Source organism: Vitis riparia, chromosome 13 (genome assembly GCF_004353265.1).
Source record: "Vitis riparia cultivar Riparia Gloire de Montpellier isolate 1030 chromosome 13, EGFV_Vit.rip_1.0, whole genome shotgun sequence".
NCBI classification, from domain to species: domain Eukaryota; kingdom Viridiplantae; phylum Streptophyta; class Magnoliopsida; order Vitales; family Vitaceae; genus Vitis; species Vitis riparia.
This window is the reverse complement of record NC_048443.1, coordinates 26979146-27103129: the sequence shown is the minus strand read 5'-3', so window position 1 is coordinate 27103129 and position 123984 is coordinate 26979146. Positions and strand designations below refer to the sequence as shown.

The 123984-nt window shown below is 33.5% G+C and overlaps 13 protein-coding genes and 2 non-coding genes across 18 annotated transcripts; 6 read left to right on the top strand and 9 right to left on the bottom strand.

The window, feature by feature from the left end:
* The first annotated feature begins 8669 nt into the window (after positions 1–8669).
* LOC117927504 (caffeoylshikimate esterase-like) lies at positions 8670–10779 on the top strand. The gene is made up of 8 exons (XM_034847032.1): positions 8670–8839; positions 8929–8964; positions 9090–9216; positions 9320–9466; positions 9606–9736; positions 9810–9947; positions 10036–10134; positions 10237–10779. The coding sequence occupies exons 1-8, from the start codon at positions 8837–8839 to the stop codon at positions 10525–10527; spliced, it is 972 nt and encodes a 323-aa protein (XP_034702923.1). The 5' UTR covers positions 8670–8836; the 3' UTR covers positions 10528–10779.
* Positions 10780–11156: 377 nt separating this feature from the next.
* Positions 11157–17667, bottom strand: LOC117927502 (spliceosome-associated protein 130 A). The gene is made up of 4 exons (XM_034847031.1): positions 14263–17667; positions 13145–13636; positions 12082–12236; positions 11157–11587 (listed from the first exon to the last, which is right to left on the bottom strand). Exons 1-3 carry the CDS (start codon positions 17275–17277, stop codon positions 12099–12101), a joined length of 3645 nt encoding a protein of 1214 aa, XP_034702922.1. The 5' UTR covers positions 17278–17667; the 3' UTR covers positions 11157–11587; positions 12082–12098.
* Positions 17668–18542: 875 nt separating this feature from the next.
* On the top strand, positions 18543–19271 carry LOC117928485 (dirigent protein 16-like). The gene has a single exon (XM_034848361.1). It carries the CDS (start codon positions 18543–18545, stop codon positions 19269–19271), a length of 729 nt encoding a protein of 242 aa, XP_034704252.1.
* Positions 19272–20610: 1339 nt separating this feature from the next.
* LOC117928975 (dirigent protein 24-like) lies at positions 20611–21859 on the top strand. The gene has a single exon (XM_034849139.1). It carries the CDS (start codon positions 20625–20627, stop codon positions 21711–21713), a length of 1089 nt encoding a protein of 362 aa, XP_034705030.1. The 5' UTR covers positions 20611–20624; the 3' UTR covers positions 21714–21859.
* Positions 21860–23318: 1459 nt separating this feature from the next.
* LOC117928805 (dirigent protein 25-like) lies at positions 23319–24586 on the bottom strand. The gene has a single exon (XM_034848821.1). The coding sequence runs from the start codon at positions 24508–24510 to the stop codon at positions 23458–23460; it is 1053 nt and encodes a 350-aa protein (XP_034704712.1). The 5' UTR covers positions 24511–24586; the 3' UTR covers positions 23319–23457.
* Positions 24587–25179: 593 nt separating this feature from the next.
* On the bottom strand, positions 25180–30616 carry LOC117928803. 3 transcript variants are annotated; one of them, XM_034848819.1, is made up of 7 exons: positions 30395–30616; positions 30240–30279; positions 29778–29858; positions 29565–29652; positions 27377–29448; positions 26242–26428; positions 25180–26153 (listed from the first exon to the last, which is right to left on the bottom strand). In XM_034848819.1, the coding sequence occupies exons 5-7, from the start codon at positions 29393–29395 to the stop codon at positions 25510–25512; spliced, it is 2850 nt and encodes a 949-aa protein (XP_034704710.1). In that variant the 5' UTR covers positions 29396–29448; positions 29565–29652; positions 29778–29858; positions 30240–30279; positions 30395–30616; the 3' UTR covers positions 25180–25509. The 3 variants fall into 3 exon arrangements, with proteins under 3 accessions (XP_034704710.1, XP_034704709.1, XP_034704711.1); XM_034848818.1 differs by lacking the exon at positions 29778–29858; XM_034848820.1 differs by lacking the exons at positions 30240–30279; positions 30395–30616 and having other exon boundaries at positions 29778–30233.
* A 7626-nt stretch (positions 30617–38242) lies between these two features.
* LOC117929237 (glutathione S-transferase DHAR2-like) lies at positions 38243–42214 on the top strand. Its single transcript, XM_034849508.1, has 6 exons — positions 38243–38381; positions 38462–38552; positions 38670–38813; positions 39826–39943; positions 40085–40225; positions 41847–42214. Exons 1-6 carry the CDS (start codon positions 38324–38326, stop codon positions 41931–41933), a joined length of 639 nt encoding a protein of 212 aa, XP_034705399.1. The 5' UTR covers positions 38243–38323; the 3' UTR covers positions 41934–42214.
* A 4501-nt stretch (positions 42215–46715) lies between these two features.
* Positions 46716–48113, top strand: LOC117927767 (glutathione S-transferase DHAR2-like). Its single transcript, XM_034847432.1, has 2 exons — positions 46716–47107; positions 48019–48113. Exons 1-2 carry the CDS (start codon positions 46955–46957, stop codon positions 48106–48108), a joined length of 243 nt encoding a protein of 80 aa, XP_034703323.1. The 5' UTR covers positions 46716–46954; the 3' UTR covers positions 48109–48113.
* Positions 48114–49177: 1064 nt separating this feature from the next.
* Positions 49178–50305, bottom strand: LOC117929044. The gene is made up of 3 exons (XM_034849234.1): positions 50144–50305; positions 49944–50049; positions 49178–49611 (listed from the first exon to the last, which is right to left on the bottom strand). Exons 1-3 carry the CDS (start codon positions 50174–50176, stop codon positions 49418–49420), a joined length of 333 nt encoding a protein of 110 aa, XP_034705125.1. The 5' UTR covers positions 50177–50305; the 3' UTR covers positions 49178–49417.
* A 5793-nt stretch (positions 50306–56098) lies between these two features.
* LOC117929068 lies at positions 56099–57028 on the bottom strand. Its single transcript, XM_034849259.1, has 3 exons — positions 56908–57028; positions 56707–56812; positions 56099–56601 (listed from the first exon to the last, which is right to left on the bottom strand). Exons 1-3 carry the CDS (start codon positions 56938–56940, stop codon positions 56459–56461), a joined length of 282 nt encoding a protein of 93 aa, XP_034705150.1. The 5' UTR covers positions 56941–57028; the 3' UTR covers positions 56099–56458.
* A 12040-nt stretch (positions 57029–69068) lies between these two features.
* Positions 69069–69224, bottom strand: LOC117929413. The gene has a single exon (XR_004653759.1). It is a non-coding gene; the product is annotated as a U12 minor spliceosomal RNA (small nuclear RNA).
* Positions 69225–69992: 768 nt separating this feature from the next.
* On the bottom strand, positions 69993–85350 carry LOC117928600 (probable sulfate transporter 4.2). 2 transcript variants are annotated; one of them, XM_034848519.1, is made up of 17 exons: positions 84957–85350; positions 83658–83706; positions 82841–83042; positions 80505–80673; positions 78219–78284; positions 78017–78124; positions 76653–76760; positions 76491–76556; positions 74809–74869; positions 74503–74630; positions 74128–74169; positions 73152–73268; positions 71932–71983; positions 71171–71309; positions 70937–71025; positions 70615–70691; positions 69993–70505 (listed from the first exon to the last, which is right to left on the bottom strand). In XM_034848519.1, the coding sequence occupies exons 1-17, from the start codon at positions 85284–85286 to the stop codon at positions 70191–70193; spliced, it is 2118 nt and encodes a 705-aa protein (XP_034704410.1). In that variant the 5' UTR covers positions 85287–85350; the 3' UTR covers positions 69993–70190. The 2 variants fall into 2 exon arrangements, with proteins under 2 accessions (XP_034704410.1, XP_034704411.1); XM_034848520.1 differs by lacking the exon at positions 84957–85350 and having other exon boundaries at positions 82841–83046.
* Positions 85351–87814: 2464 nt separating this feature from the next.
* LOC117929320 (metal tolerance protein 11) lies at positions 87815–92076 on the bottom strand. Its single transcript, XM_034849605.1, has 6 exons — positions 91752–92076; positions 90362–90477; positions 90009–90254; positions 89228–89308; positions 88861–89094; positions 87815–88382 (listed from the first exon to the last, which is right to left on the bottom strand). Exons 1-6 carry the CDS (start codon positions 91924–91926, stop codon positions 88035–88037), a joined length of 1200 nt encoding a protein of 399 aa, XP_034705496.1. The 5' UTR covers positions 91927–92076; the 3' UTR covers positions 87815–88034.
* An 11549-nt stretch (positions 92077–103625) lies between these two features.
* TRNAH-GUG lies at positions 103626–103697 on the bottom strand. The gene has a single exon. It is a non-coding gene; the product is annotated as a tRNA-His (tRNA).
* A 100-nt stretch (positions 103698–103797) lies between these two features.
* Positions 103798–119127, top strand: LOC117928420 (beta-hexosaminidase 1). Its single transcript, XM_034848307.1, has 15 exons — positions 103798–104286; positions 104585–104668; positions 106130–106165; positions 106826–106937; positions 107045–107115; positions 107250–107380; positions 108072–108088; positions 108325–108373; positions 108955–109055; positions 110519–110578; positions 112094–112127; positions 112796–112894; positions 113307–113366; positions 113739–113989; positions 118621–119127. Exons 1-15 carry the CDS (start codon positions 103942–103944, stop codon positions 118794–118796), a joined length of 1626 nt encoding a protein of 541 aa, XP_034704198.1. The 5' UTR covers positions 103798–103941; the 3' UTR covers positions 118797–119127.
* The last annotated feature ends 4857 nt before the right edge of the window (positions 119128–123984 follow it).

Genomic DNA, 123984 nt, shown 5'->3' with positions numbered 1-123984 from the left:
AACTAAATTAAATAAAAAAAATTCTCGATTAAACGTGGTGGTTATATAGGCCATGTTTGGTTTATAGAAATTGAAGGGAAAAATGTGAAAAACGGAAAAAAAAAATTAAAAATACACTCTTAAGGCAATAAATTATTTTTATACAATACGTTAAATTTATTTTAACTTTTCTATATAAAGATTAAATATTTGATACACGTAGCTTATAATAGTCAGAATTCTTACATTAAAAGTATGAACTTATTTTATATTTTGTAAAATTACTTGTTAAAATTTTTAAATTTGAGGAAGTAAACAACGTTATCATTAAGATAAATATATAAGAGTTTTTGCATTCCATGTCATAGTTATTACTAATTTTTTCTTTAAAAAATATCAAAATTATACCTAATTTCTAACTATTTTTTAATTATACTTGAATTTTTTTTAGTATTTTTTATAAGACTATGATTTACGGAAAAGTACTAAGAAAAGGAAAAAAATATTAAAGACAATTATTTTCTTATGTTTGATTTCACAATGAAAAATATAAAAGAAAATAAAATATAATTAAAATTTGTCAAAAATTATATATATTTAAATTATTTAATATTCAGGAAAATAAAATAAAATAAATTTTCTATTTTTATTTTCTTTTACTTTTTCCTCCTTATTTTTTTTTCCTCAAATTTTCTCGAACCATACAAAGCCTAACCCATGTGATCCTTCAAATGAAGATATGGTAGGAATTTTTTAAAGAACTTTCAAGAAATGATAACGAACATTTTCTTTTCATTTTTAATGGGGTAGTTAGTAACTATAACATCACTCAATTTGTTTTGAAATGGATGCCACCAATAATGTAGTTTAGTTATGTGCGTCATGATAAGATAAGGATATTTGACCCATTTTTTTTAATACTCCATATGAGGAATAGGTAAGAATTAATTTAATTATCATGGAAAACCAAATGCTTACTCAACGCTCTCTCTCATCCTTACGTCATTTTCTACCTTCACAATAAGCCAAGATTTTTTTTTCTTTTTAATGATGTTGTAGATAAAGTTAATGTTAGAACTAAAAATAACCTAGAAAAACATTCTTATAAGGTTTTATTAAAACTAAAAATAAACTTTTTTTCTCTTTGAAAAAAAATAATTCATACATGGTCTTAAAAAATGTTAAGGTAGCGTTCTGATATACCAATAAGTAGATTTGAGAGTACAAATTGTTGGTGTCATTCCCAATTGGAGTCAGGTCCGTCTAGTTCCATTGGAGTCAGACGAACTTCTTCCCTTATTTTTGCTTCTCGAGGAGTTCGTGCAGTTGCACTAAAGTCAAATAGACTTCTTCCCCACACAAAAGGATGTCCGAATAGATGGTCCGAGCACTTCCCTCAGAAGCTTAAGTTAAACAAGGATAACTCTAACTATTTTGTATGAGAGAATGAGTGTATATGTGTGCGTACCTCGTTCGTGCTTTTTAAGAGGTTTATATAAAGTTAATGACACAATCACTGTAGTGCTGACTAGGCACACTAGCCTTTCTGGTAATGATGACTGCCCTTAGGGCGATTGAGCAATCATATCATATAAGGGTGGCTGATTGGTGTCATATGTTGATGTGCCAAAATCTTGAATCATGCGGCCGACTATCCATTTAGTCTGCCAATGTCTGGGATTGTGCGTAACAATTAATTGGTATTGACTTTTGAGTGTAAATGGAGCCTCATCTGCCACTTAAACGTCAGGTGTTTGGGTCGACACTCAGACATTAGATGTGGTTAACCATGTATGTCATAAATCCTGAGGATTTGACTAGATTGATTTGCTCGTCTAAAATATCCAGTCAACTTGATCTGTCCATTCCATATGGTATTCTAAGAGTCCAATTAGCTTGTCTAGCAATGTGGAAGAAGGAAACTTCTCACTTCTGGTGCCAGTCGTCTAGTCGGGGTGGTCCCAGACAGATTATGTGTTTGTCCTGGTTGGCCAAGGGGTCTTGTTGTAGTATGTGGCTCATATTTGAGTGAAAAGACATATGAGAAAAAAGGGGCAAAATGCTGGAGTGAAGCGGAGTAGAGTGTAACCCTAATTTTAACATAGTGAAAATCTTTATTCTCTGTTCCTGTGGACATAGGCAATTAGCCGAACCACGTTAAATCTCCATGTTCTCCTTTTTTTTTTTTTTTTTCTTTCTATTTTTCATCATTAATCGTTTCACATATTCCAATAGGTCTTGTATTTGAAAATGACACATGGAGGGAAACCCCCACGCAAATAATAGGACTTGATACACTTGAAAAAAAAAAAATATATATATATATATATATATATGACATCATTTTATTGGTGATAGATTTTCAATAAGTGTACTATATATATCTATATATATGTATATAAAAGTTGAAAATTAATGTCACGTTTGGTAAATTATTTTAGAATTGTTTTTTGACTTCTAAAAATAAGAAAGAAAACATGTTTAATAATAAAAAATAGTTTTTTATTCCTAAAAATAAAAAATAATACGTTTTTTAAAAAATATTTTTTAAAATTTGTTTGGTAATGATTTTAGGAAGCGCTTTTAACATGAAAAATATTTTTAAAAAACATTAGGGGTTTGTTTGATAACTAATTTTTAGAATAGTTTTCTATTCCGCATAACAAAAAACTAAGAAAACAAGTTGAACAATCAAAAACTATTTTTTATTTTTAGTTATTAAGAATAAAAACATGATGCTTTCAAATAATATACTTTAGTTATTTTCTATTCTTTTCACTTATTTTTTTAGCATTGTTTTAAAAAATAATTATACAAATATGTGAAATAATTAAAAATAAAAACTAGATGTAAAAATTATTTTTAAAACATATTTAAAAATATTGAAAATGAGTTAAAAACATTTTATATTTCCAATTAGACTTTTATTTTACAAAACACCATAAAATAATTTTTAAAAACTATTTTTCATAACTATTTTCGAAAACAATTACCAAACAAGTTTTAGGCATTTGGCAAAACTTAGAAAACATTTTAAAAATCTAAAAAATCACTTATAGTGGTAAAAAAATGACTAGTAATATTTTTTGAAAAAAAATACTTTATAACTGATTTTCCTAAAATATTTTTTGGAAAACACTTTCATTAAAATTACTTTGAGTAAAAATACTTTATAACGCAATTTTAGAGTATATTTGATAATAATTTTATAAAATATTTCTAATATTTTTAATATTTAAATGATAAAAAATTTTAAAAATTAAAAAAGTTATAAACGTTTATTAAAATAATCGGGTTTTGAGTTGCTTTTGATTATTTAAAAAAATAATTATATAAATATAGATTAAAAAATAAAACATTGTGACCCTGGAAAGATTCTAACCCTGAAAATGTCAGCAATAAAAGATATGACCCTGACATTTTGCAACAATAAAATATAGCTAGAAGTCCACCACAGCTGTATGGGTAGTTATTTTTTCTTTACAGCAAAATAATAATAATTGGTTAGCCTCATGTCACATTAATAGGAATGCCCTCAATATATTTTTCAAAGATTCATGACTTATCGAGAAAGCTACCACACTGAGTTATGACTTATGACAAGGATGTTTATCTGATCTACTTAGTTTAACAAATGGATGGTTTAAAAAACTATTCAAAATTATTACTCTTAGATGTATTCTAAGACTTTGACTCATTGTATATAAATTTTACTAAGGTTATGTTTGGTTTTGAGGACGGGTCACTAAAAAAAAAAAAAAAAATGATAAGAAAATATTAAAAAAAATTAAATATAATTAAAATTTTATATATTTTTAATATTTATATAATAAATAAATAAATAAAATAAATTTAAAGTAATATATAAAAATTATTTATTGATTTAATTTTTTTTTTCTTTCATTTTTTCTTTATATTTAATTTTTTGTTTGTATTTTTTTCTTGTATCCTCTCATAAATTTTTTAGAACCAAACATCATGTGAGCTAAAGTGATGTATGACCAAAGGATAGGTCTACCCACAAACTCTAGATGAGCAACAAAACCGTTTGCTTTTGTATTGTATTGTATTGTATTTTTTATTTTTTATTTTTATTTTTATTTTAATGTCAAGCAAGATTGTGAATGGAAATACAAGAGATACATGGATACGATTATAACACAATTTTTACAAAGATGTGATTCAAAATAGACATGAAATTACAAATTGCTAAAAGGAGGCCGGCATTTAGAAAGCAATGTCTTGGATTTTCATAAGAGGGGGATGCAAACATTAATGGTGGAGCTAGCATTTTCCTTCAAGGGATAATAACAAATAAAAAAATAATACTTAATAAATAATAAATACAAAAAAAATTATATTGATAGATAATGTTTTTATTAAATACGTTTACAATTGCCTTCTATAATTTTCCACACACATAGTATATATATATATTAAGAGTAAAAAAACATTTTCTCCCTAGTAGTAGTTGCAATAGGCATGATTAGAATTAATGCAACAAGCAAGTAAATTAATAAATGCACAATATATTTCTCTATCTCAGCCATTTTTTGTATATATATATATATATATATTAAGAGTAAAAAAACATTTTCTCCCTAGTAGTAGTTGCAATAGGCATGATTAGAATTAATGCAACAAGCAAATAAATTAATAAATGCACAATATATTTCTCCGTCTCAACCATTTTTTGTGCAGAATCGCTATTCATTTCACTCTTAAAAACTTAATACTAAAGTGCTTATTAATAATGTCAGTCTTGAATTAATCATTAAATACTATGGATTAGTTTTTGTTTATAAAAAATGGTAAATGAATCATATCTTGATGAAACAATTATTAAGTTTTTGAAGTTATAAATCAATAAGAACATAGAATAACTCCACCTTGATACAAGTTTTTAAGTTTGCGATTTCTTGAGCTTTATGTTGTAGTGTCCGTTGAGTTAAAAAGGTATCATCTATATTTAAAACATTGGTATTATATTTTTCAAAAAAACAGAAAATTTGTTCATGCGGAGAATTCCAACCATTCTTTCATCATTTATATACATATTTCGACCCAAAGTCATTATATTAACGATATCGTAATCTTCATTTTATAATGTTGTGATAATTCATTTGTGATTCCCAATATAACTCTCATCTAATATAAACTGAATACAAAATTAAATGGTTGTAATATTAACTCTAACAAGTTAATTGTGTCATATATTTATTTAAAATTTGAGTCATTTTCCACAATAATCTTAAATACTTTTGTTACATATGAGACCACGTTCAACAATCCAAGTGTCATATTATGTGTCTTAATGTATATCATTAAAATGTTTAAAGGTTATTTTATGTAACGACGACTTTAGAAATTACATAGAGTTTGTTTGACAATTGTTTTAAGAACAATTTTCTATTATGTAGAACAAAAAAATAAGAAAACATGTTTAATAACCATAAACTTTTTTATGTTGTCTATTTTTAAAAACAGAAAATAGGTTGTTTTCAAATAATATCTTTGAGTTGTTTTATTGTTTTCGCTTGTTTTCTTAGAGTGATTTTAGAAAATAATTATACAAGTATATGGAATAATTAAAAATAAAATACTAAATATAAAAATTATTTTTAAAACATATTTAAAAATATTAAAAACATTTTAGGTTCTCAAACAAATTTTTATTTTATAAAATATTACAGAATAATTTTAAAAAACTGTTCTCAAAAACATTTTTTCAGAACTGTATTCGAAAACAGTTATTAAATAGGGTCTTATTCTTTCTCCTTACTTTTCAAAATAATTGCAAAGTCTTCCTCTTCGACTTCAACATCTCGATTACTTTGTAGTATTAAGAATCAATCCATCTAATAAATAATATAAACTTGTTTTCTACGAAATTAAGAATTTCAGAGAAAGATTTGTTAGGAGACTTACTTGATCCATGTACAGGTGAAACCCAAGGATCATGTGACTATCATATGGGGGGGATTTAATCAACCCACCACCTCCCATGTTACAAACATGTATAGTCTCCTTCATGCATCCTTCCAAAATGATGGCCCTAATTTTTCTAGTACCAACAAAAATGATTCAGCCCATAAAACAAGTTTCTTTTCCCCCTTTCGTAGGGCTTGGGGAAGTTGACTAATTAACTTTCACGTAAATAGTTCAAGCAAATGATCATCATAAAAATGGATATTTTTCAAAAAATATTTGTCTATATCCACTTTGATGGGTTTTGATTGAGATCTCTCAACACTAAAAGATATAGTGGCTTGTCTAGGCCTTTCAACTGCCTAAAAAGATGGTAGAATATCACATATAAAGCTTTTCCCTTTTTTTACCATATGGTATAAAAAAAATAATTTATTGCTATTATCTTGGCTTTCCATATGTTGTGTGGTTTTCGTTTCACATGCAACATGAGAAACAACATCATTGTTTTTTAGTAAAATAGGAATCATGTTATCGGTCAGTAAATAATTCATTAATAATTTTTTTCTAATTTTTTTGAAGTTTTATCTTCTCAATATTTGTGTGATATCTCATATCGAATGGAGGAACATTCTTTATACCATATAAGTATAAATTCATTTTAATTATGTAGACATGTTTTAAAGTTACAATGACTCATTGAGGTTTAGAGCGAATAATATTTATATAATTGAGAGCGAATCGTTATACATGGTATCATAACCCATCTTTGATCCCGGTGTCGGGATTCATAATCCTATGAGATACAATGAAAATGTTGTATTTATATGAGGGGTATTTGTGATATCCCACATCAAATATGAAAGAATGTTCCTAATGTTATACAAGTATAAATTCATCTTAATTCTGTAAACATATTTTTCATGAAACCATTCGAACTCATGGTTTCCTATTATTGAAAATATGAGGAGAAAAAACTTTTAAATTTCATAAAAAAATTTTGTGGGTTTTTCCAAAATTTATTAGTTTTTATTTTTTTTAAATCAATATAAAAATTAAATCATTTTCATTATATTTGATAATAAATCAAATAAAAATGTTTGGGTTTCTCAACCCTTCCCATGTTGTCTAAAATGTAAACAAATTCTTAAAAAACGTTGAAACCACCATTCAAATTCTCTTTCATCACTCATTTCATTATAATATCCAAAAAAAAAATTATAAATATTAGAAAATGTGTTAATAATCATGAGATGAATACCCATTTTTAATTATAATATTTTATGAATTACCCATCTTGTTCCAAAATGAAATAATACAATAGCTAGCATTATATTACGTGTCATAATATAATTGGCTGTCCGTCGCCCACTTGTAAAAACGCGCTCGTCAACGATCGTGGGCACGTGTCGGCGCAAGTGCATGGTCAGCTCTGCCGTCTCCTTCATTCGCACTCAAATCTAGAAAGTGTGCGTACCTGCCCCAAACTTTTGGAATTAGATTTTTATTTTTCATGTGATCAAGAAATTAATGCTCGTGGCGGTTAAAATAAAATAAAACAAAAAAAACAAAAAGACAAAAACACTTTTTTTTTTTCAACTGAGTTAATGCATCAAAATAACTCATCTCCAATGTCCCAAACCCTTACGTCAACAATAATCATGAATATTAACACCTAACTCCAAACCTAAAATTCGTTATTTATAACATCACTAATTGACATATAAAACATTATAACTCTATCAAAATAAAATATTATTTGACATCAAATTCAAATATAAAAAAAAACCTTTATAATAAAAGTTATTGCTCATATTTTTTTAAAAATTATTGCTAACATGAAAAAACCCCTTTGTCGTATTGATAAAATTAGTTAAAAAAAAATTATTGTTTGTGTATAAAAAATAATACCAAAAATAAAATTTTAATTTTTATATTATATTATATTATATTTTATATATATATATATATATATATATATTATTTTTTTTAGGAGATTTAAGAATATATATATATATATATATATATATATATATATATATTATTTTTTTTAGGAGATTTAAGAAAAAAATAAAATGTAAAGAGGTTTATTTTGTATTATGATATGGTCCGCTCACATGTTTACGTCATTAGAGTCATTGTTTTGAATTTTCTTGTGGCTACTTGCTATGAGAACCTTATCAACAAGACACCATAGGTGGTCAGCTTGACACAAAATAATTAAAATAAAAAAAGAAAAAGGAAAAAAGGTGCACACATTTGACCAAGGAAAACTTTTCAAGAAAAATAATGGATGAGAAAGTCTTTCGTGAAAAATAAACTAATTAAAATATAATTTTTTAAAAAATAAAAATAGAAAAATCCGATATCGTGTTAAAAAGGAATCTTATTTCATATGCTTATAAATAAATATTATTTTTTATTTAGAAATTATTTTTTTCTATAATAAAATATTCCCAAAAAATAATAATAATAAATCCGATAAAATTTACCATTTCTAACGTGTAATTTAAGAAATTTTTTTATTCTTTAATATCTACCAAATCAATTCTAAGCAATTAAATCCAATATCATTTTTCAAATTTTTTACACAAATCAAAAGCCCCACCACACTTTTCTTTTTAAAACTTAATATTTTGTAATAATCCACCCAACCTTTGGCCTAAACGGATTGGCTCTTAAGATAAGTGCTGAAGGTGGTGAGAGCAGTGCCTCTAATTCTTCTCTTGTATTTCTCTATATAAACCGCCAAGATTCAGTCCTCAAACGATCACCTGGTCCACCTCCTTCATCTTCTCCTTCTCCTACTCCTCTGTTTGTGGCAAGCTTTCCATTTCCGTAATTTTCTCACCCTTTCCTTTCTTCTATTACTTCCCTATTCTTTCTCTTTTCCTTATCTCAGAAAAGAGACTTCTGAGGTCCCTCTTTCATGGTAATCATCACCACTTTCTCTGTTGGCCTCTAATTTTCTCACATCTCTCATTCTGATGTTCTTTTGTTTTTGTCGGTGATTCTTTCCAGGCGGGCGAAATGAGAAATCATGTGAAGTATGAAGAGGTTAGTCAACTTGGCCTGGTTTTGGGTTGAAAAAAACTTGAGAGTTTTTTTTTTTTTTTTTTTCTTTTTCCTTTTGTTGTGTTTGGATGGTGAGAATCATGACTGAGACTTGAAAAATTATGCAGGAATATATATTGAATTCTCGAGGACTGAAGCTCTTCACATGCAGATGGTTTCCTGCAAACCAAGATCCGAAAGCCTTGATCTTCATCCTCCATGGTTATGCCATGGAGTGCAGCATCTCCATGAATGGTATGGCATCTACACCATTGAATTTCAATTTTTCTTTTTCACCATGAGAAGGAAAAGGAAAAGGAAAATTTGAATCATATGGGGATTATTGAATTGGCTTCAGATACTGGAACGAGGCTGGCAAAGGCAGGATATGCAGTTTACGGGATTGACTTTGAAGGCCATGGAAAATCATCTGGGCTTGGTGGCCTCATTTCCTGCTTTGATGATATAGTTAGTGACTGTGCTAATTATTTCTCAACCATTTGTGGTAATTAAAACCATCCTCCCGATTCAGTTCTGATTTCTCCTTTTGTTTTCTTAGCAACCAAACACACACAGAGATACATAAAAACCATTCAATTACCAACTTTTCTTGGTGGGATTTTCTTGTTTGTGAACAAAAACAGAACACAAAGATAACATAGGGAAGATGAGATATCTGTATGGAGAATCAATGGGAGGAGCAATAGCTCTGAACTTGGATAGACAAACACCAGATTATTGGGATGGCGCAGTCTTGGTTGCACCCATGTGCAAGGTATGTTTCTATTCCTGTGTTTTCATACAACAAACATAAATATTCTTAAGAATTTTTTTTTCTATGTAAAAAGATTGCAGATGATATGAAGCCAAATCCAGCGGTGATCACTGTTCTAACCATGTTGTGCAAGGTCATTCCAACCTGGAAAATGATCCCCACAGAAGATGTGGTAGAAATGGCCTTCAAAGAACCAGAAAAAAGAGCAGAGGTGTGTGTTCCCTCTAATTTATTGAATCCAATTTTGTTTGAATAATTTGATTTCACCTTCTCTCATTAATTGAATCATTAATCCACAGATACGGTCCAATCCATACTGCTACAAGGGACGAATTCGCTTGAAGACAGGCCAAGAACTTTTAAGAGTCAGCTTAGACTTGGAAAAGAATCTCCACAAGGTTGGTTCCAATTTACAAACGTTTTACTTATCGAATAAAATTTTGGTTTTGTATTTGAAGCTGGCCTTTGAAATCTAACTTGGGTGGGGGTGTTTGTAACAGATACAAATGCCTTTTCTAGTTGTTCATGGGGGAGACGACAAGGTGACGGATCCATCAACCAGCAAGCAGTTATATGAAACAGCCGCCAGCGCTGACAAGACCTTCAAGCTATATCCCGGGATGTGGCACGGCCTGACTTCTGGTGAGCCGCCTGAGAATATAGACACGGTGTTTTCGGATATTATCAACTGGTTGGATGAGAGGTCCGCCATAGGAAACTCAAGGTTGGAGAAGGAGAGAAAATCTAGGAATGATGGTTTCATCTCCAGCAAGAAGAAGATGGTTTCCTAACAGGAATATGCCAATTTGGATGTGGGGATGTATAATTTTACTAGGATTCAATTTTAGTTTGCATTTGAATAATTTAAATTTAATCCTTCATGGAAATTATGATAATATATGTAGGAAAGAAAAAAAAAAAGGATTATGACCCAGGAAAAAAAGGGACTTTGAAGCAGTTGGGTTGTTGAAATGGTGACCCAGTACGAAAGAAGAACCACTCGTTAACCATATCCAATGGAACAAAAAGTTGTCCTTTTCCTATGCTTTTCTTCCTTCAATTGACTAATAATAAGGCACCTTCAATTGACTAATAGACATGCAAACTGTTGTATAGGTATAAAGATGGATTGTAACTCACATTGGCTTATATCTTAGTTCAGTGAAAAAAAAAATGGATGGTCTGAATTTGTCAAAAATTCAATACAAAAATGACTTTTTGTGTTTAAACAAAAGATCTAAAAATAAAACTTAACAATAGACTTGCCACCCAAAAAAAAGTCCTAGTTCATACTGCATACATTCTAAACTAGGTTTATTTCTTAAACAACCCACAACCCACAACCCATGAAACATGGTAAAGCACATACAAAAAAGAGATTTCAAATCCCAACATGCAGCTGGTGAGAATTACGAAAACAGAGGATGGAGATCATGGCCATTCAATCACCTGGTTGGTTAGTAAGAAAATCTTGAACATCTATTTTCTGCAGAGGAAATGGGACAGGTAGTGTTCCAGAGAATAAGAACAGAGTATGCAGAGACGGAATCTGAGGATCAACATCAACAACAAATCCACAAAAAGAAAGACCTAATAAAATCTGTTATTGCTTAATTACAACATAAGAAATGGAAGGCTCGGCTAATGAGCTGCAGCTATTCCTTTTTTCGGGGGGTTTTCTTTCCCAGCACTTCTAGCTTTCCCAGGCGCTGATTTTTTTCCATCTGTAAATAGGTGTCTCATGGCCTTCTGATTATCTATTCTAGTGTCTAGGAACAACTAGCATGCTTCGTTTGTTAGTGCAACTCCATACGGCGTTTCTCCATTTTGAACACAAACTCAAGAGAGCACCTAAGATACAAAACCGAATTACTGATGAGTGTCCGCACAATAATAATAAAGATTCAAACTCCAAACAGTACCATTTACAGATGTGAATTGTTATTGGGTGTAACATAACAGAGGCCAAATCCAAATAATTCTTCAGGAAATGAGTCATGGGAATCCGAAAGACAGGAAAAATAGAAAAGAAGCCTAATGTATGTATGTATGAAATGCAGGGACAAAGCAACAAGCAGAGATAAATATAAAGTTATTCAAAGAAATAAAATTGCACAGATTCATGATAATTGTTTGGAGCCCTTCATGTTTAGTTCCAATAAAATAGACAGATCTTAGCTAAAAATATAGGATCATGCAAAGAAACATCAAGAAATTTATTCCAGTACCCATGAGAGGCTTGTGGGAATCACCTCACCATGATCTTTTAGAGGAATCATAAAATAAAAGAAAATGATCCAGGTGAAAAGGGCATGTCCAAGTTGCTGGGGTAGGAAATGATGTACCTTTGAACTGATACTTCTCAAATGATCTTATTTCGAACTTCTTCAAGTTTCTTCAGTATCTCCCCTGGAGTTCTGTCCAATTCATCTGCAATTTTTCTCTGCAAATCCAGAGGCAGTGTAGGAAACTGCTCACATAGATCCCCATCAATCACATCCTGCAGGGTGATTCCACAAAGTATTAAGTTGGGGCTATTACCAACTAAAACTACTGACTCAAAAAATTCAAGCCCCTAAGTGGGAAAAATTAAAATATTTCTATATTCAGCATAAATAGAAAGAACATGATTCATGTTGCTTATCACCAAGCATTTTAAATAAGAAAATGCTATCATAAGTAGTAGCAGCAGCAACAATGGTAGTAGATGTGTTCAGTCCTGGTCAACAGTGCACAAATGGAGCTTGTCTTAGCCCACAATTGCAGGTTAATCAAATGCCTAAATGCACTTTAGGGGTCTTAGGACATTCCATTAATCCCAATCATTCGATGCCACCCATAGTATCTGAAGGGATGAAATTGTTTGTTCTTCTACTTTAAAGTGGAGTAATTATTTCAAATGAAATTGCAGTTTTGTAGAATTCACACACAAAATGATGATAAGATGCATAACAGTTGCTATTTCTTTATCCTCTTCCACCACCTCCCTCCCAAAGAAAATCAATTTAATCAATAGACTCATTCATTTTAAACATCATGCTATAAATGTATATGTATATGTACATATGCATGTATGAAGAGTCTGTATATTTCAACATATCAATTCACACCCTCATAGAATTAAGAGCACTAATCCAAAAGCAAGGCCTAAGCTGCAAGCTTAGCAGCTTAGCTGAAATTGCCTAACTTTAGACTCTTGAAAACCCAAAGAGAAAGTAAAATCAAAAGTCTCAGCACCCTGATAGATCCCAGTCCAGGGTTCTTGTCGAATAAACAACTCCCCACTAAAAACAAAAAATAAAATGAAAAGAGAAAAGAGAAAAATAATGTAATTTATAGTAGGTCTATGGTGACTTGGCAATGTGAAAAATGTGTGCATTTGAGGGGACAATGAAGCAAAGAGTTCACCTTAACAGGAAAATAAGCAGATCTGTAAGCCATGTGATCTCTTCCACACAGAGGTGGGTGTTCCTGTCTCATATGCATCTCCAAGTGAGAAAAGAAGTCAACATCATCCCGAGAGGTGAACGCAAGCAACGCCCCTAAGCTCCCCATCACTGTCCCATAGATGATGCACTCTCCACCACCTGGTATTAGAGATGCCTTCTGCAAGCATGTGACCACATCACCAACATGGAACTGTACTATCTCCTCTACCTTGTTGGGAGCACCATTCAGCTTCCCCTGCTCCCACTTTATCTTCCCACCAGTGGGATCTTCTTCAACCTCATCCGATACATCTTGAGGCAACCTCACAAAATAGATATTCCCAAACTTGTCGGCTCCTGCCATGGTGTCAAAATCTATGTGGTAAGATGCTGTCAGCCATCTTGGAACACTATCATCAGCAAATATATACAGTTGATTTTCATCCCGTCTATACTTGCAATAATGGAATGACTGCAAAATGACATCAAGATTTACAGTCAGTAAGTTCATTAAAGGGGAAAAGTGTACTAATGAAAGGGATAAAACAAAGGCCTATGCAAGCATCTCACTTTTTGACACATTCCAGAATATAAAAGGTATTGACCTATAAAATTATGGAATCAATAGAAAATAACTACATGGTTGAGGATTATGAAATCAGATGATTTTGGGCAATATTACTTTTCAAACTCTTCTGACAAAATGCCAAATGATCTATTATTCAAATAAATGCACAGCCATTCAACCATATGATGATCTATTCTCCCGTTATTGAAAAAAGGCGACATTTGTCTTCCTTTTCCATAGGACTCTTCCAAACCCAAAAAGGAAAAAAATAAAATAAAATGAGGTGCTTGGCAGCCAAAATCTGTGAATTCATCAATTCAGACAGGTCCAAACTTCGCCAGAAGGACTTCTACTGACCAGCAGATCACACAGAAGATAGTTGCTCTGATTAGAGGAAAACGAATCTATTCCCCTGACAACCCAAGACAAACCACAACCACCCCCCCACAATGCAATCACATAAATATACATTCCAAAAGAGATAAATGATAATCCAAAAAATTTAGATGTAACTTTCTTAGCGCACATACCTCTTGAATGTCGCCTACATAAATTCTGTCCCGATAAGTGTGAATAGAGACTATTGTATTTGGAAACAGCTTATTCTCACATTTCCTGAGCAATCTTCTTTTCCCCAAATCATATAATCTGAGCACAGATCCTATTCCAGCAAGTAATCTTCCCTGGAACTGGCATAAAGCAAGAGGAACACCTTCCACTTGTGTCTTGTGCAATAATTCAAGGGATTTCCCATCTTCCAAAAACCTATAAATATGAATATAACCCGCATCAAAAGATCTTTTGGGCCAAAACTGCAGTGACTTTGCTGTACCGACAGCTAAAAGAGTTCCATACTCTTTATCATGGAAATTCACAGTGCATATGCTAAATGCAGCCTCATTATCCTGAAGCTCCAGCAGACAAGTTGTGGTTGCTGTCCTAGGATCAAGAATTCTGATGCAAGAAACCCACTTGTCAGACTCTGCCTTTGGATAACCATACTGCTCATCAGAGAGGGGATCATCCTTATCTTCATCGTCACCACCATTCTCCATCTGCTCCACATTACCGTTCCCGTTCTCCCCCATTCCAGCAGCCTCAAAGCATTCCTTTTTAGCGGCTTCACGCTCTTCTGCTGCAAATGCTCCTTGATCACTCTCAATAACTACCAATAATTTTCGCTTGGGTTGAAGAACAAACTTTCTCGGTGTATACCTTAAAGGAATCACAGTTTCATTAAATGTTTCACCCAATCTTTCAATAGTAAAGACCCTCAGCGCATCCCCGGCAACAGCAACCACACCTTCAGCACACTGATCAGATGAAAATGAGGCAGCAAATTCAAGTGTCTCATAAGAAAGTGGTGTCAACAGAAAATGCCCTTGGTGAATATAACCAAGCCAAGGGCGGCTTGACAAGCATAGCATTGCACGTCGGCCTCTCACAATAACAGAGAATAGCTTTGGGGCTCTCAGTCCTAAGAATCGGGAACGAGCATCAGAGAGCTGACCTGTCACCATATCTACCACTGTTCTGAACAGAACACCATTCTGCAAACCAGCATTAAGGAAAAGACTAGCAGGGTGATCAGCACCATCCTCACCACCTACTGATGCCTGAACCTCAAGAAAGAGAAGAGATTCTGGAGGAGAAGAAACACTTTGCACACTCAAAATCTGCATACAGTCATCAGGATCCAAAGACAAGATACGAATAGTGTTGTCATATGATCCGACTGCGAGAAAACGAGATCTCTGTCTTCCTTCAGGAACCGGGGCAATGTCCAAACAAGCCACATCTCCAGACATTTCATGCTTCTCAACCTCCATCAACTGACCAGTCATATCCACCTCAAAATATATAAGCTCCCCTCCACTCAGGGCAATAACCACTTGAAGCCTATTGGAACCAACTTTAACGATTGTCCTCTTTCCAGGAGTTCTCCACTCATTAATACGCCCATCTTCCCTTATATGTCGGATACCACTAGGGTGAACTTGCATCAAGGAATCATCACCTATCAAAGAAACAGCAAGGGATGGTGTAGTATCAAGAAACCCACTATCACTTACTTCTTCAACTGTTTCACCAATTGAAAGCACAAGAGTAGCATTTGCAAACGAAACAACAATATATGCATCAAACTCATCATTGACATTCTTTTTCACTGTCCAAACTGCACTTGGGACACCAGGAAGCTGTGAGACAGCCATCTCACTGATGGCCAAACCTGGCCTCAGAATCCGTATAGATGAACGTGGACCCCTCCCACAAAGTGCAAATATTTGAGGAGTTTCTTCCTCGAAGAGATTTGAGACTTTCATGTCCATTATTGGCATCAAGCTCTCAACTTGGTCTATCCTAACAAGGTTCTTAAGTCCTCTAGGCTGGAAAAACACAGGCTGGAAACCCTCTTCTGTTTCCATCAATGAAGCCGATGAAGATTCCACATCAGCATCATCCCCTATCGCCTGAAATTGATACAAGCCATGGTTTCCAAACTCTGATGCGGCAAATAAAAACCCAGATTTCAGAACACACATTGAAGATGTAACTGGGATTGTATCAAAATACTTAATCTTCAACTCCGAGATGCGGTCATTCTCATGTTCCAGAGTAACCTTAAAAACATCTCCATATTCTGTCTGCAAAAGAAAGAAGAACATCGACTTCTGCCTATGTGTTGCAGCAGAAACTATAAGCACCCCACGTTCTGCAGGTAAATCTGCCCGCCTAGGTATGACAGCTCGTACATCTGGGTGACCCTGGTTCTTATAAATCACAAAATTTTCAGCACACACAAGAACACCACTTGGTCCATCCCCACCCCCAGGAACTGTAACAAGCATATTTGCTCCATTATCAACCTGCTCCGACCATTTCCTAGACACATGGTTAAGCCCAAGATCAAGCTCATAAAAAGTAAGGTGTTTCTGGGCCTCACTTGCTGCCTGTCCAGTCGAATCCTGATCCGCCTCAGAGTAATCCAACTCAATTGCAGCAAATATTGGGTTATCAAAACCACAATCAACCCCAGTAATCGAATACACTATAGTATGCGACTTATGAGCCTCCAAGGGCGACGATATGGTCAACCTCGCCACTGTATCTCGATTCAACACATAAACAAGTTTTTGTTTCTCACAAGCTCCAATCATAACAGCACGACCCTTTGGGTCTATTGCCAAATACTGCCCCGGAACAATTCGCCTACAGCCCGATTTCCCGAAAGTTTCTTGGTGAATTTTATCGAAAACGTTCTTCTCTTTGTTGTATTCAAGAATTACAATTCGACCAGAATCAGACCCAACAACGATATAGTCCTTTTGAGACCCGGTTAGCCTAAACTGAGCTAAAGACCTAATGGCACCAAAAATCTCAACAGAGAGAATCGTTTGGATCTTACCGTTTTCGTCAGGGCGCAAAAGGTCGAGAACTTTGCCTCTGGCAACAACAATTTCTTGGGACTTTCCACCGGAGAAGTTGCCATTAATCGCACAAACTATACCTGTGGCTTGCTGTAGCGTAAGACTGTAGAGATACATAGCTCAAAACGGCGACGAGCGCTGTCAATACAATAGGGTTTCGACAAAATGCTAACAACGAAACGAAGGTTTGGAGGAACGAACAAAAAACAAAGAGAGAGAACAACCAAATCTTGACAAAAATGGGAAGAAAAAAAACACTAGTGTTTTTGGAAAAGCGAAGAAGGGGCTTAAGGAGAATGTGAGAGATGATGGAAACAAGATTAGGTTGATAGTGGTTCAAAGTGGGAAATTAGGGTTTTGGAATTAGAGTTTCTGGGAGTGATCTGAAATAGTACGGTGGGTTTAGGGTTTAGAAGGGAGAGACGAGAGCGGAGATGCAGAAACGAGGGTGGGCTGCGTATTAACCCTAGCAAGCTATTTGCGGACAACCCGCGCCAACATCTGAGTTAGACCCCCCTCTGTGTGTTTTCTTTTCGAATTTATTATTCATTCGTTTATTATTATTGTCATTATTTATTTTATTATTTTTATAAACTCTCAAGTGCAACAAAGTTAATTTTTTAATAATTCTCTCTTTTTCTTTTTCTTTTTTCTTTTTTTAAATATATTAATTATGTTAAGTAATATATGTATAAAACAAAATTTGAACCATAAAATATTTTTATTAATATTTCATATCGAGAATTAGAATGTCTTTAATACTATTTTTTTCTTAAAGTGTTTTTAGTTGATATATTTAGGAAAAGTGAGTTTTAATTTAAAATATATGAAAAAAAAATCTCAAAATTTTTAAATGATATTATCTTCATCTATCTAAAAATAATTTAAAATATATATATATATTTTTTAATCAATTATCTAACTATTATGACATCTGAAATACTTAACACCCTTTGTGTTATTTTTAATCCTTGAAAATTTTGAAAAAAATGCAAACAAAAGAAAATAAAGAATAAGAAAATAAAAAAAAGATTTAAAACCCATAAATTATTTATATTCAAATTCATTTACGCCTTTTTTTTTTTTATTTTATCTTTTCCTCTTTTCTTAGATTGAATTTAGAGTGTATTTAATAATGATTTTATGAAGTGTTTCTAGTTTTTTAAACACTTAAAATTTTAAAATGTTTTATCTTTAAGTATAAAAAAAAACTACAAACACTCCCTAAAATCACTTAAAAATATTTTACTTTCAAGGTTTCAAACAAATGATGCATAACTATCAAATACCAAACCAACCACCCCAACTCAGACCAACTCCCCTGCTCTCATTCCCCTTAAATCAACAAACTAGTAGCCAAAACACAAGCAAATTCTTTCACAATGGCCAAGCTGATCATCTCCATCCTAGGCCTGCCCTGGTTGCTCATATTCATGGCCATCATCAACCATTCATCCTCAGCTCGAACCCTAGGCAATCCACCACCCCCAACCCACCATAAACCTCACCCCACCACCACTTTCTTCATGCAAAATCTGCTCACCAAAACTAAGCCCTTGTGGAGGCCAGCCACCACTAAGGTCAATCATCAGCTGCCCTTCCCAAAACCAGTAGGCTTTTTTCCTCCTAATGGAGGTATCCCTCTACCAGAGCCTAGCCCCAATGCTCCAGCTACTGGTTTGCCTACTCAAACACTCGATTTATCGGGTATTAGTTTATCTTTCCCAGCTATAGCTACTCTTCAGGAGTTGGAGTTTGGGACAGTGCTGATAATTGATGAGGACTTGTTTGAAGGCACGGCAGTTACGCCGTCGTCGTTGCTTGGAAAAGCACAAGGGGTGTATGTTGCAAGCTCAGAAGATGGAAGCAGCCATATGATGGCGATGACAACGACTTTTGCTGGGGGCGAGTTTAAGGACAGCTTGAGATTTTTTGGGGTGTTGAGGACTGATGTTCCGGAGTCTCATATTGCCATCATTGGAGGTACTGGCAAGTATGATGGTGCCAATGGCTATACCACGGTTAAGGCTGTAACTGCAGGCCTCAATGCTTCTGCAGAAGGAAGTGAAGGAGCAAGCAAACCCCTTTTATTCAATGTTTATCTCAGTTGAGAGGGCCTTGTTCTCGTGTAGAATCATAACAATGTATCAGGAATATGAGCCCCCCTTTTTTTTCTCTCTTTTTGTGAGTTCAATGTAAAGATTTTGATAAGATTAAGGCTGATAATGACTTAGTAATATTTGAATCAAGTTCATAAGAGATCAATTCTGGATTCTGTCCCAATTGATACACGATTGGCCTTCTGTGAAATGAAGCTTTTTGCTAGAATCTATACTGAATTGATATGGTAATTGTATTCACCAAAAAATGAAGGCTAATACACCAATCATATTCTTAACTAGCTGATGAATAAACCGAAACATAACTGATGTGAAGATGGAGTAAATGACCTGCTGTCAACAAAACTAATATTGTTGATTTTTTACAGATTAGCATTACCTCTTATGAATTGGTTTTAAGCTATGGGCCTTTGACTGTCTTTGAGCATAGTTTTATCTAATGATATTGCTACATTTGAAGGAGAATTTTGACAGGTCATGTTATTCGAGGCTGTCGAATTGGCTTCTGCATTTCCTCATCTGAATCTGCTGAGCCAATATGATAATTCCCAAAGAGGCTTAAGGAAAATGGTGAATCACTTCAAAATAATGACACGAAATAACAGATTAGAATCACTTCAATTCTAAAGGTGACTTCTCCTAGATGTCAAGTTTATGGAGAAGGCAACAAAGAAATTTGTTTCAGGTTCATAGAAAACAGATCAGAAATGGAATGAAAACCAAAATGTACTGTCTACTTTGAATAAATCTTTTGTTGGGGATTATTTAGACCTCAGATACATTACTGTTTCTATAATATATATTTGAAGATAAAATCACAGTTGAGGTTTGAGGGGCCATGTGCCACATCCACTGAGTGACAAAGGGGCCACCATTTTCATTAGGTAGGGAAAATGTCTTAATGCTTTGAAGTGGTTTTTTTTTTCATAAGGAAAAAAGGGTGGCAGAGAAACTCTGTTTTTCAATATCTGATGCCTGTTTTCTATGTTCTGAAAACAAAAACATATCCAACAAAGGGACCATTGTGATTGACTCTAGACAAAATACCAAGAGCCCATTGAGATAATGCCAAATTTTCAGGTTGTGGTCAAGAGCTTATCATGTTCATACATTCATATAGGAGTTGGTTTTCTCAACCAAACACATCATACCAGAAAGGGCATGTAAAGCAACTCCAACTCACTAGCCCCGCTTCCCAACACATCATACAAGAAAGGGCAAGTAAAACAACTCCAACTCACTAGCCCCACTTCCCATTAGAGACTCCTGAAACTATATAAATACAGAGTGTCTGCTCTCTTCCCCAACAATAGAACCCTCCCAAATCTGATCTCTTCACAAAAAATGGCTACCAGACCTTGCTTACTCTCCAAGACTATCATCCACCTCTTGCTGCTAGCCATCACTCTTGGACATGTCAGCTCGGCCCGGATCCTAGATGAGGTAGATCCACAACCACCAGTCATCCCTGATCCACCTGAAGCAGATGACTCTCCGGCAATTGTGCCCGGTGTGGCACCGGTACTGGCTCCCACAAACACCTTACCAAGTGGCCAAATCCCGGCTACTGCCAGCAGCCCCACAGAGGCTGATGATGAACCACCACTACCTGAAGCAGACGCACCTGATGCTGTGCCGGTTGATGTGGCGCCTGTGGCGGGTCCAGTTGCTGCATTGCCAAGTGGACCGGCCCCGGTTGCTGCCACTAGCGCCACTACGGGAAATGCTGTCCCACCAAACCCTCCATTTTCCTTCTTTATGCATGATATCCTTGGTGGATCACACCCTTCAGCTAGGGTGGTCAGTGGGATCACAGCCAACACCCAAATCAATGGCCTCCCTTTCTCCAAGGCCAATGGTGGCGTCTTCCCAATCAATGGCGGAGTTCCACTGCTTAATGGCAACAATGGCGTCATTAACAACAACAACATACCATTCCTCACAGGCCTCAACGGTGGACAAACCAGCACAATAATTCAAAACAATGGCAACAACAACCCAGTCAACGGTGGCAGCAACCAACCCTTTGTCACTGCCGGGCAGCTCCCGGCGGGAGCCACCCTTCAGAAGGTTATGTTCGGAACGATTACAGTGATAGACGATGAGCTAACTGAAGGCCATGAGCTTGGGTCTGCTGTGGTTGGGAGAGCACAGGGGTTCTACTTAGCTAGCTCTCTAGATGGTGGCAGCCACACGATGGCCTTGACCGTGTTGCTCCATGGCGGCGATCATCATCAAGAAGAGGATACCATTAGCTTTTTCGGGGTCCATCGCACTGCCTCACCTGTGTCTCATATTGCAGTCGTTGGTGGAACTGGTGAGTATGAGAATGCAAAAGGGTATGCCACCATTGAGAGCCTTCATCAGGAAGATCAACATACGACCGATGGAGTGGAAACAGTCATCCAGTTCAATGTTTACCTTTCTCACTAGTGCGCTATCTTCTCAACCAAACTTGATATATACACTATCTGACTAGTGTGTGTAAGAGTTCCAGTATTATTTTACTTGATGTACCTTCAGCAATCAATGTTTAAATGCGCCTGCTAAAGAAATCTATGATTCAATGAGAGTATTATCCTTTAATGGCATTAAATATTGGTTCAAAAAGTCCAAGAACTTAACCTTAAACAAATTAACTAAGCCCAAGACCAAACAAACAGGAAACAAAACAAAACTAGAGTAGGGAACTTATCGGATTATTTGGCTGAGACGTGACAATGTACTGACCTTAAAGTAAATCTGCCCTCCTCGAATATCAACATTAGTGTAGAAGGGAATCACAATTAGCAGATCCGTCCTCCTTGAATATCAACTTCGGTACAGAAGGGAACCGCAGTTACAAAACATCTCGAAGTATAAATGAGACTCTTAACGGATGCTAGAATGAGGCAAGACTACTACTTCCCTCTCCAAGAGTCCAAGAGGTTAAAGAAGTAGGAAGATGCATAAAAGGCAAAAGGTTCAAACGTCAGATTGACACCTTTTTGCTTTTTCTCTTATATACACACTGACATGCTCTTCCATCATTAAAAACACTGGGATCCCTTTAGCTCTTATTGAAAGTTCTGGGTAATGGCATCTCTTGGAACCAAACTAATGGTGAGGATAACATTGGAGGAAAATTGTAACTGGGAAAATGAGTTTTGAAGATGCATCAAATAGAAGCCAAGAATCTCTGCTTTGGGGGTTTTATTAAAATAAAAATGATAACCTCAGGAAGGGAAAATTGAAAGGCACATGGTGAAACAGAGGGTTGGGCATAAGATGGTGTTCTTCTATTATCTTTAAGTACATTGCTTAAGCCTTCAAATATTGTCTGTTCAAGTTTTACATATTCTTGTTTCTTTGTATTCTTCGTTAAAAATCACAGGTATTAATCTCTTCTAAGTTTCAATCTCTGTCAATTCTAACTGGTGGACAAAACATCTGCTGCACCTTTGATGGGAGTAGCAGACCTGATCCCTTGGATCCTTGATCTATTGTGACGGAGAGGCTGTTAAAACCCTAATAGGTATAAAGCCAGTAGTTATCAGCATACTTTTTAAAATCTTCCCAAGAATCCAGCCAATCCAATTTTTCAGAAACCAAAAGAATGCAAATTTGCAAATGAGAAAGCCTACACATGGATATCAAGAGAGGTATATTGGGGCATTCAATGAGACAAGCTAGAACTTAGAAGTTGAACATTAGAACATGAGATACAGCATATGGAAATCAGGATTGAGGAACAGCTTCACTAATATTTCTTTCAGATGTTAATAAGTCATAATACAGGCAGAACAGAATATGTATTATTTTTGCTTTGCACCCATGAAGACTGATAAAGCTGAGTGAGGAAAGTGAGATCTTAAGTTAAAAGAGCAGACAGTCCATAGTTCATATGCACTTCCTCAGCTTCATTTTTCTTGCAATTCAAATGTGATTTAGGTGGATTACTTCTTTAGCATTTTATGAAATTTAATTTCTTACTTAAGTGATTAATGGATATTAGTCCATCTCCTAAGTTTCATTCAGGAAATTAATTGGGCCAGCAAATTTATGGAAACAAATTGGAAACCATTCCATTTTTCTGGATTCATAAACAAACCAAACCTTGCCCTGTAAAGAGATTAGTTGGTAAACTCCATCTCTGGTACAGAGATTTCAACAAACTTGAAGATCCATATACAACATATTAGTAGGTAACATAAACAGTGAACTCGAGCAGTGTCTCTACACCATCAGTTGTGGCTTGCTGATGCGTTGGGGGGATGGTCTTGACTGTTGCAAATCCCTTTGCATTAACATACTTCCCAGTTCCGCCCATAATGGCCAGTTGAGACTCTGAGACAGCAGTTCTATGAACCCCAAAGAAGCTAAGGCTATCAGCATAGCTTCCACTCTGGAACATGGCTGTAACTGCCATTGTCTGACTAGTACCATCCTCAGAACTTGCAACATAGAATCCTTGTGCCTTCCCCACTGAACCAGATCCGAGCTCATGCCCTTCAGTTAGCTCGTCGTCTATCACTGTCATGGTCCCAAACATGAGCTTCTGAAGGCTGGAACCTGCAAGGTACTGACCCCCATTTCCAACTGGTAGTCCATTGCCACCATTGAACAAGTTGTTGCCGTTGTTTGGAATCACAGTAGGTGTAATTCCACTAAGGCCAGTGAGGAATGGAATGTTGTTGTTGTTTATAAGTCCACTGTTACCGCTATTGAGGGGTACCCCATTGTTTACTGGGAGGAGTGCCCCATTTGGCTTGGCAAAAGGGACCTGACCATTGACTGCTGGGTTGGTAACAATCCCAGTCACAGCTCGAGCTGAGGGGTTCGACCCACCTAATATGTCGTGCATAAAGAAGGACAAGGGATGGTCATCGTGAGCCATGCCACCACTAGTAGCTGCCACTGCACCAGGGTTTGGCTGTGCCGCCACACCAGGGTTTGGCTGTACTGCTGCCCCAGGGTTTGGCTGTGCCGCTGCCCCAGGGTTTGGCTGTGCCACTGCAGGTGTAGCAGCTGCAGCCACACCAGGGTTTGGTTGTGCCACTGCAGGTGTAGAGATTGGAGCTACACCAGCAACAGGTTGCTGAACTGAATTGGATGCCCCTGAGAGGGAAGTGGGCAACTCTGGTTGCTCCTCAAGAACTCGAGCCGAGGTAGAGAAAGCAATGGTGACAGTGAGGAGCAGTAGGTAGGCTACAGCCTTGGCTGAAAACGAAACGAGTTTTTGAACTGCCATTTGAGAGGACAAGAAGATGAGGAGAGTTAAGAAGATTTCTTTGCTACTGATGATGGATTGGAGGGTCTGTAAGGGAGAATATATATATATACCTTAAACTTTGGACAGGAGCCTGATGAGATGGAGTAGGTTCTTGTATTTCGTTAGTGTTTTGGTTGGAACACCTAAACCTGTATTCAATTGTCGAAAGTGGATGAAGAGGAACAGTTGGGTTAGGGATCACAGAGCGTATACCACATGTTCAACTTACACCTAAAAGTCCTGCAACAAGTTCCAGTATTGATGTTTCATCAACAATGAAGAGAAAAAGGTCATATTCTTTCACTTCTAAGTCATTTTAACATAGCTTTCACGACATTTCCCACTCGTCTTCAATACTAGCTCAGCATATAATGCTTCCCATACCTTCCCATTTCCTCCATCCATCATCTATGTAGTTGAAATTGCTAATAAATCTCTTCTAAATTATGGTCTTGTCTGTACCTGGTGGTGTCAACAATCCTGGTTATCCCATTGCCCAGCAGGCATACCTAGAATCCTTTCATCTGGCATTAACCTGGAACTAATCTAAGAGTAAATGCAATGGCATATCAGGACACGAACATGGCTGTACTTACTAATTTTCTTTCTTCTTTTTAAAAGAATCATTAATATTGCAATAGAGAAATATAAGTATGATCAAACAACAAGCACATACTATTGAATCAATCATAGGTATAAATGTATTGTCTATACAGTATACAACTAGAACTAAAGAGCATCTTCCCACACTCAGCACAAAAAAAACCACTGAATCTGTATATTTTCGTATGGATGTCTATTGATTCCAAGCCATCCTGGTATAACCACACTGAATTTTATATATCCTCTTCAAACATCAAAACTTCAAAACTTCCTCAAACTTCACTCGATAAAAAATTCTGCTATATATGTACATAAATATATTCTCCAAAAAGAATCACTTCTTGTTTTCCTATCAAAGAATAGAAAATATATGGTTCAAAAATTCTCCATACTCATGAACTCGGCTGCTAGCTCGTCAAGCAACAAGCTCTCTATTTCTCTACCAATTATAGTAATATTGTCTCCTAACTCTAACCACCGTGTTTCCCTTCCCAATGCCTTCCCAGATAAATTCTTGTTCATTTCCTTCTCTTGACTGGCAAGGATTTTCCATAGCTCCTCCTCAATCATTTCCTGACTCAGCTTGAAGCTCAATCTTTTTGTCACAGATCCCATCCACATGTGAATCTCTGTGCATGGCCAGAGAATTTCCATCAACCCTGAATTTATACGGTCAAATAGGAGCATCCTTTCTGACCTCTTCCAAGATGTCTGCTCACCATACTTCTTCTCTAACTTCTCGAACACCAAACGGCTCATTGGACATTCCGGAGAATGCCATGTTTCAAGGTCCATTTCCAAGTCACTTCCACAAAAACCTGCCTCGACTAAAACATCAACTAGGTAGGAGAAATCCCTACTCTCTCTGGCTTTGGATAATCCCCTTGGTTCTCTTTTTTCATCATAAAGACCAATAGATTCTTCCTCAGTGTCCTCATCACTTGAGATGACCATTCCAGGCCCTTCAGAGTATGCCTCTGGGGACTCTGATTTGAGAAGCTGAAGCTGCATCTGTAAACCTATCAAATAAAGCATAGATGAAATGAGTTGCATCAATCAAATTTGGTAAAGTTATATGAGACTGAAGATGCTTTCTAGTTCACTAACCACAGTTGTCAGTACCAACACTCTCAAAGCATTCAGAGTCAGATGAAATCTCTCCTTTGAATGGTAGTTCCAAAACGGAAACTGGACTTGGCTGATAAGCCTCCTCTAAGCTCACAGAAGATTCTGGGTTTGTTCCGGTGCAGTGTGAGGAAACTGAACTTCCACCAGGGGATCCAATTGATGCTTCCTGCAATATTATGACTTTATGAGTCAGGGAAGTTTTACAACATGATACTGGATACCAAAAATATGAAGCATGAAAATCTTCAAAATTTGACGGAAAAGATCATAGAAATAGTGCTTCAATTGTTCAAAGACAGAATTGTAAGCTTCTGAAAAGGTTATCAGTGGGCTTATCAGTCATGAAAAGAAAATATAGAAGCGATAAAACTGACTGCTGAGGTTCTACTGATAATTCAACTGCCCTCCACAAAGCTAGGTGCTCTACATTAACTCTGGTGCAATTTCTGCTAAAAGCTGCACACTAAAACATCGGTTTGTAGCCAAGCACTATCTAACAGACAGCTGAAGATGACATAAACTAAAGCAAATCAATTTGTGAACAGTATGAGGATTGCTCATTTGAGCTCATATGTACTAAAACAATGAATCCCCAAGCAACACTAGGCCAGGCTTGCTTAAACTCAGAACATGGATTAACCGATAACAACAGCTTGCTTTATAATTGATGATAAATATAACTTAAAAATAAGAAATTACAATGTTAAGTTGTTTTACCTCTTTAGGGATCAAGGAATTTTGAAAAAAATGTACTGGAAAGATAATTTCATAAAGCATAACCTTAGTTAACTAATCTAGTAAGGATCAAGCAGACCACATTCCCAGCTAAAAGCCTAAAGGATTTGTAATGAACCATGATTGAACATGGCTAGAAGAACTCCAATCAAGCAGTGCACAAGATTCAAATGAGATGAAATTATCATCAGGTGGTTAGGTTGGTCGGAGGGACAGAGCAAAAGCAGGAAGAGAACTAACTGCCAACTGAAACAACTAATGCTAGTTACTAAAGAATGACTTTTGAAGCAGTTTTAGGGTTTATTATTTATATGACTATGCTTGCAAAATATCCTCTCTAAATATTCAAGTATTATTTTAAAGAATGAAATGTCAAAACCTCCAGAATTGAAGCAACTGAGTCACAGCTAGCAGAATCTCCATCTTTCACCAACAAGATGCCAGCCATTGGTTTAGACTGCTGCTCATTGGTGATTCCAAACGACAAACCAATATCCTCAGTTTCAGAATCAGCCACAATGTCGGCAACTGCACTTATGGAGGCAACATTAACAATTGATGACTCAGGAACCTGCAAATTCTGTTCAAATGAATCATTCAACTCAGGTTGAAGCACCTGAGTTTTTTGTACTGTGTGATTACTTTCTGAATCAGAGCAATAGCAACTGCTACTCATTAACTTAGGAACCCCATAACTTTGTTCAGACAAATTATTCTCCTCAATTTTGTGCTTCTGCTCACTCAAGATCACACAAGCTTCTTGTGCAGTATGATTATTTTCTGAATCCAAGAAAGGAATGGACACAGATCTCTGAGAGCTTAATCTTGAGTTTCTGGGTCCTGAACAGTCATTTAAGTCAGAATTCTGCTTCCCTGATTTGTGTGGTTTCACATCAACAGCCTCTTCTGGTGTCATATACCAATCACAATGAAGAACTTCATTTCCAGTCATGGGTTCAGGACTGCCAATGGAAGCAGAAGCAGGAAGAGATCCAGATTTTGGAGAACTTTTGACACATCCACCCTTCCAACCATCCTTACTGCTAATGCCCAAAGGAGTACACAAGTTCACATCTCCATCATTTGCACCAAATTGCTTGCTTTGGCTATTCTTACCATGCTTGCAATCCAAATTTCTTGGCCTTGTTTCATGATCAGGCATGGCAAGCATTTCACCCAGGGTGCTGCCTCTACCGACCAGTCCAATTTCTTGGCAACTTTTGGTCATCTTCCATCTTTCTGGGAGTTGCTTCTTGGTTTCTCCGGCCACAGAAAACCCATTCCAGTTAGAAAATGATTTTTGGTGTAGGTTCTTCCAATTAATAAAATCTGGGGAAGAGGGCTTCATAACTTCAAATTCATTCAAATAGGTGTCATCACCTCCAAATCCTGATCTCGATACCTTGGTAAAACTGCTGCTTGCATTATGCTTCATTGGCTTGCCAATTACATTTGCAGTTTCCCCAGAAACTCTAGATCCATGCCCAAAAGGTTCCATGCCACTCCCCAATGTTTTCCTTTCTCTTGCTTCAACATGCATTTCCTCATTTTTAGAATGAGGAATATTTTTATGCCTCCTATAACTTGACTGAGAACCTTTATGACTAGTAGTTGAAACAAGAGATCTTGTACCTGGTGTCTTCCCAAGATTTGGTCTCAGAACAACAATCCTTGTATGGGAAATGCATCTGTCATCCTCCAACTGCAATCGAGACTTCGACAAATTATGAGAATAATCAGCACCAAATTCCTCGTGGGAGCGTGGAACAAGATCATTCCCAGGTTTCTGAAATGATTTTAAAGCATCTCTTTGTTCAGTTCTCCCCTCCAATCTCCCATATATTTCATTTTTTCTATGGCTAGAAGCATTTGATGCCTTTAAGCCTCTAACATTACCAGACTGGAGATAGGGAGAAACACCTTGCACATTATGAAGATGCTTAGTGAAAAAGGAACCTTGTTCCTGAAGACTTCCCAGTAAAAGATCATTATTGCTAGAATCTAGCACTTCCGGTGTATCATCAAATTCCTTAGAGAGCTGAAGCTTCTCGTTTATCAATAGACATTTTGGCTCCGTGAACTCCTGCAATGCCACATTCCCTCCAGTCAAATTTGAGCATCCTTTCCCCTTTTGAGGCAATGGATGATGATGCTTATCCATCCTTGGTATTGATGGCACTTCAAAAATATCCTTAAATTCTTGATGCTTTTCAGCAGTCATCCTGAATGAACAGCCTTCATAAGAAGAACGCTTCTCCCTGACACCTATAGATGCAGTTTTCCTCAGATAGTTCTCAGATAGCACTCTTTGCTGTTTATGGATGGGCTGCCGAGGTGGCAATTCATCGAGACCCATCAATCTTGCAATAACACTAGACGTGATTTGCTTAGATTCCATTACTTCCAACAAATTTTCAGCTACCTTAACACAAGCGCTACCTAAATCAAGAACTGTCCAGAAAATGCACAAATACATAAGCGTCGAGTCAAACAAAGGATCAAATACAGAATGGGCATAAACATAAATCAAGTTTCTCATAAAAACAAATGGGGAAGAACCCACTTACCTTATCTTCCTCTGCATCAGCCGTACTTCAAGAACCAAAATCAATGTGGATTTGGGAAAGTGACTTCGCTCCCAAGGATCCCTGCTGCCTGGAAAATATTTTTAATATTTTCAGAAACATTCAATGAAGAAGAAAATAAATAAATAAAGTTATAAACAGCACTGAAGGCTGAATTTCAAAGTAGAAGGCAATCAATGAAGTGTCTATAAAAACCTAATTTCGATTTCTTTTTCCTTTTCAAATAGAAATATCATGTCTTGAATCATTTCCTGGACCATTTCTTTCATCTTCAAGCTACATACAAGAGCACAAAAAGAAACCCATGACAGATAATACAAATACCTAAACCAGGTTCCAGAAGACCTAAAAATGTGAAGTAAAAACAAAATCCAAGTAATCAGAATCATGGAACAGCTAAAAGAGCTAAAGCGTATGGAATATTTAAAGAAAAAGGCGGTGCGGACAATCATCAAAAAGGACAATTCAAACAGTGAATATCAACACACTGCAATCATCTCCAATAATTACAATAAAAAACATCTGATTTCATTGAAACAAAGACACCATCATTCCAATTCCACTACAACAAAAAACCCCATCACCAATACGCAAACCCCCCCAAAAAAAATCAACACAATTATGGAAACGAATATCATCAGTATTCAAATCTCTCACCTCAACAGAACAGGGTATTCTTGGACGAAGCTTCTTCATTCTGAATCATAACCATGACAACAATTAATAAAAGCAACAACCCCTGACCATGAAAAAAACAAAACCCACATGATGGAAAGCTGTTTCCAAGGATTCAAGAAAATCTGTCAAGGTACCTTCAAGGTGGGCTCACTCTATCACCCGATTCTGACATGGGTACTGCAGGTTATTCAGATCAGAGTCATCCGAAATGAAGAAACTGTTGACTTGCATGCATACATAGACATATATACATAGGGGTAGGTCGGTCGTTGTTTGGAGGCTGAGAAAACTCGCCATCCGACATTAATCACGTCAGAAACACATGATTGGACAAGGGATATGTGGATACGATGACCTAGTGTCTGGTTGACACCTACAGTGAACTTTGAAGTGGAATTGCTATTTACACTCTTTCCTTTTCTTCTTAGTTCTTTCTCCACCCCAATCATCTTCCATTTCCCAATGGCATCTAGGCGTTATCTTCTCCGATTTTGTTTAGGAAATTTCTTTTTTTTGGAATAAAATAATTTATGATCATATCAAATCATGTAATTATACTCTATAAAATAATCAATACCATATCAAGAAAATGTTTTTATACTTAATGGGAATAAATGCTTTAAAGAAAAAACTATATAGTTATTTTATTAATAAATATAGCTATTTAAAAATTAATTTGAGTAGTGAAAAAGGAGTGACATGTCTATGTATGTATTATGTAGACAACAACTTGTTTAAAAGAACATTTATGATAATCTCATTTTCTGTTAGAAATTATTAATATATTTAATTAATATATATTTAGTTATCTTATAGGTAAATTAGTTTTTTTATTAGGTCTATTTAAATTTTAATAATATTATACCTATTTTAAAAGATAATTCATAATAAGAAATCTTAGATTTTCTTTTCATTCTTTCTCGTTGAATCTCTTTTGGATTTTAATATGGCATCATAGCAAAATTGATCTTTAATAAGACTTTTGATCTCATGAAAAAAAAGTTTAACCTTATATATTGTTTTCGTTTTTTTTTTTTTTTATGGTGGAATTCTTTTTTTTTTTTTTCTTTTTTGTCGTGTTTGATCATGGAATGCATAATTCTTTTCTTGTTTGATTTTGGTATTTGATTTTGTATTTATTCTATGATTGCCTTCAATCTATTAGTGTGAAATTGGATGGAAAAAATTATTCATATTAAAGTTATGTAATGAAAAAGTTTTTAAATGACAAAGATATGAGATTATATTATTGGCATTCTATGCAAACTTATGAATGAAAATGATGAAAAAGATGCAAAATAGTTAAATGCTTAGGAAGTAATCAATTCCAAAATTATCACTTGGATCAAAACTCCATTGATAATTCGATAAACATATGATTGACGAAGAATGAAATTGTCAAGGAGATCTAAGAATATTTAGAATGACTGTAATTTTGCATTCTCCTTGTTTGTTTGTTGGATATGAACCCAAATTCTACTTGTCTCTCATTCTTCTATGTTATTGGATATGAATTCAAATTATGTTTGTCTCTATCTTTTTATATGAATCAAAATTTTGTTTCTTTTTTTCTTCTTTGTTGTTGGATATGAATCCAAATTTTATTTGTCTCTCATTCTTTTATATTGTTAGATATGAAACCAAATTATATTTTTCTTTCTTTTTATATTGTTGGATATGAATTCAAATTTTATTTCTCTCATTCTTCTATGGTTTTGTATCTTCTTTTGTCTATTTTCCTTAATCTCTCTTTCTTTGACAATTTTATATCAACTTCTATCTTTCTTTTCTTAATGGTTTTAGATTTGTGTCTTCTACTACTTCTTCTCTTTGAGCATATGCCTTTCTTTTTTAGTCATATTTTCTTCCTTGAACATATATATTTTCTATTCCTACCAAGTCTCATGATGTCTTTAAGTTTGAACTTCTTATTTATCATTCCTTGGATAATACAGACTGTCTTCATGAAAATATTAGTATTTTAGTTTTTTATTGTCATACTCCTTCCTTTCCTCATATAGCTACACAAACACCTTCTAAAATTGTGGATTATCCTCCTTCATGTTCTTCTCGATGTCTCCCAAGCTATGACTTAGGAACTCTCTGCTTTGTATAAAACTGATATTTGGTGTTTGACACTTTGATTAAGCAATGCAAAGCTGGTTTGGTTACTAAGAGATTTTCTCAACAATATGATTGTGAAGTTGTTTACCAAGTCACACTACCTTCCAAGTTTTTGATTTTTGGTTGACAAACTTTTGATACTTCATACAATCATATTAAGTTTGTGAGGGATGTTAGAAGTTATTAATATATTTGATTATTATATATTTATTTATTTCGTTACTACATCCCTTATTTATTTAGTTACTATATTAAAATTATTTTATTTTATTTAGAAATAAGGGTAGATTAGTCTTTATACTTTTTTTATCAATCTATAATCATAACATTCAACTACAACAATAATAATTAAAAAAATAGAACAAATCATCGGCAAGAAAATAGTTTTTAAAAATTATTTTTAGTAATAAAATTCTATTTAAAATTTTAAATATAAAAAATAATTTTCTTAGCTAGATAATACAACAATAAAAATAGTTACTTTGTTCCTTAAAATTTCCGTGAAAATAAATGATCTTCCTTCTAAGGTTTCGACTAGAGGACATTGGAAGTAGCAAAAGTTATGGGTGGAAATAGTGGTTATAGGTTTTCAAATTTCCAGAGTCCAAAAATGACGCGATCAATAGGATTTGACCCACGCGCCAAAATATGGTCACGGACTCACGTGGCTTTCGCAGGACAAGGCAAATGATATGGCCCAGGCCCAAACATTCAACGAAGCAGGTCCCAACTCACCAGCAATAGCCCCACATGGCTAAAGGCCTTAATTATTGACCTAGACACGTTTATGGGCGGGACCCCGATCTTCGGAAATTTAAGTATGATTTTCTATGATGCTTTAATGTATATAATAGCAAAAATTTTAAAGATATATAATTCTTTTTAAATAATTCGTATTTTTATAACTCGTATAAGGTTTTAATTTTTGTTCTCACATTCAACGCAAATTCAATGTTGTGCCTCTCGTTCGAATAAATTTTCTATTTTTGGGTTTTAAAATAAAAAAGCAAATATAAGAGCTACAGGCCTATGTTAAATTTCAAAATTTTAATTAGATTAGGTAAATTTTATTGGATTGTAAAATCTGAATCAGTTTTATTACACTACGTTCGAGATACCAGAGGTCGAGTTATTCGATTAGCTTACTAAGCTAATGAATTCGTCCTTATAATATATTTAATATTTTCATATTTTAGACATTTTATGAGAGTGTAACGATAATTGAGATGAGTTTTTTTTTTTTTTAAGGTTTTACCATTATAACTCTTCTTGTTTTATTTTGATTAGTGAATTGTTGAGTATTATTACATTTTATGAACATAGAAAATTTAGGGATCATATTGATTGTCGAATCATGTTAATGATATCAAGTTCCATTTTTATTTTTTGTTGGTATGTTTGCATGATTTGGTTAACAAAATTAAAATTTTTTCCTTTAATTTCCAATAACCCATTAACGATTGGGAGGAGGGAGGAGAGGTGGGAAGTTGGAATCATTTGTTTCCAAGACACTTTAACCATTGGGAAATGGAAGAGGTGGAGGGTTTGTTCCAAAAAATTCATCCTTTGGTTTTGCATAGTGATGTGGAGGATGTTTTGAGTTGGAAGATTAGTAAGAATGACTCATTTTCTATTAGATCTTTCTACCGGAGTTCTCACACATGCCTCTAGTGAACCTTTTCCTTTGAGCATTATCTGGAGATCTTAGGCTCCCATAAGAGTTAGCTTTTTTGCTTAGGAAGTGTCTTGGAACATAATTTTGACCATTAATCAACTTAAAAGAAGGGGTTGGAATATGCTAAATAAGTGTTATTTATGTAAAATGAAAGAGGAAACTAGTGACCACTTGATTACTTTTTGTAAGAAGGCTACAATGCTATGGAGCTTGCTTTTCTCCCTTTTTGATGTGTAGTGGGTCTTGCATTCCTCAATCAAAAGGAATTTGATAGCTTGACATGATGCTTTTGTGAGTAGGAGAAAGGAAAAGGCTTGGAGGGCTGCCCCTTTGTTTAATGTGGACCTTATGGAAAGAAAAAAATGAAAGAGTGTTCAATGACATTTAACAATCTAACCAGGTTTTAAAACTTTCTTTTCTGTACAATTTTATGAAGTGGGGTAGGGTGTATTTAGAGGATCATTCTTTGTTCTTGTTTGATTTTATAGAATGACTTTTGTCCAGATAGGAGAAAAGTTTTTCTTTCTTTTAGCCTAACTTCTTGAGCATTGTCTGCACTTTGTATGTACTCTTTTCGCCTTTTCTAGGCTTTCCTAACACAAGCTCTTATTTGCCTATCAAAAATTTCCAATAACCCAAATTGCCTTAATCTCTAGTTCTTTCCTTCAACAAAGTATTCAAAGCTACAAAACCCTATCAAATTTGAATGAAATGTATTAAATTCAATCAAAATTTACATGGGATATATTAGAAAAATGACAAAACCTAGGGATTTTTCTCAATAGTACGGTAATTTAAAAAAGTTATGCTTAAATTACTGTAGTAGAAGAAGTTATTACAAATATACAGTAGTTTTTGCCACCTAGGGAAGAGGATTTGCCACTTAAGAGAGAGGAGAGAGGAGAGAGGTTCAGCGGATAATTTTTTTTTTAAACCAAAATTATCTTTTCAAATTTCAAAAGTCAAAGGGAAATCGTCTTTTCAAAAGACGAGTTCCATGAAAAAAAAAATTAGTATTTAAAAAAATTCCCCATTTACAAGGGAACTCGTCTCTTGAAGAGACGAGTTCCTTGAAAAAAAAAATATATATTTTTTTTAAAAATCCCAAATTATTATTTTAAAAAAAAAAACAACAATTCCTCGAGGGAACTCGTCTCTTAAGTTCCCATGGGAAAAAAAATATATATTTTTTAAAAAAATCCCAAATTAAAAAAAAAAAAAAAAAAACAATGCCACAAGGGAACTCGTCTCTTCAAGAGACGAGTTCCCATGGGGAAAAAAAAAAATTTATAAAAAAATTCCCAAATTAAAAAAAAAAAAAATCTTCAAGGGAACGGGCTAGCTATGATAGCAAACGGGCTAGCTATGATAGCAAACGGCTTACCTATGATAGCAAACAGTGTTGTTCAAAATAGCAAACGGTATTTTCAAAATAGCAAACGGTATTGTTCATAGCAAACGACTTATCTATGAAGAGACGATTTCCCTTTTGGATTTTTTTTTTCTTTTTATAATTTGAGATTTTTTTTAATGAAGAGACGATTTCCCTTTTGCAATATTTTTTTTATTTATTTTTTTATATTTTGGGATTTTTTTTAAAAATATATTAAAAATATTACTTTTTTTTAAAGAGACTATTTCCCCTTTGCAATTTTTTTATTTTATTTTATAATTTGGGATTTTTTTTTTTAAAAAATAAATATATTTTTTTTTATGGGAACTCATCTCTTCAAGAGACGAGTTCCCTTGAGGAATTTTTTTTTTTTAAATAATAATTTGGGAATTTTTTTTTTTTTAAAATATATATATATATATATATATATATATATATATATATATATATTGGATTTTTTTTTTTTTTAAAAAAAAACGAGTTCCCTTAAGGAATTGTTTTTTTTTTTTTTTTAAATAATAATTTGGGAATTTTTTCAAAAAAATATATATTTTTTATTTTTCATGGAACTCGTCTCTTGAAGAGACAAGTTCCCTTGAGGAACTTTTTTTTTTTTTTTTAATTTGGGAACTTTTTTAAAAATATATATATTTTTTTTCCATGGGAACTCATCTATTGAAGAGACGAGTTCCCTTGCGGAATTGTTTTTTTTTTTTTTTTTTTTTAGAAATTTTTTTAAAAAAAATATTAAAAAAAAAAAATTTCCCATGGGAAAAGACGAGTTTTCCTTGTGGAATTGTTTTTTTTTTTTTTTTTTTTTTTTTTTTTTTTTTTTTTAAATTTGGGAATTTTTTTTAAATATTTAAAAATTTTTTTTTTTGAAGAGACGAGTTCCCCTTGTGGAATTGTTTTATTTATTTTTTTTTTTTTAATTTGGGAATTTTTTTAAAAAATATATATTTAAAAAAAAAAATTTCCCATGGGAAACTCGTCTCTTGAAGAGACGAGTTCCCATTTGGAATTGTTTTTTTTTTTTTTTTTTTTTTTTTTTAAATTTAGGAATTTTTTTTTTAAAAAATTTTTCCATGGGAAACTCGTCTCTTGAATTTCCCTTGTGGATTTTTTTTTTTAAGGAATTTTTTTTAAAAATATATACCTTGAGGAATTTTTTTTTTTTTTTTTATATATATATATTTTTTTCATGAATACTATTTTTTTTTCATGGAACTTGTCTTTTGAAAAGACGATTTCCCTTTGAAAATTTGAAAAGATGATTTTGGTTTTAAAAAAAATTATCCGCTGAACCTCTCTCCTCTCTCCTCTCTCCTCTCTCCTAAGTGGCAAATCCTCTTTCCTAGATGCAAAAACTACCGTATATTTGTAATAACTTCTTTTACTACAGTAATTTAAGCATAACTTTTTTAAATTACCGTACTATTGAGAAAAATCCCAAAACCCAGCTAGTTGGCATAGAGAGTGGTGGTACCATGATTGTGATTTGCATCAATTTCCACTTCACAAATCTCTTGCCTTTTCAAATTTTGGTTTTTGTTGACTAAGATATAAAGTGAAACCTAGGAAATATACATACAAAAGAAACGATTCTCTTCCAAAAGTAGACAATGGGATGATCCCAATACTTGTATTGATATGGGACATCACATGTCTTTATAGAGAAAAATAATAATAATACTAATAATAATATGGGAATTTTTTTTTTTCCTTTTTTTCTCTTTAAAATTCCTTCACTAATAAAAACTTTTTTAAGATTGTGAGGTAGACATACTCCGGGTTTAAAGTCAACGAATTATTTGTTTCTATATAAACATTATTTATCATTGCATCTCATAACTTAAAAATGCTATATACTTTAGAAATTTCTTCCCCTATTTTATTTTTTAATATTTTTTATAGCAATCTTATAAAAAAAAAATCGATTTAGTTTTAATTATAAATCAAAAAAGATTTTAAAATTTTATTTTTGGTAATTTTCTTAATGATACATTATTTAATAAAAAATGATTTTTGAAAAATGATTAGTATTTAAAAAAAAAAAAAGAAATGTTTTGTAAACATTTGAAAATCGTTTTAAAAACATGAAGGATCACTTGAAGTAATTAAAACCACTTGATTGGTAATTCTTTCAAAATCACTTTTAAAAAACACTATAAATTAAAAGTTCTTTAATCAAAATCACTTTTAAACAAGCTCGTGATTGAAAGTTTATTATATATAACTTTTATTAGTAACTCTTCCATTAAAAACGTTTTTAAAAAGAATGAGTTATAAAAATATTTTCTTAATATTTTCTTAATACATTATATAACATTTTTTTATGAAAAAAATCATCTATTAAATAATTGTATACAAATGATTTGAATTGGTTTCCTAAATTTATCAAATACTTAATTTTTATGAGATAACACTTCAAAATATTAAAAAAACATTTTTAATTTTTTAAAAATCACTTTAAATTAGACTTTTAAAATGTATTTTATAATGATTTTAGAAAATATTTTTAATATTTCTAATAATTGAGAAATAAAAAGTTTCAAAATATATATAAAAAAAAAACTAGAAATATTCAATCGCAAAAGATTTTTCATAAAGTGAAGTTTTTGATCCTACTATTCTTAATATATTTCTAATATTTCCTTTGGTGGAGAAATAAAAAGATGATGTTGAAAGTTGAAACTGAAGGCACTGGAACTTTCCGGAGAGCCCCGAAGTCTTCTAACAAAGTCCCAAAAGGGTCAATACCACTCATAAAAAAGGCAGTATATATCCTTATTATTAAATATTAATCACCATCCTCTCTTCTCACGTCATACTCTGCTCTCATTTTTCTCCCATTTTCTCTGCACCCAAACAATGTCTTTTGAAGTCTGTGTTAAGGCTGCTGCCGGTGATCCTGAAATTCTTGGAGACTGTAATCTCTCTCTCAAGAGTTTCTTTCTCTGGGTTGTTACTATGATTTGTGTGTGACACTGGGTTTTTGTTTGTTTTTAGGTCCATTCAGCCAAAGGGTTCTGCTGACTCTGGAGGAGAAGAAGGTGCCCTACAAGATGCATCTGATCAATGTTAACGAGAAGCCCCAATGGTACGTGTATTTCCATCCATTTTCGAGGGCTTTGGGTTGTTGTGATTTGTGATTTGTGATTTGAGAGGGTGTGAGCCAAATTGGGTGGTGGTTGATGACGATGACGATTATTGTTAGGTTTTTGGAGATGAACCCAGAAGGGAAGGTGCCGGTGATCAAAGTGGACGATAAATGGGTCCCTGACTCTGATGTCATTACTGGGGTTCTTGAGGAAAAACATCCATCTCCTCCTCTCGCTCCTCCTCCTGAACATTCGTCTGTGTAACGTCCTACACTCTCTTAGTTAATGGCAAGACTTAGTTTGAAAATTTTGTAAAAGTTGCAGTTGTATGATTCTGTAGTTTTTATACCTTTATATCTTATGCTTTACTTTCTATCCTGTTCTATCCTTTTTTGGTTGGTTGTGATACATCCACAGTGCTTGATTGGATGTTCATCTTATTAGGGTTTTCTTTTTTCCGATTATCTTCTATAGAAGCTGCATTATATAATTATCTAGTCGTTTCATTTCTTAATATATGTGCTTTTTGGTGATGGATCAAGAAAAATTTTGACAATTTTGTTTGTGTAGTGCTTGGTTGAATGTTCATCCTTTTAAGGGTTTTCTTTTTTCCCATAGAATTTGTTGCTGTTTCCAATGGATGTTGGCCGGGAGGACTAAGCGGTGTTATTGAGATGTGTTCTTTTGGTAGCTTGCTTGATCTGCAATTGGAGTTTTGCTGAGAAAATGAAGAAACAAAACGGAAATGAGAATTAAAGCCATTTTTTTTTCTGTTGTTGTGGCAGACAAATGAAATAACTTTAGGCTTGTTTTGAAGTAGAGACGAGGTTTCTTGTCTCTTTTGGAGAAGATAAAAAAGATGAAAGTTCTAGGAAAACATGTTTGGAAACATTAATTTTGGTTTCAAAAATGGTCATTTTAGAAAACAAGAAAAGTATTATATGTTTTCCTGCTTCTAAAATGTAAGCATTTAATATTAAAATCTGAAGACCAGCATTTCATCCTTTTAATTTTGGAAAATAAGAATGTTGATGTAGTAGCTATTGTCATTGATGCTACCAAACTGACCTATTCATTGAGCTGAACTAAGTCTTGTGCAATTATTGTTATTTCCTGTCTCTACTATTATTATTGTTGTTGTTATTATTATTTGGGTTTTATTGTGGACTAAACAATAGAAAATAGTAGGATTGGAATTTTTTTAATCTTGATTTTCTTGAAATCAAATTGGAATTACTGAGTGGTTTTTTTTTTTCTTCTGATATGCTCCAGGGGATCTAAAATATTTCCTGCTTTTGTCAAGTTCTTGAAGAGCAAGGATCCTAATGACGGTTCAGAGCAGGCTTTGCTGGATGAATTGAAGGCCTTGGATGACCATCTTAAGGATCATGTATGTGTTTATACTATATTTATTTGAAATACAATCACATTATACTGAAAGAGTGATTTTTCTTTTTTTTTTGGGTTTCTTTTTTATTTTTTGTGCATTCATTTGGACATGCATATGCTAAATTGTTGAGGATTGATTCAGGGTCCTTACATCAATGGGGAAAATATCTGTGCTGTGGATTTAAGTTTGGCCCCAAAGCTGTACCATCTTCAGGTGGCTCTTGGCCATTACAAGAACTGGACTATCCCTGAAAGCTTGTCTCATGTCCACAATTACATGAAGGTATGCCATATTGTTGTAGTCTGGACAATTTATGTAAGTTTTTGATATTGGACTTCTTTACTGGAGCAAAATTTACTGTTTTTGCCACTAAGATGCGAGTCATGTATGTATTGATGAGTAGGTGGTGATTTTGTCTTGGCAGCTTATGTTACTCTGGTAACATTTCCTTTCATTCCATGCTAAGTTTTACCCAGTAGCCCAAAATATTTAGTTGATGTTTGGTATGTTTGTAAAATAGTGATGCCTAAGAAAACCACGATCAATGCAGTATTATTACTGCTTTTCTAGCTTGATCACTTGGATGTGAGAACACTATCTAGGTTATATCTGGTAGCTATAGCTTGAAATGCGTAGGATATATTTAGTATCTTTATGGTTTGTACAAACAGATAATTGGGAATGTAGTACAGTCACTGGTTTGGTATAATCCCATCCATAGACAGGATCTGTTGCAATATCATTCCTGTTCTGGAGCCTTGGTCACTCAGATGCTGATCAAAACCATGTGGGTATCACATTGCTTGAGATAGGATTGCAAGTTCTGGAGTAGGATATACCATTACTCCTTATTCATTTGATCCTTTGTATCCTTATTTAATGACAATTGGTATGCATGCCCTGTTGACACTCCTTTGACTGGTAATACGTCCTCCTCTATTTGTATTTGCACATGGTCATTAATGAAGTTTTTAGCAAAAATTTATTGTAGTCAATCCCTTATGGTATGTTGTTTTAATGTTTTGGGTTACATTTCTACCAGCCCAAAGCCAGTTTCTAGTGACATGCTTACATTGATCTGGAGTTCATTTTAATTGTTTAATGAGCTCTTTATCGTGATTGAAAGTGTTGAGGTCTTCTTTCTAAGAGTATGATTTTGAGATTCATAGGAATGAACTTGTTGGGTAATCTTTATTTCTCAAATTGAACCATTCAGCAGTTTGATTAACAGCCTGTGATGATTCCTAGTTTCTTATGGTCTGTTGTAGTTTGAGGTCATATTGTTTGAACCTTTCATGTCAGTAACAGGGCAAAAAAGTGTAAAGGGACTCATGTTTGCTATCAAAAGTCCTATGTAAAAAAGTGGTGATCAGGTGATGAAACTTGTGGAGTGAAAAGCTCGTGGTTAGTTGTAGTGTTTGGAGGATCTGCATTATTCTTGGTCCTTGGTGGAAGCTTCACTGCTGTCAAAATTGGCATTTCCAAGTAAATTGTTGTTTGTTAAGTCATGCTTGTCTTAAAAGTTTCGAATGCAAACGTCCAGGATGGTTTTCCTGTGCAGCAACTTGTCCAGAATCTCCTTCCTACCACCTAACAGATCCTACAGGATTAACCCCTTTCAGGGAAATTTTGGGTACTATAGAAGTGCAAAAAAATGACTGCAATTGACTTTTCAAAAAGACATTCTTCGGCATTGTCATGTATATCTTAGAAGTTCTCTATGCATTTTTTGATTCGGGTTCAGAGACAGTTCTCTTATCGTGTCCTTTCTAAAAGTCTAATTAAAATTTTACATACTAGTTAGTTTAAACTTTAAACAGTTAGCATTAAAAGAACGGATTTTACCCTTAGTTTTGTTTGAATTTTTCTACTGACAATCATGCTGTGTAATCCTAACCTGCAGTTACTTTTCTCTCGGGAGTCCTTTGAGAAAACCAAACCAGCACCGGACCATGTAGTTGCAGGATGGGCACCAAAGGTCAATGCATGAAATTGTTCTAAACTAGAAGCTTTTGGTACCAAAGCTATGAAGGGTATGTGAGATCTGCTCTGCTTCTCAGACTTTTGAGCCACTACCTTCACAGCTTGCTTGTCTATAATAAATGTATTTACCAGTCAGTCTTAGCTATGACGGTATCTACTCTTTTGCCTTCACCATTACATCCATCTCCATATATGTCATGTAATGAAGGCTATTTGGTATTTAGGGCTGCTGCTGCTACTCTTCCCAATTTTTATAATAGGATGTGTTAATTTTATTTATTCCCTTGAGGTTTAGTGTATTTACATTTGGTCACCTTCAAATTGTTTTGGTTAGCACTTTCATATATATAGAATTTATTTTTTAGGGAGTCAAATTAAAAAATCTCTAAAAAATAAATTTTATGGACCCTGATAATTAATAACTAAATTTGAAATGAGGATTTTAGTTGTCACTGTGGGAATTCCCAACCCAACTTTAGGTTGGGCTTGGTGCCAATTGAACATATTGATACGTGGGTGCAACTTTCAAACATAGCCCAGATTTTTTTAGCTCTATGTGGTAATGTTGAACCCAGAATCAAACAGTTCCGATGTGGGACAGCCCTTTATGCTTGGGGTAGCAAAAATCAACATTTGATATTGAAAGTAATATTTGAAGATAGAGATAGCCACAGCCTGATTTGTTTTTCCTTGTAGAACTGTTTCTATTTTTTCATAGACGTATTTTAAAACAAACAATGCCCCACATAAGTTTTTTTACTTCTAGTTCTGATTTTCAATGGCAGAAATTAAAAAATTGCATTCAATGGTTGCCCCACCAAAAAAATAAAAAGACCAATCTTAGCAGAAATCAAATGTTTTGACAAGCTTTTTAAAATCTCTTTTGAGGAAGATGGAAAATGACTTGGTGGGTGATTTTCTTAACAATCTTTTTAAAAAATATTTATTAAGAAATATAATATATTTGATATTATTTTCAAATCTCTTATATTAATTTGAAGTCGTATTTTTAAAATTCTCTTTTAAAGAATTATTTTTATTGAATTGTTGAAACTTTATAATTAATAGTGGTATAAATTGTTAAAAAATATTATATTTTAATAAATATTTATTAAAATTATTTTGGGACAATTGTGTTTTGGGTTTGGGTCAAAAATTAACATTTGGTCCATATAACTTACATAATTAATAGAAATGATATAAGATGTTAAGAGATGAATATACTTTTTAAATTTTCATATATTACCTTTTAAGGATATAAAATAGTAATGGACTAAAATACCTAATGACCTTTCACATAAACCTTTTTAAAATTTGGATTTTAACAATTTTCACACCACTATTCACACAACCATAATAATTCTATTTTAATAATTTGGATTTTTCATTTTTAAAATTTTTTTTTCATAAGTAATTGAAAATCAATATTATTTTCCATTTTAAATTATAAATAAAGAAAAATTATGTTCAAAAACTATTTAAAAAAATACTTTTTAAAAAATGGTAATATGATTTATATTTTCTTTTTGAAAAAACATTTAATTAAAAAATGAAAACTATTTTTAAAAATAAAAATTGAAAACCTTATTTAGTACTATTTTATTTTTTTTCCATTAGTTATTTTAATAATAAAAATATATATATATATAGTATGTTTACACTTAAATATAGAAATTGGTCAATTATGTGTTTTTTGTATGACTATCTTTTACATGAAAAATAATTAAATAACTAAATTATATATATTTATTACTCTTTTTAATTTTATTTTCTTTATTTATTTTTTGTCTAATAGAAAATTTTAATATATCCATAATTAACAAAGTAATAGATTAATTGTGCACATTTTGATCTATTAAAATAAATTACTTTCTAATTTAAATAAATAAAATGAAATAAGTAAATAAATTTGGGGTTATTTCTATTTTTTTAACATATCTTATATTAATATTTTTTATGATTAACTAATTTTTTTATTATTTTTTTCTTTAATTCCAAAAATAAAATGAAATAAATAAATAAATTTGGTATTTTCTAACTCATCTTATATTCATATTTCTTATGGTCAAATAAATTTTGCATTCTTTTTTATTTATTTCCAAAAATAAAAGGAAATAAATAAATAAATAAACTTGGCTTAAATAACAATTTTAAAGTAATTTCTTTGTCTTATTTTTAATTACATTTTGCATTGAAAATAAAATAAAATAACGTTTTATTTGTTTTAATTATTTTAAATGTCAAACTATTGGAAACATGGTTTACACACTCATATGGATATAATTTATGCATATATATGAAATTTATATCATTATACAATGTTATTACACTAATTGTATAAGGGGTGTACAAGACTGTACATTTTGAACAACTTTTGTTTTTTTTTCTTGTCATTTAAGGATTATACGCTCTCTTACCACAAATTCTTTTATTTCATGTATTTTATTTAACTTGCATATAACAATTCAAATACTTACCTTAATAATTATGTTTGGGGAAAAATTTTGTTTTTACGTTTTATATCATTTTTTAAATCAAATCATTGGAAACATGGTTCACACATCATATGTGGCACATAATGTATACATATGGATGAAATTTGCACCATTGTACAAGGGTGTTATACTAATTATACATGGTAAATGTTCAATTGGATAAGACAAATGTTTTAATTGTATAAGACAAATATTCTAGCTATATAAGGGGTATACAAAGTTATCATTTGTGAAAGATTTCAATCAATTTTGGACAACTTTTTTTTTTGTCTTATCATCTAAGGATTGCACACTCTCAAGGTACACATTCCTCTATCACACACTCATCTTATGTATTTTATTTAACTCGCATATGACAATTCAAATACTTATCCTACTAATGATGTTTGAAAGAAAATTTTGTTTTTCCATCTTCCATTACTTTTTGAATCAAACCAATGAAAACATGGTTAATCTACCTATGGTTACACATTGAGTAGGGGGTATATGGAATTTGAGTCACTGTATAAGGTATTTACACTAAGTGTACATGATAAATATACTAACTGTACAAAGATGTATAACACTATTATTTGTGAAGGATTTTAAGTGATTCTGAAAAACTTGTTTATTTATTTTCCCTAACCGATGATAGATGACATTCCTTACCCACATTGATTAAGCATACATTCATCTCATGCACTTTATCTAACTTGTATATGGTCATTTGAATAGGTACCTCACTTATGATGATTGTAAAACAAAATTATACAACAATTTTTCTTATTTTTTAAAACAAAATCAATGCAAACATGATTAACCGACTTATTATCAGATATTCAGGAGATGATGTATGAAATTTGAGTTATTGTACAAGGATATTACACTAACTGTACAAGACAAATTTACTAATTGTACAAGGGTGTACAAGACTACTTTTTGTTAAGGATTTCAAGTGATTTTGAAAAATTTTCCCATTTTTTTCCACTCAAGGATTTTTCTGCACTCAAATTCTCTCACTCAAGAATTGTTTCGAATTTTATTTTTAAATTTCATCATCAAAATTTTGTAATTGCATATTTTGTTTTTATAGTTTTAGCAATGTTCTTTCTTTCCACTATTTTTTTTTTTTGTGAAATTTTATCCAAATGAATCTATATTTAAAATTATAATCATATTTATCAAATTTTTTACTAAAATTATCTTTAATTCTTTTAATATATTTATACTCATTTATTTAAAAAATGAAAAACTAATTTTTTTTGTAAACATGTTCTATTACCTTTCAAGTAAAAAATTAGATAAGTTTGAAAGTCAATAAAAAAAAAATTAAATACCACTTTTAATAATTTTTAAATAAAATTTTATATAATATATTTTATTTGAAATTTAATTTCTAAAGTTTCACTAAAAAATTGTATTGACAATTTTCTTGTTGTGAGTCAAAATACTTTGCATTAGTCTATCTAGATAAAAAAAATTATTAATATAATATTAGAACTTCATATCTTAGTTATTTTTTTCAATAAATTTATCTTTTAAAATATTTAAAAAAAAAACATTAAAAATTAAAAAGCTAAAAGGATATATATAATAAGAATGAAGTGATAGTCAATTTTTAAATTTTTTAAAATATGGTTAATGTAGAAAATATAAAAATTAATTAAAAATAAGAGAAATGTATAAATGAAAGGGTAATATAAATTTAAAATAAAAATGAATATTAAACTAAAAGATAAATACAAAAAGATAAAAAATATTTGGATGAAAAATCCCAAAATTTTTATCCTTGCTGATAATAAGAGTAAAAAAAATTCAATATCTTTAAAAATGAAAAAAAAAAAGAGAAAAACATTATTGCTTTTTATTTGACATAAAATAAAAATATAGATTGAAAGAAAAAGAAAAAAAAAAAAAAACAAGTAATACTTAATAAGGAATAGAAAAGGGAAAAAAAACAATAAAAAAATTGAAATTTATACGCATTATGTGCCAATATAAAGGTTAAGGGTATTTTAGGGATTAATGAAGGACAATATCATTCTTCTCAATTTTCAGACTTTTTTTTGGGTGTGGGGCTTAATTATGTAAGATGTATGAACCTTGGACCCAGCCGAACCCAAAACACAATTTTCCCAATTATTTTATGTTTTTTTTAGAGGGGCTTAATTGAACACTGACCCAAAAGTCCAAAATTACCCTTCACAAAGGCATTATATACCACTACCAATGACAGCACAAGCTGCACAACATGCATAGTTAATCACCATTCTCCGCTCTCACCTCACGCTCACTCTCTACTCTCATTTTTCTCCCATTTTCTCAGTACCCAAACAATGGTCTGGGAACTCTGTGTTAAGGCTGCTGCCGGTGCTCCTGATCTTCTTGGAGACTGTCATCTCCCTCTAGAATTTCTTTGTCTGGTTTGTTTGTTATATACTATTGACTTGTGCGTGATGATGGGTTTTGGTTTGTTTTAAGGTCCATTCAGCCAGAGGGTTCTGATGACTCTGGAGGAGGAACATTTTCAAGGGCTTTGGGTTTGTTGACGAGGATGATGATGATGATTGTTGTTAGGTTTTTCGAGGTGAACCCAGAAGGGAAGGTGCCGGTGATCAAAGTGGATGGTAAATGGGTGGCTGACTCTGATGTCATTACTGGGATTCTTGAGGAAAGACATCCTTCTCCTTCTCTCGCTCCTCCTCCTGTATGTGTAGTGCTTGCGCTGGTTGAATGTTTATCCTACAAGGGGTTTTATTTATTTTTTTTTCCAAAGAATTTGTTGCTGTTTCCGATGGGTGTTGTGTAGGAGTGACTTTCATAATTGTTTTAAACATTTCTAATGCTTGAAAAATACTTGAAAAATAAAAAAATTTAGGTATTAAAAAGACCAAAAACACTTCCCGAGTCACTGAAATGCACTCTAAGAGTGAGTTTCAATAATTCAAAAAAACATTTTTAATCTTTTAATCACTTGAATAATAATTTTTTTGAAAGGTTTCTAATTTTTCTATCACTTGAATTATAAAATTTTTGAAACATTTCTAATTTTTCGATCACTTGAATTATAAATTTTTTGAAACGTTACAAATATTGGAAGTGTTCCTAAAATAACTGCCAAATGGGTTCTAAGTGGTATCATTGAGATGGATTTTTTTGGGTAGTTGCTTGATATGCAATTGGAGGTTTTTTAGGATGCCTTTGGTTGCTCAGAAAATGGAGAAGATAAGAAAATGAGAACTAGAACCATTTTCTTTCCTCTTGTTGTGGCAGACAACAGAAATAAACTTCATGCCTGCTTTTTTGTGGAGATGAGGATTCCTGCCTCTTCTGGAGAAGAAAAAAAGATAGAAAGTTGGAGGAAAACATGTTTGGAAACATGTTTTTTGGTTTTAAAAAATACTTCCTAAAAATGGGTCATTTTACAAAACAAGAAAATATATATATTTTTTTCCTGTTTGTATTTAACATTAAAAATCTGAAAATCAATCTTTTATGCTTTATAATAAGAGAAAATCATTTTTTTTTTCTTTCCTACTTTCTAGCAGCTAAACATAACCCTAAAGTTTTGTTTGAAATTTTCTAATGATAATCAAGCTTTGTAATCTTAACCTGCAGGTGGTTTTCTCTCTGGAGTCCTTCAAAACCAAGGCACCACCGGACTTTGTAATTGCAGGATGGGCAGCGGAGATTGCTAGGAGATCATAAGTCATGTGAGGGTATGTGGGATCTGTCTGCTTCTCAAGACTTTTGGACCCACTGGTCCCACTCCCTACACTGCTTGCTTGTCTCTAATAATAAATCTATTTATCAATCACTATCTTAGCCATGGTTCTATTTACTCTTTGCTCCTACCATTACATTTATCTCCTTGGCTGCCTTCATTGAAGCCCATTATAACATGTCATCTAAACATGCATACCATGTGCCAAAAAGCTTACGAATTTGAAGGGTGTTGAGGTCCACAAGAAAGCACCATTCAGTTGCTCGATCGTTTGGGCCTAATGCAGTTTGATCAGTCACATTCTTTGGATATTGATGTCTAGAATCTATTAACTGCAAAATTATAAACCTTTCTAGAAGAAAATTCTCAAATCTTAGATTTATTTTGATTTACATCCATATATGCATAGCTCCATGTAGTAATTTTGAACCACGTATTCAATCAGCTCCAATGGATGTAAGTGATAAGTCTCATTTTTTTCCTTTGAAATTAAAGATTGGGACTATGGGGCAATGACTCAAACCAAACAAAAGATCGAGTTGGGCTCTTAGGCATTGTGCTGAACACATCATAGGGTATCTTAAAAGAGACTTGAAAGATTCTTATGCGTCCCCCATATAAAACTAAAGACACAGGGAAAACAAGGTTTTAGGGGGGGAAAAAAAGGTGAAAATGGAAAAACCCACATCGACGAAGTAAGAAAAACACACCACAACGCCTTCTGACTTTTGAGGAGTACGTAAACTACCCATTAAGCATGGTTGAAAATTCATCTAAAAAGGAGTTTCAAAAATGAAAAATAAACAAAATTAGAAGCTTTATTACACATCAAGTCCCATTCATTGACCCATTCACTGTAATCCCACGGCCCACATAAAAGAGGTAGAGGACATGGAAGACAAAAGAATGAAGTGAGAGCTCAGAGGCAGTCATTTCAGGCCATTCCTTCAATCCCAAAAACGGTTGCCATCACTTTATGTCATATGAATCTATGATCGCTCCACCACAAACATCACATGCCATTCTCTATATAACTCTACAAAAACACACGACTTAACGAAGATTCCAGGAGTCACAATCTCCTTACTTCTATTCGGTTCATCTTGCAATTTTCAATAGAATTAAACCATTTGCAGTCTAAAAGATGACTGAATGAGATTGGTTATTGCATGTTGAATGAGTTCATAATACATAAACAAAGGGGATGGGCGGCATATTTATGTACCGTATACAGTAAGTCTCTGCACTTTTCTGGATGTGGGGTAGAGATCATTTTCAATGGGATATTATGGTTTATGTGTCTGGGTCTTTGGAGGAGTCTGCAGGATCTTTGGAGGAGCCCTGGTGATCTTTAGAGGTGGAATCTGATATCATCTTTTGGATCAGCTCGTCAGTCTCTGCCTCTGACAGACGGTCGTCCTTGGTTTGAGTTTGAGTGTTGTAGCCTTCAAAGAATTCCTTGTTCTCTTTCTCCAATTCATTCCACACTGCATGCACAAACTTTTTCTAGAGGCCATAATGCAACCACTATATATGCCATTTACTTGATGAAAAGAAGACATAGGGCACATGATCATGCATGATGTTATATCGAGATGTGGAGTATGCGGGTCGAGGAAATTTGACCCGTTAATGAAACTAGCATGCATGCGAGAATATTTATCTTTGAAGTGTTTTTAGTAGAAGTATTTTTTATAAATTTTCTCCAAGAATCATCGATCGACGTTATAATTGAATGTCTAATTTTTCTTTAAAAACACTTTTTAAATTAAAACCGTTTTTTAAAAACACCATCAAACAAACTCTAAAAAATACTAACCGGTAGAGGTGATGACGGGTTCGATGTTTGCATGTTTGGAGAGGGCTTCCATGCACTCTTCTTTACTCATGTGGAAGATCAAACACTTCTCTATTAGGTGTTGTACCTGCAATTCAACCCACCAATATATATCAGCAAAAACAAGATCAAATATGGAGGACCAGGGCCTGAAAAATGATGTTACATATGATTTGAGTCACCATATGTATGTATGAAGCAGAAGAGTCCCCCATAACTGCTAGTCCGTGACCTCTGAAAACCAAGTATCAACCCTAACCCTAACCAAACAGAAATAATCAAGAGTAAGGAGAAACAGAAGAAGAATGAGGGAGTTGGTGGGAGCCTGATGATCAAGGAGTGCATAGTCCGGGAAGTCACGAATGAATATATGATTAGGGTGAAGGGGGATGATTGGAGGGTGGGGACAGAAGTCCCACGTGAGAGATAAACGATAATTGGTGGAGAAGAGATTGGAGAAGATTCGTAAACGAGCGTTCTTTGTCTTGTAGGAATACCCATTCGAAAGGCCTCATCACCCCTCCCACGTGATCAGTAGGTCCTCCACAATTCGACATCCTCCAAACAGACAAACTGAAGGCATCCTATGGCATGGTCCTACCAGATGCATCCATGGTTCAAATGATCGGTTGGTACCGGTACTTGTTTGCAGAAACGTATTCGTCTTGGTCATAGTCGCAATGTATCCATCTCTGTCGTAACGAATTCCATACTGAATTGGTATCATGTGAGTAGACAATAACTTGATTTCAACTTATATATGAATCGTTTGATTCGATCAGAGATCAACTGCGAGTCATAACACCATCACTCCAATCTAATAAAATAATCCATACATATCTCAGAGTTTTTCCTCAATTTAAAATAAAATACCTTAATACATGATGCATGAGTTGAAACAAAAAAAAATCACATTAATTTATTTTTAAAATAATTATTTTTACGTTACACTTTTTTATAATTATTTAGATAATATTAAATATGATAAAATATTTATTTAAAGTTAATAAATTTTATTTATATGTTTATTCATTTCGTTAATTTTTCCTTTTAAGATTATGTTTGGTCTCCATACGGAAAAGAAATAACACTTAAAAAAGTAACTCTCTCATATTTGATCTTACCGGGGGAAAGCATTAAAAAAAATTATTGATTTTAATTTTTTTTTATATATATATTCTCAGCTTATTTTTTTCATTCAACTTTTTGGTTTTATTTTCTGAACTTTTAGGGATTCTTCAGTCATTCCTTTGAGAATTCATGGGTATCTCTGTAAGTCAGCTCCAGTGCTCTCCCCCGCTTGCGAGCATCTGTGATGTGGAGCACTTGGATTGGTTGCCAGAATTATGGAATCCATCCGGATCGATGTTGATATGAAGCTCCGCTCTCCAGCCTTTTTCCACTTGCTTGCTCTGAATATCGTGGCTCGATCTGCTCAGTGTCATGTCTGTGCTTTACAGGTTGTTTTCATCCCCTTCTCCATACAAACACACAGAGAAAGGGGCAGCCCCTTGTGGAGATTCTCGACCATTCTATGGGCTCTGCTCTGATCATTTGGACAAGATTCCATCTTCCATCTCTTTCAATCACCTCGACCACCCTTTGTTTCTTTCCAAGTGGCGTTTGGCTGCTGCTTACTAACATCATACCAATCCTATGACTCAACCCATTTTGGAACCTAGGCTTCTTATCAGTTTTTACACCTTGGAGATCAGTTTGATTCATTTTGTAGATCATTTCTTGAACATAAATACCATTATTACAGGATCAACTGCATGGGAATTAATCAACCTCAAATTTCCAACACAAGATCTAACTTCATTTGAATATATATAGACCAAATTTCGTTATAAAGTTCCGGGCAGATGATTGATGAGTGAGCCCCATGTTGCACAATAAACCAAAAGAAAAACCAATGATAGACATGAATCCAAACAAAATGTGTTACGTACCTGCCCAAGATATTTTCTTCAAATACATGTTCTCTCTCAACTGGAACCCTAGTAAAGGTGCAGAGAAACCAGAGAGTTGATCATTTGTACGCTTTCGTTTCTCCTTTTTTTTTTTTTTCTCTTTAATCTGCCACCTTGAGTTAACAAAAACAACGAGAAGAGAATTCCCAGTGAAAGATATTTTCAGCTATAGGTTTGTCAAGAAGATAGATGTCAAAATTGTACACCCTAATATGGGCTAGTGGCAGTGTTGAAATAGAGAAGATATATGAAGGTGTATTAGCCTTTTGTGCCATGTGCCATGTCAACACATAGAAGTGACTTGTGACCTATCATTTTAGGTGGAGCTTAGCCAACATGTCATTTGCGTATTGGTTTAGAATCAAGAAGCAATTTTCCTACTTGCTTGTATTATTCATGTTTGGCGCCAACCACCTTTTGATGTGTGCTCATCGTCAAGATTGCTGTGCTTCAACTTGCTTGTCTTTTACCAGTCCTTTTCCGTTTGCAGTATATCATACCGACAAACGATGATGTGAAATGGAAGGCAAAAAACATACCCATGAATGGATGTAGCCTAGCAGTTGATGAACCAATAGAATGATGATCACATTTAATCAACAACATGGGTGTATCGTTAATCACTATTGTGTAGACTTAGTAAAACTCAGGGCAACTGGGATGGATTTAATATTGATGGTTAGAGATAGAAGGAATGATTAGAAAGAGGTGAGTGCCATGTGGAATGTGTATTCCAAAGTCATATATCCTTCTGAATGGATCAAAACATTCCTGAACAGCAGATAATAATAATAGAATTATAGAACCAAATTCCATCGTGGGTCTGGGAATGTCTGAAGTGCTTTTAGTTAAAGTAATTTATCTGAAAATATTTTTGGAAAAATCACCGATCACATATTTCTTTAAAAATCACTACAAGTGATTTTTAAATTTTGTATTTTTTTTTAAATAGTTTTTTTTTTTTTTATGCTAGAAATGTTTCTTTGCGAAACAAACTCTTAGTATGTTCAGGAGGGTTATATATTGATTGAAGAAGTAAAAAAAATGATATCTCCAACTTGAGTATAGAATATGGCCTCCTAAAACTACTTAGGCTTAATGAATAGATTAACGTCTCTACAAAATAAATATTGATTAAGTAAACCTGATTTAAGCCATAAATATCTAGTGACCAAACCAAAAGAAAGCCACCCAAGGAAAATCATAAAACAACTCAAGGTATATATAAGAAGCACTTAATTAAAGTAAGAAGAAATTCGAGAAAATCTCATAATTCGGGGAGGTGCAGATAATACTTGAAGTGCTACTATGTTACATGAGGTCTCAATCTTGAGAGAATATTAAACCAATTCTTTGACTTATGGATGAGATCTTAAGATGATCATATATTACCTATAAATTGATTGTCTTGATTAAGACATGTGACAATAGATATGTTCAAGATAGATACCATGATACCTTATATAATTGAGATAGTATGTTTCTTGGGTAATTGAAAGGATTTGTGATCATATAAACCACGACCATAGTAGCTCTAATTTAGCAGAATTTGATATACTTTGTTTGTAAATTAAAGTGTATCAATTAATCACAAAATAAGAGGATCCAAATTCAAGTATTGTAAAGGTAATTTTGGAAGGTTGGTAACATCTACCTCATTAGATTAATATGAATGCAAATTTATGGAAAGTTTACATATAATAGATAGTAGGTCATGGACTTGAAAATTTAATTGAATTTAATTTAATTAATTTTCATGTTTATGTAATTTCATAGGATATTGAAGTGCAATTGCCTTTTTCTAATAGAGTGTTGAGTCAATTTCAAAATTGAATTATTAAGGAGTTCATATTTCTTATGAGTCCTAATAGTTATTTACTTGAGTTCATATTTTTTTTTGACATAAAGTTTTGAGGTTTCTTTTTTTGGAAAATTGATCTTTTATATACATGGGGTGTTTTGGTAAAAGTCTAAGATTACATAACATTTTATGATTGATTAATTTGATTTTTATAAATTGGTCTAATTACTTAATTAAATATAGTGTGTAAGATTAAGTAATCCAAACCTTAGATAAACTCAAATCAATTATATTCACAAAAAGGTCTATATAAACCCCTTTTAAGGGTTTAAAGTTAACAATTCTAACCCATTGTCTTTTAGAGAGCCTTCATCTCACTAGTAGCCATTTTACACAAGTGCCAAAACTTATAGAACGATAGATTGGGTGGAAGATTACTAGGTCATTGAGACTTTCTTCAACGAGTAGAGTTTGTCAGGGAACATTTAAATCAAAGGTAAAATGTTTAAACCCTAAATTATTAGAAAGCATATGCTTATGATCCAACGATATCCCAACACTACCTATACTAAGACTATCTAGATAAGTAAGCTTAATCAAGAAGAAGAATTCGCTAGGATGCAGACCATGAAGTCAATTACTTAGGGGAACTTGCCTGTATGGGATGTATTGATGGTTTAAGTCAAGACGCTTTGACATTAAATCAGAAGTATGAAGAGTTAGAAGTAGAGATCCAAGCTTGAAGCTAAGCTCTCTTTAATATGAAACAAGCTCTCAGAGGAACCATTCAAAATTTTGTACATTGGTTTGTCATTGAAATGATTCAGGTAGAAACAATCTAAAAAGGGGCCTAATAATATGTGGTACGCAGAGGAGCACGCATTACTTGAAAAAGGTAACAATGTATAATAAGCTTAGGTAAGACAATGGGAAAGACAAATCAAACTTTGGTCAATGCTAGAAAAATCTAAAAATTGCAATCAACATATACCACTGGAAAAGACATCACAAAGGTCAAAAGACTCTTGGTTCATTGCATCCAAAAATTGCATGTAACAGTAAAAAATAAAAATAAAAATTCAGCCCAAACCATTGTAATATTTTGTTCGTGTTTAATCTTCTCATTGAAGAGGAGCTGTGCTCAACTGTTGCACATTTGCCCACAAAGTGATCTGCTTCCTCGCCTATGCCCTGATCAATGTAGAGCTATATACCTGGACAGAAAGGACCAGTTACCAGGCCAAAATGCACCCAAAAGAGGTAAAAAAAAAATGCATTCATGCAACAAAGAAGTTAAGTGAGCACGCCCAGACATAAGTGAAGGATCCGTCCCTTTCTTTACAAACTATGATTAATATAAATAATGCCCACCAAAAAGCACTAGATATCTCCATGGATGGCCACTCAACTACCCTTACAAGGTCTAGTCTCCATCTCACAACATGACATAGATCGTACCAACCTTGTTTGAAAATCTTGGCTAACCCCAAAAATACTCATGATTAAGATTTCTTTTTCTGCTATTCACTAATGCTGAGTTTGATATTGCAAAAGTAGGTTCAATAGCTAGCCCAGAGAACCCTGCAATTCATTTTTTTCATGCGTCTTGAGCATTGATACTTCTTTGGAATAAGTTAGGCAAACTTCCAAAATGAAGGTTGTCTTTTTCTCTTCTCATATTTTGGATTAATTCCAATTTTTAATCTTTTATCTCACCTCATTTTCTTTCCCGTAAATTCTGTAAGTTAAGTTTCAGAAAAATTGATAGTTTAATATAATATCAAAATTTGATTTGAAGTGAAATCATGATAAAATAATTAGGGTGGATTTAATACGATTGAATTCGACTTTAGTCAAATTCCATTTGATTGGACTGTGCTGGTTTTTAAATTTGAATTGGATTCGCGAAATTGAAATAATAGGTTTAGTTGTGGGTTTAACTAGAATCCAACATCAACTCCTACTCATGATATGAAATATTTAATTCTATAATTAATTTTTTTTAATAATTTTAAATGGTAAGAGTTTATTGTTTTTTGGTTGATCAAACCTAGCTATCAACCTATATTCATGACTTAACAACTCATCCAACTTGGAAATGAATTCTAAAGTCTTAAAACCAAGACCATCCCCACTGTGGGCATAATTTCTCTCTTTTATGCTGTTGTTCAACACAATTTATTTGTTTGAAGGAAAATCTATCAATCAATCGAAACAACACAGTTGCAGTGACAAGTGCCAACACATAATCATGTATGTGATGTCCGATTCAATGGACCCATCCATCCGACATTTTCCATTATTATTATGGAGTGATTGAAGGAGATGACATCACATGCAACATCGATTATTGAGAAGTGAGATCAGCTCAATGGCAGTCGTTTTAGACCGTTGGTTCAATCCCAAAAAAGGTTGCCATCACTACTAGGCTGTGTCAACTGGCCCATCCAACTGGCTTTCCTACCAACATCACATTGATCTTCTCTATATCCCACTACTGAAGACAAGACTACTCAACAACTCCCACAAATAAACGCATGATATATACACCAAGATTCCAGGAGTATTTCCCAATAGAAATTTACCCAATTCGTAGAATCAAAGTTATTGCATGTACAACAAGTTCATTGGCTGATGGATATGGATGATTCTGAGATGGGCAACTACGTACGTACCAACCAGAAGCAAAAGGTAGGGAGAGTTGTCGAGAATTAATGTTCTGATTAGTCCGAATCTTTGGAGTCTGCTATCATCTTCTGGATCATTTCGTTTGTCTCAGCCTCTGACATTCTGTCATCTCTGGTTTGGGTTTGAGTATGGTAGGCCTCAAAGAATTCCTTGTTCTCTTTCTCCAATTCATTCCACACTGCACACATAAATTTTTATACAAAAATATTACGACCGTACGGATTTATGTGAACGAAAGGCAAACACATAGAGAGAGATTCGTGCATGATCTAAAGGAGCTAACCGGTGGAGGTGATGACTTGGTTGATGTCTGCATGTTTGGAGAGGGCTTCCATGCACTCTTCTTTACTCATGTGGAAGATCAAGCACTTCTCTATCAGGTGTTGCACCTACAAATCAACCACCCAAGATCATAAAAAACAGTAGTAAACGAAAAAGAAAGAAAAAAAAAACAAAAATCAAATATAGGAGAATAATTAGGAACCATGTGTATGTATGAAGCAGAAGAGTCCCCCATAACTGCTATAGTACTGATCTGTGAGCTTTAGGTGTAATCTTTTGATCAAGGAGCAAACTCCAGAGACTTGCAAATGACTATTATATAATTAGAATGATGAAGGGAAGGGATGATTGTGGAGTGGGGACAGAAGTCTTGCGTGGGGGATAAATGATAACTGGTGGAGAGGGGATTGGAGAGGATCTGTAAATGAGAATTCATTGGCTAGAAGGAAGTGTCCACAAGAAATTAAGGGCCCCACACTATCCCCATGTGATCAGTGGGTCCTCCTTTTAGACATTCTCCAAACAGACAAACTCCCAGTATGCATCCCATGGCATCCTCCTTCCAACTGTATCTTCCTCGGCTGCTATCCTAATTCATAATGCGCCCTCTACTATACATCACCATTCAGTGATATATAATTCAAGGGCACCTTGGTGATTCAGCTCCTGTTTTTCCATTTTAAAATAATTCATATTAGCTTGCAGAATTATAATAATAATCAAACAGCTGCACTTATGCAACTTCAGGCTTGGTGGGTCCTTCTTCAATTCCTTGATCTGAAAGGTTGCAGTTTAGCTCATTGTTGTGCCTTCGGTTTACAAGCGTGAGGACTTTGTGGGGACCTTATACTACTTTCAGAATCTCAGCTTTGCTAATTTGGACAATATTCCATCTTCCATCCATTTCAATCATGTCGACTTACTATTGTTTCTTTTCTGAGTGTCCTTTAGCTCTCTGCCCACTTACATTATCCCAATCCTGTGGCTCAAAGCATATATGAAATTAGACTTATCAGTCCATACGATAAGGAAGAAGGATAAGTTTGATTTTGGGAGTAGGGTTCCTTCTTCCTTGTAGATCATGTGCCAAATCTACCCTAATTGTTGTATATATCAACCCCATACAAACCATGGAAGATACAAAGGAAAATTCAAGTTCAGATTGATGCATTTCTCAATTTAGTAATGAAGAAAATCAGATCAAATTTGTTGAATTCATTGAAGATGTGCAGTTCAATTGATACATTTCCAATATTCCTATAATTTTTTCCTGTCTTGTTCATAGAATTGTTGACAGATTTGTCTTTTTTATTATTATTCAGTGTCCAGCAGTCCCAAAGTATTCCCCACAAAAGGAAAATTGACATCAGTTGGGGCTCCCTGTTGCTTGATAAATCAAAACCAATAATAGTATGCATTCAAACAAAAATGAGGCACCTGTCCTGGTATTTTCCTCATACACACAATCTCAATTGAGACCTAAGCAATTGTCCAAAAAACAATTAGCATTATCAATAAAGACCCAGAAGGAAATTGTTCTAACCAGCGAACATTTCCTTAAAAATTTAAACCTATAGTGTTCAATATGCAGTACTGTTTCTAACCATTCGATCAATTGTATGGCAGGTATTTGTAATCCAAACAGGGATAGAGTAGGAATACAGAAACTCTAGCTTTAAAAAAAGAGGTATTTGTAATGTTTACTGTTGGGCTGAGGCACAGGAGGAGTACTTCCATGGCATAGGGTGGCTGAGCCCAAAACTCGATAGATTCTATTGTCTTCTAATCAGTGTGCTTTGGCTCCAAATTGAAATTCTCCTCTATCATGTTTAATTATCCTTTACCATATTGAATTTTCCCCTATGTCATTGAGTCATATTAAGTTTCCAATTTTCTTAAAACTTAAGTTATTAGGCAATGAACCGATTGTGAATATTAACTTCATTTGGGATTTAATCTTAAAATTTGGACTTGCGTGGATAAAATATGAGAGATTTACATGGCCAAATTGTAGGCATGGGCATTTAATGGAGTTTTGATTTGTAGAAATTTGTATTGCAAATGCAATATAATTTTCAACCCAATCCTCTCATATATGGTCCTTTCATCTTCTATCCTTTGACATCCAAGAACAATCCGTTTTGTGTAGGACAGATGGGCGCAATTCCTATTTAACCAATAGAAGCAAATGATGAGAAGTAAGGCTTGGAAACATTACCTTCAGAAAGCATTAAATATTTTTACTTATTGAGTTTCCATCTCAAATTTATGTTCTTTAAATTTTTATAAGACTTGTGATTTTTTATAAATTAAATAAATATATCATGTCAAGAGTGACCATCTATAAATATAATGAAATACTGCATCCCTTATAAGTTTCAACATTTAATGGCCTACATATATCAGAGTGGATAATATCTAATAAATTTTTAGATTTTTTTATTTGTTCAAGGGTTCTCTAGTTATTTTTCTACTAAGTTAAGGTTCGCAAATATCTAATAAATTTAACTTATTCTAATACATGACCTAGTCTAATATGTCATAAATAAGAAATATCATCATCATCATTTATATTATATACTCTCTTAATATAAAAAGAAAAAGACAATACAATATTAGTAATCACAACGAAAGAATTATTAACTATCAAACGATAAAGATCATCACGCTTAACCTTTGAAATAAAATTCTTCTATATTTTCCCACAAATCTTCAAGTGAGTTTCCTGATAAAGGCATGACATAGATTTCTTCACATATTTGGTGCAGAGAGCACTTCAATAACGAAAAGATTTGTTTATTCTAATAAGTGGAGTCTAATAGTACCAACTCCTTGTAAAACATCATAAAATGTATTCTTATCTATATTGTAAATACGATGATCTCCAGCTCTCACCTCTTTGAAAGTAAGAAAGTGTTCTTTGCTCTTTGGCACATGTCGTTAAAGATCCTGAGTCAATTTAGCTACCAAGCATTAGTGTTACTATCAACAAGTAAAGACTTAGATACCACATAAATCAAGTCATGATTCATTACTATTATTAGCACTATGATTATCTTAGAAATTAAATTTAAGATGTTCGGGTTTTTCACAATTATAACAATTACCTTTTAAGGTTTTAGAATTTTTATGATTATTAAACTTGTTGAAATGTCTTCCTTTTGTTTTAAAGTCTTTTCTATCTGGCTTTTGATTTTGTTATTAGGATTAGACAATGAGGGTCTTTGTGATTGAGTTTGCCCAAACATTAAAAATGATTCATTGTTCTTTTTATTTTGCCTTCTTTGTGCCTCTATTCCTAAAATCATGGGAAAGTTTTTCATAAAGAGAGAAGTATTACTAATGTTTGAAGCAACTACAATAAGTTCCCAAGAATCAGGAAGACTATATAGAATGGTAAAGACTTGTAACTTACTAGGAGTCTAGGAATGGGATTACCATGGCAACAAATTCCTTAGCAAGCATAATCATCTCATATGCTCAACTACAGAATTTGACTCTTTCATTCTTAGCTCCAAAATTACTTTTTATAAGCGATTGTACATGTAATTCAAAAGCAGTTCCATGAGCTACAGAAATAGCATCAATCATTGTTTTAGTAGTTTTATAATCTTCAAAAGTAATCTCTACATTAGGTTCCATATAGGTCAACATGATTTCATCACTAGCATTCTTATCATCTTTTAAGAATTTTTCATAATTTCTTCCAATTGTGGTTGAAGCATTTCTCTCTGGTGCTGATAAAGGAGAATCAATTGTGTATTCAAATTTATCTTGAAAAATAATATATCTAATTCTCTTTTTCAAAGTTGAAAATTTTTAATTACTAAGTTTTAAGTTTTACTAAGCTCATGACTGATAATTTTAGAGACCATATTTTAATTGACTAATGTTTAATCTAATAATCAGAAAGAACTTATAGGGTTGTGCAAATACAAGACTGCTAGTTGGTAACTGAGCCAAATCAAATAGTCTTTTGCGGGAGGTAGAGCAACATAAAAAATAATCTCGCTCCAATACCAAGGTCAGGTTACAAAGTAACCTCATCCTTGTCAAAATCGTCAAACACTTTCCTCTTCAAACTCTTCAATTGTTTTGTCTTCAAATCCATTTGAAAATATAACTTAAGGCATATAGGTTTTTACTTCCTCAAAGCTTTTCTTAGATGGATTCTTGTTGATTCTATGTAAATATATAGCCATATAAACTCAACTACGTCCTTTAAAATTTGGCACCATATCTTCACCTCATTTGTCTCAAAGTTAAGTAAGTCAAGCAAACCAACTAAAGTGAGATTTTCTGGGAACAAAATGTGAAAAAGTACTAATTAAATTAATTAGATAATCATCAAAGGGGGAACTAATTAAACACAAGTGAAAAGAACAAATAAATCAAGGACAACATAAAGAGATTGAGAGAAAAAAATTACAAACTCTTTTATAATGGTTTGGTAAACTATCTACATTCACTCTCCTTGAACTCCTAACCAAATGAAAGTTTCACCATCTTCAAAATATTTTAAGTCAAAGTCTTCAAACTCTTTGCACTCGGATTCCAAAGTTCTATTGTACCTTTATAACTTCTTCAAGTAATCAACCTACTTGAATGACTTCTCTCACGATGGATAGTTAAGAATGAATTTAATAATTTCAAACCTAGTAGCAAATTAGACTCTCAATACAATAGGATCAATTTGAAGGTGCACAAGAGGATTTGTAAGTTGAGAATTGAATGTAATTTTGGAAGAGTTTTTGAATGAGAAGAAATAGAGTTTTTTATTATTAAATGTAGTTGTTTTCTCACCAACAAATTCTCTAAAACTCTTCAATATACAGTTTTCCAACTCAAGGACCCCAAAAGCCATAAACAGGCCTTAACCAATCGAGCAACATAACCTTTACTAGTTGTTGTACACTTGATGCACTGGCAAGTGACCATTGGAGTTCAAACCCTTGAGCAACTGATTCAACTGATCCTTGATCGATCCTCGATTGGTCAAGGTTCTATCTCAATCGACTATACACCAACTACTAGAAGTGAGATGATGAAAAAATACCTCTCGACAAGTCAAGCCAATTCCCCTCGATTGATTACACTATAAAATGCTTAAACAACCCAGTTTAAGGTTTGTTAATCTTCTTTTAGGATAAGTTTAGAAAGTTTGGGTCAAAGTTATAATTTAAAACAATAAATCATTAATTAAATTCTTTGATAAAAGTGATAATTTTAAGTTCAAGGAAATGAAATTAAAGCTCTAAGTGCATGAAAACAATTTAAATTCAAGTACACCAACAAATACCATCTTACACAAGGTCCTAGGTTATTTTTAGTCTTCAAGGATCCCAAGTCTTCACACAATATTAATCTTTTTCCATGATTGTTTGAGCTTTCTTTAAATTTTCATAAGTAAACCTGAAATACTTTATTGAACCATTACTAATCTTAACCTTGTTTTGTGATCATTAAAACCCCATTAGGAGAACTCTTGAACTAACACAAACTAATCTAGTTTTCACCCAAAAATGGAGTCTCCCAAACTAAACCTCCATCCAATTGATTTGGTAAAACTAATCTTTAATTCCTTCAAAAAGAAAAAAATAAATAAAAATTATCACGTATGTATGCTACATGTACAATATAATCATATGCAATGTAGAGTAGTTTTATGTGCATGTGTACCATAAAATGTGAGGTTTCTAATAAATTTACTTAGAATCACATTGATGGAGGGTTTTTTGTCCACGATATCCAACAATATGACATTACCTTTTCTGCTTGCCCCCGGTCCCCAACTGATTTAGCTGCATTTAGCTGTTAACATCAAGTTATTATTCTCTGCAGTGCAACAATGAAGACGTACATAGGAACACTGTATATAAACCAGGAGTCGCCATCTCCACTTTTTTATTCAGTCTACTACATTGTTATAAACATACTTCTTCATGCAGTTTCTATAGGAAATTCAACAGCAGTCTTAAGAAGTTCTTCACCTTAATTAATTACAGCTTCACATTATTACACCAAGATGGACAGTAGAGGCTTTGGTCATATTATTCTATTACATATTCTCTTCCCATTTGCTGGATAGGGAGGGAGCAGAGATGGGCAACCACTAGCCAGAACCATACAGTAGAGATAGTTTCTTTGGATCTATGATCATTTGCCTCAGTCTTTAAAGGAGTACTCTGATATCATCTTCTAAATTCCGCCTCTGACATTCTATCAGCTTTGATTTGGGTTAAGCCAGTGAAGTAGAACTCAAAGAATTCCTTGTTCTCCTTATCCAGTTCATTCCACACTGCATGCATAAAAAAAATTAACTTACAGATGAGGATAGACAATGAGTTTGGGGTTTGAATTGGAGAACTCCATGAGTCAAAAATGTACATGCATGCAGGCATGGGAGAGGGTTCGTAAAGTGGCTAGCTAACCAGTGGAGGTGATGACTGGTGTAATGCCTGCATGTTTGGATAGGGCTTCCATGCACTCTTCTTTACTCATGTTGAAGATAAAACACTTCTAGCTCTATCATCTGTCGCACCTACAAAACACATACAGAACAGCGTTAGGAGAATCGAACATGAGACCGGATAAGCATGTTATGAGTTAGTTAATTACCATGTGAATGTATGAGGCAGAAGAGTCCCCCATAATGGATATAGTCAGCAAACCTTTAGAGAATACTAACAATTCATCTACTAACTGCTTAAGTAGATAAGTCGATGAGCATCTTGAGTTGAGTATGAAAAACGGGAAAACAATGAGACAATTAGTAGACATATAATCAGAATTTTGTGGTGTATTCCCACACCCCACCCCCTCTGGTCCCCTTCCTAATCACCCTCATAGCCCAATTCAACCACAAACCCCACCACAGAATCCTGTGGTGTCTTCCCTACCAAATGTAACCCCCCTCTGGTCCCCTTCCTAATCACTCTCAGTGCAGCACGTAACACCACCTTTTTCCAACTGAAATTCCATTTTCTTTTCTTTTATTCTTTCTTCGCCCACTCACCCTTAAGGCCTCGACCCCCACGCACCCTACTCAACCCCCCATCCACCTACCTAGAACTCAAGAAGTAAATTTGTGGCTAGACGGTTGGCTTACTGGTGAGCATGTCTGAGTTTGGCCATTACCACCTTCTTTATATATATATATATATATATAGTTGGTTTGAATATGAGATATAATAAGCTGTAGAATTTGTTATCATATTTGATTGTGAACCAAATATGTAATAAAATATGCTATTTTATTTCTCATTCTATTTGATATTATATTTAACCAACTAAACATGGTAATAAGTGCATATAAAGAAAAAAATTCATAAATAAAAAAAAGGATAAAAATTAAGAAGGATTCATGTAGGGTGAGACAATAAATTAATAAAAATAAATTTGATGAAAATTATTTTTTAAACCATTTTAATTATAAGTTAAGTCATGGTGAACCAAAGACTCACTTTCTCACCTGGTCTCTTCCTTTCATCCTTATGTGGTGAAAGAGAAAATGTTAAGGTATTAAACAAAATATTTGAATTATTGAATATATATGATGAGATTTAAGTCGTTGACCAATAAAGATATAAACAAAACATAACATTATTAGTGATATCAGTGTTATCTTTTGGCTAGATATAGAAAAAGAGCATTTTTATATTAAAATAAGACCCATAATAAAATAACTAGTAAAAAATCCAATTGTATGAAAGGACTATCTTTCTTAGGCAAGCTTAGGCTTCATGAGCAAGCTATCGTCATAACTTCAGGTGTAACCTTGTACCACACTAGTCTTAAGGGATGTTTAAAATAAAGTGTGTTTTCCTCTTAAAATAATTTAATTTCTACATACTCTTAAAAGTAAAACTAATATTTATTCAAGTCAAAGGTAGAAACTTGACATTACCTTTGATATAAAATTATATCAAATCCTGGTTATTTTAAATTGAAGATATTAAATTTGAATTTCATGAATTTATATTTTTTTTGTATGCTAAAATACACTTTTATAATGCTCCAAAGGGATTTTGGACCATAATGGTTGCCATCACATGGGTTCATAGGTTCATAGCTTCGTATTTTCCAACAAGTTAAATGAACATATGACTTTTAACGTATCCGGCTGGTGTGCAGGCACGGGGACCAGTTTCGCTTCATTTCATTAAATAAGATTGTCGACAATATAAAATAAAGACAACAGACAAGCACATGCCACATGCCACATGCCACTAAACATATGTTGCCCAAAAAAGTCCATGATTTTAAGACACAAAATATACATTGACAATCTCATAACCATATATATATATATGTATATAAAGAATATTGAAAAAGGAAATTATGGACACGAGTAAATCAGAATTGTATATTGTAATTTATATTTGGTAATAATGTGTAAATCAAATCAGAATCGTATAATGTCACATGTGATCTACATGAAAACCTAGTGGTGATAGAAGACTATGAATAGAGGTTTCCTCTCCTCAATCTATTCATCCCAAAATTGGGAGAAAAAGAGAATTATAATTCTCTTGGTGTAATTGGGTTTTGGGTTTGTGAGGAGTGAGTGTTTATAAACATTTGTTATTTTTCTTTGTGAAGATTTGCAACAGCTCCATGGACGTAGCCTATTTTAGAATGAGGCAACACTTAAAAGAAAGTTTTAGAAGAATGAAGTTTGTATTGCACAGAAACACTTTACAATACTTGAAAAGCTCTCAAGTGTATGGTATCTTAACCAAATGTGATCACCCTTTATTTATATGCATCAAGGAACTCTTTAGAACTCTTAAAGTTCCCCACTATTTTGGAATTCTTTAAAGTTATGAACAATTTATATACAAGAGTTCTCATGAAGTCTATAATATTCCACACTACTTCGTTTTCTCACATCCGTGTGTGGATGTCTCCAGGCTTCTCAATATACACTCCTCCATTAGTAGAGATGAATAGACGACTTCTAGATGATTTTAGAAGCTTTCTGCTCCTTATAAAAGCTCAAGTGAGGGATCATTTGAGCGGGTTGTAACACTCTCCCCCACCTATAGTATAGACATTTTTAACATTCCTACTACCTGAAACCTCTCTATTTGTTCCTAAAACTGCCATAAGGCATCTATAGGCTCCCAACTAGCCTTGTTCTTTGGTAATCCCTTCCATTGGACTAAGTATTTGTCTTATGATGATTCAATCTACGATAATGTACATGTTTTGTTTCCCTATCGTATGAGGTTACGATAGCTATTGGCACCTTTTTTTATATCCTATGACCGAGATCATCTTTATTTTCATGACACGACTTCAAGTAACTTGCCTGGTAGACAAGATGAATATTTAACCTAGGAGATAACTACACCTAATAGGACACCCAATCAGCTCTCCCAAGTATAGGGAAAGAGCCTTCATATCTCCTCACTAGGAATGACAATAGGTCGGGCTTTTTCGAGTACCCGTTCCGTCCCTAATATGATGAGTTTAAAATTTAAATAAACGGGTTTAGGATAGGTTTAGGATTTTTTTTAAAAACCCAGAACGAGTTTGGGTATTATCTTGTCCCACCTTGCTCTGATTATATATAAAATTTAATTTTAAAAATTAATTTAATTTAATTTTCATTTTCTTATATATATATATATATATATATATATATATATATATAATAAAATAATTTATAAAAATGATGATATTTTAATTATTTATAAAATATATTTATTTTAATGTAATTAAAATTTTAAATAATTTTTAAAAAAATAAAATAATTTTTAAAAAAAAATTAAACGAGCCCGAACAAGGCAAATATGAGAATTTCCCATTTCCACCTCACCCCTCCCCTAATTTTTTGAATGGAATGGGAATATGAAATATTTTGAATAAACGAGATGGAGTTGGGATAGAGGCGACCCATCCTGAACTCGTCATATGGTCATCCCTACTCCTCACAAGGCCTTTGTGTATTGGCATTTAGGATTTGAATTGTTAAAAGAAATAGCTTGACAAGTACCAAGTCTCCAACCCGATAATCAAATGTGATGTCTTTTCTTCTCAACTCACTTCTTGATCATCTTAAGGGTATTATCCAAGTATGAACGAGTCATGTCATCTTAAGGGTTTGAGCAGTCAATGGTTATTACCCCATAACTAGCTTAAAAAGGCTCTTACTAGTTACCTCACTTCTTTTGTAGATTGTAAGATAATTGGATCACATCTAGCCACATAGCTTAATCTCTTAACACTCTCAAAGTGTCTTAAGTATAGCTCCAACAAAGCATTCACCTTTTCTATTTGTTCATTGATCTATAAGTAAAAACTATTAGAAAAGTGAAGCTCTAAACTCATCATCTTGAAGAGCTTCATGCAGAACTTCTCAATGAAGCATGAGTTACAATCATCAATGATGTATTTAGGCAACCCTTATTACTTGACCACATGCTTTAAGAATAGTCTTGTTGCCTCCTTTGCGATGTAGTTAGTAGTGGCTATTACAAAAGTAGCATACTTAAAGTACCTGTCCACCACCATAATGATCAAGTCATAGCCTTCTGACTTAGGTAACCCAATGTTGAAGTATATGGTGACACTCTCCCATGATTGCTCGAGTGTGGGTAGTGGCTCTAATGAACCTCTAGGAAATTGTTACCAACTCGTGAGGATTGGATCCTTTTTCATTTGGTTTATAAGGAAACCTTAATACCACCGAGCTATGTATGATTTGTACTCTTTTTTGTTCCCTCTAAAATAGATTATTATTCTTACACCCCTTTCTCAACTTATTTTCTAGCTCTATCATTGCTTGCCACTATACTTGCTTGGAGTTCAACTTCTTTATTGTTTGGAAGTAGGTGGTAGCGATGTTATCTATCTTGCATCCATATGGTTGTCCACATGGCTTTCAATAGTTATTGCACCCACAATAGAGCAAGTGGTCATCTACATGTGCTCTAGCCTAATAAGTTTGATAGTTTGAGGAATTTTTAGGCTTTAAACATTCTTTAATCAGCTCATATGAAATTGCATTAGCTTTTATCTAAAACTTAACCGATCTAAAGAAATATTTTCAAGTTTAAGAGCACTTAATAAGTCAAAAATGTTTGCAAGAAAACTTATGGATTTTCATGAAAAACTTGAGGTTCAAAGAGATCTCTTAAGCTAGGTAGGTCTATTCACTTTCAAAATAATTTTCATCCAAATATAAAAGTATAAAACCAATTAAAAACTTATGGATGAATATTTCGGTATTGTAACAAAAATATATCATTTTACCTTAATGCACCTGTCATTTTACATAAAATATTTTAATGATAAACTTCTTTATGATTCCTTTTTATTTCCTTTTCTTTTACTTCATGTATTTCTTTTTAATGGTTCGAAGAAGATCCTATTGTTTATCACACTTAATACAAGCATTAGATCAAAACCTTATTTCATTATTATCAAAATTGAAATTAACCAAACTTTGATCTAGCAATAATGACCAATGCCAATTTATTCATTAATTTTTGGGGGAGGCTTTAAGTACAATTACAACATACAAGAGAGTAAATAACAAGAGTAGAAAATTGACACCATTTCAATATTGAAACAATACGTGCATCTTCTTCAACCTCCTCTTGTTTTGATAGCTATTAATGAGACAAGCCACTCAATATTGTTAATTAGATTGAGTCTAGATTTAAAAAGTGAGGGAACCTAGCCTTATAACATTTTTTTTTATGTATAGGCTATTCCATTACAAAACACTAGACCTATGCAAAGCTTCATATCAAGTAATTGGGTCTCGATTTCAAGTTATTGAAGGACTAGCCAAAGGCCCAAAGGACTGCCTAAGCCTAGTTAGGAGCATCCCCCTTGAGTCTGGCCCAAGGGCCACCTAATCCAAGATAGGAGCATCCCGGCCCGGGCCAATACTCGGCCCATTTACATACATACCTATACCTATGTTCTATTAACAAGACAATAGAAATAAATCACACCACAGTGTCTAGGCAATAGGAATAAACCCTACCACAATTTCAAACAAAATCAATCCACTATAAAATCGGAACACCTTTTGTCTTGTCTATTAAATTCAACATTTCATAACTACAAAAAAATCTCTATAAATGAAAATTAGATAAATTAATAACCTGGTTTAAATAATAGAATTTTATGGTCCTAATTCTGACCAATATACTAAATCAAATAAACCTTTTAAATACACATAAGATAAAATTTATTTAAAAGTCCTTAAGAACCCAAAAATTAATAATAAAAAATCATAACACAGTAAGCAATCTCAATTCAACTATTCCTATTTGTCAAACTCATAAATCAATTTTGATATCAAACATTTTAATAATTATTATTATTTTTGACAGGGGTTGGGTTTGGGAGGCCCACTCAAGCGAGTTCTGCAGAAGTAAGCAGCGTCAACACTTGGCCAGCCTTTAACCCCCTCCAGAAATTCTTGCGCATTATAGAGATAGGCGCTGCAAGCAGCTCTCACCGCTTGCTTTGTTTTCCTTACTCATTAGTTTAAGGCAATTTGCATGTTACAATAGAACCCATATTTATAGTATTCAAGTTCTGCATGACTTTTTTCATATTTCGATGTGGGACAATAGGAAACCATAAATTCAGCCGCAAGAGTACAAGTACAACTACAGGTAATATTTTATGGGGGATTTATGGATTGTGTCAGAAAAAAAAATTATCCATTTTCGCACAACTTAAAGACCGCGCTTTCGTAATTATCAAACGTTGGAGCTCACAAATTAGAGAACACGTTTTCCTAATTGTCAAACTTTGGCCAGGATATTATTGTATTCTGCTCAGAAAGAAGTTCTATTCCTCTTCTGATAAGGTCACACCCAAAAGATTTGTATATCCATTACACTGAAACAAAATGGATATTTTAGGTCATCAAAATTTTTGAATGATTTAACTTTTTATCAAAATGTAATAAAAATATTTTAATAAAATTTATAATTTTATTGATTATTTTTATTTTTATTTTTCAAATAATTGAATATAAACATATTAAAGGAATTTAAAATCATTTTAATAGAAAATGAGACAAATATGATTGAATAATAAGAATTTCAATAATTTTAAATTAGATTTTTTTGGATAAAATTTTCATTATTTTTACCATTTTTTAATGTTTTTTTAAATATTTATATGAATTTTAATTAATTTTTATTTTACTGATATTTTTGTTTTTCAAATTTCTATTTGATGGTTACTAAATTTCTGATATTTTTATCTTTGGTCCAAGCCACTTGATCGTTACAGCAACGGAGACCAATAAACTAAGGCAAAGGTGCAATTTCAGCCTTAAATACAAGAATAGCACTATAATCATGAAGTTTATTACATGCTCACTGTAAGGAGCCTAGTTACACTGAAACAATCAGGCAAAAGAATACAGGAAAATGTGTATATAATTTCAGATATAATCACTTTTTTAAAAGGCAATGCCATCACAAACTTGCAGGAAAGCAACAATTTTCAAGACTTGCGAGACAACAATGGCTCAAATTGCGAATCTGAATCAGCGGGAGTCGAAGGAGCTTGATCTCCGGACTCCAATTCGGCATTTGAGAAGTCCTCCCGTCTCTGTTTAAGCAAGCGCTGGAAGAGGCTCGGTTTATTCTCCTCTAGTGGCTCTGCTGTCTTAGCTTCATTGATGCTTTGCACATGTTGAAGGCAAACTTGAACAGCGTCATGCACCCTTACAAAGTACCACTCCTTACCAATCAGCTCCACCAAATTGGCCTTTGCTAGGGTCAGCAGAACTTCACGGTTTGGATTGGAAATGGCAATCTACAAAGTGACACAAAAGGTGGGAAAGTACATTATAGTTATGATCTTCAGTGATTTAAATAGACCGTAAAATATTTGAATCGCACACTGCATTGAACGGGCTTTCAACCTGGATATCCCGTGATTTGTACTCGTGATACAAGTCCTTCAAAGCTTGAACGGCACTGGAGTCTACATATGTAACAGCTGCAACAAAAGGAAAGGAGAAAAAACACTTAACAAAGGAGAGGGACTCAACTGCCATCAGAATGTTATTTTTATGAACTAAGGAGACTCTACATGGATACAATAAATATTTCAAACCTCAGAGATCATCCAAGAAGATAATGAGCACATCTAGAAAACCATATTACATGTCTTCTACTAGCAAACCGTATTGAGGACCTAATGTGAAGCCCTGATACTAAAAGACCTTCCGAGAGAATACTTACGTGACATCTCTAGAATCACAAAATAAACACTTTCAACTTCTGGTCCACGTCTTGTAGATCCATCATTTTTCATTTCATATTCCTGCAGCCTGGCAGAGAACAACTCAATAATTCAAAAGTTATTTTTTAATTAGGGAATTATGAACTATAACCGATATTAGAAAAATCATACAGTGCAATAAGAAAACATCAGGTGCCTGGAAAATAGCAATGTAAGGAAGCACATCTTTTCACCTTTCTTTTATGTGACTTATATTTGCAAAATAAATGGGTGCATCAATCCGAACCATCACAATCCCATGGTATGTATATGCTTCTGGATATTGCTGAATGTTTCTATAAACAGTGGTGCCTGGAAGACGCCCCAAGAAAGCTGGAGTAATGAACAGATTGCAGAACAATCAGAGTGAGGAGAAATCAAATGCCAAAATAATGAAACAGTAAGCCATATATTATTACATAAAGAAACTCCACCAATATCAAGCTCTTAGCCTAGAGTTCCAAAAGTTAATAATCAAGTGTTGTGTCACTGTGTTGGGCCTAGAGACAAATATTTGCTAAATCTGATGGTCTTAAGTTCAGAGAAGTGTGCTCTAAACCTGAGATGCCACCCGAAAGAAAATCCCAAGTTACATTGAAGGCACCAAGAGGACAAAGAAAGCCAGAAAAAGGAAATGAATGATATTAGAATTCAAGTTTCACAATGTAACCAAAGAAATTACTCTCCACAGGGGTGAAACAGGATAACTACAACTAACGCTAAACATTTGGGACAAGGCTTGGACAAGGATGATAATATGAAGATGATGATGATGATGACAGTGATCAAACAAAAAATAAAAATTACTAATAGGCCAGATAATTAGAAACATTAGAAGTAGAAACAACATAACAAGCAATACGCATAAAATGTTTTAAGTAATAAAGTGCAGGAAGCAAAACTGTTTTAACACAAGTAATAGCATAAACATTTTGACATAATGAGTCTCACTCACCAAGACGAGGATTTGCTGACTCATGGATGACAAAAGCAAGCGAAGCACCAACCTACAATTTCAAAATTTTTCAGAGTCAATACGATAAGCTATATCATGTTACGGAGGTGTTATCATGCTATCCAACAGGAGACATTAATGTACTATCGAATATGCAAGGCACTAAGCTTTGACAATAATATACAAAAGTCAGTCCAAATGTATGTAACATGCTAAAATTTAGACACTGAAGTTAGAAGTGTTCCATTATTGACCATTTAAAAAAATGAAAGAAAATACAAAGGATATCCTACAACAGATCAATGAGAGAGAGAGAAGAGGGGAGAGAGAGTATAATACCTTATATCCCTTGATGAAGTGTGGAACGGAGAAAAAGAAGAAGCTAGACACACTTTAAAGTAGTCACTTCCAAAGGATACAATCACATAACGGTGGGACGTGGATTTAGTTATGGAAATTATGGAGGAGAAAGTAGAACTATGTGTGGAATTAGGACTGGAAAGACTAGTTTTATGTGGCTTCTGTGGTGGAATTAGAGGTGAGGAGATTTAGGCACTTCAGAGTTAGCAGTAGTATACAAATGTTGGGCTATGGTTTATCATCCAAAAAAGGTTTTAGAGATAAACTAAGTCTAGGGAAAGGCTGGTTTTGTTGATAAGTTGTGCACAGCACTGCTAATTGAAGATGAACTTTAGAATCTCTCTAAGGCCTACAAGAAGTTTCACCTCAAAGAGAAATTAATTAAGTCTAATCACTAAAGGAGTGAGAAATTCACAGAGGTCTTATTTTTTGGCTGTTCTTCGAATGTCTGTGAAACTCTCTAACTCGAGGAAACTTTCATAATTCTAGCAATGAAAAACTTCCTAAACTCAATAGACAACACACCCTCGAAAGACAAAAGGAACATCTTCTCGACTATGATTGTTTCTCAGAAACAGTGAGGAATTTGGATTCATTTGTTTATCCTTTCCACTCTTTCCAACCATCCTCAAATTTTCAAACAGATCAGGAAAAATGAATAAGCTATGACCCCATTTGGCTTAACACAACAAATTTGATACATTAAACATCATAGTAAACTTGAAATATTACAACTGAGAATGTGTTTGGGCATGAATGTTCAAAGGGATATCTGAATAATAACTCATGAAAATTTCACCTGTGTTGGATAATGATCAATCTTATAGTAGGCATTAGCATAAACTGCTTTAAGTTCTTACCCCAACAAGGACACCAATCTCAATACCAAGGAACAATGTCATAGTGCTGGTAAGGGTCCAAAGAAGAAAATCTTTCTTATCTACACGCCATAAAAAAATAGCTTCATCATAATCCACCTGAAATTATAAACATAACAAAGAGATTGAACATCGCCAAACCAATGAAACTCACTCTTATGGATCAACCCAAGTAAGTTACTCTATATATGAAAATAATGGTGGGTAACAGATTTTATTACTGACACAGCAGTATCTAAAAATTTTGAAAATAATGAAGTAAGAGCTTCATTGCTGAAATAACAATCACTAAAATGACTCTTTTGAAGCTCTCGTTTTAGAGCACGATCCATCTAATTACATGGTAATTGCCTTTCCTCACTGATCAGTAGCAGTTTCCACTTCTCAACAAGAATATCAGTAAATGAATGATCAGGGAGAATAATATATATGATATTCATGAATATGACTTCTTCAAGGAACAAATTCTCCACCCACTAAACAAGGTTATTTTGTGCTACACAATAAATTTCAATCAAACGCTTAATCAGCTGTTTAAAGCAGAGAAATTTAAAAGGTTAAAACTGGTCATAGGTGCTTAAAGAAAATCCAAAAATTGTCACGACATTCCATGCAGTCAAGAAGTAGCAGTTTCTTTCTAAGTACAAGCTTGTAATTCTGTTCAGCAAGACAATTTTATTTAAGCATAAGACTGCTGTGCACTTCCTCTCACAGTAAAAAGGTTTAAGAACTCAACCAAACTAAAAAAATTGATCTTCAGAGAAGTGATGAAATATAAAACCTACAAAAAGCAGCCTCAAAAGTGGGTTTCATAAGTCAATGGCCATATAAATATGTGCAACTCAAAAGTTATCTCATGTACTTTGTATGACAGTCAATCAATTGGTCAGACAACATGCAAAGCTAAAGATGCAAATAAAATCTAGAACTCCTTAATCTGAAATTTTAGTAAACTCACCAAACCCATTACAGCTGAGACCACGATGGCAGCCAGAGCACACTGCAAAGGTTTCAGAAACCATAGATCCATAGTGAACATCACAAATAAATTCACTTCAAAAATTTTAAGAACTGGAAAACTCAATAAAGGAAAAACCAAATGATAGCTGCAATGTTACCACATCCAGTGACCTAGATTTACCAACTTCTTAGGCCATGGATCTCAAAGTAATGATCAGATCATATTTTGCGCAAGAAAAGGTGTTGGAAGTTGAAATTCATAGGACAAGTGGAAATGGTAGTATTTGCTATGCTATCAAACCAGGACTCTAACATCATCCTGGATTCATGTAAATTTCTACAAGAAAACAAATGCCTCAACATAGAAAGAGACCTGGGGTATATCTGTAAATAATGGAGTCAGAAACAAAAGAGCACAGCCTATTATGATTCCTGTAACAATTCCAGATAATCCAGTTTTTGCTCCGCTTTCATGATTTACAGCCGACCTAGAAAAGGAGCCTGCATAATATTCAAAAATAAATAAAAGAAGCTACTTTTCAAAAACATATCTTCGTTATAAAAATTTCCATGAAACACTAGATCCTGAAGGATTAAATTAATGCTTTGTGTTAATCTCCACTACTGGTATGACTGATAACCTCAATTTGCAGCTCAGCAAACCTCAAATAAATCTCACCTGTCGTGGGGTATGCTGAAAAGAATGAACCACAGATATTGGCGACACCAAGACCAAACAACTGTTCACAAATAAAGTTAACCGATTAGCAGTTCCTTTAAGATAATGTCATGTAGTAAGATTGCTTACTAATCAAAAGAATGAGAAGACTTATACTACATCTCACAGCCCATAACTTGGTTTTCTCTTTTAACTACAAATATATCGGTTAAATTTAAAAATTAGTGACTGATTTGGTATATGCCTATCATGACCAATGCAATTATAATTTCATGTCTTTCTACTATTTTATAGATCAAGAGATGCATAGCTGTGATACATGCCACCCAATGACACATAAAGCACATGCAAGAATTTAAAAGCCACCCACATTTTTTTGACTCTTTAATACTTCCACATAAAAATTAGACATTTTTAATATCAATATCGCCCAAAGAGGAGACTGTTTGCTGAAATAGCAAGTGAACAAGATAATCGAACTACATAATTATCAGAAAGAAAAAAGTGAATTGGCAAAAACAGCCATTATATAAAGAAATCCTCCACACCCTTGTGATAGAATACATTCCACTGACAAGTCCAGTTTGACAACTCCTTTGTCATTTAATGCATGTTATACCATTGAAATCATTAAAACGCAGGCAGATATAACGAGGAATATGCTTCAATCAACAGGAACAGGGTGAAGAGACCAAAGATAAAATTTTCAACAAAATCTCAACTTCTAGAATAAGGTTCTAACTTGAAAAATAGCGAGTTTTAAATGAGGCAACCAATAAATTTACCCCAATTTTGCAAACAAACATGCAAATTCAGTCACAACATTCTAAAGAAAGTTGAAGTTCTATCCAATGGTAACTCATTATGGCATTCTAAAGAAAGTTGAAGCACTATATTGAAATGAATATAAATGTTAAACATCCAATTCCTACCTAAGTGCCTATAGAAGGCTAGTTGGATTTTGGAGTATTAGCAAAGTGGAAAAAAATCGGGTCAGACCTCATGGAGAGGGACGATTTTATCTTGTTATGAATGACAAAAAGGAGAGCATCTGAGAGAGCTATTTGTATTGTAAACAACTCAATACAATTTAATAATGTAAATCAAAGATCTTCAGAACTTTATCAACTGTTCCCCAAAACACAATCATGCAGCACACTGCCAAGTGCCAAATATCCAGGTGGTACAATTTGCTACAGGTATGGAAGACAGATTATGAAATGACCATGTTCTATAACAGGCAATTTCTATTTTACTAGTGTTAAAAGAGCACGTTATACATTTTGAACTCAGATCCTATAAGCTTAAGGTTTTAGGAAAATTGGTGGTTCAACATGGTATCAAAGCCTCATCCAGATGGGAGGTCATGTGTTCGAGCCTCACTGCATATTTATTTCCCAAATTTTTGTGTAATCCCCAAAGAGGATAATTGTGGTTGTTTGGCTATGGGTTAATGTATCCCTCCACTTATGGATGTGGGGTCATATGTGAGGAAGTGTGTTAAAGAGTATAATCTGTAAACTCAAATCCTAGAAGCTTAAGCTTTTAGGAAAATTTGTAGTTCAAAAACTTGGTATCACGAAATAAAGCAATTAATCTTCTAGGAACTATTATAGCCAGGCATGCACTTCCATTTTTACAAAACATGCCTTTTTTTATAAGTTCATTTTCACAAAACATACCTCTTGATTCGAATCCAGCTCATACCCGTTCTTCGCTGCCAATGCTTTGGCAATCCCCACAGATTCCTAGAGTCCAAAAAATAAAGTTGCTGGATAGATTACCATAGTTCAAAGTACAATAGAGAAAGATTTGAAGTAGAGTGGTCTACATATTTCCCTTACCAATATAGCTACACCAGTAATAAGAAGTGCAGTCGGAATCAAATCCTTTGCATACCCAAAACTTTTAGGAACAGAAAATTTTGGGAGGCCCTGAGGTATTTCTCCAACCTAAACAATAACCAATTCTTTATAAGCTTTCATTGTCAATAAGTTTTAAATGGTAAATTGTATTACTCAGTTATGATTCCAAAAAAAAAAATGGCCAGTTAAACAAAAACTTAGGCCAATAAGAATATTAATACACAAAAAGAAAAAGAAACATGAAGGGGTAAAAAATTCCTTTTCTCCAACACAACATGATAATAATGATAAAAACCCTTAAACCCCAACTATTTGCAGTCCACTCCAAGAATTTCCATCAAGCATTCAGCTCTACTTCAAACAATGTCCTCCATTAATTTAAAAATGGTGATGCCTTTTCTCACTACCTCAACCCAAGTTCTTTTCATCTTCCTCTTGTCCTTTGAAACCCTTCAACATTCATAAAATTATTTTTTTTTGGAACAGGACAGATATTGAAGTTTCTTTTCCATTCAATTTCATCCTGTGGTGAAAGTTTTTTTAGCTCCAAAACCAAAGGGGAAAAAGGAAAAAACAAGGAGAACACTTGGAAACCCACTAGAAAGTGATGAACAAGGGATTTCCAATTAAAACAGTACAGTGGTAAACCATCAAGAAGATATGTGCTCGTATGAGCTTAAGGTTCCAAATAACAAACAGGAAGGCTGCATATGACTGTAGAATGTGTAGGATACCATCCTCTAAGCCAAGGCACAACTAGGCATCTAAAGATGGTCCCTTGAGTGAGAAGTATTTGAGCTAGAGACTATATCATCTAGTAGATGGTCATATCCTCGAATGTGGCACTAGTGTGCTTGTCTTTGTGTTGAGCATTATCCCAAAAAATAAAACTAAGAAGCCATATACTCCTTTTGTTCCTTTTTGTATCTTTACTAATAGAGAAATATCATAAAATAAATAAATAAATAAATTTTAAATTTAAAAGAATAAATAATAAAAGAAATTTAAAATATATATATACATATATAGAAACTAAGAAACACTGTTGGAAATCCACAGGAGGAACCCTGCCCCATAACATATTGAAAAACCACCAAAGGATTGCTTATAGTTGCAGTAAGGACAACGATGAACTTCATGGGTGTTAGAATTGCTAACTCCTGCATGTGAACTGTGATACAACATTTATGGCTTGCAGACAAACAACCAACAGAAAATAATCAAATTTGTCATCTTTAGTTTAACTCTTCTGAAGCATAAAATCTGATAGAGCGTTTTGATCACTATATTGTTAGATTAAGTAAACAGTAGTTCAAAGAAAGCCAAATTCATGTTATACTCACCACAGAAATTGAAGATGGATGAAATATTTTCACAAAAACAGTGCCCAAGACAACTCCTGTGAGGGGACCTGATGCTCGAAGGAACCGCAAATATTTCCTTGTTTTTCCCTAAGCACAGGAAAAAAAAATATGACCAAAATCTAAAATATTGTTATTAGAAGACATGAGTATTTAATTCACTAATGAAACAATGAGCTCATACCAAGTGCTTCATAACCAGAAGAATTGCAAGAATGATGGATCCCATTACGAAAGGAGGCCAGGAGAACTACAAAAGGAAAACACCACCTGTGGTTAAAGAAATGAAAGCAAATAAGTGAAACCCCAAGGCAGGACACACTAAACAGGAAATTAAATACACAAATCTAAGTAGGGCAGTTCACAATTACAAATAAATGCAATATAGAACAGTAAGGAAATGCTAAACCTGGATACATGAGAATCAAATCAGAAGTTTACAATGCATATTCGAGAGAATAGAATCAAAGGATATCAATCAATATAGAATGACATAGGAAGCATTAATACTGGGAAGCACATCAAAGGTGCCAAAAATCACACCAATAACGATAATACATAGGTGAGCATCTGCAATGATAAGCAAACAAGGCTACATGACCAACTAATTGCCATGTAAATTGCACTTTGCTCATTTTAAATAAAGAACCAAAATCCCTTTCCATTTTCTACTCCTTTTCTTCTCAGTTCCATGTAAAAAATTCTATTTTTTAACACAACTGTAACTTTTTCAGGTTGAAAACAAGGTCAGAGGGATTTGATTCCACTTCTTTTTTCTTTTGCTTCATTCCAAATCTGTTTTTCTTTTCCGTTCTGCATCTGGTCTTGTAAAAATAACCCTTTTTAATTTCCCAATCCACGCCCAGTTTTTTTATTCCACATCCCTTTTCATTTCCCACTCCACCTCAGGTTTTTTATTCCACATCTGGCTTTCTATGATGACGATGAAGGTCTGTTATTCCACATCTGGTTTTCTGGTTTTCCATGATAGTAATAATAATAATAATAATAATAATAATAATAATAATAATAATAATACATCAGGTTTCAGTTTTCTGGTTTTCTATCATAATAATAATAATAATAACAATAATAATAATAATACATCAGGTTTTTTATGATAATAACAGAACACCTCTGCAACCTAAAAATCTCAGGGATTTCTATTAGTTTGGAGTACAACCAGGTATGTTTCACAGGTTCCAAATGTTTTATTAATTTGTTCAATCAATGTTTCGAAAAGACAATATTTGTTCTAATAGCAGATTCTCATCATGATTGCATATGCAATCTGTAAATGGATGGATTGAGAATCAATGGTGATTACAAATTATAGTACAAGGATAACAGAGTCTTAACACATGTATTTAGGTGTCTAAAATCTTCTAATCCCCAAAAGAAATCACAACAGTGTCACAAAATCCTATCCAATACAGATACACTGATCTGGTATCTCTTAGGGACCAAGTACTGTTTTGAACTAGATGAATCACCATACATAATGCTGAAGGCAATACTAGCAAAAGGGTTCTACTTCTACTCATTGACCATCTGCACAAGCATTTGGGAAAGTAATAAACAAGGTTACTCAAAATAGAAAATTTTCAAATGATAGAAATACTTTAACACTAGGCATCAACTTTTGATTTCACATCAAACTAATAGGATTACCAAATCCTTGATATGGTACCTTTTAAACCAGTAGAAGAAAATTCAAATGCAGTTGAACGGGAAAATGAAAACACATGGGAAAATTACAATTGGAAGGATCTATTTTGGAGCCTGGTGGTTCAGCTATGTTCCCTTATGTTGGTATTTGGAGAGCGAGGGTGCCGCCAAAGGTAGCTTTTTTCGCGTGGGAAGCATCCTGGGGCAAAATCTTAACTCTAGACCAACTTCAGAGGAGGGGTTATTCTTTGGCAAATAGGTGTTTTCTTTGTCTTGCTGAAGCAGAAACGGTGGATCATCTTTTACTCCATTGTGTTATGACGAGGACATTGTGGAATCTTCTTTTTTCTCTCTTTGGTGTGGAGTGGGTTCTCTCTGGTACAGTTAAGGAAACTCTCCTGGGGTGGCATGGAGCGTTTGTGGGGAAAATCCGTAAAAAGGCGTGGCAAATGGCCCCCTTATGTATATTTTGGTCAGTTTGGAAGGAAAGAAATTCGTTGGCTTTTGGGAATAAGGTGTTGTCAATCCAAAGGTTGAAACATTCTTTTGTATGTAATCTGTGGTCATGGGTGAGGATGTTTATAGTTTTGAGCCCGCAGTCTCTTGTTAGCTTTTTTGAGTGGCTAGGCTTTTGTTATAGGTAGGGGTTTCGGCTCACTTCCTTGGTTTAGAGTCGAGGGGCTACTTTTGTATACTCTTTGTATACCTAGAGGACACTAGTTTGGTGTTTCCTCTTTCATTATAATATACTTCTCTTTACTTATCAAAAAATAAATAAATTAATTAATCCTGCAAAGCATACCTCATCTGCTCCAGCTATTATACTTTTAATCAGAGGCACAATTTTGCTAGTTCGATCTACATCATATCCCAGGAAATACTTTGCTTGAGATAAGGCAATCACAATTGCTGAAGCTGTCGTAAACCCAGAAATCACAGAGTGACTGATGAAACGAATAAGCCATCCAAGCCTAGAAAGGAAAAAAGGGTGCATCATTTTCTTTCTAAATGACATCACAGAAATTTGAGAATAATTAAAAGGTAGAAAATATGCAAATTTCTAGTACAAATAGTGGTCAATGACTAAGGTAACTCCATCTTCCTCCAAAGAAACAAGGACAAGCTAGACTAAATGAAAAGTCCATAAATAACAATCAACTATAACATTTTGTCCAACTTGAAGGATACATTATCACTCTTCCAGATTTATTTCTTAAAATGGCCATAGAGTTCAAATGATAACATAAAAATATAGTTTTATCTGCAGGCTTTTTTCCTGGCCAACCTTATTTTTTATAAGCAATAATATAATTTTATAAATATGCATCAAAGAACAATGCATGAAGGTTCACAGGGCATATAGAACAAGCGCCAAAAAAATGGAGCCAAGGACAAAACAAAACTAGAGTACAAAAAACAACTCTTTCCTTAACGATAACCCAACCAATCAACAAAATTAATTGAAGCCATTGAGCCTTCACCTATGTACAATTTTACCCACAAAAAAAGATTACTAAGGAATATACTCTTCAAAACATGGAAAGACTACTCCTTATTCTCAAACAACCTTCGATTCCTCTCATTCCAAACTGTACAAAAAATGTATAAATGAATAGCTCTCTGAACCTTCTTTCATCTTTCTCCCACAAAAGATCCATGCCACCCTTAAAGAGTCTCTATCACTATAGTAGACAACACTAAGGAACACCAAACAAAGAGAAGAGCAACTGCCAAAGATTGTCTTGGAACAATGAAAAAGAATATGATCAATCGATTCTTCTTCGACTTTACATAAGAAGCATCCATTAACCAACATCCACCCTCTTCTCTAAATATGATCAAGAGTCAACACCTTTCCTCAACAAGCTTCCCACACAAAGAAACTTGCCTTAGATGGGACGCATGGATTTCAAATGACCCTTACCGAAAAAAGAATTAAACTCCCTAACTCCAAGGTAACATAGAGAGACTTCACGAAGAAGGCATCATTCCTCAAATTTGTCCACACCATCACGTCCTTCTTCTCTCTATTCACCACCTTACCTTGTAGTGTAGAGAAGAATTGCTCTACATTATCTAGCTCCCAATAATTTAGATGTCTAGAAAAACAAGGTTCCAATAACCCCTCTCACCTGTCTAGTCCCACAAATCAGCCACCCAAGCCTCTATTCACCGGACCAACTTTATAGCTAACTTTCTCCTCTGTTTTTTGGCTACAGGTTGATAAACAATAATCACTTATAATATTTCCCAAAATTCATTGCTTAAAATGACCACATACTTGAATAGTCACATAGAAACATAGTTTCATATTAAAAATAAAGAAAGAAACAAAGAAAGGAAAAGGAGTATGAAAGGAAAAAGTATCTTCAGTCCCCCACAGGCCAACCCCCCCCCCCCCCTCTCTCTCTCTCTCTCTATAAAGGACACTCTCACCTGCCTTCACTTTTCAGAGGATATCTCCTCCAATTATATCCCCATTTCTTGTTCTAATGATATTTTTTTAACAAACAAAACAATGAGTGTCTCTTGAGAATACATTTTACCTGATTGATTTTGATTTCTAAAGTTTACAATTTCTACTTGGAAACAGAAAAAGTAAAGAACTAAAGGGTAAAGCACTTTTGTTTGGGAATCCATTATATAATAAATAGGTACCACACTCCTCATTGTATAACTCTTTAATGTCTTTTTTCTGCAAACTTGTGCAATATAAATCAAATATGAATATGTATGCCCAGTTCAAAAGCATGAATTTATATAATCATGAGGCATGGAGTAGCAGTGTCACTGTGTCAGAAACAACATAAATAACCATATATTCACATCATGGTTAAAGTTGTACTAAGACAGAAGACTAAACCAAAACATGAGGTCATTTAGCTCGCAATCAAATATGAGGACATTGCTAACATCCACTTGAATTTTCAAGAAAACTGCCTCTGAGGATGACATCTACAAGTTCAGTTAGAGTATTACATTGGGGCAACTTGACATGCAAAACCTGTTGCATCATGCAAGGATTTCCTTGAATATATTTAAAATAGAAATTTCAAAAGACATTATAACAAACTCAACTTTAGAACCCCTTACATGATGCAAGTTTTTCCATGAAGAAGAGAGGATTAGTGGAAGTACCTCAGGAGCCCCATTATGCATTCCATTATGCCAACCATAAGCGCCAAAAGTATTGCTAGTTCCGTGTATAGTTCATCAGATGAATCAACAATTTGACTTAATACATTAGAGACCAGTAGTGAAACCAATGCTACAGGACCGATTGCAAGCTGGCGAGATGACCCAAATATTGCATACACAAATATAGGCACAAAACTGGAGTCTGTCTTAAGAAGGACAAATAAGAATTCCAGTGTAAAAGAGGCAGAAATGATTCAGAAAAAGAGGTATAAATAAAGAAGAAAAAACTAGTAACTCAAGTACAAAACAAAAACAGAGAGATAATTCAATAGTTAAGCAGCCACATCATGTCAATAGAAAAGGCTATAATGCCGTTAATTGGGTCATCATCCATCAGCTGCATTGTGTCAGAAGAAAAGGCTATAATACAAGATAATTGGGCCATCATCCATCAGTGGGATGCTGATGAAACCACCTGTATTGAATAATGATCAAAGATGGGTGCAGATAATAATTGGCAGAATCCCATCTTAGTTCTAAATCTTTCCAAAAGAATGATAAAAGATGGGTACATATTTAATTTGAAAAATTCCACCTCAATTTTAAGTACCTTTTAGATATCTGACCTACAAAACAATTACATATTAAAGAATTGAATGGGCAAAAGGTAAAAACTCCATTTCCAAGAGTAAAACAAAATGCAACAGATGCTCAACTTCACATTGTGATAGGATTACAAGGATATACATAACAGTTTTCCCCTCAAGATACATATAACCATGTAGATTAGCAATAAATGTTCTCATGAAAAACTTACAAAGTCCATATATTGGTTCAAGCCCAGCTAACCTTGCATAAGACATTGCCTGGACATGCACAACAAACAATCAGCTGCAGAACATATTTATTCAACAATGTAAACAATCACGCTATGTAAATTAACCTTAGATACCCAATCCTATTTGATGAAAAGAAAATTCACAAAAGTCATTTCAGGAATTCAAGAAATTCCAACCTGATTAAAGACAGTTAAAATAAACAAGAATACATGATAGAAAGGTGTATAGAAATTATGCCAAATCACTCACTAAAATTGGAAAGTAAACTTACCTAATTGTCAATAATTTAAATTGGAAAGTCAATTGAATCAAATTAGCTAAAAAGCAAGTTGTGATCAGCACTACAATTAACATAGAGTCAGAAATCTCAACTATTTGAAAAGGGCCAAAATGATGAAAAAGAACTAACTAAAACCTGAAAAGAAATCAATCCAATCACTAACAGATAAGTGCTTAATGCAACCAAAGCAAACCCGTGTGCAGATTCTGATCCCTGCACTACACTTAGCATGACCACTTTCATCAATCCTCAGACAAGTTCATGCATCTCCATTAAAAATAGAAAAGAAGACTAACTATAAATCGGAGAAACTGGTGTAATTATATGTAATTATAGAAGTACAGAATCCCAAAATCTTTGTTTGGGTGCGGAGAAGATGTATGAAAAGAAAATAAATTATGACTGTCAAAATTTTCATCATTACGCTACCCATAAAGAAGAAAATTTCTACAATAATTTGGTCTAATCGACTCGAATTCTAATTTCCCCACAACGAAAAAGACAGAAAATTTATCATCAAAGTTGAGATATACGTATATTTTTCCTGTCCTCAGCAATCAAAGATATCTCAACAAAAGAGTGACTCGAGATCAATAAATGAGGGAAAAGAAGGAAATTAATTGTATGGACGATAAACTATTCATATTTGGAAAAACAAAAGTTAAATCAGATGGCCCTCGATTGACTCAAATACAACTAAAAAGCCATTTCAAATAACTGTCTCATGTTCTCGGCATCGAGAACTAGAAGACACATCTCAGCAAAAAGCAAATACAACCAATGAATTGAAAACAAAAACAAAATCCCTTGCCCTCCGTTTGATCTCCCAGAAAAAATAGAGAACTAAGTTCCTTACTTAAGTAATCTGAATTCAACCTATCTTCTTTCCTTTACATTTCCGCGAAACAAACAAAAAAAAAAACTCATTTCCTTCACTTTCCCACATTTTCTCAGCAACCATACAGAGCACGCAACGAAAATTGGAACCGAAATGCACCTGAGGGACGAGCATGACGCCCACGGTTAACCCGGCGGCGAGATCGATCTGGAGGTAATCCCTCCACCGGTAGGTTCGAATCCATCTGGAGCAAGGGACTAAAACGTCGGTCCAGTCAGTGAAGCTCATAGCCTCGACCTTGGACCGCCATCTCGAAAGCACAGACCACCACCACGACGACGACGACGACGAAGAACTCGAAAGCGACGTCGTCGTGGGATGCTGCAGCTGAATAATCCTAACAGGGCGGTTCGGCATATTGGAGGAGGAGGTCGAGGTGGAGTAACGAGAGAGGTTGCGGGAGCTAGAGGAGGCGTACGATATCTCCATGCGCACCCCTCGCTCACCGCATCAAATTCCAGCCCGACAAAATTGGTGAAGTCGTGGATTTTCAGGGGATATGAAGTTCCCGGAATTCTATAAATGAGCTGGAACATCGGGCACGGGTCTCGTGGGGTCCATTTCCTATTTATACTCAACCTTACAAAATACTAATTATGCACCATCCTCCCCTGCAGAAAATTTTAATATTTTGTCTCCATCATCATGAATTTGTATGTGGACGTGATCACGTCCGGGTTCACTCCGATGTGGCGCAAAGGCATCGGTGGGATGGGATTAAATGATTTGGTCAACACGTCAAAGCTATGTTTTTCGGAAAATACAAAAAAATTGTTAAAAAATTATTTTTTTTCTTATAAATTTTTTTAAAAAATTAATTTAATATTATTTAATCTTACACTAATAAATAAATAAATAAAATAAATTTTAAAAATACATAAAAATAATTTATTAAATTTAAATTTATTTTATCTCACTTTTAATTTTCTTTTATTTTTTCTTATATTTCTCTTTTTAATTTTTCAAAACCAAACATAACCCAAAAAAAATAAAATTATTACAGTAATTTCCTATTAAGTTAATAACTAAAAGTAAAAAATGATAATTATATTTTTGTCCTAATTTGATTCAAAAATTAAATTTTGGTTCATATAAGTTATATAATTAATGAAAATGATATAAAATATGAAAAAATCAATATACATTTCAAAATTATTTTTTACCATGACAAACTTTTTTATCTTAAATATTTTTTTAATAATTATTCTGAAATTTTATTATTTTTAGAAAATTAATTTTTTTTTAAATATATCATTTTTAAAAAATAAATTTGACATATTTTTAGTTATTTTTTATATACACAATTTTAAAAATATATACTTTTCAAGATGTTTGATTCTTAAATAATAATAATAATAATAATTTATTTTTATTTTTTTGAAAAATTATGTATTTTTTTCCAAATCATTAAATTATATTGAATTTTATTGAGATTTATAAAATTAATAAAATTTAAATTAATAATATCCTGTTTTGTTTTCTTTTTTTTTTCTTTTTTTTAATCATTAAAAATTATTTTTTTAAAAAAAATATATCCTTCTTTTTAATTTCCACATTTTCTCAACTGTTGGACTCTATTATGAATTAATTATGCAGTGTTTCTCCTAATCGACGTTGCTTCGAAAAAGGTGAGGTTGACAGTACTCCGGAGCGGATCACCTCGCAAGTCTTATCTCTACTCTTTCTTTTCGTAGAAAGCTTTCCTTTTGAAAAAGGTGGTACCGCTGGGTGAATTAGGCAGCACCCAGAGTAGACTTTTTCTTCCTTGGCAGGATTCCCTTTGAAAAAGGTGCTATTATTTGGTGAATTAGCAACCCATCGTTGGCTCCCCGCGAGTTAATCGTATCATGTTTTTCCCTGTCGACAATTCTGGTGGGTTATTTTGATGAATCCATCTTCTTTTGTTAATATTTAATTTCATTCTTTAAGTCATTTTGTTATTTCAGAAATTTTTTTATTAAGTGGAATTATTTTTTAAATTCAAACACCTTAAATAATTATTCTCTTTTTATTTTTATGAAGTTTGTAATTATAAAATTTATAAAATTTTTAATTTTTGTTTTTAAAATAGAAAAAAACATATTAGAATTTATTATTGATCATAATAAATAAATTTCCAGGTTGAAATATAAAATAATATATACAGAGAGAAAATATATATATAATACTTTTATTGAATATTTCAATAAATTATATGAAAAAAAATGGTTAGCATTAGACATGAAACATAAAAATATTAATTGATTTACTTATTTACTAATTAAAATTAGTCATTATATAATTATAGAAAAGGAATTACACCTACAAAAAAAATCGTATTTAAACAAGATAAGTTGGCCAATATGATAGACTGACACAGTAAACTAATACGATGAATTATCAAAGAGCCCGATGGGTAACTTGTGTTGGTGTCTCATTAAAAATTTGTTTGGCAATATTTTTAACAAGCATGTCTAGACTCTTTAATATTTAAAAAAACATATATTTCAAAATATTAAAAAGATTAGAAAATATTTTTTTAAATTATTATCAAATACACTCTAAAACTCGTGTATATATAATTTGGGGTTGGTGTCTCATATTAAAACTCATATACGTGTTATTGAGTTAAAAGTCACAAAGATAATTAAAATAAGTCAACTCAGATATGACACGTGAGTATGCTTTTGACCTAAGTCAAAAATAATTTAAAATTTTAAAAAATTCAAACCATGTTTTAGTGGTGCAAATAAGAATAACTATTTTCAGAAAAAATAGAACACCCATGATCGTCCCAGTGGAAACTCCAAGACGCTCGTGCTCATCACCTACTCCTCGCACCTACCCTGGCCACAAGACGCCTGCTTACCAACCCACCCACCCGGCACTAGGAGTCAGCCCATCTAAACTTCTCTAGCTCACAAAATGGCTGAACCCGACTGATTTCCCCCCTCCCCTTGTGTAACCAATAAACGTTGTTTGACAAAGTAAAGCACACAACACCATTAACGTACTAATCTGTTGGTCAGCACCATGTGGAATGTATCTTCTGCATATATTCGATACATACAGACGCATTTGCATATGACCCTTGCTAATCATATGTCCCCACGCCGATTAATTCTGCTGGCCATTCAGAAGAATTTTAGGGTGGGAACGTGAGAAAAATGACAGGAATGAAACACGGAGACTTCCCAGCTACGAGGATGTTTGTGCATGCTCGGGCTTGTGACTGTACTCATAATCAAGATGGACAAAGGCACGCTCGATCTCAGGTAGGAGCTCGAGCTTCACCTGCAAGGATTCCCCAATGTCATGAGCCTCTTGCAGTGGCATGTTTGCAGGCAGGACAATGTCAACCTCAACGAAGTAGTGTGACCCAAACGTGTAGGCTCGGACTGTGTCAATGTGCCTTATGGCCTTGTGGTGGTTCCAGCAGAGGTATGTGAGTTTCTGCAGATATTCTGGTGCAGCTGTTCTACCAACCAGGGAGTTTACATTTTCTAACACAGTTAACGTCCATGTGCGGATGGTGTACAAGGCCAGCTGCAGCAAGCAGAAGTTTACATCAGCAAGTGTACAGTTTAAAGGCAGAGTTGAAGGAAGAAGTAGACTATTCATGTATTTTTCAAATACTTGCAGTCAGTCTAATGGCAGAGTTTAAAAGAACAAGATCAGTATGTTTAGAAAAACAGAAAAATGAGTTAAACGATCATCTAATAATGCCAGTTTATTGCAGCAGGGATTCCCACAGAAGGGAGAAAAACCTTCACCAGAATCCCATCATACACAGATGGCAACTTTTGATAATAGCCTAATTTGTATGTGTTCAATGCCTTTTGATCTGAACTCTTCAAATTCTGAGTTAAGATATATAAGAATTTTTTATCTTTACAAATCCCATTAGTTGAACCATACAAGAGGTTGGAACTGATTCTGATCAGTAACAACCATCTGCAAGTAACATTCCACTCCCAGGGGAAAATTGGGAATTTGGGGAAAGCAGGAGAGAATTTCCACTTACAATGATAGCTCCAACTGGGTCCATCCAATCGCTGATATAATTGGCAAGGAGTACAGCAATGAGGCCAATGATGTTGGTTATAACATCAAAAAAGTGATCCTGGGCGTATGCTTTGACAATCTCGTTAGTGAAAGAGCGGCAATAAACAGCAAGAATGAGTTTTGTCAATGTCACCGAGAGCATAATGCCAACTACCCATTGCTCTTGCTCTCTGGTCAAATCAAATTCAGCTTCCTGGGAAAGGACACATTATTTAAATGACAGATCGATAACCATTAGTTCATTGTTCACAAATGAATTAAAGTAAAATTCATCTATGAAAAAGGCTCCTTCTTACACTAATAATTGAATTAGATCAGCCACTTACATCAGATGATAGTGTGCGTACCGACTCCAAGATTATCTGCAGTCCCAGAGTTGCCATAACAGAAGCAAAAACAAGGATTCCCTGCACATCAATGGTGATTCAAGGCTTCACTAACAATATCACAACCCAGAAAAAGACACTTTCCAGGATTCTAAAAACCAAATGCTCTATTTTTGCAGCACAAATATGTGTCTGACGAGCCACCAGATTCAGATCACTAGATTCCCATCTGGTTAGAACTTGTGAACATGGTATACATAATCCAGAGTAACAACAGAGTCAACAAGTATCCACTGAATTAAGTGTACACTGTTCAAGTTCCAACCAACAAGTATCCTGCACATGAGGCCTGGCTCAAGTGGTAAATGGTTGGAAAGGGTTTGTGAGAGGTTCTAGGTTAGTCTTGGACAAAAATTTACCTATCAAAAAGAAAAATAAAAAACAACAGAGCTGACAAGGATCCTACAGGAAATTTGGAATGAATGCTAAAAACAATCAAAGATGAACAGTCATAAAGACCCGGCTAACGAATAAGCAAAGGATGGGGACGGGAAAAATTAGTGTCCATACTCATCTAATTTCCAATGTCTTTAAAATTCCGTAGATTCAAAAACCTAAGAGGAATATGCAATGCCAGGAAGATAATATGATTGAAACATGTGCAAATAAGTAAACATTCAATTAAGTGAACTTGTCAAGTTGCATGTATAACCACATAGGTTTATATGAATTTGGATATATGCATCTGATCACTATAATGAATAATTGCAGAATTACTGACCAATGGCTGCATACGTTTCTTTCCAATGGGGTACTGATATGGGTTCGGTGTTTGCATGGAAAATGCAGTAAACCACAGAATGAAGCCAGAAAGAAGATCAAGAAGTGAGTCCAGTGTAGAGGCAATGATGGCCAACGAACCACTCGTGACGGATGCATAAACCTTAGCAGCAAAAAGAATCATGTTTGCAATATTTGATATTCTAATGGCAGTTGTCTCACTTCGAGCCAACTTTTCCCTTTCCTCCTGAAAACCCAAACAATTACCATTTAGTCTGAGGCATTTGGATTTTGACAAGATCAAGAACACACTACTTTTAAAGAATAGGGTGATGGCCGATGGAAAGTATGAACCTCTGTCATTCGAGGAATATATCCATGCTCTGCCAAGGCGTCCATTTCATTAAAGCCCTCCAGCATTTCTACCTGCTGCTGATAATACTCAGCCACATCATCTTCTGGACCAGGAGCTGTCAAACAAAACAATTGATATGAACATTGTTTAGTCTCTTGGCACACTAGTTTTAAATATCCCATTCATCAACGTGTGTCTATAGATTCATTTTCTCTGTGGATAAGCATATTCACTAAAACATGTCAAATTCCTTCCTCTTGTGTTTACATAGATATAGAAACCATGAACTAGATTGTCACTTTGGTCACATGAAATCCCGCAAAAAAAAAATGTAGCCAGGTTTTATAATGGTAATGTTTCCCTTCTAATATTTGACATAACTATAACAGCATAAGTTATATTGAGGCTACCTGAAGAGTGGGGCGGTCCTGCTGTTCTCATCAGTGTAAGAAATCGATACAATTACACTTCCAGGAAGGGTTTTCAATCCTTGGGCCATAGCTGTTTAAATTTTTCCACACTAGCATCTGTTGTTTTAGTTCAAACATACATGTTCACAAAAACAACTCCCCTTCTTGGATGATATAAGTTGATACCAAATTTCATTAAATCCGAGAAAACAAAAATCTTTACTCATTGAGCATACCACAAGTAGTAAGCTTATTAAATTCTGCTTCTTCAATTTTTCCTTTCTTTTCTTCAAATCTTTAAGAACCTTGTAAAAGTTTTTTCTTTCTTTCATTCCTCTGATTTTTCTCAACACATATTGGTGGCAAAGTGATATGTGAAAGAAAAGTTAGCCAAACCGATGCTCAAAGCATGAATTTCTCTAGACAAAAGAGAACTTACAAATCTCAATCTTCGAGCAAGACCATATACTCATACAGCAATTTGATTGCAGATTCCAAAAAAGCTTCCAATCTTGAAGCTACTCAGACTCCAATAATCAAATACCCACCTTCTTCCACAAAGTATTCCTCTCATACCCACTCTGAACCTTCGCTTTACCTGCTTTTCAGGTATTTCTAGAAAGCTCACTAATTTTTCACTTCTAGGATACTCCGATATTAACCATATTTCTTCCAAACAATCAAAAAGACATTAAAATAGGCTAAACCCATTAACCCTTTCTTCCCCAATCAAGAAGAACTACAATAAAAGCATATCCTATACATGTTCGTACAGATTTGATTCACACAAATGCAAGGCCGCAAAAAAAAAAAAACCCTATCGTGGAAAGATGATCCAATATAACCACAACAGGAAAGAACCAAACAACAGCGAGGACAGAATATTTCCATTTGAGATTGACACCAAAGAAAAAACGTCAAAAAAATAAACAAACAGAAACAGAATATAATGGGAAAGCAACAGGCACAGTCAAATTACCCAAAACTCCAAGACAGTCATGGAGGCTACGAGGCGGCTTTTTCTCCTTGTGCTCCGACAACTGAAAACCGTCGAAGTTCAGCCGCCACGAGCGGTCGCCATTTTTGGGCGTTGGCCGGAGGAGGAGTTCCTCGGACCCGTCGAGATCGCCGTCGAGTATCACTGGTTCCACCATTTTGCGGCGACTAGGGGCGTATGGTATAGCTTGAAAATTTAATGGAAGCAAAGGGGCATTCTGGGGATATGTTCACGTTGTTGTGGACGAAGTAGGCTCAACCTCTCGAACCAGAAGAAGAGGAAGAAGGGGTAGTGAGAAACACGAAAAAGGAAACGGCAAAAAATGAAATTGTAACTTGGCCCCGAAAATTTCATACTATCTGCAAAATATATTAACCATGTTCTTATAATTACTAAACAAGCATGTTAAAATATTAATTCTATACCTTTATACCCTTTCCATTTTTAATCTATAAAATAAAAAATAACAGTAACAATATAGAGAATTCTTAAAGATTCATATTTAAAAAATAATTAGTTTAAAATTTATAGTGAAAATTAAAATATAAAAAAATAATTATTTTAAAATATAAAATAAAATAATTTTTTTGAACGAATCAATATCAAAAGGAATTCACATGACTTTTGTGTCATTTTTTTTAAATAGACATGTAAGAGTTGTTAGTTTATTATTTTGTTTTATTACCTTAAATGTTAAAAAAAATTAAAATAATTTTTAAATGTATAAAATAAATTTATATTTTGTATAAAATATTATATTATTATACATTTTTTTTAAATGTAGGAGTATATTCAAATTATTTTAATTATATATATAAAAGTTCTAATTAATTTTAATTATACTCCATTTTATATTATATTTTTGTGGTAAAATAAACATAAAAAAAATTATTTTAAATTTATTTAATACTTTACTGGTTAATTTGGAATAGCATGAGTGATTTTCTTTAATAGAGTTTTTAATAAAAATAAAATTAACATAATCACTTATCACTATTAAGACTAAATATGCTTTTTCTAAAAAGATTACAAAAAAAGCTCCATACTTTTAAAAGATAATATAAATTATCAAAAGGAGATTCCATAGTTGATAGCATACTTGCAGTTAGCTTATGTAATAAGTTTAATAATATCAAGATTAAAAAGAAAACAAGAAAAGTTTAAGATTAATTTGTATACCTGTGTAAACATCAAAAATTTTAGTGCATTAAATTATGAAAAGATTGGTTTTTAAAATTGCGTCTTCCTAATTCAATAAAGTTTGGACTCTACAAATGATGGGTCACACATGTATTTTGACATGTGACATGTGACAAATTTTGGAAGGTTACAAAATTATTAAAATCAATTAACCAAATTCTTTAAATTAAGCAACTAAAGTTTAAGAGATTCCAAATTTAATTCCCTAATTCCATTTTATGGGGTGATTTTCTTTCCATTAAGGACACTTTAGATCGGTAAAATAACTCTACATGAGAAAAAATGTCTCACAAAGAAAAAAAAAAGGTTTCACAAAATCTCCTTATAAGTCCAAAAAATCGCAAAAAAAAAAAAAAAAAATACATACTTGTTTATCTTTCAACAAAGTCATTTAGAATTAAGTTACTCTATATTCTTAATTGACTTTCAAAATAAAGAAAACATTTTCATAATTTATTTTTAGATTGTGATCAAAGCCATTCGAGAATAAGTCACTACAGGCTCTTGATTGACTTGAAGTTGCACACAATACCCTTATCAAGAAATTACAAAAGAATAATACATATATTTTTCTTCAATTGACAAGGTTATTCGAGGATGTAAGTCACTTTAAGTCTTCAATTAACTTTCAAATTAAGGGAAAGTCACTTTAAGTCTTCAATTAACTTTCAAATTAAGGGAACACTTTCATCATCCACTTTTGGATCGTGATAAAAGTGAAAGAATCATAGGGAAAAATATTTTTTTGTAAAAAATATTAACCTTGAGATTATATCCCACAGTTATTAATTTTAATAAATTTTTGTTCATATTATTTTTTTAATAATTTTGTTATTTTGATAGGATTTCACTATAATTGTGTGTACGGCATGTTCTATTTTTTGTTTTATAAGGAGAAAATAGTCACTTTTATTAGTGTATTTTATCTAGTTGACAATTTTGTTATTTTCTTATATAAATTGGTTTGTACTATGTTTGTAATTTCAAAAACCATTTTTGATAAAATTTAAAATTATGTTTATTTCTAAATTTGTGTTTGATTCTAAAAATTTTTTGAAATATTCTTTTGTTAAATTTTAAAATGTTGTTTATTTGATTCTAAAAAGGAAATTTAGAATTTGGAAACTACTTTTACAACAACAAAAAGGTGTAGACTTTTATGAACTTTAAGGTTATGTTCTTAAATATTTCTCTCACATTTTTTCTTAAATTTTATGGAACCAAACATAGTTTAATAGAACGTTCTTAAAAGTTTGATCCTTAAACTCTCAAAATATCGTATAATTGATCTTATTTATATTTGTACGAGATTAATTATTCTCTATACATAAATAATCTAAAGGAGTAAATCAAAATAATTTGAAGATTAATTCAAATATTATCTATTCATGTAACTTCTATATGTACAAGAATTATTACAAAAAATTATATTGAAAATATAACAATTTGTAAAAATTGATTCATCAAAGTCTATTTAAAAATAATAATAATAATAATAATTATAACTTTAGAGTAATAAATATTATAAAAAATTATTATTTTATTCAAACAAGTAGAAATAAAAATCTATGCAAAAAAGTGAAAAACTTTATTTATTTACATTATTTTATTTCTTCATGATATACCTATAATGGAAAGTGGAGCCTTATGCAATTATGGAAAAGCTTAGGGGATGCAAGTGTTATTACAGTGAAAATATCCTAGTGGGTGCGCTTGCTCTAGGGGTCAATTAGAAGAGGCGGGGCTGGGCACAGGGTAAAGTGATCCCTTCGTTTGAATGACGTGTACGGCGATCGTGGCATTTCACTTTTCCTAAAAAAAATTTCATGATGTGACAAAAGAAACATTCGTCGTATTTCTCTATACTCTTAGTTAATTAAATTATTCTCAAAATTTTGAAAACCCCTAAAAAAACAAGAAGCTAAATTCATGGTACGTTTTAAACTAAGAATAAAATTCAAATTATGAGAAAAGAAAAAAAAAATAATAAAATAAAAAATAATTCAAAATGGTACATAAATGATTTTGATATTTCTTCTATCATTATTATCTGACCGGAATGAATGACATTTAATTTTTCCTAAAAAAAATTAATAATGTTACCAGAAAAAAAAGATATTCATTGGATTTTTTTTAGGACTTTTATCTAATTAAGTTATTCTCAAAATTTAAAAAACCGATAAAAACAAAAAGTTAAATTCATGTTATATTTTTTTATAAATAAAAAGTGCATAAATTTAAATTTTATTTTTATATTTAAAATATACTCATAACTTATTATATATGTCAATCAATATCAACTTGAAGTCATTTTTTAATTGATTTTTAAATTATATCTATATTAATAGATCATTTTTGTATAAGTTAAGTTTGGGACGACACCTTAATCCGTCATTTAAGTCCTATGATCCCACCTATATCATTTTTTAGATTTTTTTTTTAAGTGAATTTTTTTAGTTTATTCCCACGTTTTACCTGACCTTAAGGATAATGAAGATTCTGTTTTTTATAAGGAAAAATCTGAGGAATCAGTGGATAAGTGATGAGGTGTACCGAGTCAAATCGGAAACAGAATGATTTGGGCAAATGATTCCCCTTGTTGATGGGACCCACTCGATTTGGAAACCTTTTCGATATAGGATTCCATCCATTCAACTGTTGCCATCCTCCTTCCGGAGTAGGAGTTCCTCAGCGAGATTGATACGTGTCAAAAGTCGGGAAGCTCCTGAAAGAAGGGTCGGTAAATGTCGGACTAATCCGCTGATTCGTTTTCAAGCCACCCAATCATATTCATACTGCTGCGTGCTTCTGTGAGCTTGCGTGCAGGCAATGCGGGGCGTCTAAGAGATTGACACAGCGCCGTTTGGATGACATCACGATCTCATGATCACTCTTCATCAGTGGGATTTTTTGAGGGCCCACCAGCACTTTTTCGCTACTTGCATACTTCTCTACGGAAACCATGTTTATTACCTATTTTACCCCCCCACGGACCAGAATAGAGGAGAACAATTCAAATTAAGGACGCGTTTGGATGAGATGCTGGTAAAAGCACTCCTTAAAATTATTTTTGATATAAATATTTTCGATTATTTCAAGTGTTTACACGTAGTTTTAAAATAAATAATTATTTTTACAAGAAAAAAATAAAGATATTTTTATCAAAATATGGTAAAAAAAAATGATGATGGGTTGAATTTTTAAAATCGGGTTTGCCTCGAACTTTACCTTTCCACCGTAGTTTCAATATTTATAAAAAAATTAAGAGAAGTTTCAATAGGATTTTCAAAAGGTTTTTTTTAGGGAACATGGTCAAGAAAGATTACTAGGGCTGGATCAATAATCATTCTATCATTATCATTTTTTTTTTTCAATTTCAAAGTCAATGATTCATGCTTTTGACTCTTCTTCCATATCCCAATCTCTCCTATCTTCCAATCTTCATATATTCTACCCATGAAGACAGGTGGTATCAAAGTCTAACTAATTCTCCACAAAAGTCACATACATAGTGACATAAGCTTTTTGTAAAAAGGTAATAGCACCTATAACCATTATTTGTAGGGGAAGTACCTTAAGAACATATCCTTCATAGTTCTAGAATTCAACTTTCCACATAAATATTGATGGTATAAAGATAGGGTAAACACTAGAAAATCTTTGTTGGTAAGGTGCCTACTCCTTGAAAGTTCGGAAAAAGTGTCATGAGTTCTATCATTGGTGCTTGCTTTTCCAAAATTTTAGTTGGCATTCTATTGATAAAGTATGGACTTGTTAGTATATCATCATCGTAATGGTGTTTTGGAACCTTTATTTGAAATTTGAAATAAGAGAGCGTGAAATACATTTAGAAGATGTCTATTTTATCTTTCAACCACCCATTTTATTGTGAGGTACCAACACATGTTATTAATGTAGAATTCCTTCATTATTCAAGTAATTAATTGATTCTTGATTAAAATATTCCTTATTGTTATCCGATCTCAAGGTTTGAATTTTGATTTCAAACTGAGTGGTGATAAATTTGTGAGATATAAAAAAAAAATTGAAGACACTTTAGTCTTGGACTTCATGAGATAAAGCCAAATGGTCTTGGAATAGTCTTTTACCGAAGTAACAAACCAACGAGTGCCTAAAATATTGGAAACACGAGACAAGCTTTAAACTTTTAAACGAGGTAAACTAAATGGAGTAGCAAAATGAAATTATTTTATTAGAAGTGTCACACAATAATGTTTAGTAAGAGTACATGACTCACAATGGAAATTGCTAACATCTACATTCGCAAAACAAGTAAGAAAACAACATTTTTAAGAAATGAAGATAGACAAGGTGTCCTAAATCGTTATGATAAGGTCTAAATCAGTTTTGTGGGCTAAAACCAAGCACTGAAACTCTTCTCCTCCACATCTTCAACCAATTTCAAGGTAGTAAAGTCTATCTTACAACTTAGCATACTCAATCATCTTCCCTAAAGAATTCTGAAAATAATGACTAACAAGAGTGAACTTCACAAAATAATTTAAATCTTTTGTGATTTTTTCAATAAACAATGTATTATAATTTAAATTTGGGACATGAAAGACAAAGTGTAAGGTTAAGGTAGGTGGGATGTGTATGGATCCTTAGTTGACAATCAAGAAGGATGACCATTTGGCTACCTTGATTTTTTATTTTTTTTCTTGAACATGGTTAATAACTAGAAAAAAAAATTTAAAATTAAACATACCAATCATATAGTCTAAAACACTTAAATCAACAATCTAGGTGTTCAAATTATTTTGGAAGGAAATCGAAGCATTTATACTTGATTGAGCCATAAAATAAGAACCTAAATTCAAAGATGAGTTTGCATTGGAATTCTCCATCTAGTTTAACAATAGCTTTAAGCTCCCAATATTAGATTTGTTGTTTCTTTAATAATGACTTTGTGATTGGCTTATCTAGACTGATTTTCTCCTTTTTTTTTTACTTAGATCTATTTTGACTTTTAAGGCTTTCCATGTAGCTTCCAACACATGGCTCTTATGTGTTTTGGTTTGTTACAATAGTTACGCCATATTTTGTCCTTATCTACCAGTTTGTTACTATCTCCTGCATATTTTTATTCAATTTGGATGTTTCTAGAGCTAATATTTTTCTTTTTTCTTTTTTATAGAAACTCCACTATCTTTAGTTCTATTTCCCATCAATTCTTTGTAACTTTCCTAACTGCAAATGTGTGAAAAAACTTCATAAAGATAAGGAAAAATGTATTTCCCTAACACTCATATCAAATTTAGGATTAAGCCCCACTAAAAAATTGAAAATTTTATTCCATTTCTAGCATGTTCCTCATCTTCTCTGTATCAATAGTAGATCATATCTTCACATTTTTGGTAGATATATAACTTTGTTAGTAACCCTTGAGAGAGTTATAGTAATTTAGAACATTTGAAGGACCTGTTTGGTATTAATAATTTGCCACTTGATTTGAAAAACTTGGGAAGCAAAACTAATCTTGGAGTAGGTCTTATTTATAGCCTTCTTAATGTCTTTAGCCATGAGAAGAACTAGATATGCCTTGTTGATCTCCGATTGCTTGGAGTGTAGTAGCCAAAATTACAGTACTATGAAGTTTTCTGCCTTCTAATTCTCATGCTTAGGATCACTTTTGGTTGATGGTTTTGTTGACCCACTTGCATTTGAATTTTCCTTCTCAAATAAATTTTTTAAAGTGAGATCACTCCATAAAATTCCTTCTATTCAGCATGGGAGTGGTGATTTGAAAGGTAAGACTTTTAAAGTATATGGATACCCGGGCTTGAAGGGAGTCGGTGTAGAAGTCATGCTAGTGGGAACTAAAAGAAAGAAAAGTGACAACAAAAAATAATAAATAATAGCAATGAATATCATGAGCATGGAAAGAAAGTTTTCTCTCCCTTGCAATATATGGATACCCGGGTTTTCAAACATTTTCTCTCCCTTCTACATTTTTCCATCCTCAAAATCAAATCTTCTTTCCTCTTTCCTACTTCATGGCAACCTTTTTTTTTTTTTTTCTAAAAGGCTTATTCATTTTTTTTTATTTGTTTTTTTACACCTTTAAAAGCTCATAGGATCCCACCTACCACTTTCCTTTATTTCTTTTTTTCTTCTTGTCTTTTTTCCATTTAAATTTATTCCTTTGCCCTTTTTAATCACACATTACCATGTGTTCTTCATTATATCCACTTTCTTGAGAAAATCAATTATATCAAGCATTTTTTTATTTTATTGTATGAGTTTTTACTTTACAAATATCCACCAATCCAATCATTCTCAAAACCAAATCCCCTTAACTTCTCAAGAACCATAATAAATTTACCATTAACGCCACCAACCCAAAGCCAAGGGTAATAATATACCTTACTTTTTCAAGAAAATCAATTGCATGTAGCTTTCTTTTCCAAATTGTATGAGATTTGTTAGACAATTATATGCTAATCCAATAATTCTTATAACCTAATCCTCTCAATTCCTGAGAACCATGACAATTCACCCTAAATGCCACCAACCAAAAACCAAGAATAGGAATTTATAAGCTACAATTATGGATCTACTCAACCATATCTTGTAGTTTCATTTTTCATTTTATTTTAAAAAAAAAATACAACAAATGAAGCATAAAAACACGATATCAAGCGGAAAAACAAAAAATGAGTAAAGATAAAAATAAAAATGAGGAATACAAACAAAAAATAAAACTCAAAGTAAAATAAAAACAAAATACCAAGTTTCACATCATACTCATTGGAATAGAATTAGTGGTCTACAACTATCATAATACAAAAGAATGTAGAAGTTTAAAGCACATCATGGAGATGTACTTATGTTGTGGTGAGGGAAGACAATTCTTGGTAAAAGGGAATGAAATAATGTAAGAGTCACCTAGTTTATAAAAACTATTAGATAAATGTATTGTAAGTAAACAAAAAAGAGTTATATTCATTGTTTAAAAGAGATTTCCTCCGAGGTGTGGTTAACCTCAATAGAACAAGTAAATTGAGTAAAAATAAAAGTTCATCCCATAAATGTTTGCCACCATGCTGTCAAGACTTAGTTTTTAGTCAAGCTCCTAGTAATAGGATGGTTTAGTCCCATAATGGTACACTAGTTGTGGCTTTTTTTATCGCCATTTATAACATGTATAATATCTTGGTTGAAGTCGATAGCTCAACAAAAATTTTATTATTGTCAACTTATCGTAGTATGGGGATATTAATAACACAACTAACTATGAGTAGTAATTCATTGGTTAGATTTAATGGTGATTCAATAAGTGCTCAATATGAGTTGGTTCTTTAGGTTAATACAGGTCAGACTAGACATGATTATGATACAATTTTTTTATAGTTGACATCAACTCCCCTTATAATACAATTTTGGAAAGAATATGGATTTGCTAGATGAGATTCAGACCTTTCACTTGCCACTAAATTTTTTTATTTTTGATTGGACATGGAATCATAGAAATCTTAGGAGATTATGCTACTGTTAGGAAATGTTACTATGTAACCTTGCTAGTAACTTTCAAAAAATTAACTATTGGTTCAAAAGGATTGTAGTAATTACAACAAGGGATTAGGAGTTATTTGGACTGCTCAATGCCAAGCCTTGGAACATTGAGTTGCATGCAAAACTATCATGTAGATCTCTAAATCTATGTAATTGAAGCATTCTAAACATTGAATCATGTAAAACTATAGATCTATTTGCTCATAAAAACATACTTATGACCCAAATGTTCCCAAGTCAATTCAAATTGATGAAAAAGTGGCACGAATCTCAAAGACAAGAGATTTCCTGCTCAATGACTCTCTTTCCCCTCATAAGGGTGGAAACTAGGGTTACATTATCTAGATTTTGAAAAACAAAAGAATAAGACTGAATCCCAAACCCCTAAAAGGGTTTATATAGACTTTTTGTGGGTTTAAGTGACTTAACTTGGGTTTGGATCACTTAATCTTGTTTACTTAGGTCCTCATTAATTAATAAACCATATTGGGTTCCAATTAATTGATCGGTCAAGTCCAAAGATAACATTTACAAACTCCTATGCAATTTTGCATTTGTACCAAAATGCCCATATACACACATGTGAATAAATAACCTACCGAACCTTCATAAAATATGTCACCATGGAATACAAACTTGAGCAATGACCACTAGGACCAATAAAAAAAAACTAGCTTTCTCAAAATTCAATTCTAAAGCTTACTCAACATCTTACTACAAAGAGTCAATTGCATTTCAGTACTGTATGATATTAGATCGAGATAGATAATTTGGGTCCGTGGCTTACTAACGATTGCATATAGATTCATTATGAATTGATATCCATAATTTAACGATATATGTGCTATCAACTTATCAAGGTTACCTTTTCAATCATCGAGTTACATATCTTCATATCATGTGATAAAATGATATACTTTATTTCACAAAGAACATATGTCAAATTTCACCATAAGAATTATTGTGGCACTATTAGTTTCATGATTACAAGTCCTTAAGATTTACTTAATAAGATATATTGTCTCAATATCATGAGATATTATGGTTCTTCTATTAATAATACTTGTTTTCATCTGCCTTAATTAATAGTGACTTAATTCCTAGGGAATATATGACCATCATAAGATATCATTCATAGATCAAAATCATTAAATATATCCAAACTAGCTCAATATTATCTCAAGGTTGAAAGCCTATAGAACATAATAGCTTGATGAATCATGACTACTCGATAGTTAATGTCATGATTCATCTTAGGTCCTATTTAATATGTTACACACTAGTACACTTATCATGTGAAACTATTATGATGACCAAGATAAGTCATCCTTCCGATTAGGAAATGCACTATAACATCAAATGGATTGCCTAAGTTCATAAATCAATTATGAACGACTTATCAATCTTGTAAGAAACTCATAACTTGGATCTTTCGTTTAACTTCCAACAAACCTAAATTATGTACAATGCAAGTGATATAGTTTTAAATGCTCAAGTCAACATTAATGTAAGTAATGAATAAAATAGTGGAAACTCAGTATAACTTTGTTACAACATATCTTACTTTTAAGGGCTCTATTCCAACAAGAAAGAGCATAAACATCTTCTTAACATATAAAAGCTTAAGATGGTCAACATGGTAAATCATATCAAGTTGAGATCTAGGTGATGCAAAGAGTTAAGGATAAGAACTCTAATAGAAAAGTGGATATTATTGGGATGGATTTGTGGGTAAAGCTAAAAGAAATGCAAGAATAATTGAATTAAGGGGAGAAAATGTAGTCTCATACTAGCTTGAAAGTGTGAATAATGTAAGGTAATCTTACTATGATTGTCGGACTCAAAATTAGGATATTCACTATATAGGATAAACCAATAATCACTTTATAAATATTAGAACATGTCCTCTAATGGATGGAGGTTATGTGAGAGTGGCTATCAACCAATTGGAATGATAAGCCTAACAAGAAAGACAATAAATAAATAAATAAATAAAATGATAAAAACTAAAAGAAGAAAGAAAGAAAAAACAAATAGGAAGGAAAAAGACAAAATAAGGCAAGACAAGTATCGAAGAATAAAAAGGCACCACAAAGACTAACTAGTAAGGAAAATGGGAACAAGAAACAAACGTTTACAAAGACTACAACATGCTAGTGAAAAATGGGAGAAACCGATGTTATGAAAAATCTTAGCGAGCTTTTGTAAACTCTTACAATAGTGAGAATTTGGAGTTTAAATACGAAGGCTTCTAAGTGAGTGATGTTCCTAGAAGAGGTGTTTGATGGCAAGCCATATTGAGGAAATGTAGACATTTTGAAAATTGAAAACATGGTTGAACAAACACCGATGCTCTTATATGGAAGCCACACTTGATAGTATCAATGAAATAAAACTTGCCTTTTAGGTGAGGGCATGCATTATGCACCTAATAGGAGAGTAGCTAGGTATTAACTATATTATACCTTTTTGAGCTTATGTAAATGAAAAAGGTGTTTGTTGAAACCTATCAAGACTAATGACAGCGGTGATGGAAAAACATTCCAATTACCTTGTATTTAATTTGACTACACCTTCAACTTTAATAGACGAGACATGAGCCATGAGAGCCACCCCCCATGTTCTTTGTCCACTAATACTCAATTATGCAGCTGTCAACCCGTGATGTGCGAATGACTATCAAAACCGACCATAAACATATAGTTCAAAGGTAAATAAGTGTAGGACAATTCTAATCATATCAAAAGAAAAAACCATAATGCTTGAAAAGCTCAAATTGATACCTCCCATGAGCATTAGATTGTTTCGGAAGTAGGTATATCAAACTATTATTGACTAGTCAAAGATGAATGAATGAAAAGTAGGTATATCAAACTATTATTGACTAGTCAAAGATGAATGAATGAAATGTAACGTAACTTTATTGATTTTTGAGTGTTTCGTAATATTTTGTCAACAAATATTTTAATAACCCAATGTCTTTCATTAATGGACGACATTTCTTTATGTTTTTCTTAATGATAATTCAAAATAAACTCTATTAATTATGGTACATGAAAAATAAAAATAAAAATAAAATTAAAATGATAGGGAAGCAAAAGGTTTGTTTATAAAACAGATTGTGGCTGCCGGGATTCGAGCCCAGGTCTCTACGGCCACAACGTAGAATTCTTACCACTAAACTACAGCCACTGGATGCTGTGGAGCGCTCTAGCAAAATAAATTTAAAATAAATCACTAACTGTACCATCGTCACTTATAAACGGTTTGGTTTTGATTTTAAGTGATGTTTTCGTTGGTCGCTGCTGTTACCTGGAACGGTAGTCAGCGCCAGCGGCACTCCAGCTGTCGGCTCGGCACCACTCATCTGATCCACACCAACTGTACATAACCGAATTGTACCCGATCTTCATCGGACTTTTTTTCCTGCAAATTCATGGCAGTTCCGTACCACTCCTCCTCTTTTGTTTTCGTCTTTACGTTAATCTGTGTCCTGGGGGTTTCTCTCGGGTTCAATTCCACTTCAGACCTCGATGACTCCCTCGTCTACCTCTGGCCCCTGCCCTCGGACTTCACGTTCGGCGAGGACGTCCTTGCCGTTGACCCCGATCTCTCGCTTGCCGTCGGTGGCGATGGCGGGAACTCCGATATTGTCAGAGAGGCGTTTCTAAGATACAGAGGAATCATATTCAAGCACAGCACTAGGTTTTCGAAGTTCAGGGGGAGATCGATGTATGATATTAGCAAGATTAGGATTATTGTTCACTCCGACAGTGAAGTGGTGAGTCTGAGAAGTAGGTGAATATGAGTTCTTTTAGGCGTTTGTTTGGTTACTGGGAAAACACTGGGATGTTGATCAAAACAAGATTAATTGGTATTGTATTCTTAAATTTTAAAATTTATCTGAAGGCGGTTTTGGATGTGTGATCCTGTTTTGTTGAAATTTTGTGCCGCTCATGTTGGATAAAAGAGGAAAAAAAAATAATTGAAAAGAAAAGGAAAAACCTTGTGCCAGCCTCAATTATTTTCTTGGTGTCTCACCTCTATGTGCTTTTGAGAGCGTTTTGTTTGTTTTGCAGCTTCAACTTGGTGTGGATGAGAGTTATTCCTTACTTGTGGCAAAAAACGATGACCGTTCAATTATTGGAGAGGCTACAATTGAGGTAACTTAGGACAAGAACTTTTTGGTTTTAGCTCATATATAGTTTTGAACATGGTAGATGGAGACCCAGATGTAAATGTGTAAAAAATACTAAATTTTAAAATGTCTTGGATATGTGTTTAACGTGATTCTTGGTGCCTACTACAGTCTATATGATTGATTTGGTTATTGGTTAAGTGTTATGCTATATTTGCTTGACAGTATTTGTCCCATTTCCTGCCACTTATGGGATGTGTGTTTGTAGTGATTAGTTCGATCTGATTTTTGCATAATTTCATTTGGACAACCTCACATTTCAATTGATGGAAGAGGGGGAAGGCATAATTAACTGAGGAAGGAGGTGGGCTTTTGTGATGAGTGGGCACTAGAATAGGCATGTTCCAGTCATTTGTGTCAATAATTGCACCTCTTGTTCAGAGGTGGTGCATCACAATGTCGATCTTCACATTTGAACCAGTTATGATATGCCAACGATGATAGTTTTTTCATCCCTTTTCATGTTGTTTTATTTGAGGCCATGTTCATGGTTAGATGCATGTCACCAGCAATGTTCCGGATTTCTGATATGTTCACAGTTGAAAGGGAAACGCTTGATTACTCTAATCCAGTGGATTTGAATATTCACAAAATAATCATTGATTCTTTAGTTTAATACTTTCTGCTTCAAGAATAATTCAATAACTACACATGACTTAATTCTTGATAGTTTACAAAATTTTTACATATTAAGATGACTACTTCCCATTCCAAACAATTTCTACTTGTTTAAACACTTGACATCTGGATCCCTTTTGCTTTGGGCCTGCTCGGAGGAGCTTTTTCCTCCATTCAACTATTTATAGAGTCATACTCTCCACTGAATCATCAACTACTATGCCTTTCTTACTGCCTCAATTCTTTTTGGCCTTCCTCTTGTCGGTTGTTCTTGTTGAGTCTCCAACTCATATTAAATGACTCCTCTTTTGTGCCACCTTTAACTGGTTAACTGTTTCTCATTTGACTTTTCTCGTGTTGCCACTCAACTAACATCCATGTATTTTGTTCTTATCTTCTCCAATTGATCGTGTTAACTATTATCTATCATATTAAGGACACAAACAATTCCAGGACTTCTGCCTATAACAAACAATTCAATAATTATTGGGCATTGAACTGCAATAGTTGTATTGGATATGTTATGCAGCATCTCAACATGTGAGCACTATTTTCTTTCAGTTAATGAATCTCCACTCTCTCTCTCTCTCTCTCTATTATCTTCCTGAGGAATAGCTCAAGCTAGTCAGTGCAAAAAATCAAATGGTTAAATATTAAATTCCCATTTCAATTTGGGTTTATTTCTGTCTTTTTTTAAGGCATAATTTGGGTTTATTTCTCAAGTCCTTCTAATGCATGCACAAACCTATATAGAGAGTTGTGCTTTTCATTCCAGATGGTACTGTTTTTAATATTGTGTTTCTTTCAGGCAAATACTGTCTATGGTGCTCTGCGTGGATTAGAGGTATGTATAGTGTATTACTGCATTTTGTTTGATACACAACATGGAACTCATATTACCTAGGCATTTGTCTTTAACTAGTGAAACGGACTTGTGTTCTTTCATTTGGTCTATACTATGAGCCACTTTGGCCCATTGTTCTTTCTTTTGACAATCTTCTGCTGATGTCAACCAATCATTATAAGAGTATTATGTCACTGTCTAGGTTAATCATTGGAATCTTGTCTGACCTTTAGACTTTGATCTCTTTATATAGATTCCTATCTTGTAATGCAATCATGCTGAATCCTTGGAAATCATTGGCTACATTTACATGGTGCCTAATCAATCTTTTGGTCATAAGAGAGAAAATTACAAGAAAATAAAGAGGAATTGATGATAAAAATGGTTGGATATTGTCATTTTTCTTTATTTTATTGTTAGGTAGTTTTCATAGGTGCCACTGTTCAGTGGTCAAAGTCACAGGCTGTCTGGCATAAATGCACAGATTCAAGAATTGAGAGTGGCCACTTCATAGAAAATGCTTGTTTTTAGGATTGTATCAAACTCATCACTCCCAAGATTGGATGGACAAAAGCTCTTTTTCTAAGTAGGTTTTGAAAATGATATATGGATTCTCTTTCCTCATTTATTTATTTAATTTTTCTTTCTGTTGTTTTACAGACATTCAGCCAATTATGTGCATTTGATTATGGAACTAAAACTGTACAAGTGTACAATGCACCATGGTACATCCAAGACAAACCAAGATTTGTATATCGTGGTCTTATGCTAGGTAAGCCACTGTACTTTTGTTGATCAGGAAATTAAGTTTGCCAAATTTTTTATATTCTTTTTCTGGAATCAACCTTGATATGCATCATATTTTATGTTCTTTTGCAGATACCTCAAGGCACTATTTACCGATTGATGTAATTAAACACGTAATTGAATCTATGTCATATGCTAAACTTGTAAGATACGTTGCTCTTCTCCTGCTCATTTTTAAATTGGAATTTATTGTAACCACTCATCTGATTGTCATCCCATTTCCTGCTTCTCTAATACTTCTGGCTGTAATTCTGATACTGAGAATTACAATCAGTAGAATGTCCTGCATTGGCACATCATTGATGAACAGTCATTTCCTCTGGAAGTACCTACGTATCCAAAATTGTGGAAAGGTGCATATACAAAGTGGGAGCGCTACACAGTTGAGGATGCGTATGATATTGTCAAGTAAGATTCTGTATCTTATTTAATATATAAGTAGTGCCGGAGCTTTTAATTGTTTTTAAGAACCTTTTTTTTTAATCAGAAAATGTTTTTAAGAACCTTCTTCCAAGTATTCTCCAATGCTTTTTGAAACAATGAATGTGTGTCCATAATGATCCTCAAATGGATTGGATCTTATCAATAAGATTTGTTGGAAGCTGCTATGAACATAACGAATTATTGATTTTCCAACAGTAGTTGAACCCAAATAGTCAGGACTTATATTGTTTTCATTGTGATAATTTTCATTACTCTTGCTGCTAATTTTATTTTAGGTTTTCTTAACAGAACAGGCAAAGTGAAAAAGAATGCTTTCAGTCGACAATGTAGATAATAAATCACAAGTTTATGTGCACTTTAAATATGACTTTACTTTCAACCAATACATTTGTAATCATCTAATATTTTAATAAAATTTATGCAGTCTTTTGAATTTAAAGAAGATCTGGTTTCCTCACTTATATGGGATCAAATTGAGCAGAGTGATATAGAGTCAGAGACGAAACAGAACTTGTCACTTCTGTTCTCTGAATGTTTGACCTGATTCATGTTTTTTGGTTTGTCTTGGTTTTTTGCACTCAAGATTTCTTTGTTTTCTAATATTCTAACAGTTTGTTTTCTGGTGCATATTTCCCTGGTATGTTTGGATCTGAAGCTTCGCCAAAATGAGAGGTGTGTTCTATCTTCAAAGTTTGTATAGTTTTCATTGGCATGTTCCAAACATTTTTCTTTTGGAACTCTTAACTTCACATTTTTCTTTTTTCAAGGAAGTCCAAAATTTTCTTTAATAGAACAATTCAATTTCAGTTTTAGTTGGGTATCTTTGGGAGTTGAATTGCATTCTGGCTTTAAGATATCTATAGCTGCATATACATTTTTTTTAAGTTGTTCTCCATCATTTATGGCAGGCATCAATATTATGGCAGAAATAGATATCCCTGGTCATGCAGAATCATGGTAAAACACTTATTTATATCATCTCCATGTCAAAATCATGTTATTCTAGCTGGTGTTAATTTTCTTTTGGGGAAATTGTCAGATTATTTTTGGTTCCCGGAAAGTACTAAGGAAAGAAAAAAAAATGCTGAGGAAAATTATTTTCTCATGTTTGGTTTGCCACAAAAAATACAAAAGAACTTGACAATGGCATCTGTAGCAGGCTAATCAAGACCCTCTTTTTGTTCAATAATATAAAAATGATTCATTCTGACAACTTTGTAGAAGACAATCCTCTTGAAGTAGCGAACTTTACACAATAATAACACAATCATGGTTTTATTATCTCCTGGACTGAACCATTTTTAATCTTCACATTGTCTATCAAACTGTGAAATCTGTAGTTTTCCTTGTTTAGTACATTTATTTCATTGGTTTAGTGCTCATGGATACTTGTGGAAAATCCTAGGAGTCAAAACAACAAAAGATGAGAAATATTGAAACTTTGCTTCTTGATTGACCACTTGTGCATTTATTTTAGGTAATCTAGACTATCCTTCAACACATGACATTTCAAATTTGTTATATATTTTTCTATGTAGGGGCACAGGATATCCTGACCTTTGGCCCTCTCCTTCCTGTAGAGAGCCTCTTGATGTTTCAAAAGAGTTTACTTTCGATATGGTTTCTGGAATTTTGACAGGTTAAGCTCCATTAAAGCCTTTCCTTTGGTAATGGTCATGTTTCTTTCTTTTATTTTTGCATTTGCTGCCTTTGTGTGAATAGTAATATCCCTAATGCACTTGATCCTTGTACTTGGGGATTCTATAAAATGTGTCAACCTGATTGATAGTAACCTGAGCAATGGAGGTTTTAATCTCTCCTTGAAAAAAAAATTGGTTGATAAAGATATTTTTGAAAATAATTTTTTTATTCTATTATGTATGTTTTGTTTTACAAACTTGTCAACATATTAAATGTCTTAATACTTGAATTTTTTCCTAAAAGATTCCCTTTTTACACCAGTGATTTTGATGCATGCATTACGGTGTCACTTCCTGGTTAGTAACATCACATGGAACAATTTTAATTTAGTGGATGAAGCAAAAATAAGGATAGAGATTGGTTACTCGAGATTCTATTTGCTGACAGAGAATTATGTATTTTCCATGCAGCTGTTTTGGGCAGACATTTTTCTTGCCCCTAAATTTATGATAGAAACCATTCTGTAAAAATAAATTGGAAGGCATGCATTTTGTCCCATACCTCATTGGAGGATTTGTAGCATATGTTACCCTGTTACATATATTTGATGCTTTTGTTTTTAAATAAAGAGCAATGCTGTCAAGAGGGAATTCCTTTATGGATATAATGTTCATCAGATTAGAGAGAAAAAAACAAAGAATGATCAATCTTCATCCTTGGAGCCCCGACCCTTGATAATTGTAGTTGTGAATTCCTCCATATTTTTTCTCATTAGCCTATGGTGCATCATCTGCTATAGTTTCCAAGGATCACCCTCTTGCATATGTATTGGCATCTTACTGCAAAGGTATACAAACTCGAAGTTAAATGTTAATCTGTATGGATGCCTTTTGAGGGATTGATATTTGCATTGATACCCCTGGTGAGGGTCGCAAAGTAATTTATTCTCATTATTTTGCAACATTAACGTCCCCAATTTTTGCATACTTCTACTGTGGAAAGGATATTTATTATTAAATAATGTTTAAGAATAGATGTCATGGAAAAATATGCAACTCATATGTCAAAAAGTGAAAAACTGAAACTTTAGTGAAAGTTATGGTCTTGAGAAACTTTGGGTTTGAAGATCACATTAACATGTCAAAGCATCCTTGGCAAAGGCTTGGAGTCATTCCTTTTAGCATGTTTCTACTTGTGGTTCACAAGAGTGTTCTTATTTTAATGCTGATTTGAGTTAACTCATGCCAACTTGTACTGCTTGAAAGGGTATAGTGAACCCATGTCTTCATCATTTCTTGGCATGCTTGATTTGCAATTACAAAAGCATTACATTTGAAACTCAACATTTTTATCTTATGGGCTTTAAGACTATTGTTATTAGGTTTTTATGAGAAATTAGGTAGTGTGGTAATTATTCTTTTCTCTACTATAAATTTCTGACTTAAAGTTTTTGTTTTATAGACATGAGAAAAATTTTTCCTTTTGAGCTCTTCCATTTGGGTGGTGATGAGGTCAATACAGGTTAGTATTAGTGATTCTTTTATGAACTCTTCTCTAACGTGTCTCTTCTATTCTGATTAAAACATTGTGGTTTTCTTTTTACAAGCTTAGATTCTACTATCACTTAATTGAGAAAAAGGAAGAAAAAAAAGATAATGATAATGATCTTTTGGTTTGACCATTCCAATGATCCAAGGGACAGGGTATTTTGGTTTTGCAGGAGTTGGGTTGTGTTATGGTTGGTTTCATTTGGTTGTAAAAACCTGTGATCTTTTATCTTTATGCTAAAGATGCCATATTTTATACACAAGCATGATTGTCCTGTACTTTTCTTTCCATTGCTTTGATATTTATCTTGCTCCTGGCATGATCTTGATTATCTTAAAATTTTTTGTTACTGTATCTCTTACTTGAGGAGGTTCTTACATAAAATGATTAATTATCACAAATGGAGTAGATTATTATTCCACTCCTTCACAAATTTGAGAGTTTAAGATTGCCGGCATTCTATGTCTGGCTTGATATATTATCTAATAGGACAAAGGGCATGATAACAGAGGTCGGATACTAACTTGATATCTATTTCATTCTGTCTCTGGCAAAACTTATCTGATTTATTAAGAAAAGGGAGGTGGTTTCTATGAATGACCTTAACTATAATGCATTTGGGAATCATTCACTTAAATGCATGTTACATTATATGGGTGATGAACTCTAAAATCGTAGAGCTATGATAGAGTAATTTCTTGCAGTTTTTAAATCTTCACTTGCTCCAACATTCAGGCTTCTCTGGTTTTGCATTTTTGTTTTTGGCTGCATTCTGATGGTCATCTTTTAGGTTTCATGAAAGTCTAATCAAATGACAACTGATCAGCCAAAAATGCTGCATACCTGCATGCTTCAAAGATACTTTTACCATAAAAAGACTGGCAGAAATGAAGAAGAAGAAATAGAAGAGGGAGAAAAAGTAGTTATAAAATAGGGAACAACTCTAGAGTCGATCCCATTTCATTTTTTATATTTCCATGGTGAAATAACCAAATTTGTCTCACAATATGTTAACAAAACCAATTCAGATACGGATCTTACATATTGATTCTGAATGAATCTGCAAGTTTGTATCTATAGACATGATTCTCTTGCCTGTTTTACTAGAAATATTTTATTACAATCTTTCCATCGGTATAAAAGCTTTGTAGCCAATGAATCTACAAAGAAATGGTGATTGTTCAAGTCAAATTGTCGGCTATAAGCCTATAACATCTTTCAAGAACTTGAACTATATCATGTGCTAACTCTTCAGTTTCATGATTAAAAAACTTCAAAGAATCAAGACCATTTGCTGATCAACATATTCCATGCTTATTAAGTGGTGGCAATTTGTGGGTTTTCAACTGTAGTCTTGTTGTCCTCTGTATTATATATACTTGCGATTCAAAACTTTTCAGTTCAAGTGGTATTGCTCTTTCTCAATGAAATTTACACTTGTATGCCTTCTGACATTTATTATTTTTGAAATGGTCCAAAATCTGACAGATTGTTGGAACTCTACTCCTCATGTGCAGCAATGGTACATCCCTCATCTTTAATTGTTAATCCTCTTTTACGTTTTATTTAATGACTTATAATTTTGATAATAACTGTTTTATAGATTAATGAATGGCTTGAAACAGATAATTAAAACCTGTCCTTGAAGAGCATGGCGTTTAAATTTATTTTCGTTTTTTTCATATATTTTAGGGGGTGGGTGTTCATTTTGACCCTTGCCATGTGAGTCAATTTATCATGATTAAGAATTTTATTCTGATGAATTGCAATTGCAGCAAGTCTTTAGGCATGCCCGCTTTAGAAACTCCATTCACTCCATTCATATGTTAGCCACCTTATCAGTTTTCCTGTTGAGCATATTCTACATGTTCAAAATGATTTTAGCTATTTTTTATTGCTTGCTATTATTCGTCTGTATATAAATCTTTTTCATGTCTGATGTTTTCCTATCCACATTTTCATAGTTTGTTTGGTTCAACGAATGGTGTCCAGTGATGAAGTAATCCCATCAAAAAATTAATGATTGATTTGGGTTTATTTTTGTTTGTCATAAGTTTTAGATTTCATCTAATTGAAGGATTCCATGTGTTGTTTAAATGTACTTTTTATGCAGTTATTGATCTCTTCAAGGCCAGGATTAAGTTTCTTGGATTAATGTTTATTCAGTTTATGGATCTATTTTTAATGCAGGCTTCAAGATCACAACATGACTCCTAAAGAGGCATATCAATATTTTGTACTCAGAGCACAAGAAATAGCAATTTCAAAAAATTGGGCCCCTGTCAACTGGTATGTTGATTAATCCAATAAAATTATAATTAGCATACTGCATATTGGTCTTGCCCTGGATTTTTTTCTTTTCTGCCAGGCAAGTTTCTAAGTGGGGCCTGTTTTCACTTGTTCTTTCTTGGATTTTACTAGGAAACTGAGAAACTTTTTGGGAGGTCAACAAAGATGGAATAGAAAAAGTTTAAAATTGAACAAATTATATTCATCAATTTGTGTGAATTAAACAAAAACACATTGGTTACTTCTGCAACTGCTCAGAAACACAAAAAAGAAGAATATAAAACAGAGAAGGATAACTGGTTGATAAGAATTTAATTTGATGTGTCTATTAACTTGTAAGTACTTAATACTAGCACAGTCTTTGCAAGTCATTCATAGAAACTTCTAACATATCTGAGTTTTGTCATCTCAGGGAAGAAACCTTCAACACATTTGCGACAAACCTTAATCCACGGACTGTGGTACATAATTGGTGAGTTTCTAATGGGATCCCTTTATGCTGCATCACAGTGGCTTCCATCTAGGATGAAAATCATGTCTAGATGGGTTCTACGATCTGAGAAACTGTAGGGGGCCCAGAGGCTGATTTTTTGGACAAAATGGGATCCTTGGCATTTATGGGTTTGTAGGCCCTCCTCTCAAATAGGGGTTTTTGTATCTGGTTCTACTTTTTGGTTTCTCTCTTTTTCTGGTTTTCTTGTATAGCTTCCTTTGACGAGGATTCCTTGTCATTCTTTGTATTCTTCTTTCTTGTTCTAATGGGTTTTTTCAAGGAAGTTTCACAATGATATCAAACCAGAGAGGTTTGTTTTTCACCTGCAAACAATATTATGTACCACTGCAGGTTGGGCCCTGGAGTTTGTCCGAAGGCTGTTGCAAAGGGTTTCAGGTGCATTTACAGCAATCAAGGAGTTTGGTATCTTGACCATCTTGATGTCCCTTGGGATGGATTCTATAATGCAGAGCCACTGGAAGGAATAAATTCTGCTTCTGAACAAGAACTTGTGCTTGGAGGAGAAGTTTGCATGTGGAGTGAGGTAGCAGATACCTCAAACGTCCTGCAAACAATATGGCCTCGAGCTGCAGCAGCTGCAGGTATGCAGTGAATATAAATTTTCAATTAATGCTTACACCCAGAAAATTCTTATCATAGAAGGAGTTTGTTCTCATCCTTATGAATCAGAAACTTATAGAGCATACGGAATGCTTTAAAGATCTCTGTCTAGCATTTTCTAATTGATAACCTTAGATTGGCCATTGATGGAGTTGGAGACTAAAAAATTTTCAAATTAAAAATTAATCTTATTATTATTATTATTATTAAATTTGTGCAGCATATTTCAAATCTAATATTTTTTTCTAAAATCTTCAATAAATTATTGTTCTCTTTAGTAGTATTCAGATATTCCTAAAAAGTAAAATGGTTATGTTGTGCTAGTTTGCCAAGCATTTGGGAAGAATCCATTTCTTCTTGTAGTATTTGATGCAAGTCCATTTTGTTGCTGGAGCCGGATCATTTTCAGCATGTGCTGAAATGCCTTGAAATATTTTTACTGTCAGATAAGGAAAGGACCACGATATTTCTAATGACTTGGGGTTTTTTCTTTTCAAATGCCATAATGGTTCATGTAATTAAATTCCTTTTGTACCTTCATATGTAATTCTTCAATTCTTCGTGGTCTACCTTCTACTAATAACTTTGGGAATCCCATATAGATTATGACCTGAATTAGATTGATTCTTTGTTGAATCTCTATTTTTTTTTTGATAAACAAGCACATATATTAAAGAAGGTTTAAAAGCTGCAAAGCATACAGGGAATATACGAGGCGGTTATGGCCTCTCAACCAAAAAACAAAACAACCCAACCCCTAATTGGAGGCTAACCACTCCAAGAATCCTATTAGGGAATTCGACTCTATATCAATGTACACTTTAGCCCAACCCCAAATATTGTACACAAACGAAGTTTTTAACTTCTGAAATGCTAACACTCCCCCCCCCCCCCCCCCTTTAAAAGCTAGCCTATTCCTCTCCTTCCATATTGTCCAAAAAATGTATAGCGGAATGGACTTCCACAATTTTTTCCTTTTTTTCCCCACAAAAGAGCCCTTCCAGCTACATAGAACCTCCTTTACAGATTTTGGAAAGACCCACTGAACACCACACAACACAAGAATGATATCCCACAACCCTTTTACCACTGTACAATGAATTAAAATATGATTGATCGTTTCCTCTTCACACCCACACAAGAAACATCTGTTAGGGAATTGCCACCCTCTTCTCTGCAGCCTATACAAAGTAAGGACTTTCCCCCAAGCAGCTTTCCAAGCAAAAAAAGCAATTTTGGTTGGAACTCTGTCCACCCAAACATTGCTATGAGGGAATTCAGCTCCTTCAGTATTTGCCAATACACTGTACGCTTTCTTGACTTTAAACAGCCCGTCCTCTCCTTCCTTCCAAAACACCGAGTCTTCCTCCAAAGTTACTCTATATTCCCTCAACTCAGCTAACAAATTGTCCACCATACCTAACTCCCAATCATTAAAGTCCCTTAAAAGCCTTAAATTCCACCCTCCATGACCCAAATTCTGATCCCAATACTCCTCCACTGTGACATTCCTTTGGGCAGCCATGGAAAAGAGGTCCGGGAAGCCTTAGGACAGCACATTATTCCCGCACCAAGGATCTGTCCAAAACCTTATTTTATTGCCTTTTCCCACCTTGAACACCATATTTTCCCAACACCAAGTGGACTCCTTCAAGATCTCCTTCCAAACTCCAACTCCAAACACCCCATTTGCCTTCCTTGTCCTCCACCCAAAATCTTCTTGCCCATACTTTGCCTCAAGCACTTTTTTCCAAAGCTCCTCCTTAGCACGCGCAAACCTCCAAATCCATTTGCCTAGAAGAGCTTTGTTCAAACAAACAAGCTTCCTTAACCCCAACCCTCCTTTTTCTTTATCCGCGCACACCACCTCCCATTTGACTAGGCGTGCTTTGTTCCCCCCATTGGCTCCTCCCCACAAAAAATCTCTTTGAAGCTTTTCAAGCCTTCTTGCCACTGATTTTGGCATACGGAATAATGACATTTGATACAAGGGAATGTTGGCCAGCGTACTCTTTATAAGAGTGATTCTCCCTTCTTTGGACAAATATTGGCGTTTCCAAAGGGCAAGCCTCCTCCTCACTTTCTCCTCCACCCCATCCCACGCGGAAGAGGCCCTATTAACCGCCCCAAGAGGCAGCCCCAAATAAACAGCAGGCAGCTGTCCCACCCTACACCCTATTTCAGCAGCCATCTCATGCACCCCTTCCACCTCCCCTACCGGAATGACCATACTTTTGTCCAGGTTAATCTTTAACCCTGAGGCTACTTCAAACCAAAATAGGATCCAGCTCAAATACGTCAAAAACTCTTTCTTTGCCTCACAAAAAACTATTGTATCATCCGCAAACAGTAAATGAGAAATATTGACAGCCTGCCCTCTTCCTCTCCATATCCTATAGCCATAGATGAACCCCCCTTCAACGGCCCTCGTGATTAGCACACTTAGAACTTCCATTCCCATGACAAACAAGTAAGGGGAAAGAGGGTCCCCTTGCCTTAGCCCTTTTGAACTTGAAAAAAACCCAGTTGGCACCCCATTCACCAGCACTGAGAACTTGGCAGTGGAGATACAACTCCACATCCATCCTATCCATTTTGGCCCAAATCCCATCTTTTGCATGACTTTTAACAAAAATTGCCAATTGATGCTATCATACGCCTTCTCAATGTCCAATTTACAGATTAGGCCTTTCTCTCCCCTTTTTTGCCAAGAATCTATTACCTCGTTTGCGATTAAGGAGGCGTCAAGAATCTGTCTCCCCTTAATAAAAGCATTTTGGTCAGAAGAAACCACCTTTCCTATGACTTTTTTAAGCCTGTTGGCCAGCACCTTAGCCAATAATTTATACAATTCCCCTAACAAACTGATAGGCCTATAGTCACCCAAGTCCTCCACCCCCCCTTTCTTCGGTAACAAGACCAAAAAAGTATGATTTAAGCTCTTAATGAAGGAATTCTGTTCATGGAACTCCTTGAACATATCCAAGACGTCCTCCTTGACAATCTCCCAACATCTTTGCCAAAAGGCCACCGTGAATCCGTCTGGACCCGGGGCTTTGTCCCCGTTTGTTGAATCTCTATATGTGCAATTCCCTTGACACCAGAGGATATTATTGTATTTTTTTTTGTACATAATTCTTGATACAATCCAATATTTTTTTATATTCTTGTAGACCCTTGGAATAATTTTTTGGAAATGGAACTTCTCTCTATGTTCTAGGAATGTCCAAATGCACTGTTGGTATGAGCATTTCTAATCTCCCAATTACTTCCCATTTTCCCTCTTGTGGAAGTTTATATATTCTCATCATTTAATTCTTGGAGTGAAAATTTTAAATCGATGTCTGGAATTCATTCTAGAAGATCCAAATAGTGGATTGGTTGGATAAACCACTTCTGAGTTTGTATTCTATATTCAGTTTTGTATTTCTGTGGTACAGGATGCTTGAACAGCAAAGAGTTACATAACATTGTAGGTAACCTTAAAGAAGTGTTCAAAGTATATTGGACATGCAAGAGAATTTGTACTTCTAGCTGCAAAAGTATTCAGTGAAGATAGGGTGGACTGTTCCTAGTCAAAGCCTTCTACTCTTGATGGGAGGTGGAAAGAGATGGATTTCTCTAGTAAAAGTAGTGTGGATCCCATGATTACCTACAAAAGTAGGATTCTTTTAGGGGAGAATTTTGACTCTAGATAAGCTAAAAAGAAGAGGATGGACTTTAGCGAATAGATATGGTCTTAATAGTAAAGTTGAGGAGGAATAAGATAATCATGTCCTTCTTCATTGTGCTACAATGAGAATCTTATGACACGCATTGTTTTCATTATTTAAAGTTGATTTTGTGTTGCCTTCTACACTCAGAGAAATGTCATCAAGTTGGCAGGGTTTGGGGCAAGAGGCACACAAAGGTGTGGAGGGTTGCCTCTTTATACTTATTCTAGACTATTTGGAAGGAAAGGAATCACAGAGCTTTTGTCAATTAAGAACAATTGGAGCAAACTCTCAAAAACTCTTTTTTGTGCACTCTCTGGCTAAGGGCTAGAAAGTCTTTAGATAGAACCTGTATGTCTATTTTAGATTTGGTTGATTCATTAAGCTCTTTTTTTTATGCAAAAGAGGGTTTTTTTTTTTGTTAATTTCTCCATCTTATTTCTATTTTTGGCACCTTTGTATACTCCCCGTATACTTTGGTGTGCCTTCTTTTGATTAGGTGCTGTTAATAATATTCTCATTTGCCTAACAAAAAAAAAGAAGGGCAAAAGAATCTGCACTTTGTTATTACTTCGACTCACAATAGAAAATTTGCCCTATTCCCCCTTCTTGTCTGAACAAAGAATCCTAGTTGCCAAAACTTAGGTTGTAATGATTTTTCTTTAATAAGCAATATTTCAGTTGCAATGTTACCATCATCCTGTTAATGATGTAAAAAATAATCTTTATATGCATTCTTACTATTAATATGTTTCATCTACTGTCAAACGTCCTTCCTGTCTCTGTGTTAAGGTACCAAAATACTATTTACAACCTTAAATTCTATATTTTGTTTTTATTTTTGTTCATTTGTTTTTGCCGTTAAGCATGCCATTCATGTTCCACTTTCTTCTTTTTAGAGCGCTTGTGGAGCAAGAGGGAAGCAACATCAGGGAAAAATATTACCTTAACTGCATTACCGAGGTTGCATTACTACAGATGCCTCTTGACTAGGCGTGGGGTTGAAGCTGATCCAGTTACAAATAAGTATGCTCGACAGCCTCCAAATGGACCCGGATCATGCTATGAGCAATAATCTTCTATTGTCATATTAGGTAACTTTAGACATCTTAAGCTGCTTGCCTGTGCTCTGTATGATAAATTCTACAATCTTTTCATTGATTCAGTATTTATGTTGATGGTTCGGAATCTTGGTGTGCTCAATGTTGAGGTCACTGTAATTTGTGAAAAGAGATGAATCTCAGAAGATTGTAATAATAGTTCAGCATCATCATCACTATTGCCTCGTCCTTCTATGGAACCAAAAGTGTAAGTTTCTTTCTGGTTTAGTTTGCTTGTTGCTGGCATTTGTATTTGAAAGTAAACTTATGAATTTCCATAAATTCCATTATACTTTCCTTTGTCAACAGTTATGCCCTTCCAGATTTTTTTTGTTCCTTTTATTACCTTCTCTTTGTTTAGAGGTTGCTTCTCCCCTCCTTTGCATCCTCTTGATTAGAAAAAAAAATGCAAGTCTAGAACTGGTTAAATTTGTCAGTGAATGTCCACTAGATTATCGTCTTGAACTATCCATGACGTGTGTGGAGTAATCATCATGCAAATGAACTGATTTTTTTTATCCCATGGATCCTCCTGAAATCATAAGTATGATAATTCAGTTTTATACGAGTTCCAATGGCTAGTGGATGATTATCATTGCATTGATACTTATGATTGTTAAGTAAAATAGTGAAGGTGAAAACGTAAGGCTTGGGGCTTTGGTCATGTAACTTCAACAGAGCATTTCAAATTGCTTCTTCTCAACTTCTTCACAAGGCAGCTGTACTTGTACCTAAGTAAGGAATCCATCCAAAACTGATACATCAATGGTGTCACCAAGCTGCAAAGGTTTCCTAAATTGACCATAGATAGAATTTTCCCTAAACTTTCATTAGGCTTATCCCAGTAAATGAACTCATTTTATCTGATGATTCTTCTAGGATTATCTTGTCTTTTTCCCTCCTTTCTTTCTATTTATGTTGGATTCTGTGTGCGAGGAATAAGCCATGCAGATGGTGAGGTGTCCTGATTAAAGGGGAGAATGGAGTAGATTGAGAGGAAGAGTGGGTTGGAGCAAAATACCAGTAATCTCCTTAAAAGAGCAAAATTTTTCGCTCTTTCAAATGATGGCCCTTAAGGCCCATTTATAGAGAATGAGATGGTCTCAACTCTCAGGTGTATATGAATCAATATCATACCGTCTTATTATATTTATTCATTCATTAGAGAAGCATACAGTGACAACTACATATAACCCATTAAGTGGTCCATATTCTTCTCATTCTAGTCAAAACTGCCTTAGCAATATTTGTGCCAATCTTGCCTTCACATATTTCTTACTCTAGCAAGAAAACCAATACCCTCTAACCTGTTTGATGATAGGACCTGCCAAACCCTTCACTAAGGTGCACCAACCCCAATTGGGCCTTCCAAATCTCACTCCTAACTCAGACAAACATGAAAGTGTCTTGGCGCCGTGCTAAGCACCGTCAGGAAAATATAGACCATCCAACACTGTCATAGAAGTATAGACAATAGTCATCATGATGATAACAAGCTCAAACAACTCCCTTTATGAATATGGTAGACTATTTTTGGGTTATAAGAAGGTATTGGTCTTGCTAAGATGTGAAGGTCTCACCCCTCAACCTTGTTAGAGGATGATCCGGCCCTCTTTCATCCACAACACTGAAGGAATGCTTCCAACCTGAGGTAGGCAGAAAATTTTTCTCAGCTTCCTTTATAAGCAAGCCTTTACCCAAAAATAGGTGTAGCATAGTGAAGTTGAGGCCCATGCTTGAAAAAGCCTATATGAAGGTAAAGCAACAGAGAACACTCTGAAGCGCTCTGCATGAAGAGAACTCATTTGTGTCATGACCCCATAGATGTATGGATTCACATCCTTATAGCCAAACATCATAACAAATTCTCATAAACCCAAATGGCAGTATAAATTTTAGGCATCAACACTTCCGTGAGGACAATTTTTTTCTTTGAACCTTTGATTTTTCTTTTGGCCTTTGAGATTGTTCTTTACTTCTTTTCATACCCTTCTCAAATGTTCTGATTTCCCTTACGTGGAAAAGGAAAATGATTCAATCCTCGACACTGGAATGACATAGTTGTCTTGATACCATAATGTTAACTATATCCTTAGACTAGACTCTTGAATCAAATGCTTTGCTTGAATTCCGCATAGTGACATTGACTTCTAGTTTACTTTTACCGACTAAACTTGGTTTATGGGTTCTTCTTTAGTTCCAGAATTGAGTTCCGTCAAGTCTAGAATCATATCCATCTGTCTACTTTCTCCCAATTGGAATTTTAGCCTGAAATGATTTATAACCTATCAACAGCTCCTGCCCTACTTCTACTTCCGATGGTCTTTGGTTCACACTTCACACTACCCCACTTTCTATGATTTTCTATTCAATTATGCTAAATGAGTTGGGCTTTTCTCATTTGATTACATATAGATTCCGGGTCTATTCCTAATAATTCTGTATGTGGTAGTCTTTATCTATTTCAATGCTATCCGACATGGTAGTTCATGGATAGACTTTGGAAGCTGCTTTCTTTCATGCCTAACAAAAATGCTGGCCCTACCATTTGACGAACAGGACCTTCTTGGAGAAAACCCTGTCTCTCTCGTGTCTCTTCTTTGCATTTTTCTCCAATACGACTAAAAAAGGGATCGAATGTGTGACAGACAAAGAGACTTGAGAACAATTCTTTGAAACAGTTCTTAATTATTTCTAAGGGTAAGTTTTGCTTAGGATTTTAAATATGAAAAATAGTTTTCTTGATTTATTTTCTTTGAAGATACCGTGCACCGTAAAAACTATATTTTTATTTGTTTTTCAAAATACTTTGTGAAAAATATCTCAAATATGTTCTAAAAAACAATTTATTTTGAAAATGGATTTTTTTTAAATCATCTTTAATTTAAAAGGGGTTAAATGTGTTTTTCAAATTTAAAAACCATGTTGTGTTTTGTTTTCAACAACGGTTGCCAATATCGGCTAGTTATGTGCCCATTCTTCCTGAATACAAGCCTAGACGGTGACCGTATATTTGGGTGTTAATTAGCATCAGCTAGCTTTTTATAAACAAAACTATCCATTAGTCGATGTTTGGTAAATCAACTTAATAATTTATCGTGTTTTAATAATTTAATTTAAGTCATTAAATAAATTAAACATGTTTAGTAAAATAACTTAATAGACTTAAAATTAAAAATAATTTACTTATTTTTAAGTCCGTACATTTTTATATTCATTTGTCTAATTACCTTCAAGATCTCCTTTGCTATTTTATAACCTTCATTGTTATTCAACCTTTTTTACTTTAATTATAATTTATAAAAATAAATATGTTAATTTGATAATTTAAAATATATTTTAAGTTAATTTTATCAAAAAAATTTAAAATAATAATTAAATAATATGTTTTAAATTATACCATTTAAATATAATTTAATTTAAAATTAATTTAAATTATTAAGTAATGACTATTAAGTTTTACCTAACACTTCTCTAATCTATTACTTTAATTTAAGTGAATAATCGGAATAGTTTTTAACTTGATTTTAAGGAGAAGCATAAGTAAATTACTTTTTATTTGTAAAATGCTCTTATGTTTAAGATAAAATATATTTTTTTAATTAAAAACAACATAATTTTAATATTTTAAAATTTTTAATTAAACAAAAAGTAAAATTTCCACTCCCCAATTTTTTTTAAAAATATAAATAAAATATATGAAGAAGTCTGGAGTGTGAACCACACCGCTAGAGATGTCTATCCCAAAATAAACTTAAATTTTTTTACTTAACCCATTTTCCATATTTTTATATATAGAATTTTATTTTTAATTATTTTTATATTTATTTACAAAAATCATTAAAAAAATAAATCAAAATAATTAAAAAATATATTTTTTAAATATCATATTTTATGTTTTCAAGAAAAAAAAAACAATTTCCAAAAAAGAGTCTAGTTTCCATATGGAAAATGTGCCTTAGGGATATCCAATTGCCCTAAGAAGCATAGGGGTGGGGCTTCAACATGTGATGAAGGTTTGCAGAGGAGATTTTTAGCTTTAGGGGAAAAGAATAGTGACCTAATGGATAAAGCACAAGATTCAACAGGTTCCCATGCCTAGTAGGATTCGATATATTCTAAATTTGTGATTTTAAATCGAACCCCTTCGTCTCAAACATCATCTTCATCTTCATATGTGACATCAAATTCGTGGGGCCAAAAAAAAAAAAAAAGGGAGACATTTTTAGCTTGCTCTTGACGATTTGCTACCGGTATGATTTTTGTGGCATCAATTTTCTCCTCGGCCCCAATCTTCAAGTTAGGTCTTATTCTTTATGAAAGTGAGGTCTTGGTCGTTTTGAAGCTAGCTTTTGAAATTGGGGTGAAAGTTGGTCTGCCAAATCAAATTTTCTTTCTTTTTAAAATGTTTACTAGTTTGAAATTTGGTTTTTAAAAAGCAAACCAAATGAATAAACAAAAAGGGAAAAAGGAAAAGAAACGATGGAAGGGGAAGACATCATTTGATGTTAGAATCTAACAAAATTTTGTTGTTTTGTCTAAATTTGACTACCACCACCTATTAAGTTTACTAATGTTTCGTTATTAATATAAGAAAATTAATAAAATAACAATTTTCTCGTTGTTCAAAACTTAAAAGTCTGTTTGATAATGATTTTTTTTAAAAAAATTTTTAAGTAGTAGAAAAAAGTTAGAAACGCTTCTAACATTGAAACAAGCTCTATGAATATTTTTAATTTATTTGTAAATATTATTTTTCGGGTTAACATTAATTAATTCTCAAATAAGATGATCAAAATTTGATCTAAAACCATATAAATTATTTTTCTTTTTTATTTAAAGATTAAATATTTAAAAATATATCGTTTTTAAACAATTATTAATTATATTTATTTTTATAAATTTTTAAGTAAATAAAATATGAGAAAATAATTTTGTAGCCAAACCCACAAATTTTTGCATATATGAATAATGTATATGACCCTAAAACTAGTAATAATGAAATTTATGATGGTAATAAAATCACTTAAACAATCACTCAAGTGATAATATTGGAATGTTCCTAAATAGTTTTAAATTGTAAATATTATAAGATTTAAAGTATAATAAAGATTAATGTTATTTATGGTAGCTTCTCTTACCTTAAAAAATAATCAAGAGTTT

Excerpts from the sequence above, each read along its gene's own strand:
- LOC117927504 (XM_034847032.1), top strand. Across the intron at positions 9,467-9,605 it reads TTATTTCTCAACCATTTGTG|AACACAAAGATAACATAGGG; the intron begins GTAATTAAAACC and ends GAACAAAAACAG. Across the intron at positions 10,135-10,236 it reads TGGAAAAGAATCTCCACAAG|ATACAAATGCCTTTTCTAGT; the intron begins GTTGGTTCCAAT and ends TGTTTGTAACAG.
- LOC117927502 (XM_034847031.1), bottom strand. The coding sequence starts at position 17,277 with ATGTATCTCTACAGTCTTACGCTACAGCAAGCCACAGGTATAGTTTGT. Across the intron at positions 13,637-14,262 it reads ATGTAGGCGACATTCAAGAG|TCATTCCATTATTGCAAGTA; the intron begins GTATGTGCGCTA and ends GTCATTTTGCAG. Across the intron at positions 12,237-13,144 it reads CTGCTTATTTTCCTGTTAAG|GATGTGATTGATGGGGATCT; the intron begins GTGAACTCTTTG and ends ATCACCCTGCAG.
- LOC117928485 (XM_034848361.1), top strand. The coding sequence starts at position 18,543 with ATGGCCAAGCTGATCATCTCCATCCTAGGCCTGCCCTGGTTGCTCATA.
- LOC117928975 (XM_034849139.1), top strand. The coding sequence starts at position 20,625 with ATGGCTACCAGACCTTGCTTACTCTCCAAGACTATCATCCACCTCTTG.
- LOC117928805 (XM_034848821.1), bottom strand. The coding sequence starts at position 24,510 with ATGGCAGTTCAAAAACTCGTTTCGTTTTCAGCCAAGGCTGTAGCCTAC.
- LOC117928803 (XM_034848819.1), bottom strand. The coding sequence starts at position 29,395 with ATGGAATCTAAGCAAATCACGTCTAGTGTTATTGCAAGATTGATGGGT. Across the intron at positions 26,429-27,376 it reads CAGTTGCTTCAATTCTGGAG|GAAGCATCAATTGGATCCCC; the intron begins GTTTTGACATTT and ends ATAATATTGCAG. Across the intron at positions 26,154-26,241 it reads TGTTGGTACTGACAACTGTG|GTTTACAGATGCAGCTTCAG; the intron begins GTTAGTGAACTA and ends TTTATTTGATAG.
- LOC117929237 (XM_034849508.1), top strand. The coding sequence starts at position 38,324 with ATGTCTTTTGAAGTCTGTGTTAAGGCTGCTGCCGGTGATCCTGAAATT. Across the intron at positions 38,553-38,669 it reads GTTAACGAGAAGCCCCAATG|GTTTTTGGAGATGAACCCAG; the intron begins GTACGTGTATTT and ends GATTATTGTTAG. Across the intron at positions 40,226-41,846 it reads ATGTCCACAATTACATGAAG|TTACTTTTCTCTCGGGAGTC; the intron begins GTATGCCATATT and ends CCTAACCTGCAG.
- LOC117927767 (XM_034847432.1), top strand. The coding sequence starts at position 46,955 with ATGATGATGATGATTGTTGTTAGGTTTTTCGAGGTGAACCCAGAAGGG. Across the intron at positions 47,108-48,018 it reads CTTCTCTCGCTCCTCCTCCT|GTGGTTTTCTCTCTGGAGTC; the intron begins GTATGTGTAGTG and ends CTTAACCTGCAG.
- LOC117929044 (XM_034849234.1), bottom strand. The coding sequence starts at position 50,176 with ATGGGGGACTCTTCTGCTTCATACATACATATG. Across the intron at positions 50,050-50,143 it reads CTGCTTCATACATACATATG|GTACAACACCTAATAGAGAA; the intron begins GTGACTCAAATC and ends GTTGAATTGCAG. Across the intron at positions 49,612-49,943 it reads ACCCGTCATCACCTCTACCG|TGTGGAATGAATTGGAGAAA; the intron begins GTTAGTATTTTT and ends TTGTGCATGCAG.
- LOC117929068 (XM_034849259.1), bottom strand. The coding sequence starts at position 56,940 with ATGGGGGACTCTTCTGCTTCATACATACACATG. Across the intron at positions 56,813-56,907 it reads CTGCTTCATACATACACATG|GTGCAACACCTGATAGAGAA; the intron begins GTTCCTAATTAT and ends GTTGATTTGTAG. Across the intron at positions 56,602-56,706 it reads CCAAGTCATCACCTCCACCG|TGTGGAATGAATTGGAGAAA; the intron begins GTTAGCTCCTTT and ends TTATGTGTGCAG.
- LOC117928600 (XM_034848519.1), bottom strand. The coding sequence starts at position 85,286 with ATGGAGATATCGTACGCCTCCTCTAGCTCCCGCAACCTCTCTCGTTAC. Across the intron at positions 74,170-74,502 it reads TATTTACAGATATACCCCAG|TGTGCTCTGGCTGCCATCGT; the intron begins GTCTCTTTCTAT and ends AAACCTTTGCAG. Across the intron at positions 71,026-71,170 it reads ATAAGTCACATAAAAGAAAG|GCTGCAGGAATATGAAATGA; the intron begins GTGAAAAGATGT and ends GTTCTCTGCCAG.
- LOC117929320 (XM_034849605.1), bottom strand. The coding sequence starts at position 91,926 with ATGGTGGAACCAGTGATACTCGACGGCGATCTCGACGGGTCCGAGGAA. Across the intron at positions 90,478-91,751 it reads TGACTGTCTTGGAGTTTTGG|CTCCTGGTCCAGAAGATGAT; the intron begins GTAATTTGACTG and ends TTTGTTTGACAG. Across the intron at positions 89,095-89,227 it reads TACGCACACTATCATCTGAT|GAAGCTGAATTTGATTTGAC; the intron begins GTAAGTGGCTGA and ends GTCCTTTCCCAG.
- LOC117928420 (XM_034848307.1), top strand. The coding sequence starts at position 103,942 with ATGGCAGTTCCGTACCACTCCTCCTCTTTTGTTTTCGTCTTTACGTTA. Across the intron at positions 104,287-104,584 it reads TTCACTCCGACAGTGAAGTG|CTTCAACTTGGTGTGGATGA; the intron begins GTGAGTCTGAGA and ends TTTGTTTTGCAG. Across the intron at positions 113,367-113,738 it reads CGGACTGTGGTACATAATTG|GTTGGGCCCTGGAGTTTGTC; the intron begins GTGAGTTTCTAA and ends GTACCACTGCAG.